The sequence below is a fragment of the Myotis daubentonii genome, chromosome 3, assembly GCF_963259705.1.
Source record: "Myotis daubentonii chromosome 3, mMyoDau2.1, whole genome shotgun sequence".
NCBI lineage: Eukaryota > Metazoa > Chordata > Mammalia > Chiroptera > Vespertilionidae > Myotis > Myotis daubentonii.
This window is the reverse complement of record NC_081842.1, coordinates 208235487-208376335: the sequence shown is the minus strand read 5'-3', so window position 1 is coordinate 208376335 and position 140849 is coordinate 208235487. Positions and strand designations below refer to the sequence as shown.

The following is a 140849-nucleotide window of genomic DNA, read 5'->3' as shown; positions in this document are numbered from 1 at the left end:
GTTTACAGAAGCAGAAGCAGCATGTTGTCTAAATTATAGTTTTGGGTCTCGGGGGTCACTGAATTGACAGAAACACATTATCTAGAGCCCTTGGGTCTGGAATGAGGAACCTGGTTTGCAAAAAAGCAGTTTACAGAAGCAGAAGCAGCATGGTAACTAAATTACAGTGTTGGGGGCTCTGGAACACTGAGTCAACAGGGACACGTGAACTGGAACCCACTGACCCTGGGATAATTGTGCTGTCCTCCCCAGGTAAAGGAAAATGTGGTTTCTAAGACCAGTATGACCACAACCGATGGGATATTCACATTACAATCAATAGGTTATTTAATCGAATGGGTTGATTTATATAATTCAGAAAATCAAAATAACTTTTCTATTATTTTAGCAAGCAAACAAGTACAGAAACCAAACAGCAGGGTTAGAGTTAAACTGCAGTTTCTACCTGAGATGATTGCTACCATACTTCATTCCCCACTGGTTTTATGTACATGAGTCAAATCTTGGACTCATCCTTATTAGTTAGGGGATCGTACTGTCCCCTAACTACAAGTTGTTTGACCGAATTAATTTTTCTAAACTGCCTGCTTGGCACATTTAGTTTTCTATTTACTCACCCCACTTCTTTTAAGGGCATTCTCTATTCTGTTCCTGCTCTCCTGTCCCCTAACACATCTAGCCCCACTAGGCCCCGGACTTTCTCACTGTAAAAATGTTCTTACAGTTACCAAGGCCCCTAGTGCCATGGTCCCCATCAGTACTGTCCTCACTGAAGCCCAGTTCCCCTCCTGCGGGCGTCAAGCCTCCTCCTGGCCTGCGTGGAGCCCAGGCTAGGGATCTCACAGGAGAGGCTGCTGGCTGCCGGGATCAAGGCCATTTCCTGATGCAGGAGCTGGGAGTGGTGTAGTCAGGTCTGGATGCCGTCAACCTTAACAGCCGTGGGTGTGCTTGGGGTGATAGTGTTTATTCCCTTCCAAGTTGGGGTGAGTCCTTGGGTAGTGAACTTCTTTACCCACACTGAGTCCCCAGACTGAAAGGGATGTACAGGGTCCGAGGTGGGCACTGGCAGGGCGTCTCGAACAAGCTTATGGTGGCTCTCTGGGCATATTGCAGAGCCTGCAAGGACTTGAGCAAGGAATGGTTATGACTTTAAGCTTTTAATTCCTCCCCTAACTTTGGGCAGGATAGGGGGAGGTCTACCAAACATGATTTCAAAAGGGGAGAACCCCTCCCGGTTGGGGGTACACCTGGCCTGTAAGTAGGCAAAGGGCAGGAGGTTGGTCCAGTTTTCACCGGTTTCTGGGATAAATTTAGTTAAAGTCCTTTTAGAGTCCTGTTCATACCTGCCCTGAATTTGTGGCCGGTATGCACAATGGAGTTTCCAATTTATGCCTAAGATTTGAGCTATACTTTGAGATACCTTGGCTACAAAGGCGGGGCTGTTATCTGATCCTATGACTGCTGATAGCCCAAAGCTAGGTATAATCTCCTGGAGTAATTTCTTGACCATTATAGAGGCAGTTTCTGTCCTGGTGGGCTAGACTTCAACCCATCCCGAGAAAGAGTCTATAAAAACTAGCAGGTACTCATACCCTGATGCCGGTGGCTTAATCTCTGTGAAATCCACCTCCCAATGCTCTCCTGGGGAGTTCCCCTGGGCCTGAATTCCCAGGGGGACCCTCTTACCTTGCATTTACCTGTGACCTGCCTCACAAAAGTTCAGAAGTCTTGGTGACGCCTATGTGGGTAGCCTGGTGTAACTGGGCAACTAAAGTCCGACCTAGAGCCTCTGGGACCAACAGTCTGCCATCTGGTAGAGTCCACCAACCATTTGGTCCTCTGGTAGCTTGCTTCTGTCCTGCCAATTCCTCCTCTTGTAAAGGCCCCACTGGTTTTTGGGCGGCTTCCTTGGCAGCTTGGTACTGGGTGACCCTGGTGTTTGACATCCATCTCTCCGGAGCACCTCGAAGGAGGGCTTCCACAGCATGGGGTGTTGTCAGGGCTAGTTCCTGGCCCAAAGTCAGCTTATCTGCCTCCTTTACCAGCAATGCTGTGGTGGCCACTGCCCGGGGGCACGCTGGCCACCTTGCTGCCATGGGGTCCAGTCTCTTACACAGATAGGCCTCAGGTCTCTTCCAGGGACCTAGAGTCTGGGTGAGAACCCCTTTGGCAATGCCCCTTACCTTACTCATGTAGAGGTGGAAGGGCTTCGTGACATCTGGCAAGGCTAGGGCAGGTGCTGAGACGAGAGCCTTCTTTAGCTTCTCAAAGGCCCATTGTTCCACTTCGGTCCAGTTTAGCAATCTCCGAGAACCCCGGTATCCACAGGCGGCAGTATCCAACTGCCCCTAAGAATTCCCGAACCTGCTTCTTGGTTGTAGGCATAGGGATCCGTAAGATTGCCTCTATTCGACTGAGAGGGTCCGTCTGCCTTTGCTAATGTTGTACCCCAGGTATGTGACATCAGAGGAGCACAACTGTGCCTTCTTGGCTGACACCGGGTAGCCTAATGCTTGAAAGGTGCCTAACAGGCCCTCAGTGGCTTGTCGGCAATTTTCCTCAGTATCTGCTGCCAGCAGATCATCTACATACTGGAGTAGGGTACATTCTGGATGCTCCTGTCTAAAGGCAAGTAGGTTTGAGCTCAAGGTTTCATCAAAAAGGGTGGGAGACTTTTTGAAACCTTGAGGCGGTCTAGTCCAGGTTAATTGTCCTGAGAATCCACTCTCTGGGTCATTCCACTCAAATGAAAAGATAGCAATTCTTTCTTTGCTTCTAAACTCAGGGGGTATTGCCTTACGGAGCTGGAGTGCTGGTGACTTGCAATCGGACTACTACAGAAGCTTGATGACTTGCTAACCCCGGGGAAATTTCCCCAAGTAAGCAAAGTCACCTTGGCCCTTTCCTGCAAGAGATATTCCTCTGGGAGAGGACAGGTTAGAAGAATGAGGGCAGGGGAGGATGGGTTTGGGCTTGGGTTCCTTGGGTCTACGGTGAAGTGTGCTCTGTCCCCCTCGAAGGATATGGTGGCTTGTAGTTTCTGTAAGAGGTCATGTCCAAGTAAGGGGTATGGGCATTCTGGCATGACCAGAAACGAATGAGTTACCGTGTTCTTTCCAAGGTCCACAGCCTCTTTGATGTCCAATGAAAAAGGGCAGTTTGTCTGGTGGCTCCCTGGACTGATGTCTTCTTAGATGTTATGGGTCCCATTGGCTCTGTCAAGACTGAGTAGGCTGCTCCAGAGTACACCAGAAAACTAACTAGGGGTCCTATTTATAAAAATTATTCTGGGCTCCAAGCGGTTCAAGGAAAAGGAGTCCTGGCCCTATTAGTCCCCTTCCCTGAGTGTAAATCCTTCAGAGCCTGGGTTTCCCCTCAGCCTCCCGCTTTCCTTTGTTAAACTACCAGGATATTCTCTCTTCCAGTGCCCCTACTTTCTACAATAGGCATACTAATACCTTTCTAGTTTGCTGCCGGCCTTTTCTTTCCTTTAGCCCTGTTTCTCCTCCTGTGTGGGAAACCACCTATTGTCTTCACTAGCAGGGAAGTGTAGACAGAGAACCCAGAAGGCTGGTGACCCTTGAAGCCCTAGCAAAGGTCAGGGCTGTGCACCCAGTTAGTCCAGACACTGGTAGCTGAAGCAACTTCCCCACCAGACAGTCATGTAAATCTTTATTAATAAGATAGTCTGCCTATTACTGGAAATTGCCTGCTGATGGGCTAGTTTGCCTGTTACTGGAAATTGCCTGCCTAAGGGCTGCGCTATGGGTGTATCCCAGATCAATAAAAGGTTGGCGCAGCCCTTCCCTTTGAGTTGGACTTACCCGCCTGGCCCCCCAATATCTCCAATTATCTCATGTCTCTTCTCTCTCATTTGTGTGCGGCTCCTCTTCCAGATCCTGAACCCTGAACCACACGGGACGTGGAGGGAAAACATTTACCACACTCCGGGTGTCCCTACTGTTAACTTTCTGGGCTACCTCTACCAGCTGTGACAGATTCATTCCTTCAAATCCTTCTAATTTTTGGAGTTTCTTTTTCTAGCTCCTGCCTTTTAAGTGCCCCCCAAACCTCCATCAGAACAGGGTGAAAAGTGTCCAAGGAGGCCTTGTTCCCAGGGGTTCTTGGGTCTCACTGGGGCGCAGGGAGGCACAAGGAGGCACAGGGAAATTTCCCTCCTTGCCGCTGCAGCAAAAGCAGTGGCCGCCTATTCACAATAATGCCTCGGAGGGTGAGAGACAATTACTACCCCAGTGAGCAGAGGGCGCAGGAGATGGGAGCCGGATAGGTGGAGGTGGGGAGCTCGGCGCAGGTCCCCAGGTGACTAGTGGAGGTGCTCCGCTGGGGAGGGGGGCGGGGAGGCATTTTCGTCTGGCAGTCCTTTTCCCTCTGTTCCCACTGGAAAAAAAGCGCTTGCCTCCAGCCAGCGATGGTGGCATGGTGGTACGCTGGCCCAGGGAAACATGCCCTGCGATCAGACTCCCTGACCTCTCCGAAAAGCCCCTTTGTTTGAGTGTGTTTCCATTAAAAAGCAAACAAACATCTGCACCTACACCCTTTCAGTGAACAAGTACTTTTACAGCCTTGGGATCTTGAGCAGATAACAGGAACACTGCCCAAGTCCCCTGATGGGGGCCTGACAAGAACAGATGTGGAGGCCTTTGGCTGGGGGGTATAAAGCCTCCATTCTTCCTCCCTCGGCACTGCTAAGCACAGGATCATTGGGGAGGTCTTTTCACCTAGGCAAAGCTGTGCTGAACCATCTGGAGCAAAAGTGGTTTCTGCTCCCATTTTGGCTAAAAGGTCTCTGCCCATTAGAAGGACGGGGCAATCTGGCAAATACAGGAATTCATGAACCACCTGGTGGCTGCCTAACTGACATCGGCAGGGGCGGCAGAATGGTCTGCAGCTGTGGTCTCGGTAGCTCCAATAATGGTGACTTCCTGTCCTGAGAGGAGAGCTACCTTCTGAGTAACTACCGAGTGCTCTGCCCCTGTATCAACCATAAAGTTCACAGTCTGGCCCCCGATTTTCATTTCGACCATGGGCTCATGGGGGCCCAGTTGGAAAGAGCCCAGTCTGTCCTAGTCAGAGTCAGCTGTTGCCAGTCCAATGAGGTCTGCCTCAGGCAGCTCTGGCCAATAGTGGCTGGGTGGTTTGGATGGCCTTGCCAGCTTCTTCTGGCCTGCTCCTACCCTGCCTGCCTCTTCACTCCTGCTACTAAACCTTACTCTGTCCCTTCTTACACATGCAGAACCGGACCCAAGGCGGCAAGGTTTGAGCAATTTTAAAACTCCTTAACATACATTCTAAGACAGTCGTGTTTGAGGAGGAGCTATTTACCCATGTTGCAGGGAGGGACCGGGTTGCCTCCTCCTTAAAAAATACCTGAATAAAAGAATTAATCAAAATAAGGCTTATTCTCTAACTTCGTTTATCCTTGGGTGTGGACAGCAAATGACACTAATCAGATTGACATAAACTATTTAACCTCTGTTTAGGGAGGCAAATGCAAATCATTTACTCCCAAGTGTCCTTGGTTTAGAAAAGGTAGGATTTCTGCTCAGTTTCCCTATTCTACTTGTCCCAGCTTACTGGCCTATCATCCATTCAACTTTCTTTCAAAATTCCTCTTTTCCTTCTCATCACATACACAACCTTCACAAATTTCACACTTTCAAACCTTCTTTCTATGTCCTTCAAAAATGCATAACCATGCCTCAGACCTTTCATTAAATATTTCTCTTTACCTTCCTCCATCACACCAAAGCCATACTTTCCACTTAGTTAGAACTCTTAGCCTTAATTTTTAGGTGACATGTAAATAATTAATATTCCTCAGATTAGCAATACATTTATATTTTTTAAGAGACACAAACAGAAATTTCACTAGCTAAACAATTTTAAACAACAAAGACACATATTTAAACAATAAAGACAGATAACATTCCCAATTAAAAACTTTGAATCACCACGGAAACTCGGGAGATGTTTAGGGTTTTTTTTTGTTTTTGTTTTTTTGTTTTTTTTTTTAAAGAAAACAAAACAGGAACAAACATAAAAACACTTTTACACCGGCGCATGCCACATTTACACCACAAAATACCAACAAATCTGTTTCAATTGTGCAGAGATACAGAACAAGCCCCTGAACAGAGGCAGTAGAAAACTGCCTAGGAACGCTTCTCTTCTACCTTTTTTAAAAGACAGGCCAGACTCGAACCCTTAGCTAGTCCTAGTTTTTACTTCCCTCCTGGAAGTTCCAGAGACGGTGAATAACGTCTAGAAGCCATTCCTCCAGATACAAGACAAGTCTCTTAGAGATCCTTGATAACCTAGACCAGTAATCCATTCAAGTAATCCTTCAATAGAATAAAAGGCTGGATGAAACCACTCAATGTCCTCCAAGAGGATTTCAGTGAAATGACAAAAAGAACATAAAGCTCACAAACAAAACCAAAACCCAAAAACCAAAGCCAAAAGTAGCCCCTGATGTCTCAGGGGTACTCCAAGGGCGGGGAAGTTATGGCTGCGTCCAGCCCTCCTCGCAATCCACCAGTGACTGGTCAAAAAGCCAAAACTCACCTCTAGAGGATTTCTCAGGTGACTCAGGAATTTTTTTTTTTTTTAGGGACGGGCCAACGTCCCCTGTCCGCTAGCTGGATCTGAAGGGGAGTTCTCTGGGGCCCTGGAACTTCTCAGGGTGCACACCCCCTAGAAACTCCTTAGTCTCCATGACTGGCCCAGGGGAGGTTTGGCCTCCCTTTGCAACCGAAACAGCACCCCTAGGGGGCTGCATCTCGCTGGGGCCTCCAAATGTTGTAATGTACCCCACGAATCACACAAGGATGCCTCAAGAAGTCGAATTAAAGAGTCACATTTATTGCAAATCCAGGATTATGAGGGGGCATTTCGCTCTCCCAGATCCCATAGTGTCTGGCCCAGCCCCAATGTCAGATTTATATAGGGAAAGATCACAAAGGTATTGATTACATCCCAAGGTTTGGAATGAGGAACCTGATTTGCAAAAAAGCAGTTTACAGAAGCAGAAGCAGCATGTTATCTAAATTATAGTTTTGGGTCTCGGGGGTCACTGAATTGACAGAAACACATTATCTAGAGCCCTTGGGTCTGGAATGAGGAACCTGGTTTGCAAAAAAGCAGTTTACAGAAGCAGAAGCAGCATGGTAAGTAAATTACAGTTTTGGGGGCTCTGGAACACTGAGTCAACAGAGACGTGTTAACTGGAGCCCTCTGACCCTGGGATAACTGTGCTGTCCTTCCCAGGAAAAGGAAAATGTGCTTTCTAAGACCAGTATGACCACAGCCAATGGGATATTCACATTACAATCAATAGGGTATTTAACCGAATGGGTTGATTTATATAATTCAGAAAATCAAAATAACTTTTCTATTATTTTAGCAAACAAATAAATACAGAAACCAAACAGCAGGGTTAGAGTTAAACTACAGTTTCTACCTGAGATGATTGCTACCATACTTCAATTATGTCTGAATTTTTTTCTACTATTTCCTGTTTTGTATATGAGGAAAAAATACTCATTACTCCTCTTTAAAAAGCCACCTTATTTTGAAACACACTTACACCTACAGGAAAGTTGCAGTGGCACATGCCTGTATTCCCCGGGAATTCCAGCTTCCCCGAGAGTTAACACCCCACATGGAGCCATGGCACAATGATAGGAACCAGCAAATGGACACTATTAACTCATCTACAGACCTTATTGGAATGTCAGCAGTTTTCCTATGAATGTCTTTTTTTCCACGATACAATTCAGGATGCCACATCCCATGCAGTTTTCACATCTCCAATCTGTGATCGTTCCTTAGTTTTTCTTTGCTTTTTGTGACCTTCAAACTTTTTGAAGAGCACTGCTCCAGCATTTATAGAATGTTCCTCAGTTGGGTTTATCTGGTGTTTTCTCATGACCAGATTGAGGGTATGCACTATCACAGAAGTGACAGTGCTCTCTCTCAGGGAAATGGATCAATGGTCCATGATATTGATAGGTCTCATTACTACTGATGTTCACCTTGATCGTTTGGTAAGGTGGTGTCTGCCAGGTATCCTCACTGAAAATTACTATTTGTCCTTTTGTAATTAGTATGTATCTTGGGGGGAGTTACTTTGAAACCATACAAATGTGAGAAGCCACCTATTGTCTTCACTAGCAGAGAGGTGTGGACAAGGAACCCGGAAGGCTGGTGATCCTTGAAGCCCGGGCAAAGGTCAGGGCTATGCACCCATTGTTAGTCCAGACAAAGGTAGCTGAAGCAACTTCCCCATTTATTATTATGTAAATCCTTGCTGTTGGGCAGGTCTGCCTGTTACTGGAAATTGCCTGCCTAAGGGCAATGGGGTGGATCCCAAACTGAATAAACAGATGGCCAGGCCTGGGCACCAGTGGAAGTTCTTCCCTTTGAGTTGGACTTGCCCGCCTGGCCCCCCAATATTTCCAAATTATTATTTCTTGTCTTGTCTCTTTCATTTGTGTGCGGCCCCTCTTCCAGATCCTGAACCCTGAACCACGCAGGACGTGGGGGGAAAACAAACACATAAACATTACACATACAAATGTTCCATTTCTCCTCATACTTCTGCTCACTGATTTTAGCATCAATCTATGTTCTTGCCTGCAACCATTATTACTATTGCTTTTTAATTCATGCCTTCAACGTTAAGAATTTAAATTCTACTGTAGGTAAGAGCTTTTCTTTGTATTTATTTATTCAAATAATTATTTATATTAGTAGGCGCTCATTATTTTCATCTATGGAGTGTGAGTCAATACCATCCTTATTTGTTTCCTTGCTCAGATTGTCCCATCTTGGCCATGGAGAGCACCTTTATGTTGACAGCTATGTCTTTTTGGCATGCCCTCGTCATCATTTTTTTCTTAGCATTTCCTTACTTTCTGGTATTACAAAATGTTCCAAGCTATCTGGTATTTTAATTTTCCAATCATACATTTCTCCTAGGATCCCTGGTTCTTTTCTTTTCTCCCCTTCCTTCCTTCCCTCCCTCCTTCCCCCCTTCCTTCCTTCCTTCCTTCCTTCCTTCCTTCCTTCCTTCCTCCCTCCCTCCCCCCCTCCCTCCCTTCCTTCCCTCCTTCCTTCCTTCCTTCCTTCCTTCCTTCCTTCCTTCCTTCCTTCCTTCCTTCCTTCCTTCCTTCTTTCTTCCTTCCTTCCTGAGAATGGTATTTAGAAAATAAGATCTGGGAGATAGGATGCTTATTGTTACTGGGATGTCACTGCTTGTTTATAAGGTGCTGCATGCCTTTGGATACTGGTCCTTATATGTACAATCTGTCCACCACACAAGTGGCTTTCCGATGTCCAGGGGCTCTGCAAGCACAGAGCAGGGTCTCTCCTCGCGGATGGAGAGCCCCTCAAGAAGATGGAATGGTCTTTCCATCAGACCAGGAACTCCCTGCATCTCCTACTTCTCTATCACCCCAGGCCATGCTCCAGGAAGATGTAAGAAACTTGCCCCTTCAAGGCAAACCGCCTGGAGAGTGCCAGGACGCAGAAGGTGAGCACAGAAGCCCTCTGCAGAGGAAAAGCTCTGTGAGCATCAAGTCCAGCCCCCTGCCTCTCCTGAGCTGAAAACGCCCAGGGGACTGGTTCTGAGCTGACCCGGTGAGATGATTAGCTGCTGCCCATCTCTGTCCTCAGCACACAGCACAGGGCCTGTAGAAGGGAGGGGCTCCATCCGTGTGTGCTGAGTGAATTAATGAGTGAAGGAATGGTAATTATGTGGGGACAGGGGCCCAGACACCCGGCAGGAGGGCCACAAGATGAATTCTAGGCCCCACCTCTGGGCGGCTCTGAGCTGACTGATAGGTGAGCAGCGTGTCTGGAATGTGAGTGGCTCATAACCGGACAGAATTGTGGTCTAATCTCAGGACCTGCAGCTGAGAAGGTCCTGGGAAAAGCCCGTTCATGGCTTCTTGACGAGCTTGTGTTTGATTGAAATCAACAGTTTGATTTGCTCACACAAATAGGTGCTCTGGTTTGTGCTGGCTCCTGTTCAGTCATTTCCTTAGTTGGCTTTCTGCACCTACTCCATTGCAGCAAGGTCTTCTTTGGCTACAGGTTGGAGCCAAGGCCTTGTGGCCGTATGTCCCTGAGGCCACCCGAGGTCAGTGGAGACGGGTCAGAGGTGCGGGAAGGTGTTCTAGCGGGGCTCAGCGTCCTGGGGTACCCAGCCTTCCCAGGCGAGGCCACTGGGCCCGGAACTGGACTTCCCCTTGGCTTTGAGACATGACGCCAGGCAGTGGAAAGCTGGCGCCTCATCTCAACACTACTCAATAGACCACTGAGGGATGAGCACAGGGGAGGGGGGTGCAGTTGGAAACTGAAAACCCCTGCCCTGGGAAAGGAAGGCCGGGGCCCTGATTAGGAGTGAATGTGCCTGGAATAAAAACAAAGAATGCAGAGTGGGAAAGGCCCCTCGTGCCGATGGAGCGCAATCATGGAATTTGCAGCCAGGAAGCTGAGGCTCAGAGAATTCACAGCGGAGTTGGGAAGCCACCCTCCTCCCAGCCTCTGCACCAGGTCCCGGCTATCTGGGAACTTGTACAATCAACCACCTCCCTCTCACTGTGTTTGCCACTTGGCTTAAAACTCTCCTTCAAGCCAGAAGCACCTCCTTACTAGCTCCAAAGAAGCCATTGTCTGGGCAACCCCAGCAGTGACCTTCACAGCCTCAGGGGCATACAATGCACTTGGGGAAGAGCCGGCCCACTGCCGTTTTATAAGGTGCCGAGTGTCTGTGGCTTTTAGGATTTGTGTATCCAATCTGTCCGCCACACAGGGGCTTGTGCAAACACAAATATCTGGTTGCCCTTTTAGTGCCATGGAGTGTTATTAACCTCCTTTTTTTTAAAAATTCTTACCCGAGGGTATTTTTCCATTGAATTTTTAGAGGGAGTGGAAGGGTGAGGGAAAGACAGAGAGAAATATCGATGTGGGAAACACATCGATTGGTTGTCTCCAACATGCTTCCTGACCAGGGCCCGGGGGGAGGGGTGGGGGGAGCAGCCTGCAATTGAAGACATCTGGTCTTGTGTGTCTGTTTGCATGTCTTGCTACACCATGAGTCTGGACCACATTCCAGCAGCACTGGGATCACCAGGGAATGTGTTAGAAATACATAAAAAAAAAATCTTAGGACTCAAACCAGATGTGTGGGTTACAATCTGTGTCTTAACAAGATCCCAGGGTGACTTGTAGGCTCGGGAAGATTTGAGAAGCACTGCCCTAGAGCATGAGAGCCAGTCAGACAGGAAACAGGCTCTGAGGCGCGGGAGGAAGGTGAGCTAGCTGGGCTCAGCGTCCCGGGGTACCCAGCTTGCATCACAATCAAGAATATAGCTAATCGCCCTGACTGGTTTGGCTCAGTGGATAGAGCGTCAGCCTGCGGACTGAAGGGTCCCAGGTTCGATTCCGGTTAAGGGCATGTACCTTGGTTGCGGGCACATCCCCAGTGGGAGATGTGCAGGAGGCAGCTGATCGATGTTTCTCTCTCATCGATGTTTCTAACTCTCTATCCCTCTCCCTTCCTCTCTGTAAAGAATCAATAAAATATATATTTTAAAAAAAAAAAAGAATATAGCTAATCATGTGAAAGCACTTATTGCAACAATGTTTGTTTGTTTGTTAATTAATAGGCTTTGGGCTTTTTGGAACAGTTTTATATTTACAGAAGAATAGTTCAGAATTCCCATATATTCTCCTCCAATCAGGACACACACAGTTACCCCCGTTATAAACATCTTGCATTAGTGTGGTACACTTCTCGCAATAAAGGAGTTAATATTGACACATTATTATTAACTAAAGTCCATATTTTACATTAAGAGGGACACTCCGTCTATGGGTTTTGACAAATGATTGATGTCATGTATCCACCATCACTGTATCTTACGGAATAGTTTCACTGCCCTAAAATTCTCCTGGGCTGCACCTAGTTCTCTGCTCCAACCCCCCTCCCCCCCATGCTGCTGGTAACCAATGATCTTTTTATTGTCTCCATGGTTTTGCTTTTTCCAGAATGTCATATTATTGGAGTCATGTAGTATGTAGACTTTTCAGATTGGATTCTTTCATGTAGGACTATGCATTTAAGGTTCCTCGGTATCTGTCTTTGGCTCGATAGCTCATGTCTTTTTGTCACCAAATAACATCTCACTATATGGATGTGCCACAGTGTGTGTATCCATTCACCTAGTGAAAGACAGGTTGGTTGCCTCCAGTTTGGGATGGTTATAAATAAAGCTGCTATAAGCATTCAAGGGCAGGTTTTCATGCACGTGTAACTTCTCATCTCTGTTGAGTAAATACCCAGGAGTCCAATTGCTGGGTGGGATGGTAAGATTCTACTTAGCTTTGTAAGAAACTGCCGGACATCTTCCAATGGCTGCACCATTTTGCACTCCCAAGGTATGAGAATTCCTGTTGCTCCATATCTTCGCCAGCATTTGGTGTTGTCGGTGTTTTGGATTTTAGCCACCCAAATAGTGTATAGTGGTTGTTTTCATTTGCAAGTCCCTGATGACGTATGGTGTGGAGCATCTTCTCAACTTTTTTTTTTTTTTTTTTTTACCATCTATATATCTTCTTTGGTGAGGTGTCTGCTCAAATCTTTTGCCTAATTCCTTACTGTTGAGTTTGAGGGGAGTTCTTTGAATATTTTGGATGCAAGTCCTTTGCCAAAGATGTGCTTTTGCAAACACTTCCTGGTAGTCTGTGGCTTGTGTCTTTCACACAGCAGAAGTTTTTAACTTTAATGAAGTCCAATTTAACAATCTCCCCCCCCCCCCCCCCGCCTTTCCACAGCCAGCAGTGTCATGGTGGTAGCCTCAAACCAGCCACAGGGGGAGTACTCACACAGTGGGAAACTGACAAACTACAAATCAAGGTTTGTTGATTATTTTCTCTTAAAAGTTAGTTTTAAAACATTTGCCAGCACACCACTGCCTCTTGCTAACCTTGTATTGAATCATGGTTTCTCCGACTATGACTTTACTAATGATTTCATTTTTGTGCAGCAGAGAAGTTTTCTGTTTTGCATATATATTTAAAATATTGGCATTTTATTTTCCTTTTGATTTAATCGCTCTATTATTCACATTTCCCCACTAACATACGAGATAGGCTATGGTAATTTTTTATCTTGGTAGAAATTCCTGAATAAGATAAATTGTTCTTTTCTCAATTGTGTTATTTATTTATTTTTATTTTTTAAAAATTTCTTTATTAGTTTGTTGTGCCCAGATGTCAAGATCCCTCAAAGGACACCACCAGGGAGCGCAGGGTCCAATGCAAAAGCATAGAGCCTTTATTCAAGATAGCTTGGTCCCTCTCTGCCTCCATTACTGGATGCGAGAGAGAGCCCAGAGTCTCGAAAGAACAAAGATTTTATAGGGCTTGGGGTCGGGGGGGAGGGGGGGTGAGGGCTCACTCGGACCACTTATTTGGCTGATTCCGGTTGGTTGAGTGAGGGCCAGGGGCTAGTGACGCAGGGGTAGGGTGCAGTTAGGGTCTGGTTACACAAAGACGGGGGGGTGGCTAGCATACGTTTGGCCTTGGTCTAGTTTTCTTGTGTTCCTATTGGCTGAGATAAAGGCAGGCTGAGTAACTGATACATTCTATGGCTTTTGCTGGAAGAGGAGTTAGGAACACAGTTATCAGTCCCGTTCTGTCGTTTCAAGTTAAGATATTACAAATGTGTCCTCATCCCCCCCATTTACCCCCAACCCCCCCGCCCCCCGCCCCGCACACTCATGTTCCCATCCCCCTGTTGTCCATGTTCATTGGTTTGGCCCATGTGCGATGTTATTTATTTTTAAATGACTTTGATATTAATGATTAGACAAAGTTCTGATTATTGATGCGATTTCACTAGAAAGTATTATTTTTGGAGAAATATAAAAAAATTCATATGTAAAATTAATCATTGCAAATGATTTAACTAAACGAATTTAATAAAAAAGAGGGGTTTTTAGAACTTCAGAAAACAGAGTTTTTGAACATGTCAAATCATTCAATGTGTAATCATATTTTGTGAATTTTTCAGAATTTAATGCAATTCGATATGACAATAACCTCCTGTTTTGCTTTATTGCATGCTTAGTGAAGTGCCTGGCATGTAGCAGGCACTCAATAAATACAGGTTGAAATAATAAATCAATTAAGGTGAAAAATAAGACACAAAGACCTGCTTTCCCACCTGGAATTTAATATTTTGCTATAAGTCTTAGCCAATGGAATTAGACAACAAAAAATGAATAGTCAAGTTCCTCAGCAGTTTGTTAGATCCTTAAACTTCTGAGCTCAGGGCCCAGGTTGGGCGATTGCTCCAGGCTGCGGGATTAGCAAAGGCCTTAGAGCGGATAAGACTGTGACCTGGATCATTCGGGACTCCAATCTGCCCCACCGGAATTTTCTGGGTGACTGCCCAGGTCCCCGTGGCAGGAGCGCCAGCCCCAGTCTCCGGGACTTGGCTGGACTCTTGCGTTTCTGGAGGCCGCTGGGGGCTGAGCAGAGGCATGCGCACTGGGTCCGGGCAAAAGTTGCTCCTCGCTGCCTCCAGGCCCGTCTTCAGGGCTCACTCCCATTTCCCGCTTTAAGATCTGGAACCCAGAGTTTGTTGGGATCTGTAGCCCGAGGTCCCCAATGTTGGGTCAGGAGGTGGGGAGCCAGCAGGGCCAGGGGCTCCAGGCCAAAGAGGTCAGTTCCGGGCATGGAGGCTGCGCACACCAGGGAGGCCAACCAGCTGGAGCTGGAGAGACTGGAGAAGGTGGGGTCCGGGGAGCAAAGAGGTCCTTGGGAGGGCCGGGCGAGGCGCAGACCCTGTTGCAGGAGATCCCTCAGGCTACTGGGATCTTTACTCATCAGCTATCAAAACTTGTGAGCTATGTTGTTCTTTTTAATCCTCTCCCAATGATATGTTTTTATTGATTAGAGAGAGGGGAGCATTGATGTGAGAGAGAAACATCTATAGGTTGCCTCTTGCACGTGCCCCAAGTGGAATCAAATCCACAATCTGTGTATGTGCCTTGACCAGGAATGGAACACACCACCTTTTGGTGTATGGGACAACACTCAACCCACTGAGCCACACCAGCCACGACAGCTGTGTGGTTCTTAAGGCAAGGCCACGCCTGGAGGGAAGATGGAGGTTACCCAGAACATCACGTGTGAAATTGGGGCAAAGCTGGGCAGTCATAAATAGAGTTAGGGTTGAGACTCCTGTTTACGTTGACCTGAGGCCTTGCTGGAATTTCTTTTTAACTGAAACCACTGGAAAATATTTGTCATCGGGAATAGAAATAGTCAATATCTATTTAACATTTCTTAACCTTTTCTGAGCGTCCACCACATACCAAACACTTTGGGACACATAGAAAGAAATAGAGAGATGTCATTCCTGGCCCAAATAGGAGACCTTTCCCCTCACTCTCTCCCTCCCTCCCTCTCCAGCCCCCCTCTCCTTCCACTTCCAGGCTCCACCCCTCCCCCTAGAAGTCAGAGAGGCTTTGGGCTAAGCATATGTGGCCTTGGGAGTCAAACTGATCAGGTTCAACTCAGAGTTTTGTGACTTGCCGGCTGTGTGATGTGGGTGAGCCATTTCTTTTCCTTTGAGCCTTGGTCTCCTAATGTGCAAACTGAGAGCCATGCCTATCTCATAGGATCCCTTTCTTAAAGGATAGAACTTTAGTAAGCATTAGCTATTGTGATTAGTCATTCAACACACTTATTTTTTTTTTTTTTGAGATTGTGTTTGGGAAACTGAAGGGGCTTGCATGAGGCTTCTTCCAGGAATGCCTTGGGGAGGAGGGTGATGTAAAGGGTGCCCCAAAATTCACGCAAGAAGTAATTTTGATAGAAAACACAGGTTTATAATTAAAATTGTAAATTTTTTATTGACTCATAAAGTATACAGTATAGGTTATGTATGGAATAGCATATCGGGCAAAATATCCACCACGTGTCAGTGTTTGGTGCGGCTTTTGGGCTGGAGGCATCATCAGACCATTCCTCTTCGAAAATGCGGCTGCTCAGGCAGTAAGTTAATGGTGCTCGCTAGCTATCGGGACATGGTAGTCCAGTTTTTTGTGCCAAAATTGCAAGATATGGATGTGGACAACATGTGGTTTCAACATGATGGTGCCACATGCCATACAGCCCGATAAACAATTCAATTACTGCATGAGTCATTTCCTGGCTGTGTAATTCCCCATTTTGGTGATCAGAATTGGCCGCCCAGATCATGGGATTTAATGCCGTTGGACTTTTTTCTCTGGGGTTTTTTGAAGTCTAAGGTTTATGCCAACAAGCCCACGACCACCCACGCCTTGAAGGAGGAAATTGAGCGCTGTATCAACAAAATTCAGTCACATTTATGCAAAACGGTCATGGGAAATTTCAACAAAAGATTGCGTATGTGCCAGCAATGCCGTGGAGGCCCTTTACCCAATATACTATTCCATACATAACCCTATACTGTATACTTTATGAATCAATAAAAAAATTACAATTTTTAATTATAAACCTGTGTTTTTTATCAAAATTACTTCTTGCGTGAATTTTGGGACACCCTTTATAAGGCAAGGCTGGAGAGGGTGGCCGTGGGGCCAGCTTATGAGGGCCCATGTGCCTGTGGGGCAGACCAGTACCTCTGACTTTGGCAGCATGTGGGATGTGCTGTCACAGAGAAGACTGACCCAGAAACGGAGAGGAAACTGCTATAGGCAGTTAGGCAGACGTGAGCAGAGCAAGGACAATGGGCCAGGGCCAGAAACTCGCCAGGGCAGAAAGCCCTGGATGCCCAGCAAGGGGCAAACTGGGAAAACAAGATCCTCGTCCCCAGGGTAACCTTTCCTCCCCAGCACATCGCTGGTCATGCACTTTGGACCCCCTGGCCTTTACCTTCCTAAAGATAACATCTAGGCCTCAGTTGTATTTCAGCTCCAGGCCCGGAAAAGCAGCAAAACCAGACAAATGACCCTATGGCTGCATTGACTTACAACCACCAACCAATCAGCAGACCACTGACCCTGAAAGAGCTCACCTGGGAAGCTGGTAAATATTCTATTGAGACCCTCCCTGAGACCTCCCATAAGATTCCTGCCTGCAAGAAAGAGACATAAATACCCTCAACACAAATGACCCGGTGTGCATGCTCCAGCAGGGGAGGAGGCTGGCGCCATTCCCTCCCCTCTTCTTCCCTCACAGGGACCCTATGAGACTTGCGACCAGGGGAGCAGCGGGCAGCGGCAGCTCATCCCGGGCTCACCCCCTGAACCTGCCTCCAAGGCCCCTTTTCCCTGACCTCCCAGTGAGCCAAAGCAGCCCAGCCTGGGCTCCCCTGTTGCTTCTTCTATGCCCTTCCCGATTCTCTGTCCTAAGTGTGTTTTTGCTGCGGCCAGTAAATTCTTGCTTGCTTTGCTGCCCTTTGTCTCTTGATTGAAATCTTTCCTTCAAGAAGACAAGAACCGAGGCCTTGTTGTCTTGCCAGTAACATATTTGGTACTGCGACCTGGACTGTTCTTACTGTGACTCGGATTGTTTCATCCCTGGTAAGCCAGTCGTCCTCGCCCCCTTGGCTTGAAGGACATGACTGTGTTCTCTTTCCTCCCTGCCTCTTTTCCTCCGGCCACGGCGTTTTCTCTCTTGGTGTGTGGATTACCTCCCTGTGCAGGCACGGGATGAGCGTTTAAAAGTGATTACAGCGCTTGCCACTAGGAGACTTCTGGCAGGATGGGTTGGTCATGGGCCAGGGAAGTTTGCACCAGGCACCCTGCCCACTGCAAGGCAACATCCACACACCCAAGAACACTGTAAACTCACTCAATGCTTTCCCATGCTTTTCCCGGGCAGGTCACTAGTTCCAATGGAGAGAGATCCTTGCCTTTCAGCTGGAAGGATGCCTCTTCTTCCCTTTCTCCTCCTTCCTTTGTGTCTGGAGTGAAATGCAGGCTGACATTCTTTGACCATTTTTTTTTTTTAAATCCTCGAGGTGGAGCTAAAGAGTAAGGATTGAGAAGAACCTAGGCTACTGATAAGGGTCAAGCTAACTAAGGACAGGATATATGGGTGGCTGGCTTTTGACTTTGGCTCTTCAGTTGGAATTGCTTTCTGAGGGTCTGAAGAAAATCTATTATCACGTAAATGAGAGCTGAACTTGTTCAGCTCCAGAGATGAGGGGCAATCCTCCCTCCGGCTTGAATCTCGGGTAATCCTAGGTGACTAAGAATCTTTGCAGAGGTGTCAGAGGCTGTATCTCACCGTGTTCAGGAGCCCCATCGGGAACCCCAACTCAACTGTAATTATTTGACTTGTCTGGGGAGTGCCCATAAAGGTTGGTGACCTGGTGCTTGAGTCCTCACGGCTGTGGCAAACAGCTGGGGAGAGAAAGCGAGGCACATAGGAGGGTTTGAGATGATTTGGGAAATAAACGCCCCTTGGCCCTCAACCCACAAGCAGTATACTTATCGACCCACTACACAAAATCCCTAGGGATTCGTGCAGACCCTACAACCTCAAAATAAAACTAAAATCAACATGGGAAATTGTGCCTCCAAGGCTAGAAACTCCCAGCCCCAGCCCCCCAGGAATATGTCTTCCAATTAACAGGAAGAATTTACTCACAAGTGCTTTCAGAAATGGGGCGAATTAACTAGAGGTGATATCAACCTAAGATGGTCAAAATGTAGCACTTGGGTGCCTGAATGAATTTTGCATACAAATCAGGGAAAGCCAGCTCTACAACTCACACTGAACGAATGGGAAGCTTATCTTATTGGAAAGTAGGGCTTCAGCAGAGGCACAGGTAATGGCACCCAGGAGAGAAGAACCGGAAAGGTGGGCCTTAAGGGAGAGGAGAAGGAGATTGTATACATTTCTTAAACTAGAACAAGAATGAGGGAATCTGCCTAAAGATTTCCCGGACTTTCTCCTGGGCCCTGATGGGTTTGCAAAGGAATTCAATTTAACTGTTAGAGAATATGGTATTGGCCTTCTGAGTGATTCCAATTCATATACCTATTGGTTTCTGGGAGCAAAGCAACAGAATGACGGAGTAGGGTTTGCTGGGAAGCTCCGGCAGGAGAAGTCTGTTTTTATTGAGGAGAGATAGGTCGCCTTGAGAAGGGCTACCGAAAACGGAAATGGGAATGAAACAGAAGAGAGGCCTTGGCCGGAAGGTGGCAAATCTTTCTGCACCACTAGTCATCTCCAATGCATTTCCCACTTTTCCTGTGAGTTTCAGAAATGAATGAAAGACAACAAGAAGTCAGATCCTGCCTGTTAGGTTGGAGAGAGCCCAGGATCAGAGACATGTGATGAGACAATGGACTCCCCCTGGGATTTCTCACAGATCAACGTGCCAGACACAGATACCAGCTTCTTCTCCCTGAATCCACATACCCCCACACAGATAGGGACTTCTTCTGAATACCCCCACCCATCCCCTGCAGCAGAGAATTCCTCAGCTCATGTCCCCGCCCCTCACCCAACTGCAGTATAAAAAAAGCGCCCCCCTCCCTGTTGGCGTGAATCCACGTGCCCTGTCCTGGGGATACGTGGGTCTCCCGGGGACGCAGAATAAACCTTTTCCTTTCCTTTCTTTTCTGATTCACTGGACTCTATTTCTTGCGCCGCCTCCTGAGCCACCTAACCTAACACTGCCTAGCTGGTTGGTCAGTGGTTAGGGCACCAGCCCGCAGACTGAAGGGTCTCAGGTTTGATTCCGGTCAAGGGCATATACCTCAATCCCCAGCCCCAGTCAGGGTGTCTACGGGAGGCAACCAATGGATGTGTCTCTCTTACATTGATGTTTCTCTCTCTTTTTGTCTCCCATTCCCTTCCATTCTCTCTAAAAAATAAAAAAAATCAATGGAAAAAATATCCTCAGGTGAAGATTAAAAAAATGAACAAAAAAGAGGCCAAATCTTCATCCTTGACATCAGGGGCTGCCCTGAGGAATGGGAAAGATTAGAGCCACACTGGCAAGCTCAGTTGCTCAAGACTAGGGTGTGCACCCAAACCCCAGCAACCAGAGGAAGGAGGAAATCACATTGGTGAGTTTAGGGATGTGGTCTCTCGAATGAGACTGGGGCGGGTAAACAGGGTAAGGCTGGCTGAGTCTGGAAACCCAGGCACAAAGCAGGGATGCTCTCCTTTGAGCCCACCATGGGGCGGGGGGAGGGGGGGTGCGGGAGGGAAGAAGGGGGAATCAGGGACGCCTATTCTCCTCTATTCTCTTCCAGATGGAAAACCAAGCCTCCATTTCTCATGAATCTCCCCTAGAATGCATCCTCAAAAACTGGTCAAAATTTGACCCCCCAACTCTAAAGAAAAAGAGATCAGTCTTCTTTTCTTCACTGTCTTCTTCTTTTTTTTAATCCTCACCTGAGGATATTTTCCCCTTGATTTTTAGGGAGGGTGAAAGGGACGTGGAGACACACACAGAGAGAAACATGATGTGAGACATATCGATTGGTTGCCTCCTGCATGCATCCCAACCAGGGCCGGGGATGGAGCCTGCAACAAGGTACGTTCCCTTGAATGGAATTGAAACTGGGACCCTTCAGTCCAAGGGCCCACGTCCTACCCACTGAGCCAAACCGGCTACCGCAAGATTAGTCTTTCACAATACAGCATGGTCCCAATACAAAGTGGGGCGCCAGGAGGCCTGGCTGAAGAATGAAAGCCTTAATTATAACACCACTAGAGGCCTGGTGCACAGATTCATGCACCGGTGGAGTCCCTCGGCCTGGCCTGCGCCCTCTTGCAATCTGGGACCCTTCAGGAGATGTCGCACTGTGGGTTTCTGCCTGATCCCTGCAGGCCAGGCCGAGGGACATTGGTGCACTGGGCCTCTAGGATGCATATAAAATCTTTGGTTAATCTCTTCCCACCCTCCCCCATTCCCCTTCCCTCTTAGATTCATCAATCTGTTCCATGTTTCCATGCCTGTGCATTGAGCATCTGCCCCCTGGTGGCCAGTGAGTGTCAGAGCTACTGGTCCAACCGTCCAACGGTTGCTTAGGTTTTTATATATAGAGATTCTCCAGTTAGATCCTTTCTGCTGTCAGGGCAAATGGACTGAATTCCCATACCCAGCCTTTATGGCCTGAGGAAACAACCTAGACCTTTGTAAGAATTGCAGCTAGACCAGTTTTGCTGGGTCCAGGGAAATGGACAGCAGTCCCATATACACAAGTCTTTATGGCTCTCGGACATGATCCTGAACTATGTACTGGCTGCAAACTATATCTCTCTATAATTGCTACCGAGTCTGAAAGAAAAATATACCCAAATGGAAAAAGAAGTATTCCAAAAATGGGTGAATGGATTTGTCAATTGTTTGTCAACATTTGGGTGACAACCCAACTCTTGAGATATTAAAAATCACAGTCCTTGTTTTACAAATAAAGTCTTTACAGGGCCAGAAGTATGACTCCAGAAACAATTCAAAGCCCACCAAATCTTATCTGGACCATCTTTTAAAATACAAGTTTCTAAAAGGTAATCCTTATTGAAAGGGAAAAAAAGAAAACTTAGCCATCTGAGCAGATCAAATGAACTTATTTTAGCTAATAAATATTAGTCACTAGACAAGTCTTAAGTTCACCTACTTTTGGCCTTTTGTTACACACACACACACACAAAAGAGCTAGAAAATAGACTTGGAACTGTTAATACATGTGTTATACTTTGCTAGGTATGTCTCTCAAAGGGATGAATGTGTTTGCCAGTAAAAGAGCCTTTGTTTCTAGAAATCATAAAATGTATTTGCCAACCTAAACAATGCTGGTCACTTACTTTTAGTCGCTACTAAATAAATTAAATGTTATAAAAGTTAAGAGTTAAAATTAAGTTAAAAAACCCCTGTAAGGTTGGTAATAGAAGATATAAAATACAAAAATGCATTTTTGAAGACAAGAATTGAAATTGAGTTGTTCTAAAGCTGGTTATTTCTGAATGGGTAAAAAGACTTAAAAAATTCTCCCCTTATCTAGGTTTCTTAAAAGTCATCCAACACAAATGAAAAAAATCTTATGACTTGTCTATAAAATTACTAATTCAAGTTATGTGTATGGTGTTTATGTGCTATGTGTTCGTCTGTGTATTATATGTGGTGTGCTATGATGAAATATTTATTGGCCTAAAGAAATTAAGTATTTATATAAATAAAGCAAGATTCTGTGGTCTGGACAAAATATTGAATATTAAAACCAGGTTAAGTTTGATTAACATCTTTTAAAGTTATTACCCGGTTAGTTTTACCTAAAATATGTGTTGGTTTTACCCAGGTTTACAAAAAATTTATGTTATGACCTCTTGGTTAAGTTTGTTTGACAACCTTCCCAAAGTCTGAATTTTAAAATGCCTTTTTTATCCAAGAAATGAGTTTGAGTTATTCCAATGGGCCCCTGGAATACCGCCAAGATCTGTGTTCTCTCCATATAAAAGAAGTTTTTGAGCTACTTAGGCCTATTTACTATGCTTGAAATTATATGGGAAATTTTGCCAAGTAAAATAATAATAATCAATATATTCTATTTAAATACATATATGTTTATTAAAATGGATGTTCTAAATTTTCAGCCTGCCCTAGGAAGGAACTTGCAAAGATTCAAAGGCAAATTCAAACAGAAAACTCTCAGGGGTAGCAGGTGTCCTGTCAGTGACACTAGTCATCTGGCAGTAAAAATCCAGGTGTTTGTGATCCATACATTTGAAAATTTATGAATTGTTTTCAGTGCTCAATGCACACTTCCAATAAGCCATGTACAACTTTTAACATCTTGCATATAATTTGTTCTTTATATATTGAGGTTATATGTTAAATCTAGAAATATGGGTTTTGCATTGTTCTTTTGTGTCATTTCATAATAATTATTATTTATCAAGAAATTATTATCGCCGAAACCGGTTTGGCTCAGTGGATAGAGCGTCGGCCTGCGGACTGAAAGGTCCCAGGTTCGATTCCGGTCAAGGGCATGTACCTGGGTTGCGGGCATATCCCCAGTAGGAGATGTGCAGGAGGCAGCTGATTGATGTTTCTCTCTCATCGATGTTTCTAACTCTCTATCTCTCTCCCTTCCTCTCTGTAAAAAAATCAATAAAATATATTAAAAAAAAAAAAAAGAAATTATTATCTTGGGAAGTTAATATCTTACAAAAGAAAGCAAAGTTTTTTTTATCAATTACATTATAATCAAATCTGTAACTGCCAGGGGTCTTAATCCAGCATCTAGAAGGGTTCAGGAATCTGAAGAAGGCGCTGTGTGTAAATTAATCAAGAGTCCAGAGACGAAACATAATTTTGGAAGGCATTTTGGGGAGCCAGAGAAGACTTAGCTAAAGAAACTAAGTTCTCCTCGTCTCAGGACCCCTTGCTTTTTATTAACACAATTTGTCCTAAGGCGAGGTAGAGATATACACATCAAAGGCCAGGGTTTAGTATACAGAATCCATTGTCAGATTGGGGGAAATGCTTTTGGCTGTTCAGGTGTTTGGCCAGTAGGAGGCAATAACATGTAGATTGAAATACCCTCAGCTATCTGGCAGCAAGCAATGATTTATGCATCCTTTTCAGGTTTGGGGAAATGCCCTCAGCCATCTCCAGATGATTCAGCCCTGCTGCACTGCTGGAATTGGCTTCCGGCATATAACCATGTCATTTCAAGTTTGTCACTTCCAGACAGTCATTGTTTTACTCTAATGCATTTGCAAATATGTTAGTTATGTCTTTGGAAAGGCTCATAAAAAAGAACTCTGACTAACTCTAAATTACAGATTTCTAAGCAAATAATAACTTAAAACTAGATAAAGATTTCTAAAACTCTAAGAAACAACTGAATTCATGAAAATACTGGTGAATAATCAGGATAAGCAAAAATTGATAATATGGAGCTAAATGAACTGAAAATAATTAGCATTCTTATAACTTTCTTCAAGATACTGCTGATTTTAAGATTTTTTTTCCTCAAGATATAAGGAAACTTGTTTTTTTTCCTAGAGCAATTTGGTAAAATATAACCTCATAAACAATATTGTCACATTTATATTTTTCTCCCTACATAATCCCCCCAGAATTTAGCAATTCTTAATGAGTGAATGTTATTATTTTTATGGCAATATGTTTCTTTGCATGAATTCAATAAGACCAGTTTCCAATTCTGGTTTTATTAACCAAGACTTTGACTGGAGTGGCATGTCTGAGAGAGACATGCCTGGACTCTGAATGTCATCAGAAAGCCTTAAGAAATGAAGATTGACTTTAAAGCTAATAAAACCAGTTGGAAAAATGGCCTGCTACCTTGGTTGGTCAGTGGTTCATGGCAGTCTTTCCTGTTAAGGAACAAAGGTTCCTTCCTGAAAAATGGCAAGAAAAGAACCTCCAGACATTTTGGAGACCCCAGGAACTTGAGGAATCCACCCAAACTTATAGGTATTACAGGCAAGGCTCAATGGCTTGGCTTCCGTGTGGAGGGGCAAATTAAAGCTCAGTCTGAAAATTCCTTGTGAAATTCCAGCAAAGCAAATTTAAAAGAGCCTATATAATCAATTACTATTCTTGTACTCATGCAAATAATCAAGCCAAATTGAAACTGGACTTAATACAGTAAATAAGTTGGTCTTAATTTGGCTTGTTAATAAAAATAAAGGATGATTTATGGGGGAAAATCATGTTTCAATAAACTCCACAATACACAGTTGTAAATATTAGACCCTAATGCAGCTAATTGTCTTCAAAGTTTTATTTTTCACCCATAAAACAAGACTGAACTAGTTAAATAATTGGTTACCACCCTCCAAATGAATGTTTCATTTTTCTCTCAAACCATCACTTGACTTGAAGTTATTAAGAACTAAATCTTTATTCCTTTTACCAGACCATTTGTCATAATTCTTGGCCCAATTATACTGAGATTTGTAACAGGTTATCTCCCCCAAGTTACAAGCTCTATTTGTACTCAGGAAATATTTGTGCTCAGGGCACCATCACAACCTCCTTCCATATCCAGGCCTCATTGTCCCTCTGACAAAGAGCAAAGATCTTGTGGCTCAGAAGGAAAACATTGCCCCCTTTCAGCAGGAAGCAGCTACAGAAGAGACCCTGCACCCCTTTTCTCTGAAAGAATTCAAAGCCAAAATCTTTGAGGGGGGAATGTTATAGGCAGTTAGATGGACATGAGCAGAGCACGAATGATGGACCAGGTACAGAAACTCACCAGGATAGAAAGCCCCAGATGCCTAGCAAGAGGCAAAACTGGGAAGACAAGAACCTTGCCCCCAGAGTAACCTTTCTTTCCCGAGCGATAACTGTAGTTTAGCTTTCACTTCTCCATTTTGTCTGTAAAGAAATCACATGTCACTTTGGTCATATTTCTGGTGAAGACCTAATCAATGTCTTTATTGGATCTCAACACATTTCTGTACTGGAAAGACCATGGACCTAGGTGACAGATGGGTCAGGCTTAAGATGGGTCCACTGTTTACTAGCTGTGGCCTTGGGAAAACTACCTAACATCTGGCCCTCAGTTTCCTTACTTACAGAATGGGGTCATAATGCCCACAAGATTTTGTGATGATTAAAGATAACAAATGCTGAATTTGCCTTGAACTTGTGGCCCAGTAGACGTTCATTGAATACTGAACTCCTCTTTCCTTCCTTCTTGAGCTATCAGGCTTGTAATCCTCTCCAACAGGAAGTACCAGAGCAGACAGTATGTGTGATAGGTTCTGTACATTCCAGAAACAGGTAAGCTTCTTAGAGAAGGAGCAATCAGGAAAAATTTCCTGGAGGAGGATTCAATGTAGACTTTCTGACAGTGAGCCTCAGGCAATTCTGTTCTATGTGCCAGCCTCGTGGGGGTCATCAGACCATTTGATAAAACTGGGGGTATTTCAGTAGCTTGGGTCCCAGGGCCAGAGATTGTCTAGTTGTCTGTGGCTGCCCTCAGTGGGCTTCAGCCCCAGGATGAGCCTGCATAAGACAGACACAGTAAGGGCAGAGAACAATCATGTTTAGGGGACGCTTAATTCTCTCCAGAGATATTTTTTGAGGAGCTAGCAGGGGTCAGCAGTTCTAGGTTCTGAGTCAGAGAAGAATCCTGCCCTCAACAATCTTCCACTCTGGTTGGGGTGTTTTAATTGATAATGTGTGAATGACTGAATCCATTACCAGAGAGAGGAGAGCTTTGAGGTGCTGGATGGTGGGGGAGACAGTGAATTTAGTTCTGGGGTTCCTGTAGGCCCCTGAGCTAGAATTCAGGCAGGTATGTGAATTTTAACTATATTTATTTAAATATTTCCTATATAATAAAAGGCTAACATACAAATTGACTGAATGACCGGTTGCTATGACACGCACTGACCACCAGGGGGAAGATGCTCAATGCAGGAGCTGCACCCTGGTGGTCAGTGCACTCCCACAGGGGGAGCGCTGCTCAGCCAGAAGTGGGGTTCATGGATCCGGGCTCAGAGCTGGCAAGCGCAGCGGTGGTGGTGGAGCCTCTCACACCTCCGTGGCAGTCTTTCCTGCCTCTGCGACAGTTGGACATCACCCAAAGGCTCCCGGACTGCAAGAGGGCGCAGGCTGGGCTGAGGGAACCCCCCCCCTTCCAAGTGCACGAATTTTGTGCATAGGGCCTCTAGTAATTTATATAACATTAATTACAGTAAATTATTAAAGTTCAAATATCTGTCTGATATTCAAATATCCACCTGACATTTAAATTTGATAATAATTCAAATTCTATTTGAAGTGCCAGCTGGGGCAGTGGGATCAGTATGGAAGCTAGACCTGGATGGTCATGCATTCACTCAGCAAACCTAAGTGAGCACCTGCTATGTGCCCAGTGTGGAGGGTACAGAAATGAAGCAGACACAGTGCTTACTCTCAGGGAGCTCTCAGTGTTAGTGGAAATTCACAACAGTAACACTACTTATAATCGTGACGTTTCACTGAACCCCAGCTAGGTGCCAGGCACTGCCCTGAGCCCCTCAGCCGGCCTCATCTCATTGAATTTTCAAAATTACAAAACGAAGCAGGTTTTATCATTGTCCTGCCTTACAGAGGATCAAGCTGAGACCTGAGGAGGTCGGGAGGCACAGGCAGTCAGGGGTGACACCCAGGTTTGAACCCATTTCTGTCTGACTTGAAGCTCAGGCTCTTTGACCCAACACTGTGCTCTCTCTCCATTCATACATTCAATCACTTGTTCACCTGGTGTTATTGTTGAGTCAGAGCTAGTGCCAGACGCTGCTCAGCCAACAAAAGCTCCTGGAATCTGCAGGGAAATAAGACCCAAATCCCTGACCTCATATGAGCTCACCCCAGGAGAGATGAAGGCGGGGGGGGGGGGGGGGGTTGCAGACTTCCTTGAAAACACCAGCATTTGGAAGCCCACAGAGATGGGAGCTGAGTAGCAGGAACACAGATGACAGGGCGGCCCCTTGGAAGCCAGAGGGAGAGTTTTGAGACGAGAGGAGATGGTCAGCGGGATGGAGTGCCTGAGAGACTGAGGGGTGAAGTCCAGGCTTGGGCAACCCCAGGCTTCGGGGGATCCCTGAGAGCCGGCTGGGGGACGCAGCTGGAGCCAGGCAGCAAAGGGTTCAGAAGGGAGCGGGCGATGAGTAAGCGGAGGCTTCTCTGTCCAGAAACTGGGCTTTTGCAGGAAACAGAAACTGGAGAGAGGTCAGCAGAGGTAAGGGGTGTTTCCCTTTTTGGCTGCTTTCGTCTGGGTTGGGGTGGGAGCTCCTGTGTGCCAGCAGCAGAGGAGGGGACTGGAGGGAAAGAGAAATAAACACACCGAAGGCGGAGTTTCCCCACAGCAGCTACTGCTCAGGGACATGTTGTGTATTTATTTATGTGACTGATGCCTGTACGCTCTCTCCATGTCCCCCAACCAGAAAGGCAGCCCTGTTCACAGTGGGTCCCCGGCAGTGCCTGGCACACAGCAGACTCCCAGTGGGTACTTTTTGTGTTAAATTGAATTCACAGGGTTCCTGGCGGGGGGTAGGTCCTAGGAAGAGACGGGTTCATGAGGGCCCAAAGGAGGGGCTTTGGGGACAGGAGGGCGGGCACACCCGCGTCTTCTCAGTGTGTGTATGTGGGCGTCAGGATGGGGAGCAGGATCAACAGAAGTGGAGGATGGAGAGTAATGACAGCTACCCATGTCCTTGTGAGAACTCTAGGAGGCTGTGTATTTGTTAACATTTTGGCCACTTCTCTGTTACAAATGCATTAGGTCATTTAATCCCAATCACTCTCGGAGGCAAGAGAACGACCATCAGCCCTGAGGTGAAATAGCTGAGTGGGGAAGCCGGGATTTGAACCCAGGACTCGGAGCTGCGAGGTGAACCCAGGAGAGCCTGTGGTGTGAACCCCTGAGCCGCACCCCTTCCCACTTGGCCTTACTTCTCCGGAGAGGAGGGCGTTCCTCTCCCTGAGCCCCTCAGGCTGGGGCAGTGGGGTGAATATGGTCATTATTGTCATCGTCCCAGGAACAAACAGACAAGTGCGGCGACTTTCCCGGGGTCACACCGCTGCTGACTGGGGGACTCCAGCTGGCATTTCTCTCACTGCAAGGCGGTGGTTTCTCCTTCTCAGAGTGAAGAAATGTGGCAATTTGGTAGAGAGTCAGGTGGAAAAAAGAGGTGCCAGCTGTGCTCGGCAACATTTTACTGCAACACCAGAGCGGGGCTTTCACAGGTTCCCGAACAGGACAGAGAGTTGGGGTTGGCAGATGGGGAGCAACAGGCAGAGAACTGGGCAGTCAGAGGGGGTGCCACCAGCTGCCCTGGCCACAGCTGGGTCTCACCGGTGCTGGTACCTCTCCCGCTTCTCCAATAAGCCCAAAGCTGTCGCCAATGGGATGAGGGGAGAACGGCTCAGCGAGGTGGCCCTGGCGGATGTGACTCAGCCAGTCTGACTGGGGTCTGTATTTATAACCCCTGACACCACATCGCCTTGGGCCAGTTTGTTCTCACACCACGGCAGGCAGACACACACACACACACACACACACACACACACACATACATATACACACTCACACGCACACACACACCCATACACACATTCCCACACACATTCACACTCACACACACATTCACATACACTCTCACTCATACACACGGCTCACACATATTCTCTCACATACACCCCCTCACACACACACTCATACTCATACATACACACACACTCACCCACATATGCACACAGACTCATACACACACACACCTATACACAGTCTCATATACACTCACTTACACACATACACACTCACACACACACACACACACACACACAGACATGTACACAGTTTGCCAATGAACTAATTGCTTTATTTGGAGGAGACCCTGGGAATGTAGCCGCCAGGGCTAAGCAGGAAGCGGGACTTGGAGAGCAGTTGGGACAGGACATCTCCTGCCTCCCAAGGAAGAGGGGAAAGGCGCCAGGACACATGCCTGGGGGCTTCTCATTCTGGAAGGAAGGCTTCTCTCTGGGGGTCAAGGGGCTCCTGGCTTGTCTCTGGGATGTGAGAGGGGTGTTTCCTTCTTTGCGGGGAGGGGTGGGAGCCAGAGAGGGAAGCTCAGCGTGGGAGGCTAGACTTCCAGGGGCGGGAGGCACTGGTAGTCTCTCCCGTCGCATTGCTTGTTGTAGTGGAATTGGTACTGTGTATTGTAGGTGTTCAGGTTTCTCGCAAAACAGTCGGCAGCTGCTTTATTACATTCACACAGCTGCCTGCGACAGTAATCCTGCTCCCCTGGAATGACAAGAAAATAAACCTGGCTGAGGGTTCGGGAATGTTCGATGGCCCCTGTCCTCCAGACGCATCTAGTCCGGGCAAGCACCTAGGCTCCGGGTCCTTCCGATGGGAAGACAGAGCTCCTGCCCTCGGAGAGCAAGCGCCCAGTCTGACGGCGAAGCCTGACCCTAAGCACTGGGTGACCCTTTCTTCTTCCCAACAGGTGTGTCCAGGTCCAAAGTCCCAGCCCCTAGCCTAGGGCCTGGGAATGGGTTGTGATTGGTGTAAACCAGTCATGCTCCTCCCTTTTTCCTTTCAATGATTGGTCTCTGGGAGCACGTGACCTTGTTCTGGCCAATGAGCCACAGGGGAAGTCTCCTGGGGGCTGTGGGAAGCATTCATTTCCTCCCCCAAATAGAGATGTCCGAGGGGGAAAGCCTCTTCTATGGGGTAAGGCCATGAGGTTGGAGTGGCACCAGGCGTCTTGGCATCCCATGGCCAAGGTCGGGGAGCAGAAGGTGGGAAAAGGCTGGGTCTCTGACCACACGGTGGAGAAGCTGCCGCCCCCCCCTCCCCCCCACGCACTGCCCTCTGCCAGACCAGTCGGACTTCCCCACTACCCAAGCCTCCTGTGGTTGGGCATCTCGTTGCTTACGACCCAAAGCCTGCTAAGACACAGGGCCCTGCGGAGAGGTCATGACAGGGAGACACCGTTTCTGATCTTAAAGAGCTCAGGGTGCTGGGGGAGAGGCGATGCTTTCTCAAAATCCCAGCAGCGGGTCTGCTGTCTGGGGCCACTGGGCAAACCCTTCCATTGACCACCCAGCTCTCTCCTCCCCTTCAGAGCCAATCATGCCCCAGGACATCTTGGCCTCATGTCCCACTCACTCTCCCACCGCCGGCCCCCCCAATCTGGATTTGCCCTCACACTCCATGGCAACAGCCCCAGTGAGGTCCTCAGGGGTCTTCCTGCCTCTAAATCCGCGGGAGCCTGTCAGCCCTTATCCTGGAGACTTCGTGTTAAATCGGCTGCTGTCCACTCCTTAACCTTCTCTCTGTCTCCTCTCCCTCTCTGACAGGCCCTCCTCTCTCTCCTGTCTGGGCCTTTAGACATCAAATGGGCGAGCGTATCCCACTCTCAGCTCTCTCCTGTGAGTCCTGAACCCGAGCCCCATCCAGACCCCTCCCTGGAGCTGCCCGTCCCTACATCCAGCCGCCTGCTTCACGTCTCCCTGGGTGTTCTGGGAGCCTCTTAAACATGTCTACATAGAACTCCTCCTCCCTTCACCCACCTGGACCACCTCCTGTTCCATCCACGGGACCGGATACCCACCCAACAACTCCCTATCCCTCTACCCAGGCAACCACCAAGCTCCGCTGATTCTACCTGAAATGACACTCTCAGCCCTCCCATCAAGACTACCACTGTCATATGTCCAATGGCAATGGTCTTCTCACTGCTGCCCCCGCCTCCCAGTCCCATGGTCTCCACCCACCCTGGGGGGGATCCTCCCAAATGCAAATCTGTTCATATCACTCCTTCCCTCAAGAGCTCCCCCTGCTCTAGGACAAAATCTAAATACAGAATGGCCTTGGGTTTGGCCTGGCCCCTCCCATTCCTTCAGCCTCATCCCTCCCCACTCCCTCTCCTTCAGGCTCACAGAACTGTCCCAGTTCCCTTGGGCCCTTTGACCCTGCTGAGCCCTCTTTTAGGAAGGCCTCTCCTATGGGGTAAGACCATGATGTTGGAGTGGCACCAGGCATCTTGGCATCCCATGGCCAAGGTCGGGGAGGAGAAGGTGGGGAAAAGGCTGGCCCCTGACATCCCAGATGTGTCTTTAAGGCTGTGCAGGCACCAGGGGGGAGGAGGTTCTCTGCACAGCCTTAAAGACTCAGCTTGGCTGTCAGGAGCCTTCCTGGACCGCAGCCTGTGCTCAGGGCCCTGCCCTTTGGCTTCCTGCCTATTGGAGTCTCCCATCTAGTGTTTTCCTTGTCTTTACTCCCCCACTCACCTATGAGCTCCCTGAGGCAGGGACACTGTCCCTTTGTATTTCTTCCTCTTTTTTTTTTTTTTTGTTGTTGTTGTTATTCATCACCTGAGGACATTTTCCCATTGATTTTTAGGGAGAGTGGAAAGGAGGGGGAGAGACACACACAGAGAGAAACATTGATGTGAAAGAGACACATCAATTGGTTGCCTCCTGCATGCATCCAACTGGGGGTGGGGGTCGAGCTTGCAACAGAGGTACGTGCTGCTGGAATTGAACCCACGGCCGATGCTCTATTCACTGAGCAAAATGGCCAGGGCGCCCCTTTGTATATATATCTCTGGTGCTCAGCACAGTGCCCAGCACAGCGGAGACTCAGTAAGAGAAACCAAGGAGACAGGGTGAAATTGTAGGACGTCCTTACCACAGATGATTTGGCCATTTTCATAAGTAAAGTAGTAGGTCAGAAACTTGCTGCAAGATTTCTCCTTCTGCAGACGTTCGTAGCAACAGTCATGTTCGGCGCAGCACCTGTGGCGAGGAGATGTGATTGGGGCTGCTTCCCCACAGCTCCTGGGAGCCTGGTCCCCCGTGGTCTTGCCCCTTGACCCTGAGCAGAGACCCAGTGACCTTGCAATGGTCTAGAGCAGAGTTTCCAACATGCTGGCTGCTTTTCCAGCTGGGACCCACTGGGGTTCTGTGACGATGGGCACCAGCCCTGCCCTGGCAGCTCCTAGCCCTGCAGGGGCCACAAGTGGACAGAGGAAGGGGAGGGATGGGGTGGCCTCACCGATCTGTTGCATCCTTGGGGGTTCCTTGTCCACCTGACCAACAGTAGCAACCATAGAAGACATAACCGAAGAAAGCATCCTTTCCTGTCTTGAACTCAATCATTTCCAGGGAACCCAGCAAACTCCCGTGGGTCTGCAGCAGGCCTGGAAGGACATAGTCTGGGGATGGGGCCTAGGGCCCTGTGCCCTCTTTCTCTGCCCCTCTCTGCTACTCCCCCTCCCACTAGGGCCTCTCTCTCACCCACTGAGGGAGGGCCTGTGGAATTGGGAAGGAAAGCTGGGGCTAAGGGTGCTTTCATCTTGGGCTGCCCCCTTGTGGCCAGAGGTCAGGATGCGCTCTTACCAAAGGCCATGATCAAGGCCAACCACAGAAGGGTCTTCATGTGGACAGTCCCCTGCGTGAGAAATGCAGATGGATTGGCCTAGACTCTTCTCCCAGGTGGTCCCAGCTTCTGCCCTGGCCCCCTGCTCTCCTGCTCATACTCAGCAACCCTGGAGAAAGGAACCTTCAAGGCAACACACAGACATGCTCCTCGATGCAGGATGATTACCTTCGTCACACACGAACACACAGGAGCGTGCACACACAGGGCCTCCTGACCCTTCCCAGCTCTGTTTGACTATTTTCACACACATGCAGGCCTCAGACCCAAGGAGACCCCATAGGGTACACTCAGGAGATGTCCACACTTCCCATCAGACTGAGAGTTCCTGGAGGGTGCAATCAGGTCGTCCCAACCAACTCTGAGACTCACAAGGTCATAGTTTGTGCACCTCTCCCCCACCCCCCATTAGACACATCTCACTTGTTCCAACCAGATTCAAGGCTTGGGAATTCCATCTATGAAGTCCAATCTCCAATATTTTTTTCCAAAACTAAAGCACAGCACCCTCTCTTTGCAAGACTTTCCAGCCCCTTACCCATATACACATGCGCAAATGCATATATAGTCACGCATATATGCATGCATATACCCACTCCTAGACTCACCCACTAATGCAGACCTCCTTTCATACAATCACTCACATACCCATACAACACACTTGTGCACATCCCCCCCAAATCATGCGCATGTATGTATTTGTCCATGTATGCAACATACATATGCATAAATACACATGGAAACATATGCCAACACAGCCACTCTTAAAGGCAGCCACTGAGCAGGACCCATACTCCTGACAGGGCATGAATTTTGGGGTGTTACCTCTCAGAGAACGCTGGTGATAATGGCTCCAAGTGCTGGTCTTGTTAAGTCTGAACTCCAGCTCCCCTTAAATAGCTGCCCCCTAGGGAAGGATGGGAGTTGGTGGGTATGCAAATGGGGTGGGAGTGCCTCCAGTGAGTGGACTCAAAGTTTGGCATGCCTATAGCCCTGGGCTATCCCCTTTTCTTCCCTTCAGTAGCTGGCAGGACAGAGCTGAGGATGGAAAAACATTATGTGCTATTAGCAGATGCCAAAATTGTAGATTACTTTGTAATCTTTCCCAGGGGCCTCATTCCTGACTTCAGTCCATTCCCGAAACCAGGCGCTGGGTGTGAGCACCAGTTGCCTCCCTGGAACCAGGGTCAGGAGAGGGCAGGGATGTCCACTGCTGCAGGCTATGGCTCATCTGCACACAAGCAGGCCCATCCCCGGGGCGAGGATTGCTCCTTTCTTTGGCTGAATGTGGCATTTGGTATAGGAATGGGGGCATTTAATAAAAGGGGTGCATTTATTGTTATTCATCCATTCCATCAATCATTCATTCACTGGAAGTACACACTCAACCTCTATAAAATGCCAGGATCCATGTGAGCTTCTGCGGGAGGTGGTGGGGGTGTGAGAACTTGTCCTGTTCCCCACTCTCCACCCCACCCAGGGCCCCAGCAGGGAAAGGGGTGCAGTGAAGCAGATGATCGCTTCCTATTGGGCCAGCGCCTCCACCTTCTCTTCGTGCTCCTCTTTCTTTTTGTTTTTCTCCTCTTCCTCCTCATCCTCCCCTTCTGGAAAAAGCCAGAGCCTGCCCTGGAGTTCACCCTAAAGCGCTGCCTCCACCTTACCCCAGTCCCCACTCACCTTGTCCGGAGACGGAACTGATGACTGCTTCCCAGGTCTATTGTTCTTTCTTTTTCAACTCTCAGGGACATGGGTGACTCCAGCTTTAATTCCTAAAGCAAATACCTTCTCCCCGGCCCTCCAAGACATGCTCAGTTTGAGCTTCCAGGGCCTTCGGTAAACCCTCCCTGACACCAGCCCCAAAACAGCCAGTGTGGCAGCGGCCGGAGCTCCTAAACACTCCACCTGTTCCCCCTTCCCCAGGTGCCCCTCCAGGTGCACAGGCCCAGGGGACTGGCTCCAGTGAGAGACCTGAGCATTGGTGCCGAGGGGCCTTTCCCCGTCCCTCGTGGTGGGACCAGAAGCAGGGCAGCAGGTTGGATCCCTGAGTCAGGGCCTGGAGAACACCCGCCCGGGAGAGACCCAAGACCCTCATGGGACTGAGAGAGAAGGACGTGTTGGTTTCAGTCACTGGTCACTGAGACTGGTAGTGACTGCAGCATAAGCTCGTCTGTGCTAACAGCCTTCGAGGCAGCGTTCACCTCAGAGATGCAATGTAGTTCTGATGCTGGGCCTGTGTGAGGGTGAACTGAGTCCCCGGGCCAAGTCCTGTGTGGAAGTCCTAACTTCCAGTATCTCGGAGTGTAACCTTATTTGAAAACAGGGCCTTTGAAGATGTGGTTAATTAAGATAAAGTTATTAGGATGAATCCACTAGTACTGGTGTCCCTACAAAAAGGGAAAATTTGGGCACAGACACACGCAGCGAGGACACCATGTGAAGATGGAGACTGAGGTCTTCGATGCTTCTATAAGGCAAGAAACGCTGAAGGTGGCGGGAAACCCCTGCGGCTAGGGGAGAAAATGGAACAGATTCTCTCTCAGGGCCCTCCCTCCCGAGGAACTGGCCACACCAGGACCTTGATCTCAGACTTCTGGCCTCAAGAACGATGAAACAGGCCAACACCCCGGCGGAGAGGCTGAGGTCATCATTGGATTTGAAATATTTAAAGTGGATATAAAACGGTTTCAGCAATGCAGACAATTAAGTGCGTTGTTGTGGGCGATGGTGCTGTTGGTAAAACATGTCTTCTGATACCCTACACAACAAACAAATTTCCATCTGAGTATGTACCGACTGTTTTTGACAACTATGTAGTCACAGTTATGATTGGTGGAGAGCCATATACTCTTGGACTTTTTGATACTGCAGGGCAAGAGGATTATGACAGGTTACGACCGCTGAGTTATTCACAAACAGATGTATTTCTAGTCTGTTTTTCAGTGGTCTCTCCATCCTCATTTGAAAATGTGAAAGAAAAGTGGGTGCCTGAGATAACTCACCACTGTCCAAAGACTCCTTTCTTGCTTGTTGGGACCCAAATTGATCTCAGAGATGATCCCTCTACGATTGAAAAACTTGCCAAGAACAAACAGAAACCTATCACTCCAGAGACTGCTGAAAAGCTGGCCCGTGACCTGAAGGCTGTCAAGTATGTGGAGTTTTCTGCCCTCACACAGAAAGGCCTAAAGAATGTATTTGACGAAGCAATATTGGCTGCCCTGGAGCCTCCAGAACCGAAGAAGAGCCGCAGGTGTGTACTGCTATGAACATCTCTCCAGAGCCCTTTCTGCACAGCTGGTTTCGGCATCATACTAAAAGCAATGTTTAAATCAAACTAAAGATTAAAAATTAAAATTCGTTTTTGCAATAATGACAAATGCCCTGCACCTACCCATATGCACTCGTGTGAAACAAGGCCCATAGATAGGGTCCCTTTCCCCCTCTCAGTACTAGTTAATTTTGAGTAATTGTGTATTGTCAGAAAAGTGATCAGTACTAGTTTTTGTTTTGTTTTTTGTTTTGTTTAAAAGCAAGGCATGCTTGTGATGACTCTGTAACAGACTAATTCGGTTGTTGAAGCTGCTCCCGGGTTCCACTCTGGAGAGTGATCTGAGACATCTAGTATTTTTTTTTTTTTTTTTGCGGTGGGAGGGGAGGGGTGTGTGTGTGGAGTTTGTTTTTATTTAGTCATTTTAAAAAAATTTGTTAACCATTGGACAACCCTTTAGTTGAGGAGGATGGAGTGATTCCACATTCCACTTCCTAGATCTAGTTTAGAAAACATGTTCCCCACCGGTGCTCTTAGGAAGGAGTATAGTAAACGCCTCATTTAATAACATACTCCTTTTTGAAAGTTGCCTTTTCTCTCCACCCTTGAGTAGGTTCAGTATTTGATGAAACTCATGAAAGTGGGTGGAACCTGTCTTACCCCTCCTCTTTTCTAGGATGCACTATATACGTGACTGACTTTCAAGGAAATTTGTTAGCCGTTTGCTAATTTTTTTTGAAGTTAATGTCTAACTTCTTTCACTGATAAATGAAGAAAATATTGCACCTTTTGAAATATACCAAATGGATTAAGTAAATAATTAAAAAAACATTTTTTCCTTGTCAGTCATTGTTTTATATGCTTAGCATAGATGTGCAGCTTAATAGTGTATGACATGGTGTTCCTAGAACACAGCTGAAGACCTGGTATATATGAGGGGTGCTAGAAGAGAGATGTCTGTGGAATGTTCACATCCTCTTCAAGTTATGAGGATGGAGACCTGCTTCATTATGAAGCTAGGGGTGGGGTGGGGGTGGGGAGAACATTTAACAACATGGGGACCAGTCAGGGGAATCCCCTTCTTTCTGTTTTGCATGAGGAACCCTAGAGCAGCCAGTTGAGGCTCTCTAGTTTAATAAAAACCATGGAGAGAGTCTTATGAAGACTCTTCATAAGTGTTAATAGGGATTTTATCAGTTTATTTTGGTTGCAGTTTCCAACATTTTTAAAAATGTTTAGGTAGCATTCTCCACCTTCCCCAAATCCTAATTCTTGTAGTTTCATTAGTGTTGAACCAATGCTTTCTCATGTCTCAATTCTTTGTATATGCATTCTTTTCAGATGTATTAAACAAACAAAAAAACCCTTCACAAAAAAAAAAGAACGATGAAACAATACATTCTGCCATTTAAGCCACTCAGCTGGTGGGACTTGTGCCTAGGAAACCCATCACCCTCCAGGGATCTCTGTCCATCTGGGATTTTCGCTCTCAGAGCTGTTGGCTTTAGCCTTGACAGTCAAGGTTCAGAGCTGAAGAGCTAGAGTAGACCTTCGTCTTTTGTTAAGCACCGCAGTTTTGGGAACATGGTCATGTCTACATTGGCAAACAGCCTCCCCGACAGACCCGATCCTGGAGGGCCCTGGCCCTGCGTCCAGGCCGCAGCACTCACGGACTCTGCTGGCCGCCCACGTGGCCGCTCTTGTCCCATCTTCTCAGGGTTTCCCCCACAAGAATTCGAAGTCCATGATTTGGTCTCTTTCAGCCTCCTTCACCCAAGGACTGATTTAAGCACTTGGAGTACATCAGTGCACAGACACACACCTGTATTCAAGGTGCGCCTTTTTAGTGGAGAGGGACAAAGAATAAACAAAAGACACAAAAATAAATTATATAGCCTGTTCGGTGGGGATCATGCAATGAACAGAAGCAATAGAGATGGAGAAGGGGTGGCAAGAGGGAGTGGGTGAAGGTGGGTTGCAATTTTACGTAGGGTGGACCTTCTCAGATGGAAAGTGCTTTGAGCATCATCAGTGTTCAGGAAAGTTTTTTAAAAAATATATTTTATTGATTTTTCACAGAGAGGAGGGGAGAGGGACAGAGAATCAGAAACATTGATGAGAGAGGAACATCGATCAGCTGCCTCCTGCACACCTCCTACTGGGCATATGCCCACAACCAAGGCACAGGCCCTTGGCTGGAATCAAACCTGGGACCGTTGAGTCTGCAGGCCGACGCTTTATCCACTGAGCCAAACCAGTTAGGGAGAAAAGTTGTTGTTTCTTTAATAATATATACTTAAAAGACAACCTTTTTTTTTTTTTAATATATTTTATTGAGTTTTTACAGAGAGGAAAGGAGAGAGATAGAGAGTTAGAAACATCGATGGGAGAGAAACATCGACCAGCTGCCTCCTGCACACTCCCCACTGGGGATGCGCCTGCAACCCAGGTACATGCCCTCGACCGGAATCGAACCTGGGACCCTTCAGTCCGCAGGCCGACGCTCCATCCACTGAGCCAAACCGGTTTCGGCAAGACAACCTTTTAAAAAAATATATATATTTCTTTGTTGATTTCAGAGAGAAAGGGAGAAGGAGAGAGAGATAGAAACATCAATGATGAGAAAGAATCATTGATCGGCTGCCTCCTGCACACCCCCGACTGGGGATCGAGCCCACAACCCAGGCATGTGCCCTTGGCTGGAATCAAACCTGGGACCCTTCAGTCCGCAGGCTGACGCTCTATCCACTGAGCCAAGCCGGCTAGGACAGAGACTCAGCCTTTTGGCAATGGTTCTTATTCATCTCAGGATTATGGCTGAATTTTTTTCTACTACTACTTCCTATTTTGTGTATGAGGAAAAATTACTTATTTCTCTCTCTTAAAAAAACGACCTTATTTTGAAACACACTTACACTAACAAAAAAGTTGCAGTGGGACATGCCTGTATTCCCCGGGAATTCCACCTTCCCCGAATGTTAACACCCCACATGTAGCCATGGTACAATGATAGGAACCAGGAAACAGACACTATTAACTCATCTACAGACCTTATTGGGAAAAAAAAAAAAAAAAAGACGCCGCAGTTTGCCAATTCCAGGATGAGACTATATTGTCTAACATTTGGTGGCTGTCTGAGGAGGGGAATGTGTTTGCTGATGCTCACTTTCTTTTGAATAGGAAATACAAGCATGGGGCTAAAAATTACACATCGAGGAGTCTTCCTCTCACGCATCTGTGCCCACCCCATTCCCATGCTCACCCTGCTTTCTCTCCATAGGCAGCCATTCTAATGAACTTCTTGTGTGTCCTTTAAGGTGTATGGCAATAGCGACACATACGTGTTCACACTTCCACCCTTTCCTCCATAAATGCAGCACCCCGCCACCAACGCTGCCCTTCACCCCTTCCTTTCCCTGGCTGCCCTCATGGCGATTTCCTATCTGCCACAGAGAAAGCCTCCCTCCCTAAACAGATGCATTCCATTTTGAGTTCGTCATTGCTTATTTCATTAGTCCGCTCTACACGGATACTTGGGTTATTTCCAATCCAATTCAGAATAATGTGGCAATGAGAAAATTCCCCAGGAATTGCTCTGCATGTGCCTGTGTGCCTTCATAGAGCAAATTTCTAGAAGAGGGGTCGCCGAGCCAAAGGATAAACACATTCATAATGTGCATGGATACGCCGATTGGCCCTCCGTGGGCATTTTGCCCTCCCACAGCGCCTGTCCCCTCCTCCCCTCTCCCCCACAGCCTTGTCCACAGGGCAGGCTGTCATGCTTTTGGGTTTTTATCAATTCTGATACATACAAATGATATTTCAGTGGAGTTTTAATGTGCATTTCTCTTATTATGGGTGGCCGTGGACATGAGCAGGGCTCCTGCCAGCAAAGGAAGCGTCTTTATGCTGAATTAGAAAAAGGCAGCCCTTCTGGGAGATGAGTGACAGAAGGCACCGCCTCTGGGTCACGCCTGGGCTAAAGCTCAGCTCCCACCCGCGCCCCAAACAGGGACCCACGCCCAGCTGCCCCGATGGTGATTGTTCAAGTAGCAGGCCCAGGTGCGACTCTCCCAGCAGAACCTGGGTGACGGGAGGGCAAGTAGCAACCAGCAGTCATTTGTGGGTGTCAGTGCAGAATAAAAAGCGGGACCCTAGGTTACGCTGCATTTCAAGGTGGCTGGGACACAGCATGCAAGGAGGTGCAATGCCCTTCCGAACAGGGGCTGGCGGGACTGGCAGCCCGGGAAGCCGGCCCCAGTGAGGGGATAGCGCCCTGGGATCCAGCTGCTGGCCAGCAACACCTGCGCCACCTCCCCCAGGCCGGACACACAGGAGGATATTGCACGTGGAGGTGCGAATCGTAGCTCCCCAGACATCAAGACCGAGGCTCTGTTTTCCCCCAACATGAGCTGCTCTCGCCCAGGGAAGGAGCAGCCACAGCTGGGTCTCACCGGTGCTGGTACCTCTCCCGCTTCTCCAATAAGCCCAAAGCTGTTGCCAATGAGACGAGGGGGGAAGGGCTCAGGGAGGTGGCCCTGGCGGATGTGACTCAGACAGTCTGACTGGGGTCTGTATTTATAACCCCTGACACCACATCGCCTTGGACCAGTTTGTTCTCACACCACGGCCGGCAGACACACACACACACACACACACACACACACACACACACACACACATACGTGCGCACACACACATACACACACATACACTCATTCTCACACACATTCACACTTAAATACACATTCACACACACTCTCACACACACTCACACTCGTACAGACAACTCACACACAATCACACACACACCCATACACACTCTCACATACACTCACACACACACTCACAATTATACACACACACATACATACACACACTCACATACACTCACACACATACCCATACACACTCTCACATACACTCACACACACACTCACAATTATACACACACACACACACACTCACACACACTCACACACACATACACCACACTCACACATGTGCACACGCATACACACACATACACACAGCCATGTACACAGTTTGCCAATGTACTAATTGCTTTATTTGGAGGAGACCCTGGGAATGTGGCCGCCACGGCCAAGCAGGAAGCGGGGCTTGGAGAGCAGTGGGGACGGGACATCTCCTGCCTCCCAAGGAAGAGGGGAAAGGCGCCAGGCCACGTGCCCCGGGGGCTTCTCATTCTGGAAGGAAGGCTTCTCTCTGGGGGTTGAGGGGCTCCTGGCTTGTCTCTTGGATGGGAGAGGGGTGTTTCCTTTTTTGCCAGGAACTACCCAGGGCGGGGAGGGGTGGGGGCCAGAGAGGGAAGCTCAGCGTGGGAGGCCAGGCTTCCGGGGCGGGACCTTAGCACCTGTGGTCTCTCCCACGGCAGTTCCGGTTGGGGTAGAATTGGTACTGTTTCTTGTAGGTTTTCCGGTTTCTCGCAAAACAGGAGGCCGCTGTTTTATCACATTCACACAGCTGCCTGCGACAGCGATCCTGCAACCCTGGAATCACAAGAAAATAACCCTGGCTGAGGGTTTGGGAATGTTCCATGGCTCCTGTCCTCCAGACGGGTCTAGTCCGGGCAAGCACCTAGGCTCCAGGGATGGGAAGACAGAGCTCCTGCCCTCGGGGAGCGAGGGCCCAGCCCAGTCTGACAGGGACGCCCGGCCCCAAGCACTGGGAGACGCTTTCTTCTTCCCAACAGGTGTGTCCAGGTGCAAAGCCCCAACCTCTAGGGCAGTGGTTCTCAACCTTGGCTGCACATTAGAATCCCCTGGGAATCTTTTTAAAATCCTGATTTCTGGGCCTCATCCTCCGGAAATTCTGTTTCTTTGTTATGGGGTGAGGCCACAACATTAGTAACAAAGTCACCCCATAACAAAGAAACAAAATTTCCGGATGACAAGGCCCAGAAATCAGGATTTTAAAAGATTCCCAGTTGATTCTAATGTGCAGCCAAGGTTGAGAACCACTGCCCTAGGGCCTGGGAATGGGTTGTGATTGGTGTAAACCCGTCATGCTCCTCCCTTTTTCCTTTCAATGATTGGTCTCTGGGAACATGTGACCTTGTTCTGGCCAATGAGCCACAGGGGAAGTCTCCTGGAGGCTGTGGGAAGGATTAATTTCCTCCCAAATAGAGACGGTGGCTGGGGGGGGGGGGGAGGGGGGGGAGGCTCTTCTATGGGGTAAGGCCATGAGGTTGGAGTGGCACCAGGCATCTTGGCATCCCATGGCCAAGGTCGGGGAGCAGAAGGTGGGGAAAAGGCTGGCCCCTGACATCCAAGCTGAGTCTTTAAGGCGGTGCAGGCATCCTCCTCCCCCTGGTGCCTGTAAGGCCTTAAAGACTCAGCTTGGCTGTCAGGAGCCTTCCTGGACCGCAGCCTGTGCTCAGGGCCCTGCCCTTTGGCTTCCTGCCTATTGGAGCCTCCCATCTAGTGTTTTCCTTGTCTTTACTCCCCACTCACCTATGAGCTCCCCGAGGCAGGGACACTGTCCCTTTGTATTTCTTCCTCTTTTTTTTTTTGTTGTTGTTGTTATTCATCACCTGAGGACATTTTCCCATTGATTTTTAGGGACAGTGGAAGGGAGGGGGAGAGACACACACAGAGAGAAACATTGATGTGAAAGAGACACATCGATTGGTTGCCTCCTGCATGCACCCAACTGGGGGTTGGGGGTTGAGCTTGCAACAGAGGTACGTGCTGCTGGAATTGAACCCACGGCCGATGCTCTTACCACTGAGCCAAACGGGCCAGGGCGCCCCTTTGTAGTTCTCTCTCTGGTGCTCAGCACAGTGCCCAGCACAGTGGGCATCAATTGGTTGCCTCACATATTAGTCCCGATATGGGGCCAGGGATTGAACCTACAACCCCTGTATGTGCCCTTGGCCAGGAATCAAACCACCGACCCTTTGGTCCTTGGGCTGCTGCTCTAAGATCTGAGCATCTGGCATGGCTTATAATATTATTCTAAGACAGGGTATCTCAGACTTGTTCGGGAGGCAGAGAGAGAAACCAAGGAGACAGGGTGAAATTGGAGGACAGTGATGGCAAACCTATGACACGCGTGTCAGAGGTGACACGCGAACTCATTTTTTTGGTAGATTTTTCTTTGTTAAATGATATTTCAATATATAAAACTAGGAGCCCGGTGCACGAAATTCGTGCACTGGGTGTGGGGGGTGGGTGGGGGGAGTGTCCCTCAGCCCAGCTTGCCCCCTCTCACATACTGGGAGCCCTCAGGCGTTGACCCCCATCACCCTCCAATCACAGGATCGGCCCCTTGCCCAGGCCTGACGCCTCCGCCAGAGGTGTCAGGCTTGGACAGGGGACCCCCATCTCCCCCCGATCACTGGCTCTGAGCCCCGCCCAGGCCTGATGTCTCAGCCAGAGGAGTTGACCCTCATCACTCTCCGATCACCAATCACCAGATCGGCCCCTTGACCAGGCCTGAGGCCTCTGGCAGAGGTGTCAGGCCTGGGCAGGGGACCCCCAGCTCCCCGTGGTTGCAGGCTCCGCCCCTGCCCAGGCCTAACGCCTCTGGCTGAGGCATCCAGCTCTGGCAGCGGGGACCCGCAGCTGCAGCGGCCCCGCGATCGTGGGCTCCGCTTTAGGCCCAGGCAAGGGACCCCTAGCTCCCGGGACTGCCAGCTTCGACCGTGCCCAGCTCCCATCGCTGGCTCCACCCCTACTTCCTGCTATCACTGGCCAGGGCGGCAAAGGCTCCTGATTCTCCGATCATGGCTGGGGGGCAGGGCAAAGGCGGCCCCAGGGCCGCCTTTGCCCTGCCCCCCAGCTCTTAGCTCCCCCCTGGGTTTCTGATCACTGTCAGTGGCAGGGGGCTTCTTCCTGCTTTCCCTTTCGCCTCCCTGCATTGTGCCTACATATGCAAATTAACCGCCATCTTGTTGGCAGTTAACTGCCAATCTTAGTTGGCAGTTAACTGTCAATCATAGTTGGCAGTTAATTTGCATATAGCCCTGATTAGCCAATGAAAAGGGTATCGTCGTATGCCAATTACCATTTTTCTCTTTTATTAGTGTAGATAAATATCAAAAATAGAAATCTTTGTTTTACTATGGTTGCAAATATCAAAAAATTTCTATATGTGACAAGGCACCAGAGTTCAGTTAGGGTTTTTCAAAATGCTGACACACCGAGCTCAAAAGGTTCGCCACCACTGTTGTAGGACGTCCTTACCACAGACGATTTGGCCATTTCGGTAATCAAAGTTGTAGTTCAGATACTTGGTGCCACATTTCTGCTTCTCCAGACGTCTGTAGCAACAGTCATGTGCGGCGCAGCACCTGCGGCGAGGAGATGTGATTGGGGCTGCTTCCCCACAACTCCAGGGAGCCCGGTCCCCTGTGGTCTTGCCCCTTGACCCTGGGCAGAGACCCAATGACCTTGCAATGGTCTAGAGCAGAGTTTCCAACATGCTGGCTGCTTTTCCAGCTGGGACCTGCTGGGGTTCTATGACGATGGGCACCAGCCCTGCCTGGCAGCTCCCAGCCCTGCGGGGGACACAAGTGGGCAGAGGGTGGGAGGGCTGGGGTGGCCTCACCGATCCGTTGCATCCTTGGGGGTTCCTCGACCGCCCCAGCCACAGTAGCAACCATAGAAGCCATAACTGGACACAGCATCCTTTCCTGTCGCCAACCGAATCATTTTCTGGAAATCCAGCAAACTCCCGTGGGTCTGCAGCAGGCCTGGAAGGACATCCGCTGGGAATGGGGCCTGTGGCCCTGTCCCCTCCTTCTCTGCCCCTCTCTGCTACTCCCCCTCCCACTAGGGCCTCTCTCCCACCCACTGAGGGAGGGCCTGTGGAAATGGGAAGGAAAGCTGGGGCTAAGGGTGCTTTCACCTTGGGCTGCCCCCTTGTGGCCAGAGGTCAGGGTTCGCTCTTACCAAAGGCCATGGTCAAGGCCAACAACAGAAGGGTCTTCATGTGGACAGTCCCCTGCGTGAGAAATGCAGATGGATTGGCCTAGACTCCTCTCCCAGGTGGTCCCAGCTTCTGCCCTGGCCCCCTGCTCTCTGGCTCGTACTCAGCAACCCTGGAGAAAGGAACCTTCAAGACAACACACAGACATGCTCCTGGATCCAGGATGACTACCTTCATCACACACAAACACAGAGGAGCGTGCACACACAGGGCCTCCTGACCCTTCCCAGCTCTGTTTGACTACTTTCACACACATGCAGGCCTCAGACCCAAGGAGACCCCCACATGGTACGCTCAGGAGATGTCCACGCTCACAATCAGACTGAGAGTTCCTGGAGGGTACAACCAGGTCGTTCCCAACTAACCCGGAGACTCCCAAGGTCATAGGTTGTGCACCTCTCCCCCAACCCCCATTAGACATATCTTAGTTGTTCCAACCGGATTCAAGGCTTGGTAATTCCATCTATGAAGTCCAATCTCCAATATTTTTTTCCAAAACTAAAGCACAGCACCCTCTCTTTGCAAGACTTTCCAGCCCCTTACCCATATACACATGCGCAAATGCATGTATAGTCACACACATATGTATGCATATACCCACTGCTGAGCTCACCCGCTAATGCAGACTTCCTTTCATACAATCACTCACATACCCATACAACACACTTGTGCACATCCCCCCCAAATCATGTGCATGCATATATATGTCCATGTATGCAACAAACATATGCATAAATACACATGGACACATATGCCAACACAGCCACTCTTAAAGGCAGACACAGAGCAAGACCCATACTCCTGACAGGGCATGGATTTTGGGGTGTTACCTCTCAGAGAACGCTGGTGATAATGGCTCCAAGTGCTGGTCTTGTTAAGTCTGAACTCCAGCTCCCCTTAAATAGCTGCCCCCTAGGGAAGGATGGGAGTTGGTGGGTATGCAAACGGGGTGGGAGTGCCTCCAGTGAGTGGACTCAAAGTTTGGCATGCCTATAGCCCTGGGCTATCCCCTTTTTCCCCCCTCATTAGCCTGCAGGACAGAGCTGAGGATGGATAAACAGTATGTTCTGTTAGCAGATGCCAAAATTGTAGATTATTTTGTAATCTTTCCGGGGGACTCCTTCCTGACTTCAGTCCATTCCCATAACCAGGCGCTGGGTGTGAGCACCAGTCGCCTCTCTGGAACCACAGTCAGGAGAGGGCAGGGGTGTCCACTGCTGCAGGCTAGGGCTCATCTGCATGCCATCAGGCCCATCCCTGGGGCGAGGATTGCTCCTTTTTTTTGGCTGAATGTGGCATTTGGTATAGGAATGGGGGCATTTACAAAAGGGGGGGGGTGCATTTCTTGTTATTCATTTATTCCATCAATCATTCATTCACCGGAAGTAAACACTCAACCTCTACAAAATGCCAGGATCCATGTGAGCTTCTGCGGGAAGTGGTGGGGGTGTGAGGACTTGTCCTGCCCCCCAACCTCCACTGCCCCCAGCCCCCAGCAGGGAAAGGTGTGCAGTGAAGCAGATGGTCCCTTCCTATTGGGCCAGGGCCTTCACCTTCTCTTTGTGCTCCTCTTTCTTTTTCTTCTCCTCCACCTCTCATCCTCCCCTTCTGGAAAAAGCCAGAGCCTGCCCTGGAGTTCACCCTAAAGCGCTGCCTCCACCTTACCCCAGTCCTCACTCACCTTGTCCGGAGACGGAACTGATGACTGCTTCCCAGGTCTATTGTTCTTTCTTTTTCAACAGCCAGGGTCATGGGTGACTCCAGCTTTAATTCCTAAAGCAAATACCTTCACCGCAGCCCTCCAACACATGCTCTGAATTGAGCTTCCAAGGCCTTCGGTAAACACTCCCTGACCCCAGCCCCAAAACAGCCAGCGTGGCAGAAGCTGGAGCTCCTAAACACTCCACCTGTGCCCCTTACCCAGGTGCCCCTCCAGGTGCGCAGGCCCAGGGGACTGGCTCCGGTGAGAGCACCTGAGCATTGGTGCCGAGGGGCCTTTCCCTGTCCCTCGTGGTGGGACCAGAAGCAGGGCAGCAGGTTGGATCCCTGAGTTAGGGCCTCGAGAACACCTTCCCAGGAGAGACCCAAGACCCTCATGGGACTGAGGGAGAAGGACGTGTTGGTTTCAGTCACTGGTCACTGAGACTGGTAGTGACTGCAGCATAAGCTTGTCTGTGCTAACAGCCTTCGAGGCAGCGTTCTCCTTGGAGATGCAATGTAGTTCCGATGCTGGGCCTGTGTGAGGGTGAACTGAGTCCCCGGGCCAAGTCCTCTGTGGAAGTCCCCACTTCCAGTATCTCGGAGTGTAACCTTATTTGAAAACAGGGCCTTTGAAGATGTGGTTAATTAAGATAAAGTTATTAGGCTGAATCCACTAGTACTGGTGTCCCTACAAAAAGGGAAAATTTGGGCACAGACACACGCAGTGAGGACACCATGTGAAGATGTAGGCTGAGATCGATGATGCTTCTATAAGCCAAGAAACGCTGAAGGTGGCAGGAAACCCCTGCGACTAGGGGAGAAAATGGAACAGATTCTCTCTCAGGGCCCTCCCTCTCGAGGAACCGGCCATACCAGGACCTTGATCTCAGACTTCAGGTCTCAAGAACGATGAAACAATACATCCTGCCATTTAAGCCACTCAGCTGGTGGGACTTGTGCCTAGCAACCATCACCCTCCAGCGATCTCTGTCCACCTGGGATTTTCGCTCTCAGAGCTGTTGGCTTTAGCCTTGACAGTCAAGGTTCAGAGCTGAGGGGCTAGAGTAGACCTTCGTCTTTTGTCAAGCACCGCAGTGTTTGGAACATGGTCATGTCTACAATAGGCAAGCTGCCTCCCCGACAGCCCCGATCCTGGAGGGCCTGGCACTGTGTCCAGGCCGCAGCGCTCATGGACTCTGCTGGCCGCCCACGTGACCGCTCTTGTCCCATCTTCTCAGGGTTTCCCCCACAAGAATTCGAAGTCCATGATTCGGTCTCTTTCAGCCTCCTTCACCCAAGGACTGATTTAAGCACTTGGAGTACATCAGTGGACAAAACAAACACCTGTATTCAAGGTGCGCCTTTTTAGTGGAGAGGGACAAAGAATAAACAAAAGACACAAAAAATAAATTATATAGCCAGCTTGTTCGGTGGGGATCATGCAATGAACAGAAGCAATAGAGATGGAGAAGGGGTGGCAAAAGGGAGTGGGTGAAGGTGGGTTGCAATTTTACGTAGGGTGGACCTTCTCAGATGGAAAGTGCTTTGAGCATCATCAGTGTTCAGAAAAGTTTTTATAAAAATACTAGGGGCCCGGTGCACGAAATTCGTGCACTGGGTGTGGGGGTGGGGGGGAGTGTCCCTCAGCCCAGCCTGTCCCCTCTCACATACTGGGAGCCCTCAGGCGTTGACCCCCATCACCCTCCAATCGCAGGATCGGCCCCTTGCCCAGGCCTGACGCCTCTGACAGAGGTGTCAGGCCTGGGCAGGGGACCCTCATTTCCCCCCATCACTGGTTCTGCCCCCAGCCCAGGCCTGATGCCTCAGCCAGAGGCGTAGACCCCCATCACCCTCTGATCACCTGATCGGCCCCTTGCCCAGGCCTGACGCCTCCGCCAGAGGTGTCAGACTTGGACAGGGGACCCCCATCTTCCCCTGATCACTGGCTCTGGCCCCTGCCCAGGCCTGAGGCCTCTGGCCCAGGAATCATGCCTGGGCAAGGGGACCTCCATCTCCCTCTGATCGCTTGCTCCACCCCCCGCCCAAGCCTGACGCCTCTGACCCAGGCTTCAGGCCTGGGCAAGGGGACCATCATATCCCCCCAATCCCTGGCTCAGCCCCCCGCCCAGGCCTGATGCCTCGGCCAGAGGAGTTGACCCTCATCACCCTCCGATCACCAGTCACCGGATCGGCCCCTTGACCAGGCCTGAGGCGTCCGGCTCAGGCAGCGGGGACCCGCAGCTGCAGCGGCCCCGCGACCGTGGGCTCCGCTTTAGGCCCAGGCAAGGGACCCCTAGCTCCCGGGACTGCCAGCTTCGACCCTGTCCAGCTCCCATCGCTGGCTCTACCCCTACTTCCTGCTATCACTGGCCAGGGCGGCAAAGGCTCCTGATTCTCCGATCATGGCTGGGGGGCAGGGCAAAGGCGGCCCCAGGGCCGCCTTTGCCCTGCCCCCCAGCTCTTAGCTCCCCCCTGGGTTTACGATCACTGTCAGTGGCAGGGGGCTTCTTCCTGCTTTCCCTTTCGCCTCCCTGCATTGTGCCTACATATGCAAATTAACCGCCATCTTGTTGGCAGTTAACTGCCAATCTTAGTTGGCAGTTAACTGTCAATCATAGTTGGCAGTTAATTTGCATATAGCCCTGATTAGCCAATGAAAAGGGTATCGTTGTACGCCAATGACCATTTTTCTCTTTTATTAGTTTAGATATTTTATTGATTTTTCACAGAGAAGAGGGGAGAGGGACAGAGTCAGAAACATTGATGAGAGAGGAACATCGATCAGCTGCCTCCTGCACACCTCCTACTGGGGATATGCCCGCAACCAAGGCACATGCCCTTGGCTGGAATCGAACCTGGGACCTTCCAGTCTGCAGGCCGATGCTCTATCCACTGAGCCAAACCCGTTAGGGCGAGAAGTTTTATTTTTTTTTAATAACTTATACTTAAAAGACTCAACCTTTTTTTAAAAAATATATTTCTTTATTGATTTCAGAGAGAAAGGGAGAAGGAGAGAGAGATAGAAACATCAATGATGAGAGAGAATCATTGATCAGCTGCCTCCTGCACACCCCCATGGGGATCTAGCCCACAACCCAGGTACATGCCCTTGACCGGAATCGAACCTGTGACCCTTCAGTCCGCAGGCTGACGCTTCATCCACTGAGCCAAGCTGGCTAGGACAAAAACTCAGCCTTTTGGCAATGGTTGTTTTTCATCTCAGGATTATGGCTGAATTTTTTTTTTACTACGATTTCCTATTTTGTGTATGAGGAAAAATTACTTATTTCTCTCTCTTAAAAAAACCACCTTATTTTGAAACACACTTACACTTACAGGAAAGTTGAAGTGGGACATGCTTATATTCCCCGGGAATTCCACCTTCCCCGAATGTTAACACCCCCCAAGTAGCCATCGTACAGTGATAGGAATCAGCAAGCAGACACTATTAACTCATCTACAGACCTTATTGGGGAAAAAAAAAAAAAAAAAAAGAAAGACGCCGCAGTTGGCCAATTCCAGGATGAGACTATATTGTCTAACATTTGGTGGCTGTCTGAGGAGGGGAATGTGTTTGCTGATGCTCACTTTCTTTTGAATAGGAAATGCAAGCATGGGGCTAAAAGTTTCACATCGAGGAGTCTTCCTCTCACGCATCTGTGCCCACCGCATTCCCATGCTCGCCCTGCTTTCTCTCCATAGGCAGCCATTCTAATGAACTTCTTGTGTGTCCTTTAAGGTTTATGGCAATAGCGACACATATGTGTTCACACTTCCACCCTTTCCTCCATAAATGCAGCACCCCTCCCCCAACGCTGCCCTTCACCCCATTCCTTTCCCTGGCTGCCCTCATGGCGATTTCCTATCTGCCACAGAGAAAGCCTCCCTCCCTAAATAGACGTATTCCATTTTGAGGTCATCATTGCTTATTTCATTAGTCCACTCTACACAGATACTTGGGTTATTTCCAATCCAATTCAGAATAATGTGGCAATGAGAAAATTCCCCAGGAATTGCTCTGCATGTGCCTGTGTGCCTTCATAGAGCAAATTTCTGGAAGAGGAGTTACTGAGTCAAAGGATAAACACATTCATAATGTGGATGGATACCCCGATTGGCCCTCCCACAGCGCCCCCCCCCCCCCAAGCCTTGTCGACAGGGCAGGCTGTCATGCTTTGGGGTTTTTATCTACTCTGATACCTACAAATGATATTTCAGTGGAGTTTTAATGTGCATTTCTCTTATTATGGGTGGCCGTGGACATGAGCAGGGCTCCCGCCAGCAAAGGAAGCGTCTTTATGCTGAATTAGAAAAAGGCAGCCCTTCTGGGAGATGAGTGACAGAAGGCACCGCCTCTGGGTCACGCCTGGGCTAAAGCTCAGCTCCCACCCGCGCCCCAAGCAGGGACCCACGCCCAGCTGCCCCGATGGTGATTGTTCAAGTAGCAGGCCCAGGTGCGACTCTCCTAGCGGAACCTGGGTGACGGGAGGGCAAGTAGCAACCAGCAGTCACTTGTGGGTCTCAGTGCAGAATAAAAAGCGGGGCCCTAGGTTATGCTGCATTTCAAGGTGGCAGGGAAACAGCATGCAAGGAGGTGCGATGCCCTTCCGAACACGGGCCTGCAGGACTGGCAGCCCGGGAAGCCGGCCCCGGTGAGGGATAGCGCCCTGGGATCCAGCTGCTGGCCAGCGACACCTGCGCCCACCTCCCCCGGGCCGGACACACAGGAGGATATTGCATGTGGAGGTGCGAATCGTAGCTCCCCAGACATCAAGACCGAGGCTCTGTTTTCCCCCACAGGCCGGCAGGAGCTGCTCTCACCCATGGGAAGGAGCAACCACAGCTGGGTCTCACCGGTGCTGGTACCTCTCCCGCTTCTCCAATAAGCCCAAAGCTGTCGCCAATGGGATGAGGGGGGAAGGGCTCAGCGAGGTGGCCCTGGTGGATGTGACTCAGCCAGTCTGACTGGGGTCTGTATTTATAACCCCTGACACCACATCGCCTTGGACCAGTTTGTTCTCACACCAGGACAGGCAGACACACACACACACACACACATACCTGCACACATACATACACACACTCACACCCATACACACATTACCACACACATTCACACACACACATTCACACACACTCACACTCATACAGACAACTCACACACACTCTCTCACACAATCACACACACATACATACACATACTCACACCCCCCCCACACACTCTCACACAAACACTCACAATCATACACAAACACACTCACAGATACATACACACTCTCACACACATTAACACATACACACATGCACACACTCACACACACTAACACACACACATACACCACACTCACATATGTGGGCGCACACACTCACACACTCACACGCGTTCACCACACTCACACATGTGTGCATGCACACACACACACACATACACACAGACACGTACACAGTTTGCCAATGAACTAATTGCTTTATTTAGAGGAGACCCTGGGAATGTAGCCGCCAGGGCTAAGCAGGAAGCAGGACGGGGAAATCTCCTGCCTCCCAAGGAAGAGGGGAAAGGCTCCAGGCCACATGCCCCGGGGCTTCTCTCTGGCTTGTCTCTGGGATGGGAGAAGGGTGTTTCCTTCTTTGCAGGAACTAGCCAGGGAGGGGAGGGGTGGGGGCCAGAGAGGGGAGCTCAGCGTGGGAGGCTAGACTTCCAGGGGCGGGACCTCAGCACTGGAGGTCTCTCCCACGGCACTTCCGGTTGGGGTAGAATTGGTACTGTTTCTTGTAGGTGTTCAGGTTTCTCGCAAAACAGGAGGCAGCTCTTTTATCACATTCACACAGCTGCCTGCGACAGCTATTCTGCTTCCCTGGAATCACAAGAAAATAACCCTGGCTGAGGGTTTGGGAATGTTCGATGGCCCCTGTCTTCCAGACGCGTCTAGTCCGGGCAAGCACCTAGGCTCCGGATCCTTCTGATGGGAAGACAGAGCTCCTGCCCTCGGGGAGCGAGTGCCCAGTCTGACAGGGACGCCCGCCCCCAAGCACTGGGAGACCCTTTCTTCTTTCCAACAGGTGTGTCCAGGTGCAAACCCCAGCCCCTAGCCTAGGGCCTGGGAATGGGTTGTGATTGGTGTAAAGGTCATGCTCCTCCCTTTTACCTTTCAATGATTGGTCTCTACGAGCACATGACCTTGTTCTGGACAATGAGCTACAGGGGAAGTCTCCTGGGGGCTGTGGGAAGCATTCATTTCCTCCCACAAATAGAGACATCCGAGGGGGAAAGCCTCTTCTATGGGGTAAGGCCATGAGCTTGGAGTGGCACCAGGAGTCGTGGCATCCCATGGCCAAGGTCGGGGAGCAGAAGGTGGGGAAAGGCTGTGTCTCTGACCACACGGTGGAGAAGCTGCCCCCCACCCGCTCCCCGCACTGCCCTCTGCCAGACCAGTCGGACTTCCCCACTACCCAAGCCTCCTGTGGTTGGGCATCTCGTTGCTTACGACCCAAAGCCTGCTAAGACACAGGGCCCTGCGGAGAGGTCATGACAGGGAGACACCATTTCTGATCTTAAAGAGCTCAGGGTGCTGGGGGAGAGGCGATGCTTTCTCAAAATCCCAGCAGCGGGTCTGCTGTCTGGGGCCACTGGGCAAACCCTTCCATTGACCACCCAGCTCTCTCTTCCCCTTCAGAGCCAAACGTGCCCCAGGACATCTTGGCTTCATGTCCCACTCACTCTCACCCTGTCCAACCCCCCAATCTGGATTTGCCCTCACACTCCATGGCAACAGCCCCAGTGAGGTCCTCAGGGGTCTTCCTGCCTCTAAATCTACGGTGCCTCTCAGCCCTTATCCTCAAGACTTCGTGTTAAATCGGCTGCTGTCCACTCCTTGACCTTCTCTCTGTCTCCTCTCCCTCTCTGACAGGCCATCCTCTCTCTTCTGTCTGGGCCTTTAGACATCAAATGGGCGAGTGTATCCCACTCTCAGCTCTCTGCTGTGACTCCTGAACCCGTGCCTTGTCCAGACCCCTCCCTGGAGCTGCCGGTCCCTACATCCAGCCACCTGCTTCGCGTCTCCCTGGGTGTTCTGGGAGCCTCTTAATCATGTCTACATAGAACTCCTCCTCCCTTCACCCACCTGGACCACCTCCTGTTCCATCCACGGGACCGGATACCCACTCAACAGCTCCCTATCCCTCTACCCAGGCAACCACCAAGCTCCACTGATTCTACCTGAAATGACACTCTCAGCCCTCCCATCAAGACTACCATTGTCATATGTCCAATGGCAATGGTCTTCTCACTGCTGCCCCCGCCTCCCAGTCCCATCCTCTCTACCCACCCTGGGGGAATCCTCCCAAATGCAAATCATCATGCCACTCCTTTGCTCAAGAGCTCCCCCTGCTCTAGGACAAAATCTAAATACAGAATGGCCTTGGGCTTTGCCTGGCCCCTCCTGTTCCTTCAGCCTCATCCCTCCCCACTCCCTCTCCTTCAGGCTCACAGAACTGTCCCAGTTCCCTTGGGCCCTTTGACCCTGCTGAGCCCTCTTGTAGGAAGGCCTCTTCTTTGGGGTAAGACCATGATGTTGGAGTGGCACCAGGCGTCTTGGCATCCTATGGCCAAGGTCGGGGAGCAGATGTTGGGGAAAAGGCTGGTTCCTGACATTCAAGCTGAGTCTTTAAGGCGGTACAGGCACCAGGGGGGAGGAGGTTCTCTGCACAGCCTTAAAGACTCAGCTTGGCTGTCAGGAGCCTTCATGGACTGCAGGCTGTGCTCAGGGCCCTGCCCTTTGGCTTCCTGCCTATTGGAGTCTCCCATCTAGTGTTTCCTTGTCTTTACTTCCCACTCACCTATGAGCTCCCTGAGGCAGGGACACTCTCCCTTTGTATTTCTTTTACTTTTTTTTGTTGTTGTTGTTAATCATCACCTGAGGATATTTTCCCATGATTTTTAGGGAGAGTGCAAGGGAGGGGTGTAGTAGAGCTCGGGAAGTATGTCTCAGCACTGCAGCTGATGCAATGGTGTCAGCACACTCCACCATGACATGCTTCCTTGGCACACCAGGAAGTAGCAAGCCCGCCTGAACTAACTCCTAGAGCCACGTGCACAGTACCCCAGCCTTTCAGCCATTGGTCGCCTATAGCAACGTGTCTCCCTCTGATTGGTCCCCTCATGCTATATATACCCCTGTAGTTCCACAATAAAATGGATCTGCGTCACTGAACCTGGTCCCTGGAGTCGTGCATGCAGACACACTAGCCCATTGGGGCTCCGTCGTCCTCACCCCCGAGGGACCCCATGCTTCAGAGGGGGAGAGACACACACATTTGATGTGAAAGAGACACATCAATTGGTTGCCTCCTGCACGCACCCAACTGGGGGTTAGGGGTCGAGCTTGCAACAGAGGTACGTGCTGCTGGAATTGAACCCACGGCTGAATCTCTATCCACTGAGACAAACGGGCCAGGGCGAACCATTGTATTTCTCTCTCTGGTGCTCAGCACAGTGCCCAGCACAGTGGGCACTCAGTAAGAGAAACCAAGGAGACAGGGTGAAGTTGTAGGGCAGTGATGGCGAACCTATGAGATGTGTGTCAGAGGTGACATGCGAACTCATTTTTTTGGTAGATTTTTCTTTGTTAAATGACATTTAAATATATAAAATAAATATCAAAAATAGAAATCTTTGTTTTACTATGGTTGCAAATATCAAAAAATTTCTATATGTGACACGGCACCAGAGTTAAGTTAGAGTTTTTCAAAATGCTGACACGCCGAGATCAAAAGGTTCGCCATCACTATTGTAGGACGTCCTTACCACAGACGATTTGGCCATTTCGGTAAGCAAAGTTGTAGTTCAGAAACTTGGTGCCACATTTCCGCTTCTCCAGACGTCTGTAGCAACAGTCATGTGCGGCGCAGCACCTGTGGTGAGGAGATGTGATTGGGGCTGCTTCCCCACAGCTCCAGGGAGCCTGGTCCCCTGTGGTCTTGCCCCTTGACCCTGGGCAGAGACCCAATGACCTTGTAATGGTCTAGAGCAGAGTTTCCAATATGCTGGCTGCTTTTCCAGCTGGGACCTCCTGGAGTTCTGTGACAATGGGCACCATCCCTGCCTGGTAGCTCCCAGCACTGTGGGGGCCACAAGTGGGAAGAGGCAGGGGAGGGCTGGGGCGGCCTCACCGATCCGTTGCATCCTTGGGGGTTCCTCGACCGCCCAAGCCACAGTAGCAACCATAGAAGCCATAACTGGACACAGCATCCTTTCCTGTTGCCAACCGAATCATTTTCTGGAAATCCAGCAAACTCCCATGGGTCTGCAGCAGGCCTGGAAGGACATCGGCTGGGAATGGGGCCTGGGGCCCTGTGCCCTCTTTCTCTGCCCCTCTCTGCTACTCCCCCTCCCACTAGGGCCTCTCTCCCACCCACTGAGGGAGGGCCTGTGGAAATGGGAAGGAAAGCTGGGGCTAAGGGTGCTTTCATCTTGGGCTGCCCCCTTGTGGCCAGAGGTCAGGGTTCGCTCTTACCAAAGGCCATGGTCAAGGCCAACAACAGAAGGGTCTTCATGTGGACAGTCCCCTGAGTGCGAAATGCAGATGGATTGGCCTAGACTCCTCTCCCAGGTGTTCCCAGCTTCTGACCTGGCCCCCTGCTCAGCAACCCTGGAGAAAGGAACCTTCAGGGGGACACACAGACATGCTCCTTAATCCAGGATGACTACCTTTGTCACACAGGAACACACAAGGAGCGTGCACACACAGGGCCTCCTGGCCCTTCCTAGCTCTGTTTGACTATTTTCACACACATGCAGGCCTCAGACCCAAGGAGACCCCCACATGGTACGCTCAGGAGATGTCCACGCTCCCCATCAGACTGAGAGTTCCTGGAGCGTTCAACCAGGTCGTCCCAACCAACTTGGAGAGTCCCAAGGTCATAGGTTGTGCACCTCTCCCCCACCCTATTAGACATATCTTACTTGTTCCAACTGGATTCAAGGCTTGGGAATTCCATCTATGAAGTCCAATCTCCAATATTTTTTTCCAAAACTAAAGCACAGCACCCACTCTTTGCAAGACGTTCCAACCCCTTACCCATATACACATGCGCAAATGCATATATAGTCACCCACATATGCATGCATATACCCACTGCTGAGCTCACCCGCTAATGCAGACCTCCTTTCATACAATCACTCACATACTCATACAACACACTTGTGCACATCCCCCCAAATCATGCGCATGCATGTATTTGTCCATGTATGCAACATACACATGCATAAATACACATGGACACATATGCCAACACAGCCACTCTTAAAGGCAGCCACTGAGCAGGACCCGTACTCCTGACAGGGCTGATCTTGTTAAATCGGAACTCCAGCTCCCCTTAAATAGCTGCCCCCTAGGGAAGGATGGGAGTTGGTGGGTATGCAAACGGGGTGGGAGTGCCTCTAGTGAGTGGACTCAAAGTTTGGCATGCCTATAGCCCTGGGCTATCACCTTTTCTTCCCCTCATTAGCCTGCAGGACAGAACTGAGGATGGAAAAACCTTATGTGCTGTTAGTAGATACCAAAATTGTAGATTTCTTTGTCATCTTTCCCAGGGGCCTCATTTCTGACTTCAGTCCATTCCCGTAACCAGGCGCTGGGTATGAGCACCAGTTGCCTCCCTGGAACCAGTCAGGAGAGGCTAGGGGCTCCTGCTGCTGCAGGCTAGGGCTCATCTTCACGCCAGCAGGCCCATCACTGGGGCAAGGATTGCTCCTTTCTTTGGCTGAATGTGGCATTTGGTATAGGAATTGGGACATTTAAAAAAGGGGGGCATTTATTGTTATTCATTCATTCCATCAATCATTCATTCACCAGAAGTACATACTCAACCTCTACAAAATGCGGGAGGTGGTAGGGGTGTGAGGAGTTGTCTTGCCCCCTCACTATCCACCCCACCCAGGGCCACAGCAGGGAACGGGGTGCAGTGAAGCAGATGGTCCCTTTCTATTGGGCCAGCGCCTCCACCTTCTCTTCATGCTCTTCTTTCTTTTTCTTCTTCTCCCCTTCCTCATCCTCTCTTTTTGGAAAAAGCCAGAGCCTGCCCTGGAGTTCACCCTAAAGCGCTGCCTCCACCTTACCCCAGTCCTCACCTTGTCCGGAGACGGAACTGATGACTGCTTCCCAGGTCTATTGTTCTTTCTTCTTCAGCCGTCAGGGATATATATGGATGACTCCAGTTTTAATTCCTAAAGCAAATACCTTCTCCCCAACCCTTCAACACATGCTCAGCATTGATCTTCCAGGGCCTTCGGTAAACACTCCCTGACACCAGCCCCAAAACAGCCAGCGTGGCAGAGGCCAGATGTTTGTAGTTTAGTGAATAGCACTATACCAAAGTTCATTTCCTGGTTTTGATAATGGTCTGTATCTATTTATGTAAGATGTTATCATTATGGGAAGCTGGGTAAAATGTACTAGGATATAGGACCTCTCTGGTATATATCATTTTTATTTATTTATTAAAATATTTTATTGATTTTTAGAGAGAGAAGAAGGGAATGGGAGAGAGAGAGAAAGAGAAACATCAATGTGAGATTGCTTCCTCCTGCACAGCTCCCACCAGGGATTGAGCTGGCAACCCTGGCATGTGCCATGACCAGGACTAGAACCAGCAACCTTTAATAAACACTCCACCTGTGCCCCTTCTCCAGGTGCCCCTCCAGGTGAGCAGGCCCAGGGGACTGGCTCCGGTGAGAGCACCTGAGCATTGGTGCCGAGGGGCCTTTCCCCGTCCCTCGTGGTGGGACCAGAAGCAGGGCAGCAGGTTGGATCCCTGAGTCAGGGCCTGGAGAATACCTGTCCGGGAGAGACCCACAGACCCTCATGGGTCTTAGGGAGAAGGATGTGTTGGTTTCAGTCACTGGTCACTGAGACTGGTAGTGACTGCAGCATAAGCTCATCTGTGCTAACAGCCTTTGAGGCAGCATTCTCCTTGGAGATGCAATGTAGTTCCAATGCTAGGCCTGTGTGAGGGTGAACTGAGTCCCGGGGCAAAGTCCTGTGTGGAAGTCCTAACTTCCAGTATCTCAGAGTGTAACCTTATTTGAAAACAGGGCCTTTGAAGATGTGATTAGTTAAGATAAAGTTATTAGGCTGACTCCACTAGTACTGGTGACCCTACAAAAAGGGAAAATTTGGGCACAGACACACGCAGCGAGGACACCATGTGAAGATGTAGGCTGAGGTTGACGATGCTTCTATAAGCCAAGAAAAGCTGAAGGTGGCGGGAAACCCCAGTGGCTAGGGGAGAAATTGGAACAGATTCTCTCTCAGGGCCCTCCCTCCTTAGGAACCGGCCACACCAGGACCTTGATCTCAAACTTCTGGCCTCAAGAACGATGAAACAATACATCCCTGGAGGGTGATGGTTGCTAGGCACAAGTCCCACCAGCTGAGTGGCTTAAATGGCAGATGTATTGTTTCATTGTTCTTGAGGCCAGAAGTTTGAGATAAAGGTTCTGGTGTGGCCGGTTCCTCAGGAGGGAGGGCCCTGAGTGAGAATCTGTTCCATTTTCTCCTCTAGCCACAGGGGTTTCCTGCCACCTTCAGCGTTTCTTGGCTTATAGAAGCATTGCCGACTTCAGCCTACATCTTCACATGGTGTCCTCGCTGCGTGTGTCTGTGCCTCCTGCCGCTGCGTCTGTGAGTGTGGTGGACGGGGAGCTCGAGCTAGCTCGAATAAAGACTCTTGCTTTTGCATCGGACTCGGCTGGCTCCCTGGTGGTCTTTTGGGGATCCTGAAATCTGGGCATAACATTGGGGGCTCATCTGGGATCCCCAAGACCCTAGAGACCCCCGATCCCGAGAGTCTGACTGGCCACGGTAGGTGTCTGTGTGTTGTGTATTCTGTTCTGTGTTATATGTTCTGTCCAGTGTTGTGTGTTCTGTCCTTTGTGAGCTCACTTCTGAAATTCGGTAGTGCACGAAACGGTCTAGGTGGATGCACTGCTGAAGGACCACGGCAGGGAGAGTTGGAAGACATTCCGCTCCCCAGGAGGGATGTGTATTCCCCTCTAGGATCTGAGACGAGGCGGGTCACTCCTGCCGGTTGGCGTACGGCCATTGTCTAGCTTTTGGTTTTTCTTCCATGGAGTTGGAAGTCTATACTTTTGGGCCCTTTATTTGTCTGTGTTTGTGTTGTTTTTTTTTCCTGTTTTATTCTGTGGACTTACTGAATGGACATTATGGGACAAACTCAAACTACTCTTTTAAGCATTATGGTCGTTTTAAAGTCAAGGGCTGGGCCAAACCTGCTTGCCAGCCTCAGGTGTGGTTTTCCAGAACCGCTGGGAACTTGGGACCTTGGAGCTTACTGAATTCAAATGATAAAAACTTATGTCTAGGTATTTTGAAGTGAAATAATGCTGAAATATTGCTACAGCACAGAATTGAATCTGTTGTTTGATTATGTCTTGCATTTTTGAAGTTTATTCTTAAAAATGTTACTGATTGAGACATGCTGAATATTTGACTTGCCAGCGAAAAGTTTAAGGTTCAGATTGAATTGAGAAAAATTGTGTGTTGTGGTAGCTAAATGCCTTTGCTTATTGGTCTGATTAAAAAAGAGGATTAACTTTATGACCTCAACTGAAAATTTTTAATACAAAAACCAGTTTAAATTTAATTGATATTCTTTGAGAAAATTATAAAAGGTATAAACAGCTAATGAGATTTCAGCTTGTCTGCAATATAATGTTGGCCATCTATCTTTTAGGGATTTTGGTTTGCTCGGTCAAAAAAACAGTGTAGACAGCCACCATTTTGGGCTGCATGACTTGGCAGCTGCTATGTCAGCCACATGGCTTGCCGTGCCCCTGGGGGCTGCCATCTAGAAACAGGAAAGGCCCCTCCCTCTGATTTAGTCAATCACAGAAAGAATGTCTGCTCACTGAGGCAGGATGGAATTTCAGGGGTGGAGCTTTAAGGCAAAGTTTTACTACAGAAATGTGGATGGGGCAGAAAGTGTGGTTGCCTTGTGGATTTATTTAATACTATTTTTAAGAAGATATTTTTAATACTTAATTAGCAATCACAGTCTTAATATAATTTTAGTGATATGATAGACCAATGTTTCTGAGCAGTTGGCTTTATAAGGGCCAACAATAGTAAATCTAGAAAACCATGCTTCCCTTAAACTAAGGACAATTAAAGGTGATATGTTCCCAGCCTAAACAAAAGTTAAGTAGCTTATGTCAAAGTCTTTAAAAGGGACTGATAGCAGTAATATGGTAACAATTATTTCAGGTAAAACATGAAAGGATTTATTCCCTTCCACTGTGTGGAAGGGCCCCTGGGAAGGCACTTAAGCATTCTGTATTGACCTCTCTTGACCTTTTTTTGCCAAAAGGATTCCAATTGTCTACAGCTGTTATCTTAGCTCTCTGATCAAGCTGAGATCATGAAAAGCTGGTACCATGGATCCGTCTCTTGCCCAATGGCGTAAACTGGGCCCTCTCTGGAGAAGAAACCTGGGTTCCCCATGATCAATGCCGGGGCCCTGCCAGCAGGTGAGGGGATCCAAAGGCAGTTGCTGGGCATGGAGGCCAGAGGGACATAGGTTAACAAGGAGACAGAACTGAACCTCACATCACTCTACTTGGCCCAGAGGATGGCTGGTAGTCAATGACGGGTAAGACCCCTCAGGGAGGGGTGACCTAAGACAGGCACAGTTGGGGGGGGCCAGTAGGAGAGAACTTGGGGTTCAACAGAGGTGGGGCACAGATCCTCATCCCCCCCCCAATGGTGCAGGGGCTTGAACACTCGCCTCTTCTGAGGAAGGTCTCCTGTCCCCATGGCTACTTCTTGCTTCCCATGCCCAGCCCAGATCAGGAACCAAATAACAAAAGAGATTTGGTCCAGCTGAAATCAGAATCCAGATAAATGGAGGCATGGCTAACAGACCCTATGTCTAAATCTAGCCTAACAACAGGAATGCTCAGAGCCTTCACAAGGATGTAAATTAAAATTATTGTTAGAGTATTAAATTTGACAGTAAAATAGTTGTCATGTTTTCAAATTAATTAAATTTGGCTAACTTGAAATAGGTAATTATTCAAAAAGTATTAACCAAAATTTTCATTTCGTGGTAAGCTGCTGGAAGACATCTTACCCAGGTATGGTTTTCCTGTTATGATAGGATCTGACAACGGACCAGCCTTTATTTCACAGGTAATGCAGGTAGTAGCCAGGGCTATTGGGGCAAATTGGAAATTCTTATAGGCCCCAGAGTTCAGGGCAGGTAGAAAGGATGAACAGAACTCTAAAGGAGACCCTTACCAAATTAACCATGGAGACTGGCGGGGACTGGGTGGCTCTCCCACCGTATGCCCTTTACCAGGTAAGGAACTCCCCTTACATCCTGGGCTTTATTCCCTATGAAATCATGTTTGGCAGGCCACCCCCTATCATTCCTAACCCTGCCTGTGACTGTGTTTTGTTTGACTTGCTGTTTTCAATTGTTTGTTGGAATCCTCATGGAGGACATGGCCTGGTCTTTCCCTTCCTCCCTCCTCCTGATTCTGAGAGTGTCTATAGCTGGATTTCAGGCGATCTCCAGGCTTTCTGTCTGCAGGAGACCTCCCTATGCACCCGTTGTCTTTCCAGGCTGACTAGGAGTCATATTTCCCCACAGGTCGGACACCAACCTCCGGGAAGGAGGACTCTATGGGAGCAGTCTGTAGTTTTCTTTGAAACTCCTTTTAAATTGCTTAAAGGAAGACAAGCAACTGGCCTGGGCTGAGACAAGGCGGGCGGGGGTGTTAGCAGTTATGTTACCAGCTGCAGACCGCTAGAAAAGCGGAAGAGGAACAAAGCTGAAGTCACAACACCGCCCAGCTCCTGAACTACCTGCTTGAGTCCATGCCACTGCGAGAGGGCAGTGGCTTCTGGGATTTGCTGGGGGACAATCTGGCTAGGGCCCCGGGAGACCATAGGCAAAGCAGCTGGCTCACAAGGGGGGCTGATGTCCCCTTCCGGGGTGCTCCCTTGGAGGAGGCCTGGTTGCTGCTCTGCCACAAAGGGAACTGGTGGAAAGGCAGGAGAGCAGAGCGCTGTGGCCGATGGGCAGGGTTAACAAAGGGGCACTCTCCCTGGACCTGGAAGTCATCAGGACTTTGAAGTTCTCCAAGAGAGGAGGAGTCTGACTCAGAGACTGGCCAAAACCTCGTTGGGTTAGGAGAACCTGAGGCTGAATGTTGAGCTTGTAGACTGCAGTTTGCTGGGCAGAGATCCAAGACCAGTTGTATAGGGGTTGAGCTACCTGTGTGCAGCAAAACAACTTTCTCCCATGCCAGAATACATTTTAAGGAAATTGGACAGACTGTGTTTGCCACTAGAAAGAAGAACTGGCCACAGTGCACAGCCCTGACAGTGACCTGCAGAAAACTGTATAATAGACTCAGGTGATGCCTGCATCTTCATGGACATGGCTCCAGAGAGACGAGGACAATTTTGCCTTATATAGGAGGGTCAGGAGTGAACTTTAGTCACCTCCCTAAGATGTTTGTATAGCCCTGCCATATCTCATGTTTAGTAGCGGAGGATTTGGCTGCCTGAAGTGGCCATGGTGCCAATATTATGTTTCACTGTATTAATATGTTGTATTAACCTTTGATTCTCTTACAGGTTTAAATGTGGCTGTAGCTGCCAGCAGTTGCTGTAGACCAGTGATGGTCTACAATCCTTGGTAGTCTTTGGGAGTAACTGGCAAGTGTCCAGTCTCCCACACTGAGGGACACTGTTATAGCTATGTATTATGGTCAGTTACCATTCTTGTTGTGTTTAAGTTGTTGAAGCTGAAATGGTTTCTTTCCCTTCCACTGGACCATTTGTTGTAGTTTGTCTCTGCCAGGTCACAGGCCCAGCTCCTTCTGTGCCCAGGATAGCAGGGAGCCTGAGTGGAAGGTGACCTCTGGCCAGACACACCCACTGCAGATCACCCTCGGGAGGACAGCAGACCTCGCCGGACCCCGTGTAATCCTCCTAATGCTGTTGACTTTCGGCCCTTGCAGTATTAACAGACTAGTCCAATTTGTCAAGAAGCGTATAGGGGTGGTTCAGTTGATAGTTCTGTGTACCCAGTACAGGCCTCTAGCCCCTAGCAGAAGGTGAAGTAGAAATGCAAACCGACCCATGATTGGGCCTGTAAGTCTCAAGACAAGAGGGGAATGAAAGGGGGAGGGCTACGCCCTCCATCTTGCCCCAGGGAGAGGGCTATGCCTTCCATCTTGCCCCAGGGCGAGGGCTACGCCCTCCATCTTACCCCTGACCCTCCATTTTTGGGCAGCAGCCATTAGCCAGGTGCTCAGCAAGGAGCTTCTTCCTGGAATCCCAAGCCTCTGCTAGCCACACCTAGGATTTCTTTAAACTAACCAATGATAATCAAGGGAAGTGTGCGCCATAGATACGACCACATCCTATGTAACAAGACACCGACTTGCACCCAGCCAATCGGCAGGGCCTACAGTCCTCTCTCCTCCCCTTACTCCAACCCCCCGTATAAAACCCCTCTCCCCACAGAGCTCCCTCTCTCTCTGCCTCCTGCCGCTGCGTCGGTGAGTGTGGTGGACGAGGAGCTCGAGCTAACTCGAATAAAGACTCTTTGCTTTTGCATCGGACTCGGCTGGCTCCCTGGTGGTCTTTTGGGGATCCTGAAATCTGGGCATAACAATCGGATTTTGTCAAATGCTTTTTCTGATTCTATTGTTATCATCATATGATTCTTTTCTTTAATGTACTGATGGAACAGAAGACATTAATTGATTTTCAAATATTGAACCAACCTTGCATGTCTGGAATAATTCCTTCTTGGTTGTAAGGTATAGTTCTTGATATACATTATTAGATGCAATTTGCTAATATTTTTGAGAACTTTTGTACTTGTGTTCATGTAATCTCTCTGTGAAAATTTATTTTGGTATCAGAGGAATGCCAGCCTTGTAGCATGAATTAGGGAGAATTCCCTCTGCTTCTATTTCTGGAAGAGTTTGTAAAGAGTGGTATAATTTTTCCTTAAACATTTGGTAGAATTCACCAATGAAACCATCTGGACCTGATGGTTTCTGTTTTGGAAAGCTATTAATTATCAATTCAATTTCTTTAATAAATATTTACCTATTCCAATGATCTGTGACTTCTGGTGTGAGTTCCTGTGTGAATGAATGGGAGCAGGGGTGAGATGCAAGTCAGCCGTTTGCTGGCCTGGTGTTGAGGCGGAGGCGTGATTCTGGTGATGGAGGCTGTGGTGATATCTTCATGGTGTGAGGAGCAGCTTCCTGTTGTGGCCGAAACAGCAGCTCCTTGGCAGACCAACTCTGTGACTCTGGGAAACAGCCTGCATTGTCGGGACTTCCAGTGATTCTGTAGGAGGCACTGCCCTTTGGTGAATATTTTTATTCTAAATGAGCTAGACCTCCACCCCCGCGTGGTGCCCTAGGGGAAGATTGATGAGGGCATTCTAGACAGAGGAGGCTGTGAGTGTTATGGCTGGGAACAGGAGGAAGTGAGAAGAGCCAGCTGGACGGAGCACAGAGAATGAAATTCAGGTGGAGAGGTCAGAAGCAGGCAGATTGCTACCGGCCTTCTGGCCTTCTTGGCTCAACCTGTGACACTGTGAAGCCATGATATTAAATATGATATATTACTGATCAGCCCTTATTTTCAATCAATTCAGTATTTGACAGAGAAAGAGAGAGAGACTGTGTAGTGGTAGGTTTAGGATAGATGCAGAAAGAACCTCATTTGGGGCATGGTTTTAAGGCCCAGAGGCAATCAGAGACTAGTGTTGGCATGACCTTATGGAAGAGGCCAACAGCCCTTTGGGAGCTGAATGAAGCGAGTCTTCCATTGCAGCCGTGGCTGCACGGAATGACCTTTCGTGGACCGTGCAGCTCCGTGGTTCTGTACGTCCCTTCGGGTTGGCTGCGTCTCTCCATTGCTCAGACTCCCTCTAGGATTTGATCCAGGGACACAAATAAAGCCACCTTTTCATCTTTTCCAGAGAGCGTACCTCATTCCGTTTTCCACTTAAAAAAATTGGCACTCAGAAGGGTCATCTCACATTCGCTCAACCCTGGCCTGCCTGCTGCCTTCTGTCATAAATCTCTCATCTTATGAATGCAGGCTTCTCCTTCATGCTTGAAGTGGGTGCGGCCCGAAATGATCCCTCTTTCCACAACTTATGTCAGAGGGCCTCTCCTAGGGGTAAGCCACCGCCCTTCCTTCCCTTGGGAATAAGCCAGCTCACTGCTTGTTTATAAGGTGCTGCATGCCTTTGGATACTGGTCCTTATATGTACAATCTGTCCACCTCACAAGTGGCTCTCCAACGTCCAGGGGCTCTGCAAGCACAGAGCAGGGTCTCTCCCCACGGATGGAGAGCCCCTCAAGAAGATGGAATGGTCTTTCCATCAGACCAGGAACTCCCTGCATCTCCTACTTCTCTATCACCCCAGGCCATGCTCCAGGAAGATGTAAGAAACTTGCCCCTTCAAGGCAAACCGCCTGGAGAGTGCCAGGACGCAGAAGGTGAGCACAGAAGCCCTCTGCAGAGGAAAAGCTCTGTGAGCATCAAGTCCAGCCCCCCTTCCTCTCCTGAGCTGAAAACGCCCAGGGGACTGGTTCTGAGCTGACCCGGTGAGATGATTAGCTGCTGCCCATCTCTGTCCTCAGCACACAGCACAGGGCCTGTAGAAGGGAGGGGCTCCATCCATGTGTGCTGAGTGAATTAATGAGTGAAGGAATGGTAATTATGTGGGGACAGGGGCCCAGACACCCGGCAGGAGGGCCACAAGATGAATTCTAGGCCCCACCTCTGGGCGGCTCTGAGCTGACTGATAGGTGAGCGGCGTGTCTGGAATGTGAGTGGCTCATAACCGGACAGAATTGTGGTCTAATCTCAGGACCTGCAGCTGAGAAGGTCCTGGGAAAAGCCCGTTCATGGCTTCTTGACGAGCTTGTGTTTGGTTGAAATCAACAGTTTGATTTGCTCACACAAATAGGTGCTCTGGTTTGTGCTGGCTCCTGTTCAGTCATTTCCTTAGTTGGCTTTCTGCACCTACTCCATTGCAGCAAGGTCTTCTTTGGCTACAGGTTGGAGCCAAGGCCTTCTGTGGCCATATGTCCCTGAGGCCACCTGAGGTCAGTGGAGACGGGTCAGAGGTGCGGGAAGGTGTTCTAGCGGGGCTCAGCATCCTGGGGTACCCAGCCTTTCTAGGCGAGGCCACTCGGCCCGGAACTGGACTTCCTCTTGGCTTTGAGACATGAAGCCAGGCAGCAGAAGGCTGGCGCCTCATCTCAACACTGCTCAATGGACCATTGAGGGATGAGCCCAGGGGAGGGGGGGGTGCAGTTGGAAACTGGAAACCCCTGCCCTGGGAAAGGAAGGCCGGGGCCCTGATTGGGAGTGAATGTGCCTAGAATAAAAACAAAGAATGCAGAGTGGGAAGGGCCCCTCATGGCGATGGAGCGCAATCATAGAATTTGCAGACCAGGAAGCTGAGGCTCAGAGAATTCACAGCGGAGCTGGGACATCACCCTCCCCCCAGCCTCTGCACCAGGTCCCGGCTATCTGGGAACTTGTACAATGAACCACCTCCCTCTCACTGTGTTTACCACTTGGCTTAAAACTCTCCTTTAAGCCAGAAGGGAGTCCTTACTAGCTCCAAAGAAGCCATTGTCTGGGCAACCCCAGCAGTGACCTTCACAGCCTCAGGGGCATACAATGCACTTGGGGAAGAGCCGGCCCACTGCTGTTTTATAAGGTGCCGAGTGTCTGTGGCTTTTAGGATTTGTGTATCCAATCTGTCCGCCACACAGGGGCTTGTGCAAACACAAATATTTGGCCCTTTTAGATGCCATGGGGTGTTATTAACCTCCTTTTATTTATTTATTTATTTATTTATTTATTTATTTATTTATTTATTTATTAATTCTTACCCGAGGATATTTTTCTGTTGATTTTTTAGAGGGAGTGGAAGGGAGAGGGAAAGACAGAGAGAAATAATCGATGTGAGAGAAACACATCGATTGGTTGTCTCCAATATGCTTCCTGAGCCGGGCCCGGGGGAGGAACCTGCAATTGAGGTCCGTGCCCTTGATCAGAATTGAACTTGGGGACCTTGGATCTGCAGGCTGATGCTCTATCCACTGAGCCAAAGTGGCTAGGGCTGTTATTAACCCTTGTTGACTTGCATTCATACACATGAATTTCCAATCTCATTTAGTTGAGCAAACAGTTTCAATGCCTTCCGAAACAGAAAATGAACGTGATTTAGAAAGAAAGGGCAGCGAAAGCATACATTTTAAAAAGATGGATTAAAAAATAAACACAAAAAGCATTGATTAGCATTGTCATGGAATTAGATATTTCTTGCTGGGGTCCAACCCCAGCAGGTCCAGGGGTCCCCTAAGGTATGGACGGAGTCCGCGAAGAAGGAATGACACAGAGACAGCATTCAGTTGATCAGAAGCCTAGCCAGGATCTCTAGCCAAGTTCTGGTCAGGATCTCTGGGGAACTTCTGGTGTTTATTGTCTTGTTACATCTGTATTTATACCAGTTGATTTTAATCCTGTCAATTTCTATTGCAAAGGTTAGGGCATTTCTTATCTCCATTCCAGGGAGTAAAGATTATGTAGCTTAAGGGTGATTGTTTGTAGTTAAAGTGATTAACTACCCGCCTGGCACTTAGTTAAGGGGTTTTATCCCCTCCCTAACTTCAGGGAAAAATCCCTACCTAGGGAAACAACCTTTCTCAGAGAGGTGACCTTGGTTAAAACACATAGCACTAAGGGGAGCAAACATATTAAGAACAGTATGCTATATACGCCAGGCCCCTTGAAACATATGCTGTGCAGATGTTTCTTTCCTGCAGCGACTGTGTCAAGCAGCAAGGATGGACTGGCTTCCCGCAAATTCCCCCTTTTTTATTTTTTAAATGATAGGGCATGCAAATCAGTGGCCACCTCTCAGATTGGGCCGTTTAAGTCTCAGAAGAAGACTGGGAAGCAATGACAATAAGCATAGCTATAAACATAGTGGATGGAGCGCACAAGGAGCCCCGTTCCTGTAGAAGGTTGCCAGCCTCTTCAGTCAAGGGATTTCAGCTGGCCTCAAGTTGTTGGTTTGATTGTCTTTGTTGGTCTGGCTAGCGGTCGGTGTCACTGGCGATGGGCTTCCCGAAGCGTCAGCGAGTTGAAGGGCTGCATCAAAGGGTCCATCAGGGCTGTGCTTGATGGTGGTGTCGGTGTCCGAGGAGGAGTAAGCTGTGCCCTCTGGGTCGGCTGATATGGAAGATGGAGGGTAGCAGAGAGAAAAAGAAGAGAAAGCAAAAGAACTACAAGGCATGGAAGTGTTTAGAAAAAAGAGGGAGAAGAAAGGGAAGAAGGCAGCATCCTGACACAGCCCTTTCCTTCAGCTTCCCCTTTCCCTGTGGTCCAAGGTAGAAATGGCAAACAAGTCCTGTTGCAGTGAGAGGGCAGCTGCTGTCAGCCAGTCTCTGTCTTTACCTGGGTCCCGATCTGAGCTGGGCCAAGTCTCTTTCTGTTATCTTGGTCCTGATCTGAGCTGGGCGTGGGAAGCGGGAAGCAGCCATGGGGGCAGGAGACTTCCCTCAGAAGGGGCGAGTGTTCAAGCCCCTGCATAGTTGGGGGCGGGGGTGAGGATCTGTGCCCCACCTCCGTTGACCCCCAAGTTCTCTCCTGCCAGCCCCTCTATGATTTTGCCTGTCTTAGGTGGTTCCTCCCTGAGGCATCTTACCCGTCTTTGACTAACCAGCCATCCTCCAGGGCCAAGTAGGGTGATGTGAGGTTCAGTTCTGTCTCCTTCGTAGCCTATGCCCCCGTGGCCTCCACGCCCAGCAACTGCCTTGAGATCCACTCGCCTGCTGGCGGGTCCCCGGCATTGATCACATATCTTGGGGAACCCAGGTTTCTTCTCCAGGGAGGGCCCAGCTCACGCCATTGGGTGAGAGACAAATCCATGGTACCAGCCACCATGAGGCTTCAATCTCAGCATGCACAGAGAGCTCAGGCAACAGCTATGGGCAATTGGATTGTAAGAAGAGGGTCCCTCTTGACACAAGGATAAGAGAGGCCAATACAGGACAAAGGAGAGTCCCGGAACAGGGCTTTCTCAGCCCAGGATGTCAGGCTCTTGGCACAAGACAACTCCATGTATGGGACATATACCAGACACCCCCTAGTCATGGCAGAAAAGGGAGGTGCCCTTCCTGGAACGGTAGGGTAGGGAGATTCTAGAAAAGGCTGTGTTCAGGAAAGAAGGAGAAAGGCCAAAGAACCAACAAACAAGTAGTTAGATTTAAAAAAAAAAAAAAAAACGCAAAAAGGAAAGGAGATGTGGGGCAAAGCGGGGATATGTGGAAAGACAAAAAGGAGGCACATGTGATCCTCCCAATGGACAGATTGTTACAGCTCAGGGCTGCACATCTGCTGCAGATGGGCACTGGTCAGGTGTGCTATGGTGAGGCGGAGACGGAGGGTGGTGAGACATAAGGTCGGACTAGACGGTCTGGAATCCACTCAGGTGAGTCTGCGTCCTGTGGAAATATACAAGCATATCCTCTCCCCCAGGTTAAAAGTACATCAGGTCCCTTCCAGGCTCCTGTAAGCAAGTCTCTCCATTTGACGAGGGCTTCAGGTTTACTTAGATCAGGGTTCCAACGCCTGTACATCGGGGAATTTCCCTCAGAATCTATATTTAGTATATTAATTACAAATAGAGTATGCTGTAGAACATGATAAGGAGAGGAATATTTAAACTCATTTTCTTGTAATTTTTAAATTTGTGTTTTTAAAGTTTGGTGAGCCCTTTCTACTATTGCTTGGCCTTGAGGATTGTAGGGTATTCCTGTAGTATGTGCGATGCCGAATGTAGAGCATAAGTTTTTAAAAGCTCTAGAGGTACAGGCAGGCCCATTGTCTGTTTTAAGTGCCCTTGGTATTCCTAGGTAGGAAAAACATTGTAATAAATGTTGACTTACATCTTTAAAGGCTTCTCCTGTACGTGCAGAAGCAAGGATAACATGAGAAAAGGTATCAATACAAACATGCACATAGCAAAGTTTGCCAACAGATGGGACATGAGTAATATCCATCTGCCATAAGGCACAGGGTCTAAGTCCTCTTGGATTAACTCCAGTAGCAGGGCTAGGAAAATGAGTAGGACAATGGCCGCAGTCACGCACAATACTTCGAGCAGCTTCTCTAGATATGCGATAATATAGATGGAGAGCAGAAGCATGTTGATGGTGAATGGCATGAGACCGCCGGGCTTCTTCTAGAGCTGTACAAACTACTGCGCGAGTTAGTAAATCCGCCTGATAATTTCCTTCGCTTAAGGGTCCTGGTAGGCAGGAATGAGCTCTAATATGGCCGATATAGAGAGCTTTTTCTCGTTTGTGAATGTAAGTTTGTAGCTGAGTTAACAAAGAGAAAATGGCTGTTCTTCCTTGTGGGAGAGAGGCGGTTCTCAATATGAGGAAATAATTTAACGTCGTCTACCTTTGATATCGAGAGCCAGTGTACAAGTTAAAGGGAACCTGACTCCCAAAAGCTCTGTTCTCTGGGCTGACGTCTCTAGGGTTTGTTGAACATGGGTTATTGAGTCAATGATTGTTACTGCCCTACCATTAGAGGAACCATCTGTGAATACTAAGGAGGCAGGAGGTGATAATGGCTCTTTTGAACATTTAATAGGCAATAAAACAGATGTAGGGAGAGAAATTGCAATATAGGTGATCTTGGTAAATGATGTAAAATTTGTCCTGGGAAGTTACCTATAGCTATTTGCCACTCTTCTTCAAATTGTAATAGTGTGTCTAATTGTTCTCTTTTATAAGGTATTATTATCTCAGTAACTTCTCTTCCAAAGAGTTCGATACTGCGTCGTCTACCTTTGATAATGAGAGTGGCCACTAGGGAGGGATAGGATGGTACAATCTTCCTAGGAGTGACAGGTAAATGTATCCATTCTAATGGTCCTTCCTGCCATAACCATCCTGTAGGAGTATATTTAGTGGCTAGAATAATTAAGGCCCAAGATTTGGAATAATCTAGATACTGTAGTTGCTGTTTATTGATGGCCTGTTCTATTTTTGCCATAGCCTTTTCTCTTTCTACAGTTAATTGTGGGGAGACTTAGGGTTAGAATCTCCCTTTAAAATGTCAAATAGAGGTTTTAAGTCAAGAGTGGTTATTTTTAGATATGACCTGACCCAGTTGATATCACCTAATAGTTTCTGATAATCATTTAATGTGTTTAAGTGATCTTTTCTTAATTGTAAAGGCTGATGGGTGATAGTAGAGGTATGTAATATTCTGCCTAAGTAGGAAAAAGAAGGTTCAGTCTGAATCTTTTCTGGGGCTATTTTTAGACCATGTTCTTCTAAAGCAAGGACGGTCTGAGTAAGAATTTCCTGTAAAGTAGCCCGATCTTTATGAGCTAGTAAAATATCATCCATATAATGAATAAGATATAGATCTGAAAATTTCTTTCTAATAACTTGCAAAGCCTGATCTACAAACTTTTGACATAATGTAGGACTATTTTTCATCCCTTGTGGGAGAACCTTCCATTGATATCTCTGATAAGGCTGTTTAAAGTTTTCTGATGGTATGCTGAATGCAAATCTTTGACAATCAGCCGGGTGAAGAGGTATAGTGGAAAAACAATCCTGTAAGTCAATAACAACAACACAATACTCCTGTGGAATTGCCACTGGGGAGGGCAATCCAGGTTGGAAGGAGCCCATATCTTCCATGGTGGCATTTATGGCTCTAAGATCTTGCAAAAGTCTCCACTTGCCTGATTTCCTTCTTCTTACAAATATGGGTGTGTTCCAGGGACTATTTGATGGCTCTATATGTCCCTCTGCTAATTGCTGATCAATTAGTTGTCGGGCTGCTGATATTTTCTCAGATGTTAAGGGCCATTGCTCAACCCATACTAGTTGTGATGATTTCCAGACTATGGGATCAGCAGTAATAAGGGCAATGGCCCCAATTATAAATCCTGTCGAGGAGTGTGAGGTATTATTTTCTTTTCCTAATCCCTTTTCTGGGTTAAATCCCGTGTCTAGCATCTGTGATGTTGCTCTATCACTGGGGCTATATAATACAACTCCCATTTGAGACAAGATGTCTCTTCCCCATAATGTAAAGGGGATAGTCGTAATTACATAGGGACAGAATGTCCCTGAATGTTGATCTTCATCAGCCCAAGTTAAAATCTGAGAACTCTTTTTTACATTAGATACCTTGCCTAGTCCTACTAAGGAAGTGGAGGTGGTGTGCGTGGGCCATGAAGAGGGCCAATCCTTCCCTGCTATGCAGGAAACATCTGCTTCTGTATCCAATAGATCTTCAATTGGTTTTCCCTGAATTTGTAAAATTTTTGTAGGTCTAGCAGCATGGATTTCTTGTATCCAAAATGCTGCATCACCAGATCCAAAGCCTCTGGCCCCTCTGGCTTCCTGGGTAACAGCTGTCCCTATTTTATGTATTGGTAACAGGAGTAATTGGGCAATTCTCTGGTTGGGCTGAATCTGTATAGTTGTGGTGGGTGGGGAAAGTAAAATCTGTATTTCTCCTGTGTAGTCTGCATCAACAACTCCTGGGATGACTAAGATCCCCTGTAACGAGGTGGAGCTCTGTCCTAATATTAAACCTACAGTTCCCTCAGGCAGTGGCCCAGACACTCCTGTAGGAATGGCTGCTACTGGCGAGTCTGGGGTTAGTATTGCGTGGGTGGTTGAATGGAGGTCCAATCCTGCACTGCCTGGGGTTGCCCTGAAGAGGTCACTGACTGATTGAAATTTGCAGAGGGGTTGAGGGTTGATGCCTCTATTATTGCAGGGGCCTGGGGCTGGCCCCCTCTCAAGTTTCCCAATTGAGGTGATGGGATATAACCTCCTTGGGAGCAGTTTGTAGAGTTTAAAGGCCAACCATTTTTATGGTATTTTGATCTACATTCCTTTGCCCAATGGAATCCTTTCTGACATCGGGGACAAATAGTTTTTGGAGGATTAATATTATTCCCTGATGTATTTCCAGGCTGTCGAGGGGCTTGCCATCTGGGTTGAGTATTATTATTTTTGGGGGGGCATTCTCTGCTAAAGTGCCCAGATAAGCCACAAGAGTAGCAGTTCATATTTCTTTTATTACCTGTATTATTGCTGGCTTGTCCTATGCCCTGTACATATTGAGGGTATGTCTCCCTTTTGAGAGCTGCAGCCATAGCTACACCCTGTATAAATGCTGGACTTACATCAGCACAATGTTTTATAAAATCATTTATAGTTCTTGTTGTGCGAATCGGCATTAATAAAGCCTGACAGGTATTATTAGTATTTTCAAAAGCCAGTTGTTTAATTAGGATATTGGCTGCCTCTTCGTTATTGATTACTCTCTTGACTGCCTGTATGAGGCGAGAAAGGAAATCCTGATATGGTTCCTCGGCCTTCTGTTTAACCTCTGTAAGGGTGGTTGTTTTTCCTACTGTATAATGTAGGGATTTGCAGGCATTTACTGCACAACTGGTTACTTTAATAAGTGCCTCTTTGGGCATACACATTTGCTCCTGAGCCGTGTTAAAATCACCTTCTCCTAATATCATGTCTAGGGTTATTCCTCCTCTGGAATTTTTGCTAGTGGCTACAGCTTTCTTAGCAAGATCATCATATTCAGTTTTCCATAATAAGTGATCGCCTCCTGAGAGACAGGCTTTACAAACCTGTGACCAATAATAAGGAGTCATCCACTTACTGGCTAGGGTTTCTACCAAGGTTTGTGTGTAAGGAGCTAGAGGTACATATTCAGAGCAGGCCAATTGTAATTCTTTAAGTACTTTGTAAGGTATAGGCTCCCAGGTGGGGTTTCTGTCCCCACCAGACTCATTCTCATATGCAACTGGGAAGCAGAGTGAGAATTCAAGATCTCCATTAGCTTCAGCTTCTCTTATCGCCCTTTGAAATTTAGACATGGAGCTCATAGGAGCCGCAGAACCTGGTTTAGGCTTCCTGTCTAATTTGGGGAGCCTGTTTTGAATGGGAGGGCCTCTCTCCTCTCTACTGACTGGAAAGGACCAATGGTCATGTTTATGATATTTATTCTCCTTCCGATCAGTAGGCATAGCTAAATTGCTCTTAGATTGAGCTGGAGACAACAATGATGTGTCCTCTCTAGGTGGAGCCGAGGGACTATTTAAAGTTTGAGAAAGTTCAACCGTTTTTGCCTCTGGTGCCAAGGTGTCACAAATTGAATTCCAGAGGAAAAAGATATTTGCCAGGACCTTCTCAGATCCATGGTAGCTGTAATAATTCTTTAACTGCTCTCCTACTTTAGTCCAAGTTTCTAAATTAACAGTTCCATCCTCAGGAAGCCATTGACATACGTCTTGTATAAAACTTTCTGTCTGACTGGGAGTAACCTTAACTCCTCTGCTAGCAAGCATATGCGTTAAAAGATTAATACAGAGTCTTTTTTGTTTAGACTCAGTATGACCCATCTTGTCAATCTAAGTTCTGTACTAACCACCCTCTTACCTTACTTATCCTCTAAAGGGGGGCCTCCAGCACCCTACGGTGCAGTCCTATCCGTCCCAAGTACGGGGGAACTTACCTAAGGGTCCCTGTTCAGACGCCAGATGCTGGGGTCCAACCCCAGCAGGTCCAGGGGTCCCCTAAGGTGTGGACGGAATCGGCAAAGAAGGAATGACACAGAGACAGGGTTCAGTTGATCAGCAGCCTAGCCAGGATCTCTAGCCAAGTTCTGGTCAGGATCTCTGGGGAAGTTCTGGTGTTTATTGTCTTGTTACATCTGTATTTATACCAGTTGATTTTAATCCTGTCAATTTCTATTGCAAAGGTTAGGGCATTTCTTATCTCCATTCCAGGGAGTAAAGATTATGTAGCTTAAGGGTGATTGTTCATAGTTAAAGTGATTAACTACCCGCCTGGCACTTAGTTAAGGGGTTTTATCCCCTCCCTAACTTCAGAGAAAAATCCCTACCTGGGAAAACAACCTTTCTCAGAGAGGTGACCTTGGTTAAAACACATAGCACTAAGGGGAGCAAACATATTAAGAACAGTATGCTATATACGTCAGGCCCCTTGAAACATATGCTGTGCAGATGTTTCTTTCCTGCAACTGTGTCAAGCAGCAAGGCTGGATCGGCTTCCGGCAATTTCTTCCCTCATTTAGATAAGAGATCACAGAAGGTGGGGACTGGGACATCTGGTCTTGTGTGTCTGTTTGCACCTCTTGCTACACCATGAGTCTGGACCACATACCAGCAGCACTGGGATCACCAGGGAATGTGTTAGAAGTACATAAAAAAAAAATCTGAGGACTCAAACCAGATGTGTAGGTTACAATCTGCATCTTTTTAAAAAAATATATATTTTATTGATTTTTTACAGAGAGGAAGGGAGAGGGATAGAGAGAAACATTGATGAGAGAGAAACATCAATCAGCTGCCTCCTGCACACCCCTCACTGGGGATGTGCCCGCAACCAAAGTACATGCCCCTGACCGGAATCAAACCCGGGACCCTTCAGTCCCCAGGCCGACGCTCCATCCACTGAGCCAAACCAGCCAGGGCAAAATCTGCATCTTAACAAGATCCCAGGGTGACTTGTAGGCTCGGGAAGATTTGAGAAGCACTGCCCTATATCATGAGAGCCAGTCAGACAGGAAATAGGCTCTGAGGTGCGGGAAGAAGGTGTCCTAGCTGGGCCCAGCGTCCCGGGGTACCCAGCTTGCATCATAATCAAGAATATAGCTAATCATGTGAAAGCACTTATTGCAACAATGTTTGTTTGTTTGTTAATTAATAGGCTTTGGGGTTTTTGGAACAGTTTTATATTTACAGAAGAATAGTTCAGAAATCCCATATATTTTCCTCCCAATCAGGACACACACAGTTACCCCCGTTATAAACATCTTGCATTAGTGTGGTACACTTCTTGCAATAAAGGAGTTAATATTGATACATTATTATTAACTAAATTCCATAGTTTACATTAAGAGGGACACTTCGACTATGGGTTTTAACAAATGATTGATGTCATGTATCCACCATCACTGTATCTTATGGAATAGTTTCACTGTCCTAAAATTCTCCTGGGCTGCACCTAGTTCTCTGTTCCAACCCCCCTCAGCCCCATGCTGCTGGCAACCAATGATCTTTTTACTGTCTCCATGGTTTTGCAGACATGTATGACCTATCTTGTCAATCTAAGTTCTGTACTAACCACCCTCTTACCTTACTTATCCTCTAAAGGGGGGCCTACAGCACCCTACGGTGCAGTCCTATCCATCCCAAGTATGGGGGGTCTTACCTAAGGGTCCCTGTTCGGGCACCAGATGCTGGGGTCCAGATGTCTGAGACATTTTTCCAGAATGTCATATTATTGGAATCACGTAGTATGTAGACTTTTCAGATTGGATTTTTTCATGTAGGACTATGCATTTAAGGTTCCTCGGTATCTGTCTTTGGCTTGATAGCTCATGTCTTTTTGTCACCGAATAACATCTCACTATATGGATGTGCCACAGTGTGTGTATCCATTCACCTAGTGAAAGACAGGTTGGTTGCCTCCAGTTTGGGATGGTTATAAATAAAGCTGCTATAAGCATTCAAGGGCAGGTTTTCATGCACGTGTAACTTCTCATCTCTGTTGAGTAAATACCCAGGAGTCCAATTGCTGGGTGGGATGGTAAGATTCTACTTAGCTTTGTAAGAAACTGCCGGACATCTTCCAATGGCTGCACCATTTTGCACTCCCAAGGTATGAGAATTCCTGTTGCTCCGTATCTTCGTCAGCATTTGGTGTTGTCAGTGTTTTGGATTTTAGCCACCCAAATAGTGTATAGTGGTTGTTTTCATTTGCAAGTCCCTGATGACGTATGGTGTGGAGCATCTTCTCAACTTTATTTTTTTTTACCATCTATATATCTTCTTTGGTGAGGTGTCTGCTCAAATCTTTTGCCTAATTCCTTATTGTTGAGTTTGAGGGGAGTTCTTTGTATATTTTGGATGCAAGTCCTTTGCCAAAGATGTGCTTTTGCAAACACTTCCTGGTAGTCTGTGGCTTGTGTCTTTCACACAGCAGAAGTTTTTAACTTTAATGAAGTCCAATTTAACAATCCCCCCCCCCCGCCCCCCACCTTTCCACAGCCAGCAGTGTCATGGTGGTAGCCTCAAACCAGCCACAGGGGGAGTACTCACACAGTGGGAAACTGACAAACTACAAATCAAGGTTTGCTGATTATTTTCTCTCAAAAGTTAGTTATAAAACATTTGCCAGTACACCACTGCCTCCTGCTAACCTTCTATTGAATCATGGGTTGCTCCAACTATGACTTTACTAATGATTTTATTTTTGTGCAGTAGAGAAGTTTTCAGTTTTGCATATATATTTAAAATATTGGCATTTTATTTTACTTTTGATTTAATCGCTCTATTGTTCACATTTCCCCACTAACATAGGAGATAGGGCTATGGTCATTTTTTATCTGGGTAGAAATTCCTGAATAAGATAAATTGTTCTTTTCTCAATTGTGTTATTTATTTTTAAATGACTTTGATATTAATGATTAGACAAAGTTCTGATTATTGATGCAATTCCACTAGAAAGTATTATTTTTGGAGAAATATAAAAAAATTCATATGTAAAATTAATCATTGCAAATGACTTAACTAAACTAATTTAATAAAAAAAGAGGGGTTTTTATAACTTCAGAAAACAGTTTTTGAACATGTCTGAAGTCATTCAATGTATTATCATAATTTGTGAATTTTTCAGAATTTAATGCAATTCGATATGACAATAACCTCCTGTTTTGCTTTATTGCATGCTTAGTGAAGTGCCTGGCGTGTAGCAGGCACTCAATATAGGTTGAAATAATAAATCAATTAAGGTGAAAAATAAGACACAAAGACCCGCTTTCCCACCTGGAATTTACTATTTTACTATAAGTCTGAGCCAATGGAATAAGACAACAAAAAAGGAATAGGTATAAATTTTGCTCAGTCAAATTCCTTAGCAGTTTGTTAGATCCTTAAACTTCTGAGCTCAGGGCCCAGGTTGGGCGATTGCTCCAGGCTGCGGGATTAGCAGAGGCCTTAGAGCGGATAAGACTGTGACCTGGATCATTCGGGACTCCAATCTGCCCCACCGGAATTTTCTGGGTGACTGCCCAGGTCCCCGTGGCAGGAGCGCCAGCCCCAGTCTCCGGGACTTGGCTGGACTCTTGCGTTTCTGGAGGCCGCTGGGGGCTGAGCAGAGGCATGCGCACTGGGTCCGGGCAAAAGTTGCTCCTCGCTGCCTCCAGGCCCGTCTTCAGGGCTCACTCCCATTTCCCGCTTTAAGATCTGGAGCCCAGAGTTTGTTGGGATCTGCAGCCCGAGGTCCTCAATGTTGGGGCAGGAGGCCGGGAGCCAGCAGGGCCAGGGGCTCCAGGCCAAAGAGGTCAGTTCCGGGCATGGAGGCTGTGCACACCAGGGAGGCCAACCAGCTGGAGCTGGAGAGACTGGAGAAGGTGGGGTCCGGGGAGCAAAGAGGTCCTTGGGAGGGCTGGGCGAGGCCCAGACCCTGTTGCAGGAGATACCTCGGGCTACTGGGATCTTTACTCATCAGCTGTCAAAACTTGTGAGTTATATTGTTCTTTTTTTTTGTTTCATTTTTAATCCTCACCTGACGATATGTTTTTATTGAAGAGAGAGAGAGAGAGAGAGAGAGAGAGAGAGAGAGAGAGAGAGAGAAGCATCAGTGTGAGAGAGAAACATCTATAGGTTGCCTCTTGCACGTACCCCAAGTGGGATCAAATCCACAATCTGGGTATGTGCCTTGACCAGGAATGGAACACACTGTTGTGGACCAACATTCCCGAGAATAAGACCACTGACTCCAATTAGGTCTTAAACAGCAAGCGAGGATTTATTGAACTGGCCAGCGACCATAGTTACAGCACCCTGCTGAAGCAAGTGCTGAACTGCAGTGCAGACTACAGGAGTTACATTTTATTAGCTACATTCTGTGGAGGCCCAAAGAAAAATGTGTCTTTCTTTCTTTCTTTTTTTTTTTTTTACTGTTTTCCAGCTTTTTTATTCTTTTAACATCTTAAAAAAAGAATATTCCCCAAAGTTTAAAAAATACAGCTTTATATTATATACATAACATATGAGTACAGATTCCAATATCATACAAACACTGCCATGTTAGAAATACAGTGGGAAGGCATGCTATAATTCACTGCCTCTTGGAGGGTGTAGGCTCATGGATATGTTTTATTATTCCAACTACTTCTGTTACTTGTTATCCTGATAAACTATTAGGCACCTGAGAGGTTGGAACATGAACTTCAATACCTTCTCTTTTGATCTTTATAATCTCTTTACAAGTTTACTTCATCTACAACTAAGGTACCTTTATTGTCATTAGCCTAAATGATCAAATATTAACCACATTAACTGTTAATATACATACTGATCAAATTAAACTTAAAGCTGTCAAAACTTGTGAGCTATATTGTTCTTTTTTTTGTTTTGTTTTTAATCCTCACCTGACGATATGTTTTTATTGATTAGAGAGAGAGAGAGAAGCATCAGTGTGAGAGAGAAACATCTATAGGTTGCCTCTTGCACGTACCCCAAGTGGGATCAAATACACAACCTTGTGTAGGCTACATATATTTAAACCTAGGCAATTCCCCCAGTGCATTGTGAGGGATATAAGTTCTATTAAAGACAAGTGGCAAATCTCCAGTTTCCATGCTCTGGACACTACTTTTTTAAAAAAATACTAAAAATTGACTGACAATAGTTGGAATTGATTCCTTTTAAGTTAATCAAGAAACCTAAGATAAAAAATTCTAAATGATAGTTTTATTTGTATTTAAAAACACATTGGAAATTCTGCATATGCCCACGATCAAGCTTATTTTCAATGCACATTAAATACTGATGACGTGATTTGATCTGACAAGTCCTTTTTCAAAGCAGGGAGACTCCTGTACATTTCCCCTGGCCCTGCTCCCAGTGATGTATATTGCTTCCTTGCTAATGATGGCGGATGACCTTCATCTGCCATTTATCACATGAACAGTTTTCCAACCGTAACGATAATAACTAAGCTGATGCAACTGTGGTGACAGCTGTAAAACACCACAGTATCGGAAGATAAAAGCCGTGAGCATAATTGAAAACCGGAGCTGCCAAAGAAGCTGCTACCAAGATTAACTGGACTGCTGTGTTTACCTTGCTGATGAAGGTTGGTTTTAACCTAGCAGTAGCATAGCAAGGACTGAAATACTTAGAAAGTGTTCGCGGTTCTGGAAGAGTTGGGTATCTGACATAAATACAGCAACAATCAACATTATATCTCTTGAAATTATCATATAAGTAAGTGGAACTGGAATAAGATCTGCATAGGTCAAGCTAACCTATAAGATACTGATAAGTATTTTATCAGCAAGTGGATCAAAAGCACTTCCCAAAGCTGATTTTTGACTGGCCCAATTTTGAGCAATAAATCCATCCAACAAATCAGTTAGCCCAGCTAAAGCAAAATCTCCTAGTGCCACATTAAAATCTTCTTCAATGATCAAATAGCCCAAAACTGGAGCCAAGCCAATTCTCGTCATTGACAACATATCTGGTATTGTCCATGGGTTTTCATACAGGCTGGCGGCACTCGCTGGGCCCCATGGGCCGCCCGGGGCCTCTGCGGCAGCGCCCTCTCCGGCTGGGGGCTCCGGGGTCGCCTTCCCCGCGCCTGAGCAGTGGCCGCGCGGGCCCCAGGCAGCCCCAGGCCGAGCGCGTCGGGCACAGCCACCAGCGCTCCGCCAGGCAGCCCAGGCAGATGGGTGCTGGAGGCAGCAGGGCCCCGAGGGCGCGCCCCACACGCCCATGTGGCCCCGCGCAGGGCACCCCACAGCCCCGCGCCACGCGCGAAGCCAGCATGGCCCTGCGGCCGCGCTGCGGGAAGGCAGGCAGCCCGGGGCACCGATGAGCCGCTTCGCCACCGAGCGCCCACAACCTCCTGAGACCTCGGACACTTCCATACTTCAAAAATGTGTCTTTCAAATTCTGGGCACCCCAATATGGAAGAAACTGTTTATTTATACTTTTTCCAGTCCTTTGTCTCCCAAATTTGGAATGAGACTTCCGGGCCTTCTGAGAAAGAAGGCCTGGGTGCTGGGAAGGGGCCATGAGACCCTATCTCAAGGCCTGGCCTGATGTCAGTACCTTCCTATCTATGTGTTTTAGGAACAGACAGCACAGCGCGCCCCTGTCTGGCCGAAGCGCCAAATATGCAGCCCAGCACAACACCACCTTTTGGTGTATGGGACTGACACTCAACCAACTGAGCCACACCAGCCAGGGCAGCTGTGTGGTTCTTATGTAGGCAAGGCCACACCTGGAGGGAAGATGGAGGTTACCCAGATCACCTGTGAAATTAGGGGCAAAGCTGGGCAGTCATAAATAGAGTTGGGGTTGAGACTCCTGTTTATGTTGACCTGAGGCCTTGCTGGAATTTCTTTTTAACTGAAACCACTGGAAAATATTTGTCATCGGGAATAGAAACAGTCAATATCTATTTAACATTTCTTACCCTTTTCTGAGCTTTCACCACATACCAAACACTTTGGGACATAGAAAGAAGTACAGAGATGGGAAGTGTTAATGGGTTCACTTCAGCGAGATAGACCACCGACTCGGAATTTAAATTTAAGAGCCTTTATTAAGCTGGCCAGCTGACCACAGTCCCAGCACTCCGTCGAAGCAAAGGCTGAACTGCAGTAATGACTGCAAGAGTTACAGCCTTTTTATTTGCAAAAACCACAAAGTTACAAAGCCTTGTTTACGCAATTTGTTCCCAACACAGTATAGCATTATCACCTTCCTATCTATGTTTTCCTGGAACAGAGAGCACAGCATATTGAGGAGGGACCATGAGACCATATCTCAAGGCCTGACCTGATGTCAGTACCTTCCTATCTATGTGTTCCAGGAACAGACAGCACAGCACGCCCCGTTTGGCCAAAGTGCCAGATATGCAACCCAGAACATTCCCCACTGGTTTTATGTACATCAGTCAAATCATTGACTCTTTTGGGTCATTGTTAGGGAGAGAGTTATACTGACCCCTGAGGACTATAAGCTTGATAGAGTTAATTCTTTGCCAAATAAAGTCAGTGGGCCTGTTTATAAGATGAGGGCCTGAAATAAGGGTCCACTGAGTCCTGGACTTTTCATTTTGCCTGGGCTGTCTTAAGCTGGGTGTGATGAAGCCACATCAGGATCCTGTTGACCTTGACTGCCGTGGGGGTGGTCCTTTCAGTCCTTGGGTGGCAAATTTCTTTACCCAAACAGTGTCACCAGGTTGGAAGGGATGAACTGGATACAGGCAGAACATCTCAGACATGCTTCTGGTCTGCTTTCTGGGTAGACGGTAAAGCCAGAAAGAACTTGAGTAAACTGGTGAGATGAGTAGTTCAGGGTCTGGAAGAGTCACTAGAATCTGTAAAGGCCGCACTGGTTTTAGGGCAGCCTCCCGGGCTGCTTCGTCTGCAGCCTAGTTCCCTCTTGCTTCTAGGGAGTCAGTGCCAGTTGGCCCATCGTCCTTGCTCTGCTCATGTCTGTATAACTGCCGACTATATTACCTCAAGGATCCTGGCTCTGAATTCTTTCAGGGAAAATGGGTGTTGAATTCTCTTCTGTAACTACTTCGAGCTGAGGAGGGTCAGAAGTTTCTCTCAGAGCCAAGAGATCCCTGCTATCTGTTAGAGGGACGATGAGGCCTGGGTATAGAAGGAGGTGGGCTTGTGACCTGGCAGAGACGAACTGTAACAAATGGTCTGGTGTGAGGGAAAGAAAACATTTCAGTTTTAACAATCTTTATTAAAATAGGATTTTTCTCCTTAAAATTATCCCTCCGTTCATTAAAATACTAATTTATTTACTGTATTCAATTTGGCCTGATTGTTTGCATAAACACAACAAGAATGGTAACTGACTACCTTTGCTGGAATTTCATGACTGAATCGTAATGTGCCCCGTAGGGCCAGGTAGCCAAGCCATCCAGCCGCCATCAGGCCTGCCTGCAGTATCCGCTGAGTTAGGTGAATCCCTCACCTGTAGCAACTCCACCTGAGCCCATGCTCCAGGCTTTAAGGCCCATCTCAGTAGCCCTCCTACTCGTTGTGGCCCAGAGTGTGTGGGGGTTCTGCAGGGACGCAGAGGCATCTTTACTGCTCCCCTTCTACTCTGACCAACTGCCAGTGATGGTAGGGCATCGGCCTGACGCTCCAGCGCCAGCCATCTTCAGGGCTTCCAAGCAGGATACCAGGCTTTCTCAAGGCACACTTTTTTTTGAGATTGTGTTTGGGAAACTGAAGGGGCTTGTATGAGGCTTCTTCCAGGAATGCCTTGGGGAGGAGGGTGATGTATAAGGTGAGGCTGGAGAGGGTGGCCGTGGGGTCAGCTTATGAGGGCCCATGTGCCTGTGGGGCAGACCGGTACCTCTGACTTTGGCAGCATGTGAGATGTGCTGTCACGGAGAAGACTGACCCAGAAACGGAGAGGAAACTGCTATAGGCAATTAGGCAGACATGAGCAGAGCAAGGACAATGGGCCAGGGCCAGAAACTCGCCAGGGCAGAAAGCCCTGGATGCCCAGCAAGGGGCAAACTGGGAAAACAAGATCCTCGTCCCCAGGGTAACCTTTCCTCCCCAGCACATCGCTGGTCATGCACTTTGGAACCCCTGGCCTTTACCTTCCTAAAGATAACATCTAGGCCTCAGTTGTATTTCAGCTCCAGGCCCGGAAAAGCAGCAAAACCAGACAAATGACCCTATGGCTGCATTGACTTACAACCACCAACCAATCAGGAGAGACCACTGACCCTGAAAGAGCTCACCTGGGAAGCTGGTGAACATTCTATTGAGACCCTCCCTGAGACCTCCCCTAAGATTCCCCCCAGCAAGAGAGAGACATAAATACCCTCAACACAAATGACCCGGTGTGCACGCTCCACCGGGGGAGCACGCTGGCGCCATTCCCTCCCCTCTTCTTCCCTCAAAGGGACCCTATGAGACTTGCGACCAGGGGAGCAGCGGGCAGCGGCAGCTCATCCCGGGCTCACCCCCTGAACCTGCCTCCAAGGCCCCCTTTTCTCTGACCTCCCAGTGAGCCAAAGCAGTCCAGCCTGGGCTCCCCTGTTGCTTCTTCTATGCCCTTCCCGATTCTCTGTCCTAAGTGTGTTTTTGCTGCGGCCAGTAAATTCTTGCTTGCTTTGCTGCCCTTTGTCTCTTGATTGAAATCTTTCCTTCAAGAAGACAAGAACCGAGGCCTTGTTGTCTTGCCAGTAACATATTTGGTACCGCGACCTGGACTGTTCTTACTGTGACTCAGATTGTTTCATCCCTGGTAAGCCAGTCGTCCTCGCCCCTTTGGCTTGAAGGACATGACTGTGTTCTCTTTCCTCCCTGCCTCTTTTCCTCCGGCCACGGCGTTTTCTCTCTTGGTGCGTGGATTACCTCCCTGTGCAGGCACGGGATGAGCGTTTAAAAGTGATTAGAGCGCTTGCCACTAGGAGTCTTCTGGCAGGATGGGTTGGTCATGGGCCAGGGAAGTTTGCACCAGGCACCCTGCCCACTGCAAGGCAACATCCACACACCCAGGAACACTAAACTCACTCAAGGCTTTCCCATGCTTTTCTGGGGCAGGTCACTAGTTCCAATGGAGAGAGATCCTTGCTTTTTGGCTGGAAGGATGCCTCTTCTTCCCTTTCTCCTCCTTCCTTTGTGTCTGGAATGAAATGCAGGCTGACATTCTTTGAGCCTTTTTTTTTAAATCCTCGAGGTGGAGCTAAAGAGTAAGGATTGAGAAGAACCCAGGCTACTGATAAGGGTCAAGCTAACTAAGGACAGGATACATGGGTGGCTGGCTTTTAACTTTGGCTCTTCAGTTGGAATTGCTTTCTGAGGTTCTGAAGGAAATCTGTTACCACATAAATGAGAGCTGAACTTGTTCAGCTCCAGAGATGAGGGGCAATCCTCCCTCCGGCTTGAATCTCAGGTATTCCTAGGTGACTAGGAATCTCTGCAGAGGTGTCAGAGGCTGTATCTCACCATGTTCAGGAGCCCCATCAGGAACCCCAACTCAACTGTAATGAATTATTTGATTTGTCTGGGGAGTGCCCATAAAGGTTGGTGACCTGGTGCTTGAGTCCTCACGGCTGTGGCAGGCAGCTGGGGAGAGAAAGCGAGGCACATAGGAGGGTTTGAGATGATTTGGGAAATAAAAGAAAGCCCCTTGGCGCTCAACCCACAAGCAGTATACTTATCGACCCACTACACAAAATCCCTAGAAATTAGTGCAGACCCTACAACCTCAAAATAAAACTAAAATCAACATGGGAAATTGTGCCTCCAAGGCTAGAAACTCCCAGCCCCAGCCCCCCAGGAATATGTCTTCCAATTAACAGGAAGACTTTACTCACAAGTGCTTTCAGAAATGGGGCGAATTAACTAGAGGTGATATCAACCTAAGATGGTCAAAATGTAGCACTTGGGTGCCTGAATTAATTTTTGCATACAAATCAGGGAAAGCCAGTTCTACAACTAACACTGAACGAATGGGAAGCTTATCTTATTGGAAAGTAGGGCTTCAGCAGAGGCACAGGTAATGGCACCCAGGAGAGAAGAACCGGAAAGGTGGGCCTTAAGGGAGAGGAGAAGGAGATTGTACACATTCCTTAAACTAGAACAAGAACGAGGGAATCTGCCTGAAGATTTCCCGGACTTTCTCCTGGGCCCTGATGGGTTTGCAAAGGAATTCAATTTAACTGTTAGAGAATATGGTATTGGCCTTCTGAGCGATTCCAATTCAAATATCTACTGGTTTCTGGGAGCAAAGCAACAGAATGACGGAGTAGGGTCTGCTGGGAAGCTCTGGCAGGAGACGTCTGTTTTTACTGAGGAGAGACAGGTCGCCTTGAGAAGGGCTACAGAAAACGGAAATGGGAATGAAACAGAGGAGAGGCCTTGGCCGGAAGGTGGCAAATCTTTTTGCACCACTAGTCATCTCCAATGCGTTTCCCACTTTTCCTGTGTGTTTCAGAAATGAATGAAAGACAACAAGAAGTCAGATCCTGCCTTGCTGGTTGGTCGGTGGTTAGGGCACCAGCCCGCAGACTGAAGGGTCTCAGGTTCGATTCCCAGCCCAGTCAGGGTGTCTACAGGAGGCAACCAATCGATGTGCCTCTCTTACATTGATGTTTCTCTCTCTTTTTGTCTCCCATTCTCTTCCATTCTCTCTAAAAAATAAAAAAAAAATCAATGGAAAAAATATCCTCAGGTGAAGATTAACAAACGAACAAAAAAAGGTCAGATCCTTATCCGTGATGTCAGGGGCTGCCCTGAGGAATGGGAAAGATTAGAGCCGAACTGGCAAGCTCAGTTGCTCAAGACTAGGGTGTGCACCAAAACCCCAGCAACGAGGGTCGGAGAGGAAGGAGGAGATCACATTGGTGAGTTTAGGGATGTGGTCTCTCGCATGAGACTGGGGGCAGGTAAACGGGCTAAGGCTGGCTGAGTCTGGAAACCCAGGCACAAAGCAGGGATGCTCTCCTTCAAGCCCACCAATGGGGGGAGGGGGGGGTGGCGGGGAGGAAAAATCAGGGATGCCTACTTTCTGCTATTCTCTTCCAGATGGAAAACCAAGCCTCCATTTCTCAGGAATCTCCCCTAGAATGCATCCTCAAAAATTGGTCAAAATTTGAGCCCCCCAACTCTAAAGAAAAAGAGGTCGGTCTTCTTTTCTTCGTTGTCTTCTTCTTTTTTTAATCCTCACCTGAGGATATTTTCCCCTTGATTTTTAGGGAGAGTGGAAGGGACATGGAGACACACACAGAGAGAAACATGATGTGAGAGCTACATATCGATTGGTTGCCTCCTGCATGCACCCCAACCATGGCCGGGGATGGAGCCTGTAACCAAGGTACGTGCCCTTGCATGAAATTGAAACTGGGACCCTGCAGTCCAAGGGCCCGCGTCCTACCCACTGAGCCAAACCGGCTACCGCAAGATTAGTCTTTAACAATACAGCTTGGTTCCAATACAAAGTGGGGTGCTAGGAGGCCTGGCTGAAGAATAAAAGCCTTAATTATAACACCACTAGAGGCCTGGTGTACAGATTCATGCACCGGTGGAGTCCCTCGGCCTGGCCTGCATCCTCTTGAAATCTGGGATCCCTTGGGGGATGTCGGACTGTGGGTTTTGTTCAATCCCAGCAGGCCAGGCCAAGGGGCTCCACTGATGCATGAATCTGTGCACTGGGCCTCTAGGATGCATATAAGATCTTTGGTTAATTTCTTCCCACCCTCCCCATCCCCCTTCCCTCTGAGATTCATCAGTCTGTTCCATGTTTCCATACCTGAGCATTGAGTGTCTGCCCCCTGGTGGTCAGTGAGTGTCATAGCTACTGGTCCAACGGTTGCTTAGGTTTTTATATATAGAGACTAGAGGCCCGGTGCACAAAAATTTGTGCACTCAGGGGGGAGGGGGGGTCCCTCAGCCCGGCCTGTGCCCTCTCACATACTGGGAGCCCTCAGGCGTTGACCCCCATCACCCTCCAATCACAGGATCGGCCCCTTGCCCAGGCCTGACGCCTCTGACAGAGGTGTCAGGCCTGGGCAGGGGACCCTCATTTACCCCCATCACTGGTTCTGCCCCCAGCCCAGGCCTGATGCCTCTGGCCCAGGCGTCAGGCCTGGGCAGGGGACCCCCAGACCCCTCCGATTGCTGGCTCTGCCCCTTGCCCAGGCCTGATGCCTCGGCCAGAGGTATAGACCCCCATCACCCTCCAATCGCCTGATCGGCCCCTTGCCCAGGCCTGACGCCTCCGCCAGAGGTGTCAGGCTTGGACAGGGGACCCCCATCTCCCCCCGATCACTGGCTCTGACCCCCTTCCAGGCCTGAGGCCTCTGGCCCAGGAATCATGCCTGGGCAAGGGGACCATCATATCCCTCCAATCCCGGGCTCCACCCCCCACCCAGGCCTGATGCCTCTGGCCCAGGCATCAGGCCTGGGCAGGGGACCCCCAGCCCCCTGCCCAGGCCTGATGCCTCGGCCAGAAGAGTTGACCCTCATCACCCTCCGATCACCAATCACCGGATCGGCCCCTTGACCAGGCCTGAGGCCTCTGGCAGAGGTGTCAGGCATGGGCAGGGGCCCCCCAGCTCCCCGCAGTTGCAGGCTCCGCCCCTGCCCAGGCCTAATGCCTCTGGCTGAGGCATTAGGCCTGGGCAGGGGACTCCCAGCTCCACGCGATCTCCCGCTCTGCCCCTGCCCAGGCCTAATGCCTCTGGCTGAGGCATTAGGCCTGGGCAGGGGACCCCCAGCTCCCCGCGGTTGCAGGCTCCGCCCCTGCTCAGGCCTAACGCCTCGGCCAGCTCTTAGCTCCCCCCTGGGTTTCCGATCACTGTCAGTGGCAGGGGGCTTCTTCCTGCTTTCCCTTTCACCTCCCTGAATTGTGCCTACATATGCAAATTAGCCGCTATCTTTGTTGGCAGTTAACTGCCATCTTAGTTGGCAGTTAATTTGCATATAGCCCTGATTAGCCAATGAAAAGGGTAGCGCTGTACGCCAATTACCATTTTTCTCTTTTATTAGTGTAGATTCTCCAGCTAGATCTTTCCTGCTGTAGTCAGGGCAAATGGACTGAATTCCCATACCCAGCTTTTATGGCCTGAGGGAACAACCTAGACCTTTGTAAGAATTGCAGAAAGACCAGCTTTGCTGGTTCCAGGGAAATGGACAGCAGTCCCATATACAAAAGTCTTTATGGCTCTCAGACATGATCCTGAACTACGTACTGGCTGCAAACTATATCTCTCTATAATTGCTACCGAGTCTGAAAGAAAAATATCCCCAAATGGAAAAAGAAATATTCCAAAAATGGGTGAATGCATTTGTCAATTGTTTGTCAACATTTGGGTAACAACCCAACTCTTGAGATATTAAAAATCATAGTCCTTGTTTTACAAATAAAGTCTTTACAGGGCCAGAGGTATGAGTCCAGAAACAATTCAAAGCCCACAAACTCTTATCTGGACCACCTTTTAAAATACAAGTTTCTAAAAGGTAATCCTTATTGAAAGGAAAAAAAGAAAACTTAGCCATCTGAGCAGATCAAATGAACTTATTTCAGCTAATAAATATTAATTGCTAGACAAGTCTTAAGTTCACCTACTTTTGGCCTTTTATTACAAAAAAAAAAGCTAGAAAATAGACTTGGAACTATTAATGCAAGTGTTATACTTTGCTAGGTATGTCTCTCAAAGGTATGAATGTGTTTGCCAGTAAAAGAGCCTTTGTTTCTAGAAATCATAAAATGTATGCCAACCTAAAAAATGCTAGTCACTTACTTTTAGTTGTTACTAAAAAAATTAAATTTTCTAAAAGTTAAGAGTTAAAATTAAGTTTAAAAACCCCTGTATGGTTGGTAATAGAAGATATAAAATACAAAGATGCATTTTTGAAGACAAGAATTGAAATTGAGTTGTTCTAAAGCTCGTTATTTCTGAATGGGTAAAAAGACTTAAAATTCCCCCCTTATCTAGGCTTCTTAAAAGTCATCAAACACAAATGAAAAAAAATCTTATGACTTGTCTATAAAATTACTAATTCAAGTTATGTGTATGGCCTTTATGTGATATGTGTTCATCTGTGTATTATTTGTGGTGTGCTATGATGAAATATTTATTGGCCTAAAGAAATTAAGTATTTATATAAATAAAGCAAGATTCTGTGGTCTGGACAAAATATTGAATATTAAAACCAGGTTAAGTTTGATTAACATCTTTTAAAGTTATTACCTGGTTAGTTTTACCTAAAATATGTGTTAGTTTTACCCAGGTTTACAAAAAATTTATGTTATGACCTCTTGGTTAAGTTTGTTTGACAACCTTCCCAAAGTCTGAATTTTAAAATGCTTTTTTTCTGCCGAACCGGTTTGGCTCAGTGGATAGAGCGTCAGCCTGCGGACTCAAGGGTCCCAGGTTCGATTCCGGTCAAGGGCATGTACCTGGGTTGCGGGCACATCCCCAGTGGGGGGCGTGCAGGAGGCAGCTAATCGATGTTTCTCTCTCATCGATGTTTCTAACTCTCTATCCCTCTCTCTTCCTCTCTGTAAAAAATCAATAAAATATATTTAAAAAAAAAATAAAATAAAAATAAAATGCTTTTTTTATCCAAGAAATGAGTTTGAGTTATTCCAATGGGCCCCTGGAATAGCGCCAAGATCTGTGTTCTCTCCATATAAAAGAAGTTTTTGAGCTACTTAGGCCTATTTAATATGCTTGAAATTAAATGAGAAATTTTGCCAAGTAAAATAATAATAATAAATATATTCTATTTAAATACATATATGTTTATTAAAATGGATGTTCTAAATTTTCAGCCTGCCCTAGGAAGGAACTTGCAAAGATTCAAAGGCGAATTCAAACAGAAAACTCTCAGGGGTAGCAGGTGTCCTGTCAGTGACACTAGTCATCTGGCAGTAAAAATCCAGGTGTTTGTGATCCATACATTTGAAAATTTATGAATTGTTTTCAGTGCTCAATGCACACTTCCAATAAGCCATGTACAACTTTTAACATCTTGCATATAATTTGTTCTTTATATATTGAGGTTATATGTTAAATCTAGAAATATGGGTTTTGCATTGTTCTTTTGTGTCATTTCATAATAATTATTATTTATCAAGAAATTATTATCTTGGGAAGTTAATATCTTACCAAAAAAAGCAAAGTTTTTTTCATCAATTACATTATAATCAAATCTATAACTGCCAGGGTCTTGATCCAGCATCTAGAAGGGTTCAGGAATCTGAAGAAGGCGCTGTGTGTAAATTAATCAAGAGTCCAGAGACGAAACATAATTTTGGAAGGCATTTTGGGGAGCCAGAGAAGACTTAGCTAAAGAAACTAAGTTCTCCTCGTCTCAGGACCCCTTGCTTTTTATTAACACAATTTGTCCTAAGGCGAGGTAGAGATATACACATCAAAGGCCAGGGTTTAGTATACAGAATCCATTGTCAGATTGGGGGAAATGCTTTTGGCTGTTCAGGTGTTTGGCCAGTAGGAGGCAATAATATGTAGATTGAAATACCCTCGGCTGTCTGGCAGCAAGCAATGATTTATGCATCCTTTTCAGGTTTGGGGAAATGCCCTCAGCCATCTCCAGATGATTCAGCCCTGCTGCACTGCTGGAATTGGCTTCCGGCATATAACCACGTCATTTCAAGCTTGTCACTTCCAGACAGTCATTGTTTTACTCTAATGCATTTGCAAATATGTTAGTTATGTCTTTGGAAAGGTTCATAAAAAGAACTCTGACTTACTCTAAATTACAGATTTCTAAGCAAATAATAACTTAAAACTAGATAAAGATTTCTAAAACTCTAAGAAACAACTGAATTCATGAAAATACTGGTGAATAATCAGGATAAGCAAAAATTGATAATATGGAACTAAATGAACTGAAAATAATTAGCATTCTTATAACTTTCTTCAAGATACTGCTGATTTTAAGATTTTTTTTCCTCAAGATATAAGGAAACTTGTTTTTTTTCCTAGAGCAATTTGGTAAAATATAACCTCATAAACAATATTGTCACATTTATATTTTTCTCCCTACATAATCCCCCCAGAATTTAGCAATTCTTAATGAGTGAATGTTATTATTTTTATGGCAATATGTTTCTTTGCATGAATTCAATAAGACCAGTTTCCAATTCTGGTTTTATTAACCAAGACTTTGACTGGAGTGTCATGTCTGAGAGAGACATGCCTGGACTCTGAATGTCATCAGAAAGCCTTAAGAAATGAAGATTGACTTTAAAGCTCATAAAACCAGTTGGAGAAATGGCCTGCTACCTTGGTTGGTCAGTGGTTCATGGCAGTCTTTCCTGTTAAGGAACGAAGGTTGCTTTCCTGAAAAATGGCAAGAAAAGAACCTCCAGACATTTTGGAGACCCCAGGAACTTGAGGAATCCACCCAAACTTATAGGTATTACAGGCAAGGCTCAATGGCTTGGCTTCCGTGTGGAGGGGCAAATTAAAGCTCAGTCTGAAAATTCCTTGTGAAATTCCAGCAAAGCAAATTTAAAAGAACCTATATAATCAATTACTATTCTTGTTGTATTCATGCAAATAATCAAGCCAAATTGAAACTGGACTAAATACAGTAAATAAGTTGGTCTTAATTTGGCTTGTTAATAAAAATAAAGGGTGATTTATGGGGAAAAATCATGTTTCAATAAACTCCACAATACACAGTTGTAAATATTAGACCCTAATGCAGCTAATTGTCTTCAAAGTTTTATTTTTCACCCATAAAACAAGACTGAACTAGTTAAATAATTGGTTACCACCCTCCAAATGAATGTTTCCTTTTTCTCTCAAACCATCACTTGACTTGAAGTTATTAAGAACTAAATCTTTATTCCTTTTACCAGACCATTTGTCATAATTCTTGGCCCAATAATATTGAGATTTATAACAGGTTATCTCCCCAAGTTACAAGCTCTATTTGTACTCAGGAAATATTTGTGCTCAGGGCACCATCACAACCTCCTTCCATATCCAGGACTCATTGTCCCTCTGACAAAGAGCAAGGATCCCGTGGCTTGGAAGGTAAACGTTGCCCCCTTTCAGCAGGAAGCAGCTACAGAAGAGACCCTGCACCCCTTTTCTCTGAAAGAATTCAAAGCCAAAATCTTTGAGGGGGGAATGTTATAGGCAGTTAGACGGACATGAGCAGAGCAAGGACGATGGACCAGGTACAGAAACTCACCAGGATAGACAGCCCAAGATGCCTAGCAAGAGGCAAAACTGGGAAAACAAGAACCTTGCCCCCAGAGTAACCTTTCTTTCCCGAGCGATAATTGTAGTTTAGCTTTCACTTCTCCATTTTGTCTGTAAAGAAATCACATGTCACTTTGGTCATATTTCTGGTGAAGATCCTAATCAATATGTCTTTATTGGATATCAACATATTTCTGTACTGGAAAGACCATGGACCTGGGTGACAGATGGGTCAGGCTTAAGATGGGTCCACTGTTTACTAGCTGTGGCCTTGGGAAAACTACCTAACATCTGGCCCTCAGTTTCCTTACTTACAGAATGGGGTCATAATGCCCACAGGATTTTGTGAGGATTAAAGATAACAAATGCTGAACTTGCCTTGAACTTGTGGCCCAGTAGACATTCACTGAATACTGAACTCCTCTTTCCTTCCTTCCTGAGCTGTCAGCCTTGTAATCCTCTCCAACAGGAAGTACCAGAGCAGACAGTATGTGTGATAGATTCTGTACATTCCAGAGACAGGCAAGCTTCTTAGAGAAGGAGCAATCAGGAAAAATTTCCTGGAGGAGGACTCAATGTAGACTTTCTGCCAGTGAGCCTCAGGCAATCCTGTTCTATGTGCCAGCCTCGTGGGGGTCATCAGACCATTTGATAAAACTGGGGGTATTTAGTAGCTTGGGTCCCAGGGCCAGAGATTGTCCAGTTGTCTATGGCTGCCCTCAGTGGGCTTCAGCCCTAGGATGAGCCTGCATAAGACAGACACAGTAAGGGCAGAGAACAATCATGTTTAGGGGACGCTTAATTCTCTCCACAGATATTTTTTTGAGGATCTAGCAGGGGTCAGCAGTTGTTCTAGGTTCTGGGGTCAGAAATGAGTCAGAGAAGAATCCTTCCCCCAACAATCTTCCACTCTGGTTGGGGTGTTTTAATTGATAATGTGTGAATGACTGGATCCATTACCAGAGAGAGGAGAGCTTTGAGGTGCTGGATGGTGGGGGAGAGAGCGAATTTAGTTCTGGGGTTCCTGTGGGCCACTGAGCTAGAATTCAGGCAGGTATGTGAATTTTAACTATATTTATTTAAATATATCCTATATAATAAAAGGCTAATATGCAAATTGACTGAATGACCGGTTGCTATGACACTCACTGACCACCAGGGGGAAGACGCTCAATGCAGGAGCTGTCCCTTGGTGGTCAGTGCACTCCCACAGGGGGAGCACTGCTCAGCCAGAAGCCGTGCTCCCGGTTGGCGAGTGCAGCAGCGGTGGCAGGAGCCTCTCACATCTCCGTGGCAGCCTCTCCCACCTAAGCGGCAATCAGACATCCCCCGAGGGCTCCTGGACTGTGAGAGGGTGTAGATCGGGCTGAGGGACCCCCCACCCCTGCGAGTGTACAAATTTTGTGCATGGGGCCTCTAGTAATTCATAGAACATTAATTACAGTAAACTTATTAAAGTTCAAATATCTGCCTGATATGCAAACACCCACCTGATATTTAAATTTGATAATAATTCAAATTCTATTTGAAGTGCCAGCTGGGGCAGTGGGGTGAGTATGGAAGCCAGAGCCGGAAAGGTCATACATTCACTCAGCAAGCCTAACTGAGCACCTGCTCTGTGCCCAGTGTGGAGGGTACAGAAATGAAGCAGACACAGTGCCTACTCTCAGTGTTAGTGGAAATTCACAACAGTAACACTACTTATAATCGTGACCTTTCACTGAGCACCGGCTAGGTGCCAGGCACTGCCCTGATTCCCTCAGCCGGCCTCATCTCGTTGAATTTTCAAAATTACAAAACGAAGCAGGTTTTATCATTGTCCTGCCTTACAGAGGATCAAGCTGAGACCTGAGGAGGTCGGGAGGCACAGGCAGTCAGAGGTGACCCCACGTTTGAACCCACGTCTCTCTGACTTGAAGCTCAGGCTCTTTGACCCAACACTGTGCTCTCTCTCCATTCATACATTCAATCACTTGTTCACCCGGTGTTATTGTTGAGTCAGAGCTAGTGCCAGACGCTGCTCAGCCAACAAAAGCTCCTGGAATCTGCAGGGAAATAAGACCCAAATCCCTGACCTCATATGAGCTCACCCCAGGAGAGATGAAGGCGGGGGGGTGCAGACTTCCTTGAAAACACCAGCATTTGGGGGCCGACAGAGAGGGGAGCTGAGTAGCAGGAACACAGATGACAGGGCGGCCCCTTGGAATTCAGAGGGAGAGTTTTGAGACGAGAGGAGATGGTCAGCAGGATGGAGTGCCCGAGAGACTGAGGGGTGAAGTCCAGGCTTGGGCAACCCCAGGCTTTGGGGGATCCCTAAGAGCCGGCTGGGGGACGCAGCTGGAACCAGGCAGCAAAGGGTTCAGAAGGGAGCGGGCGATGAGTAAGTGGAGGCTTCTCTGTCCAGAAACTGGGCTTTTGCAGGAAACAGAAACTGGAGAGAGGTCAGCAGAGGTAAGGGGTGTTTCCCTTTTTTTGGCTGCTTTCGTCTGGGTTGGGGTGGGAGCTACTGTGTGCCAGCAGCAGAGGAGGGGACTGGAGGGAAAGAGAAATAAACACACCGAAGGAGGAGTTTCCCCACAGCAGCTACTGCTCAGGGACATGTTGTGTATTTATTTACGTGACTGATGCCTGTACGCTCTCTCCATGTCCCCCAACCAGAAAGGCAGCCCTGTTCACAGTGGGTCCCCAGCAGTGCCTGGCACACAGCAGACTCCCAGTGGGTACTTTTTGTGTTAAATTGAATTCACAGGGTACTTGGTGGGGGGTAGGTCCTAGGAAGAGACGGGTTCATATGGGCCCAAAGGAGGGGCTTTGGGGACAGGAGGGCGGGCACACCCGGGTCTTCTCAGTGTGTGTATGTGGGGGTCAGGATGGGGAACAGGATCAACAGAAGTGGAGGATGGAGAATAATGACAGCTACCCATGTCCTTGTGAGAACACTCTAGGAGGCTGTGTATTTGTTAACATTTTGGCCACTTCTCTGTTACAAATGCATTAGGTCATTTAATCCCAATCACTCTCTGAGGTGAGAGAACGACCATCAGCCCTGAGGTGAAATAGCTGAGTGGGGAAGCCAGGATTTGAACCCAGGACTCAGAGCTGCGAGGTGAACCCAGGAGAGCCTGTGGTTTGAACTCCTGAGCTGCATCCCTCCCCACTTGGCCTTACCTCTCCCTGAGCCCCTCAGGCGGTCATTATTGTCATAGACCAGCCGTGGGCAAACTAAGGCCCGCAGGCTGGATCCGGCCCGTTTGAAATGAATAAAACTAAAAAAAAAAAGACCGTACCCTTTTAGGTAATGATGTTTACTTTGAATTTATATTAGTTCACACAAACACTCCCTCCATGCTTTTGTTCCGGCCCTCCGGTCCAGTTTAAGAACCCATTGTGGCCCTCGAGTCAAAAAGTTTGCCCACCCCGTCATAGACCCAGGAACAAACAGACAAGTGCGGCGACTTTCCAGGCGTCACACCGCTGCTGACTGGGAGACTCCAGCTGGCATTTCTCTCACTGCAAGGCGGTGGTTTCTCCTTCTCAGAGCGAAGAAATGTGGCAATTTGGTAGAGAGTCAGGTGCAAAAAAGAGGTGTCAGCCGTGCTTGGCAACATTTTACTGCGACTCCAGAGCGGGGCTTTCACAGGTTCCCAAACAGGACAGAGAGTTGGGGTTGGCAGATGGGGAGCAACAGGCAGAGAACAGGGCAGTCAGAGGGGGTGCCACCCGCTGTCCTGGCTGTCCCTGGGATGAGGCCCAGAGAGACCGAATGAAATTTGAGCAGGAGCGTGGGCTGGAGGCCTTGACAGAGACCTGGCATGGCCTGGGGGCGGGGATGGGGGGCAGGCCCAGAGGGGGATTCCAGATCCCCGGGCCTTGATGGAGAAGGGCCCCGGACCGTGGGTGGCCCCGGCGAGACAGAACTCAATATCCCTCCTGAAGCCACCCAGGCCCCGTGATGTGCTTCAGGAAATAACTGTTTCTGAGTACAGGGAGGAAAAACCCCCAGGGGTCTTAGGGGAGACGTAAGGCTTCCTCCTGGAGCTGGCAGGGGTGGGAGGCAGGCGGGGAGGCCCTTAAAACCAGGCGGGCCCAACCCTTGCCTCTCCTCCAGGCCTGACCAGAGGACAGAGAGAAGGTCTCACTGGTGAGGAATCTCATTCTGGGGGTGCCTTACCTGCGGGTGGAGGGGTCGGGCACGGAGAGGGCTGTGAGAGGGGTGTCTGTCCCTCCGCTGCTTCTCCATGGACTGTAAGGAGGTCTCAGGTATCCTTCCAGACAGGGGGGCTGGTGCTGTCGTCCTTTCCTGGGGAAGACACGATGGACGGGGTCCTGGGAGCTGGGGGGGGGGCGGGGGCAGCTGCCTGTGGACCTGGAGGGCCTGCCTGTGCAGTGACCCGGCCACACCCCAGCCCCCACGTTGCCATGCTCCGTCAGGCTGCCTGACTCCACTCTCTCCACCTCTCATTACCGCGGCCGCTGCTCCACTCCAACATTACCTCCTGGCTCACTCATTCCCTGCTGTGGTTACTTGATAAAAATAGCCAACCCCACATCCTCCTCCTGGGGCCTGCTTTGGGCTTCCTTGAGGGCCATCTTCCCCGCCTTTCCCCACCCCAGGCGGCTGGTTCAGTGCCTCTGCCACCTTCTTTTTTTTTTTTTAATTTTATTAATTAAATCTTTATTGTTCCGATTATTACATTTGTTCCTCTTTTTTCCCCCCATAACTCCCCTCCACCCAGTTCCCACCCCACCCTCCTCCCTCACTCCCCACGCACTGTCCTCATCCATAGGTGCACGATTTTTGTCCAGTCTCTTCCCGAATCCTCCTCACCCTTTCCCCCCCAAGAATAGCCAGTCCACTCCCTTTCTATGCCCCTGATTCTATTATAATCACCGGTTCATTCTGTTCATCAGATTATTCACTTGATTTTCAGATTCTCTTGTTGATAGATGTGTATTTCGTGTTCATAATTTGTATCTTTACCTTTTTCTTCTTCTTCCTCTTCTTAAAGGATACCCTTCAGCATTTCATATAATACTGGTTTGGTGTTGGTGAACTCCTTTAGCTTTTTCTTATCTGTGAAGCTCTTTATCTGACCATCAATTCTGAATGATAGCTTTGCTGGATATAGTAATCTTGGTTGTAGGTTCTTGGCATTCATCACTTTGAATATTTCTTGCCACTCCCTTCTGGCCTGCAAAGTTTCTGTTGAAAAATCAGCTGACATTCGTATGGGTACTCCCTTGTAGGTAACTGAGTTTCTTTCTCTTGCTGCTTTTAAGATTCTCTCTTTGTCTTTTGCTCTTGGCATTTTAATTATGATGTGTCTTGGTGTGGTCCTCTTTGGATTCCTTTTGTTTGGGGTTCTCTGCGCTTCCTGGACTTGTAAGTCTATTTCTATCACCAGGTAGGGGAAGTTTTCTGTCATTATTTCTTCAAATAGGTTTTCAAGATCTTGCTCTCTCTCTTCTTCTGGCACCCCTATAATTCGGATGTTGGTACACTTGAAGCTGTCCCAAGGGCTCCTTACACTATCTTCGTATTTTTGGATTCTTTTTTCATTTTGCTTTTCTGGTTGGGTGCTTTTTGCTTCTTCATATTTCAAATCGTTGACTTCTCTGCCACCTTCTTGTTGTGGACCAACATTCGCGAGAATAAGACCACTGCCGGAAGCCGGTCCATCCTTGCTGCTTGACACAGTCACTGCAGGGAAGAAACATCTGCACAGCATATGTTTCAAGGGACCTGGCGTATATAGCATACTGTTCTTAATATGTTTGCTCCCCTTAGTGCTGTGTGTTTTAACCAAGGTCACCTCTCAGAGAAAGGTTGGGATTTTTCCCTGAAGTCAGGGAGGGGATAAAACTCCTTAACTAAGTGCCAGGTGGGTAGTTAATCACTTTAACTACAAACAATCACACTTAAGCTACATAATTTTTACTCCCTGGAATGGAGATAAGAAATGCCCTAACCTTTGCAATAGAAATTGACAGGATTAAAATCAACTGGTATAAATACGGATGTAACAAGACAATAAAAACCAGAACTTCGCTGGAGATCCAGACCAGAGCTTGGCTAAAGATCCTGGCTAGGCTGCTGATCAACTGAACGCTGTCTCCATGTCATTCCTTCTTCGCTGACTCTGTCCACACCTTTGGGGACCCCTGGACCTGTTGGGGTTGGACCCCTAGGTAAGCCCCCCATCCCCCTAGGTAAGCCCCACTCTTGGGATGGATAGGACTCCACCGTAGGAAGAGGGTGGATAGTCTTCGCCGACTCCATCCACACCTTTGGGAACCCCTGGAACAGGATTCCCCTAGGTAAAGCCTCCTCCCCCACCCCATTGAGAACCCCCACACTCGGGACGGATAGGACTCCACCAGGGTGCTGCAGACCCCCTTATAGAGGATAAGTAGGGTAAGAAGGTGGATAGTACAGAACTTAGATTGAGAAGATGTGCCATACTGAGTCTAAAGAAATAAGACTCTGTATTGATCTTTTAACACATATGCTTGCTAGCAGAGGAATTAAGGTTACTCCCAGTCAGACAGAATGTTTTATACAAGAAGTATGTCCATGCTTTTCTGAGGAAGGAAAGGTAAATGTAAAGGCATGGGAGGAGGTAGGCCCAAGGAGCCTTATCCTTAACCCCACTGCAGCCTTTCCACCCCGGGAAAGTGCAGGATTGGCAAGCTCTCCCTGGGGTGATAGATCAGGACTCAGGTAATAGCGAAAAGCACCAATCCTACTCTTAAAATGGATACAAGAGAGCATTTGGGGTTTTTCTTTTTAATGCCTGCTTTTAAAAAATAAAAAAGGGGGAATTTGCCCGGAGCCAGTCCATCCTTGCTGTTTCAAGGGACCTGGCATACATGGCATACTGTTCTTAATATGTTTGCTCCCCTTAGTGCTATATGTTTTAACCAAGGTCACCTCTCTGAGAAAGGTTGTTTCCCCAGGTAGGGATTTTCCCCTGAAGTTTAAAACCCCTTAACTAAGTGCCAGGTGGGTAATTAATCACTTTAACTACGAACAATCATGCTTAAGCTACATAATCTTTACTCCCTGGAATGGAGATAAGAAATGCCTAACCTTTGGAATAGAGATTGATAGGATTGGAATCAACTGGTATAAATACAGTTGTAACAAGACAACAGGACACAGAACCTAGACACAGAACCTACACAGAACCTAGAGACAGAAGAGCTTTGCTGGAGAGAACATAGCAAAAGATCCTGTACAGAACTTGGTTGGAGAACCTAGACAGAACCTGGCAACCGAATCTGGCTGGAGAACCTAGCAAGAGAACATGGACACAGAACCTGGCTGAGAACCTAGCGAGGGAACCTGGATAGAACCTGGCAGGAGAACCTCTCTATGCTGATCAACAGAACCTGGCTGAGGAACCCAACTATGCTGATCAACTGAACGCTGCCTCCGTGTCCTTCCTTCTTCGCTGACTCCGTCCACACCTTTGGGGACCCCTGAACCTGCTGAGGTCGGACCCCAGCAGACCACCGACTCCAATTAGGTCTTAAACAGCAAGCGAGGATTTATTGAGCTGGCCAGTGACTACAGTTACAGCACCCTGCCGAAGCAGAGGCTGAACTGCAGTGCAGACTATAAGAGTTACATTTTATTATTAAATTCTGTGGAGGCCCAAAGAAAAATGTCTCTTTCAAATTCTGGGCCCCCAATATGGAGGAAACTCTCTTTATTTATACTTTTTCCAGTCCTTTGTCTCCCAAATTTGGAATGAGACTTCCAGGCCTTCTGAGAAAGAAGGCCTGGGTGCTGGGAAGGGGCCATGAGACCATATCTCAAGGCCTGGCCTGATGTCAGTACCTTCCTATCTATGTGTTCTAGGACAGCGTGCCCCGTCTGGCCGAAGCGCCAGATATGCAGCCCAGCACATTCTTTGTGCAGCTTCTCTTTCAGGGCCCTTTGCCTGGGGCCTTGTGCTCACACCCACAGCCCGGGTCAAAGGTGTTCTAAAATGTGCTGGGAGACACACCATTTAGATCAGGAGATGCGCCATTTAAAAGATAGCTTGCTACTCACAGTTCCCAAGAGAAGGGAACACGCCACAACATGCAGGGCCGCTCGGGCAGCACTGGGTCGACCAGGAGGCAAGATGAGCGAAAACATGGTCCAGAGTCTATTGTGTTATTTACAAGAAAGGACAATTTAGGATCGACTATCTTGAATAATTTCAAGGGACTCTTAACAGTCCTTCCTGGCCCTCCGGTGATTTAGGGCAGAGGAAATATCGGCTGGGAGCATGAGTGTTAAATAAAGGTGGTTGGGCAAGGAGGTTTATGATTGGTTGGCTTGCGTATGAGTGAAAGGTGTGCTCACTGAGCAGCCTCTGACTATCTCGAGGAATGAGCTAGTCCTGGGAGGGGCTGTCTCTTCCCAGCCCAGCAAGGCCCCCAAGATGACAAAGCATCATAAGGTGTAGGAAGGGAACAGCGTGGCTCCCACACAGGGGCTGCCCAGAGGCAGGGGGTCCAGTGAGTAGAGGAGTTGCATCCTATTCCTGAGCTGAATCCTTGGGCAACTCACTTCCCCTTCCTGAGCCTGGGTATCCTGGTCTGTAAAAACCAACAACTGGCATTCTTTCCTTCAACAAATGGCTGTTGAAGGGACAGGCACTGTGCCAGCAGGCCTAACAGTTGTCACTTGCCAGGGCCATTGGCGGGTTGAGACAGTGCCTGGCACATTGTAGGTGCCCAGTACATGGTAGTTGCCCTCTTCCTCCGGTCACAGCTCCAGGAAGCAGCGGAGAAAGATGGCTGTGGAAGGATAGGGTCTAGAACCATGGCCTTGGCTATTTAGAGCCCTCAAGGCAGCGGCAATGGGTGGACAGAACCCTTGGGAACGTTCTTGGAACTCAGAGGAACTGCTGGACAAAGGATGGCAGGGAGCGGGCATCCCAGGAGCCAGGAGCCCTGGGAGTTGGAGATGGTGCGCTTGGAGTCAGGCCTTGGGAAGGGAAAGGGCTTGGGGCACAGCACTGGCCGAAAAGACCACTGAATTCAGGACTCAGGGACAGCAGGGCACCGAAGGGGAAACCGTGGCCGACTACTAGCCAGCTGGGCAGCTGCAGATGAACAAGGGGTTGGGATCCACACAGGGAAGGAAAGCAGGCAACCGTCGGTCAAGGACCTTCTGCCAGAGGCCCAGTTAGAATCAGACATTGGCTAAAGGCACATGGAATTTCCTCTGCCTTCTGCGTGTGATCTCTTTGGACTCTAGGCCAGGACTCCTGTGTCTGGGGGGAGGAAAGCTGGGGCCTCTGGGCTCCATGACTCAAAGGAGAGCCCTTCCTCTGGGGAGGGAGGCTGTGCAGCACATCGAGGGGCACACTAGTCTGTGTTACTTCTGGCAGTGCCTTGAGCTCTCAGAGCCTGTACTTCTCCATTGGCAAAAGGCCAACAGTGATACCTACCCTTCGGAGCTCTCCTGAGCCCCCAGCGTCAACTTATGGCAGGCCCAGTGCCAACTTATGGCAGGCCCAGTGCCAACTTATGGCAGGCCCAGTGCTTGGGCCCAAGACAATGTTTCAATGTTAAATTCTTTTGATATTGAAGGAAAATAAATGAATAATAATAATAATAATAAGGAATCCAGCATGGATTGTATTTATTTTTATAGCAACTCGGTTGTAAAAAATAATTTTAAAAAAGGACCTTTTTTTGAGGAAGGGGACTATGAAGACAAAAGTGCTTGGGACCCACAAAAGCCCTGAGGAGGCCTGAGAGCCACATCACATAAGGGGTGCTCTTGCTTCATTCCTGAGCCCCTGCTTTGGGCTGGGCACTGTCCGCAGTGCTGGGAGAGGGGAGAGCCCTCCCAGCTTCTGTCTTCAAATCACCAGCACAGAAGACATCCTTGAACAGGCCCTCAGCACCACCAGATGAAAGGACGCCAGGACTTAAAGCCATCGGTGTCCCTGTGCCCTCCCGGCCCTGCACCAGCTTCTCCCTTGCTAGGGGCTGCTTTTCTCCCTGCCAAATCCTGACATCCTCCACCCAGGGCCCTGTCTGGGTGTGCCAATTCCTGCCCCTGACTTGTGCCATCAAATCTCCATCCATAAGAATCCCACCTCTTCTTCTGGTTACTTTTAGCCATTTTCTGCAGAAGGGGCAATTGAGTGGGGGCATTTGTGGTCAGGTGCATTTGTGGTGGGACAGTTCTCCCCTGTCTCTGTTGGGGACAATATGCCCCTCCGCCCTTAGAGGCCCTTTAGATCAACTCCTTGAGGTGTTTGCCTCATCTTTTCTCACTGGGTTGCCCGTGTATTGACCAGTGTGAGAGGGTAGGGCTTGGTGGGAAGCCTGGGGCAGGGTTTGAATGGGCTGTGGGGATATCTCCTGGTAAGTATGTCATGGGATGTGTTTTCTTTTCTAGAACTTCAGAGATGAAGGGGATCCTCACACTGGCTTGGTTCCTGGCTTGCAGTAAGTGCTGGCCCCCTGACCTTTGGTCTTGTGACCTTCTACCCTCTAGGAACAACAGGGTAGTGGCTAGGAGACCCTGAGACTGTAGAGAGTTAACTTTGTATCTGGGCTCTGCATGTACTTGTGTAGACATTAGCAGAAGCCTTTGCCTCTCCCAGACTCTGTTTTCTCATTCGTGATAGCAGGTCTGTGGCAGGATCTAGCACAGTGGTTCTCAACCTTCTGGCCCTTTAAATACAGTTCCTCATGTTGTGACCCAACCATAAAATTGTTTCGTTGCTACTTCATAACTGTAATGTTGCTACTGTTATGAACCGTAATGTAAATATCTGATATGCAGGATGGTCTTAGGCGACCCCTGTGAAAGAGTCATTCGACCGCCAAAGGGGTCGCGACCCACAGGTTGAGAACCGCTGATCTAGCATGTAATGAGTTAGGGTTGTGCTCTAGGGAGACTACGTGGTTTGTAAATACAGGAGGCAGATTTTTTTGTTTGCTTATTTGATGCAAAACAAAATAAAATAAATTGAGATAAAACACAACAAAGTAAAAAACAAGCACCTCCCACCTCAGGATTCCTGGCCATCCTCTGCTCAGGCCTGTCCAGGTTTTGTGTGCAGCCCACCTGCTGCCACCTCTGCATAGCATGGAGTCAGGGTTCTGTCTTGAGCTTCTCCTCAGCCCCTGACAGACTGCCTGCTTTTTGATGTCTCTGAATCCCTGGAGACTGCTGGAGGAGCGCGAGGCCTCGAGCCTCCGGCTCACTGTGTACCCCTGCACAAGCCACCTTTTCCCTCTAGGCCTCAGTTTCCCAATCTGCACGATGAGGGAGCTGGCTTCAGAGAGCTCCAAGGGGCCCACCCTGCTTGAAGATTCTTACGTTCTTAACTAGAGGCCTGGTGCACGAAATTCATGCACTTGGTGTGTGTGTGTGTGTGTGTGTGTGTGTGTGTGTGTTCCCTCAGCCCAGATTGTGAGAGGGTGCAGGCCAGGCCGAGGGACCCCACTAGTGCACGATCAGGGCCGGGGAAGGACACGGGAGGTTGGCCAGCCGGGGAGGGACTGCAGAAGGGCTCCAGGGTGTGTCCGGCTCATCTCACTCAGTCCGGATTGGCCAGACCCCAGCAGCAAGCTAACCTACAGGTCGAAGTGTCTGCCCCTTGGTGGTCAGTGCACATTATAGTGACTGGTTGAGCAGCCTTAGCATATCATTAACATATTACATTTTGATTGATTAAATGGCCGACCAGACAACCTGACACTTAGCATATTAGGCTATACCGTATGACTTATACCTAATGTTTCTTGGCCCCTGAGTATGTATCTGCCACTGTGCTGGAAATTTACATCCTTTACCTTAGTGTAACCCTCATGACAACTCCCAGAGGCAGGCATTCATTTTAGGGAACCAAGGAACACGAGATCCGAGAGATAAGTGGCCTATGCAGAGTCATACTGTGAGTCAGCAGGGGAGCATGTTTTGGACCCAGGCTTGCTCATTCCCCAAGTCCAGCCATGTAACCACTTCTCTATGCTTCTTGCCCTCACCTTCCTTGTCCCTCTCCCACTGATGGGGAGGAGGAGAAAGAGACGCCTGGGCTGCTCTAAGCCCCGGGGTGGGAGAGAGGCAAGAGCATGCTGGGAAACCGGGGCTGTCTTTCAGGTGTGCCCGCTGTGTCAGGCGGCCTGCTAGAACTGAAGTCCATGATTGAGAAGGTGACGGGGAAGAACGCCCTGATGAACTATGGCTTCTACGGCTGTTACTGTGGCTGGGGCGGTCGAGGGACCCCCAAGGATGTCACTGATTGGTGAGCTGATTATCATGACTGCCCTTCATGCTCCAGGCTCTGCACCCACATGACCTCCTCTAGTCCCATGTCACTTCTGGAATTGAAGCACCATTTTATAGATAAGAAAGCTGAGTATCAGAGAGGCTAGCTGACTTGCCCACGCTACATCTAGTAACTCTCCAAATCTCAGTGGCCTAATGTTTAGGATGGTCTGTTGCTACGTAACAACCATCCTAAAGTGTAGTGGCTTAAAGCGACGATGACCATTGATTTGTTAAAAATCTGCCATTTGGGCAGGGCTTGGTGGGGTGGCTTGTCTCTGTGCCACCCAGCTTCAGCTTGGACACCTTGACTGAGGCTGGATGAGGCATCATCCAGATGGTGCACTCCGATAGCTGGCACGTGGTCGCTGTCTGCTGGCTGGGAGCTCAGATGGGGCTGGGCTGGGGCTGGGAGCCTCAGTTCCTCCCACCCAGGCCTCTCCAAGATTGTTTGGACTCCCTCACAGCACGGTGACCTCTGGGTTCTAAGAGTGAGTGTCCCAAGACTGCAAGACAAAAGAGTATAGCATTTTTATGACTAAGCCTCGGGAATTTCACGCTGGTCCTTCTTTTTGGCTGAGGCAGTCATAATGGCTTTAAGAGGGAGGGGACCTAGTTCTCACATCTTGATTGGCAAGTGTAGAAGTTCCAGAACAGGGGGGAGGGGAGAGATTATTCTTCGGAAAATGCCACCTGCTGGGTTAACAATTCTGAGACTGCTAGACATGTACGATGGGGTGAGGCAATTCAGGGCATGGATGGTAGATGGTTGGAGCTGAGTTCCTCGCTGCTGGATGGGGAGTTTGCAGACAAGCAAGGACAGGAAGCTAGAATGACCTACATGGTGGTGGATTAGAGTTGGAGACATCAATATGAACTCTAGTTTAGCTTAATACAGATGCAGATGGTTATATATAGAAATATGTATACATGTGTATATACATGGGGTTAATATAGACACACACACACATATACATCTAATATATATATATATATATATATATATATATATATATATATATATATATATATATATTCTATCAGCTGAGAGGACCTACAAGAAACAACCTCTCAGTAGCAATAAGCAACACCTAGTGTCCAGGTCTGGTTTCTAATATCACTCTCCCAGGAACCAAGGCTCCTTAGAGAAATGGCTGATGCTAGGACTAGTGCGGGAAATATACAGGATGAGCCTGGAGCTTCTTATAAACCAGAAGGTAAGGAAGTGCTCAAACAAGAAAAACCCCAAATAGACGCCACATTGATGGAAATGCCAAAGAGCACAGGAACCGACCGAAAGAGCTCCCAATGGCCAAAGCTAGGACAATTAGAGCAAAAAAAAAAAAAAAAAAGAAACACATAACATGAGACAAATGTCAGAGAAACCCAATAGTAGGTCATCCTGCAAAATACTTGAGCAGTATCCTCAACACTGTCAAGGTCACCGAAAACAAGGAGAGAGTGAGAAACTGCCCTGGGTCAAGAGGAGCCTACAGAGACATGACGACTCAATGTCATGTGGGGTCCCCGTGGGGATTCTGGAACATAAAAGGACCTTACGTAAAAACTAAGGAGATCTGAAAAAGCTGTGAACTTTTTACAATTAATGAATCAATAATTATATATTAGTATTTAGTAATTAGTTAACATTGGTTTGTTACTTCTAACACATGTATCATATTAATATAAGATGTTACTAATAGAAGAAACTGGATGTAGGATAAATGGGAACGACTTTTTTGTAAGTAAAAAAATTTAATGAAACCTGCTACCCCTAGCATACTGGAAGTTTATTTTTTGAGCTTGTAACAGTTCAATCAAACAGGTTGATTTTGGGACCCAGGTCCCTTCCATCTTGTGGCTCTGCTATCCCCGGTGGCCTCAGAGTCCTAGGCTGCATCACCTTCATTCAGCTGAGGTGGAGAAAGAAAGAAAGTGGAGGATGGCGTGTGAGGTTTTTAAGGGGAGGTCTGAAAGGAGTGTACATCACTTCTGCTCACATTCCTCTGGCTGGAACCTAGTCATGTGACTACTTGTGCCTGCAAGGGAGATTGGGAACTGTAATCTCACCATGAGCTTAGGAAGAAAAAACAGGTCAGTGAGCTGCTAGCCAATGGCGGGCAGCCCTAGAAGAAGGGCATATTCTTATTAGATTCTTTCTCTGCCAGACCACACCCACCGAAGTGGCCTCCGCTTAAATGGCATGCCCCTTCCACTCAGGATCTAAGTGTGTTGCATTGACAGGTGCTGTTGGATACATGACCACTGCTATGGGCTGCTGGAGGAGAAAGGCTGCAACATCCGGACACAGTCCTACCAATACAGTGTCTCACGGGGCCTGGTCACCTGTGGTAAGGCTGGGCTTCCCATTCAGGCCACTGGAGGAGCCTGGGTCTCTGCTGGCCCTGAGTTCAGCTGCCCCTAGAGGTCAGCCAGCCTATATCTTGGGGGAGGGGGAGAGAACTGGGAAGAAGAGGGGCAAGAATATTGCAGCTGTATCTGATGTCTTAGATTGAGTATTCAGTAGGTGCCAAATGTTTGCATACTTCCCTTTACTTGCTCCCTGAAAATACCCTGTGAGTAGGTTTAGTCTCTCCATTTTACAGAGGAGGAAACTGAAACACAAAGGCTTGCCAGTTCGTACCGCTAGAGTTGGGATCCAAGTTCAGGTCCCTCTGAGTTCAAAGCTAAGTCTGGAGATGGTGTCGCTATGAGAACTGGGGTTCCTCCAGGGCAGGAGCTGTCTCCGCAATCAGACTGAGGGGATGTGTGTCCTTGATGAGACCGGGGCTCCCGGAGGGCAGGAGTTGTGTCTCCCTAGGCTGAAACCTCACCCCGGACAGCTGGGCCTTTTCCATCAGATGATGCATCCCCCGGGATAGACGCTGTGCCTCCCTCATCAGACTGAGCGCTCCATCAGAGCAGGAAGCAGAGGGGGGTCTGCTCAGTCTAGAACAGCCGTGAGCAAACTATGGCCCGCGGGCCAGATCCGGCCAGTTTGAAATGAATAAAACTAAAAAAAAAAAGACCGTACCCTTTTATGTAATGATGTTTACTTTGAATTTATATTAGTTCACACAAACACTCCATCCATGCTTTTGTTCCGGCCCTCCGGTCCAGTTTAAGAACCTATTGTGGCCCTCGAGTCAAAAAGTTTGCCCACCCCTGGTCCAGAAGCAAGTCCTGACTGAAGCAAGCCTGGGAGTCGATGTTCGTAGAGGGCATCTTCCTCATTCCGCATTTGGCGTCCTGTTTGCAGAGCTGGGCCCCCCCTGCCAGATGAAGCTCTGCTCCTGCGACCGGAAGCTCGCCTACTGCCTGAAGAGAAACCTGAAGAGCTACAACCCTGGTTACCAATACTTCCCCAACTTCCTCTGCACCTAGTGACCCGCAGTGAGCGCCGCCAGACCATGGCTTCTGCCCCCTTCTCCTGCCACATGGGACTCACTGGTGCTGCTGGGCCGCTGAGAGGGCTCCCAGGTCTGGCTCCTGGTTCTTTCCTGATGGTCCACTGGGCTTGGAGGAGCCCGTAGCCTCTCCTCACCCTCATCCCCAGAGAGCGACTGGTCATAGGACCTGACCAAGTCAAGGTTCCTGGCTCACTCCTAACGCCAGGCCAGTCGTCCTCGCCTCTGAAGATAGGGCCCGTCTCCAGGAGGAACACTTTCCTGGGATGCATTTCCGGTTTCTGCCTCCCTCTAGAGAATTGTACTCAAGGAGAAGCTAAATTGACTCCATAAATCTGCCATGTGTATATTAAATAGCATTTCTCCTGAAGACTAATACACGCCACACAGGCATATCCCTCTGCTGCGGGGATTGCCTGTGTCTCTCTCGCTGCCACTGGGCCACTAAGCTCAAAGTTAACCACATTCTCTCAGAGACAGAAGGTGAGCATCAGTAAGTAGAAGGTTTTCTGAGATGAGTGTCAAGCCTTCTTTGGGGTTCATCTCCTCAAATCTTGAGGGTCCCCTGGAGCTAAGCATTGGGTCTCATTTTTCCTTGAGGGGGTGGAGAGAAGGTGATTGACAGTTATGCCAGCCTGGGCTTCCAGGTCAGAGAGGGCCATGTTCAAATTCCAGCTACATTGATGTGAGAGAGAAGCAATAGGCTGCCTCCTGCACACACCCCGACCAGAGATCGAGCCTGGGCATGTGCCCCAACCAGCCACCTTTCGGTGCACCGACCAACCGACGCTCAACCAACTGAGCCACACTGGCCGGGCTCTAACATTGTCTTTTTTTAAAAAAAGAAACCGTAATGTTTCTTGCGATGTAAATTGGAAAGCCCGAAGCCACCTTGATGCTGACACAGAGATGCTAAGATGCTGGGATTTCACAGAGCAGAACGTTTTCTTACATAGGGTTCAGCTATGGGGTTTATTTTTACCAAGTAAGGCCATTGAGAGCCCCAACTCATCTAGTATTTGTAAATGAATACTGAGACAGCAGGAAGAAAGGACATATTTTAAAACAAAGGAGAGTCCCGCCCAAGAAAAGACCTTTGGCTTCTTTCCACCGACAAACCTCCAAATAGCCACATGATAAATGGGATCTATATTTAAAAAGCGCCAATGTTCAACATTTTCTAAATAAAATTTGATTTCTTGATTACCCTAAAATGTAACTGGTGTTTCAGAAAAGTGTGATATAGTCTCATGTCTATATTTGACAACATCATACAGAAAATGGGGCTCAAGTATCCAATTTGCTCATAAAATTTTTTTTTGATCAAAGCCATTTCCTGAATCCATTTTAAGAAATTTTTTTTAAAAAAACCGATTTCAGAGAAGAAAGGGAGAGGGAGAGAGAGATAGAAACATCCATGATGAGAGAGAATCATGGATTGGCTACCTCCTGCAAGTCCCCTACTGGGGATTGAGCCCACAACCCGGGCATGTGCCCTTGACCAGAATCGAACCTGGGACCTTTCAGTTCGCAGGCTGATGCTCTATCCTGAATCCATTTTTAAACAGGTATGTGGGGGCGATGGGGAGCTTCACTCTTAATGCCATTTCTCTTCAATCGCAGTATTCTGGATGATGGAGAGACTCAGCCCAGGCTTCTCCCTTCCCTCAGGGCCAGGTGGCAGGCAAGGTAGTGTCTTGCTGGTAAGTTCTGCAGGAAGGGGCTGTAAACAGGCCCTTCTCCCTGGGGCATCCTAGCTCAGAGATTCAGGATTCAGACACGTGCCCGCAGGCATCTGTGGACGAGGGAGGCTGTGAGGTTATGAAAGCGACATTACAAGCTGACGTGGGTTTGAGCTGGAAGGGTCCATGGAGAACCTTCTTTTACCTGCCAGGACATTGAGGCTCAGAGAGGTTAGGAGACTTTCCCGAAGTCACACAGCACACAGACATCAGATGCTGGTTCCAAACCACTGTCTTCAACTCCAGCCCACACAGAGAGAAAATGGAACCTGGAGTGGCTCAGGGACTCAGCCACATTGGGGCTTCCCAGGAGCACCCCCTGATTCCACCTGGGAACCAGCTCCCTTCCTTCTCTGCTCTCACTGCCTCCTGGGAGTCTGGCTGGGGCTCTGTGCTTCCTCTTCAGTGGAGGGGACCCCACTGAGGTCCTCCAGGCTCATTGCCCTGGATCCACCCTCAGGGCTGTGAACAGCTCCTGCGGAAATGATGAAAGCCACGTGATGGCTGGCAGTCGGGGGAAGGGAGGCCTTGGCTGGCAGCCGGCAGCTGCTAGGGCCTCTACCCATGCACGAATTTCCTGCACTGGGCCTCTAGTAAAAATATATTTTTAAAAAAGAAAGAAAGAAAGAAATAGCTTCATACAGATTGCTTTACTGGCTCCCACAATCCTGGGAAGTAAAATCTCCGTAAAAAAAAAAAAAAAATCCCTTATTTTATACATAGGCATCCCCTAGTAGTTCTGCTGCTCCGACCAAACCATGGTTGATACAAGGCTCCCCAGGGCCCAACAGCATGCTTGCCACATAGCAGGTGCTCAACCTGTGTTTGTTGAGAGACTGAGTGATTGAATGCACAAATGAGTAGTCCCTGCCCTCAAAGACTTCACAGACCCTCCTGGGAACAGGAACTGAGGAGCTGAGCAGGCAATACAGGGGCCATGGCATTTTGACTTTTGTGGTGGGGTGGTCTGGACAAGCGCTGGGCTCACCCTTTGGCCTCCCAGTCATGGATGTCTCCCTGGTCTGGGTTTGTGCTGGATGAAGGGATGGGCACCCCATTAGACTGCCGTGCTAGGCAGCATCCTCAGGGGACCAGGGGAGACAACTCAGTGCCCTATTATCCAAAAGGGGGTGTGGACATGCTCCATGTCTTGCTCCTGAAAATGAGCTTCCAGCCATTGCATGTGCCCAGATGCTGCTGCAGACACAAGGACAGCTCTGGTCACCTTGCAGATCTGCTTCTGGCACTTGTTCCCGGGACTCATACCAGCCTGGGAAGGAAACTAGAGTGCTCACGTCTGCTTAGCCAGAGAGACCATCCCACTCACACATCACCCAGATAGCAAGAGCCCCCCTCCCCCCCAAGGAACCTCAACAACCCTATCACCTCCTAGAAACCTCCTCAGCTATCAAATGGGCTAATAACACCTCCCTCCCTAGGTTGTTGGAAATATTTGATGATACTGTGCACACAAATGACCCATTATAGTGGCTGGCACACGGTAGGCACACAATAAATGGTACCTGCCCTGGGAGAGAACCACGAAACTAAAGCCCAAGGGTTTTGGCTCCAAATGGTTGGCCCTAAACATAAGCCCTGAGGGCCAAGGTCAGTGTCCAGGACAGAAGGTGACCCCTCTTTTCCCACTCTTCCCAGGCTGCCTGTGAAGCACTTACCACACTGGATGTGGCCAGGGGTGACACTGGGGTGGTAGTGGTCCTATTTGGGGAGCATTGGCGAGCTCTCAGGAGGGAGCAGCAGCACCTGTGGGGAGACTCAAACCGAGTCCAGGGCAAGCAGGTGCCACAGCCCGTTCAGAGGCCTCGCGGTGCCCTGAGCCTGGAATGCCCATCCAACTACTCGCCGCCCCCCCCCCCCCCCCCCCGTGCTAGCTAAATCCCTCCTATCCACCAAGGCCAGGCTCAAATGCTACCTCCAGGTGACACCTGTTCCAAGTGACGTCTTCCCCAGCAGAGGTCATCATTCCTCTCCGGGCTCCCAGATAGTACCCGTCATTCATTCACTGACACACCCACCATCAGTCCTTCAACACACATCGATGGAGCACCTGGCTGGGTCCTGGGGATACGGAGATTGAACAATCACCACAAAGTATAAATTTCTTCCTCAACAAGCTCAGTCTAGGGAGGGAGACAGACACAGTAGACAGCACTCCAGAATGCTGAGGATGGGATGTCTGATAAAGGAGTTTCGAGTTGAACCAGGAGGCTACTGTCCAACCAGGATGGTGGTGGGTGGACGCTGAGGGCCAGGCTCCCCCACAGATTCTCCTGGGGTCTGTCTGGACCGTGGTACTCCATCTCCATCACAGCGAGCACAGAGGACCGGATGTGCTGCACAGAAAGGACCAGATCACACATCTCAGGCCCCATCTGCCAATACAGGGGGACCTCAGGACCCCAGCTCAAAGAGCACAACTTCCCAGTGTCACCGGCATTCTCCACTGGGACCGAAAGGGTTAGGAATTTAGTCCCAGGGGAAGGGGAGAGCTCTGCACAGGTGGAACCTGATACACCCCAAAGGTCCCCGAGGGCCTGCCAGGTAGGTGGGCTGCTTTGGAACTACCTGCTGTTAAACACACATCCCCACGCCCAATAGGAACCTCTGCTCTGGGGACCAGGAGTCTGTTTGTTTTTAATCCTTACGTGAGGATATGTTTCTATTGATTTTTGAGAGAGAGAGAGAGAGAGAGAGAGAGAGAGAGAGAGAGAGAGAGAGAGAAACATTGATGTGGGAGAGAAACATTGATCAGTTGCCTCCAGTACTTGCCCTGACTAAAGATGAAACCCACAACCTAGGTATGTGCCCTGACTGGGAATTGAAGCCACAACCTTTTGGTATACTGGCCAGCACTCCAATCCACTGAGCAACCAGGCCAGGGCCGGAAATCTGTATTTGTAAACAAGCTCTGTGGGCGTTGCAGACAGCTGTCAGGTGTGGGGACATTGGGAGGCTATATGCATCTCAAAAGGTTAGCAAAGCTTACTTATACCCATAATAGAGGCCCGGTGCATGAAATTCATGCACGGGTATGGTCCCTAGGCCTGGCCTGCAATCAGGGCCATCTTCTCCAGCTGCCTGCAGCCAGCCCTGTCCCCCACTGCCACCCACCCCTGGTTCCCGTTCACCATCGGGTGATCAGAGCCTGATGGTCGGGGGAAGGGACCAAGATATCTGCCGTTCCCACCCATTCACCGGGCCCGCACCTGCTGCGGGTCACCCTCTGTGTGTGGGGCAACCAGTGGGGTGGGGGCCTTGGCCTGGCACTGCCCGCATCCCCCACCACCCACCCCCAGTTCGTCATCAGGCGATTGGAGCCTGCTGGCCTGGGAAAGGATCCAAAAGGTGGTCAGTGCACCTCATAGTGACTGGTCAAGTGGTCATTCTGGTTATTCTGCCATTAGGGTCAATTTGTATATTATTTGTATATTACCCTTTTATTATATAGGATAGAGTCCCAGTGCAAGGGGGGGGCGGCTGGCCTGCCCTGATGGGGGCCCCAGATCGGGGTGGGGGTCCCCGCTGTGGGGTGGGGCCTGCTGGGGTGAGGGGCCGCGGGCGATTTGCAGGCTGGCCACAGCCCTGATTGGGGTGGGGGTCCCTGCTGGGGGGCAGGGCCGGCTGGGGTGCGGGGCCATGGTCCTACTGGTCTCTGGTCATTCTGTTTTTTTTGCTGTTTCAGTCGCTGGGCTTTTATTATATAGGATATCTACTGGTACAACCCAATGATGTCCACAGGGACTAAGCCAACCTGTGGTCATGGCCCTCATTTCACACGTTTCTATATTTGAGACGGTGCACCCAGGGGCGGGGGTGGGGGGAGTATAAGAGGTGTGTCCTCCTGATAAATACAAAATTATACATCACCACCCTCATCCACCTAGCATGTGCACATTTTGTAACTTCCTCTTTTAATTAAAAATGTATTTAGAACATTTTTAATATTATATGATAGGGCATTTTCTTAAAATATGTTACTCAGCTGTCTGCCTTTTAAACCAAGCACAGCCCTTGTAACTGACAAAATGTCCTTGACCAAACTTCCAGGGCCTTTGAGCTCTTTTTTTGTTTTTTTTTGACTGGGCCCTCCTTGGGTCTTGTCCTCCAGAGCAAGAATCTTGTTCAGCCAGTTTCCGGAGAATCCCCCACCCTGGATATCTGATCAAATTCCTCATCCTCACCATCCCAGGTGGAGTCTGCACCTGGCCTGCCTGCAGCAGGAATCCTGTGCAGTTAGTGAGCATGAACCCCCCTGAACCCATGACGCTTCCTCTTAGTAATTTTCCATCCACTGACCCCCAGCCTGCTTCCTGGCTATAAATGCCCCCTTGTCCCTGCTGTATTTGGGAATAAGCCCCATCCCAGACTGAGGTCTCTACCTCCTGTTGCAATCATTCTTGGTTAAAAATCTGCTTTTCTGCCAGAACTGGTTTGGCTCAGTGGATAGAGCGTTGGCCTGCGGACTCAAGGGTCCCGGGTTTGATTCCGGTCAAGGGCATTTACCTTGGTTGTGGGCACATCCCCAGTGGGGGGCATGCAGGAGGCAGCTGATCGATGTTTCTCTCTCATCAATGTTTCTGGCTCTCTATCCCTCTCCCTTCCACTCTGTAAAAAAATCAATAAAATATATATTTTTTAAAAATCTGCTTTTCTTCATTAAGCTAATGTCCAGTTCTGTGGGGGTTTTTTTTTAAAAAATTTTTTAAAATTGATTTTTAGAGAGAGAGCGGAGGGAGCAGGAGAGAGAGAAACATCGATGTGAGAGTGGAACAGGGCTGGCTGCCTTTGGCAAGCCCCCCCGCCTGCAATTATGTCCCGACCAGAAATTGAACCCTCAACCTTTCAGTGCAGGGGCAACGCCCAACCAACTGAGCTACACGGCCAGGGCCAGCTGTGGTTTTCTTTAACAGTTGCATGCGCGAGACCCAGGTAGAATCCAGTTCATCGCTGGGTCCCTGGACCTCCCACCCAGGGCCCTAGGTGTGTGCCTTGGACGCCTTTGTCTTCACTCCTGACCCATAGCTCAGGGGCCACTGAGGGGCAGGCCTCTGAGCCTGCAGCGAGGTGAGGACTGAGTAGACTCTAGAACAGTGATGGCGAACCTTTTGAGCTCGGCCTGTCAGCATTTTGAAAAACCCTAACTTAACTCTGGTGCCGTGTCACATATAGAAATTTTTTGATATTGGCAACCATAGTAAAACAAAGACTTCTATTTTTGATATTTATTTTATATATTTGAATGCCATTTAACAAAGAAAATCAACCAAAAAAATGAGTTCCCGTGTCACCTCGGACACGCGTGCCATAGGCTCGCCATCACTGCTCTAGAGCAGCGGTCGCCAACCGGTGGTCCATGAGGTCTGAAAGGTTGGCGACCGCTGCTCTAGAAGCTAGGGTAGAGCCTGAGGCATCTGTGTTTGTATGAGGCCAGTCTGGTTAGAGTCTCAAGTGCTTCTGTGGACAAGGTACAGGCACGCTAATTAAGAAGAGAGGAGCTCTCTGTGCCCTGGAAACTCCCTTCTCCAACCCCTGATGACTATCTGCTTCGCCGACTCTGTCTGCTTCCTTTCTAGGCGGCATGACTTTCCCAAGGATAATACGGAATCCCCATGGCCTCTTTGGGAAACTTGAGATGTCCCCAAACTGGCTCTTCGGAGAACTTTCCTTCCCATCTCCCCTTCTTACCGCTTTAGTTCCCTTGACTCCTTTGAGAGGACCTTCTCCATCCCTCTGTCCACCTCTGTTAGACCTTTTCCCTGCCCTCTCCAGCCCCTTGGGCACTTGAATATTCAAATCCCTTTCCCCCCTCTGGGGCTCTGAAGGGCCTCAGGGACCCCCTAAAGCTACTGAGGCTGAAAAGGAAAAAGGCGCATTGGAAACAGACTGGATATTCATCCATTCAGATGGATCTGAAGACATCTGGCAGCTACTTGTGCGGTCAAACTGGCCAAGATTGAATAGATTTATTTATACGTTCTTTTAAAACTTACCTTTGATATCAAAAGCACACTGATGCAAAACCAGCATGTGGTTTTCTCTCTGCTAAAACAACCACGTTTTCTTGGATTATTTATCTGCGGTTAACAGGAGATTACCAGCCTAGGGACCAAGATCTTGTCTTATCAGAACGATCTCTTGCACAGTATATTAATCTTTACCGTGTCCTTGGCTGTTGCAAAGGTCTAAGGTTTTTTACATTGTTGACAATCTAGACGTCCTAAAGCCAAGCCCTGAGTGAAACCTTCTTGTTCTTGAACTGACCTTGAGATTTCTCAGAGAACCCCACCCCCAAACGAAGGCTGTTGCAAATAATTTGGTTTATTTGACATGTTAGGTTGCATGGACAGCATTGTTAACTAAGAGATATTTAACCTTCCCTGGGTTATATTCGTATGTGCAAAATGTTATCTCAGAAACTGTGAATTTCTAGAAATGGATCCATGTCCTTGCTGTTCATGGCATGTTATGATTTGATGTTATCAGTCATATTTCCAGTTATTATTTTTAAATGTTGGGTGTTGCAGAAATAGCCACATTTTTGGGGGGGAGGTGGTCAAATGAACTTTCATCAGATGTTTAACCACAGCCATTTTCATCTGATTTATGTTTTTTTACTCTGATTCTTCTCTGAAAACATTTGCAATCAGCCACAGGGCAGAATTCTTCGTGATGGAGCGGATTCTAGACGAAGATTAGCCTGCAGAGGCCAGTTACCACTCGTGCTGCCTTTAAATAGCCTATTCAGATTAGAGACTTATTTTGAAAGCAAGAGTAGCTTTACTTTTGTTATCTTTTCTAAAAGTATGTTTTTATTGATTTCAGAGAGAGGAAGGGAGAGGGAGAAAGAGAGAAACATCAGTGATGGGAGAGAATCATAGGTCAGTGGTCTCCTGCATGCCACCCACTGGGGATCAAGCCTGAAACCCGGGCGTGTGCCCGACCAGGAATTGAACCATGATGTTCTGGGTCACAGGTTGACACTCCACCACTGAGCCACACCCGCCAGGCAGATCAAAAAAGGAGAGGACTGCAGACAGCAATTTTGTGTTTCAATGGAAAACTATAGTACACCCAGCGGGGTCCCCAATGTCTGGCTACAAGTCTCCAAATTCATGTTTCTCTTTATTCTCCTGCCTTCCTGACCTTTGGCCTCCCTGAGCATTCAAACCGCCCTTTTCCAGCCGTTCAGCAAACAGGAGCTGGACGATTTGATGTAAACTTCAGAGAAATCTCCACAAAATTCCATGAATGAGCAACCTTCATGCCTGTCGTGTGGGCCACTCAGAGAGTTCAGTGCAACACCCGAAGCCATTGACAATGACCTTGAAACTGCAAAGCTGGAGACGTGTTGGATCGCCGCGGCTGTCCTCCCTCCATCACCTAAAGATGCTCACAGCTCTCAGCAGCTAGAAAGCTGCTCGGAGGTCTGCCCTCTGGGTTTCCAGCTACTAATTTCTGTTTTTCTTTTCTTTTTATAGATACTCTCCCTTTAACTGACTGGCCGCTACGCTACAACCAAGTCTCAACGCGCAGTCTAGCTGATCCTTCCTGAGCAAAAGGTGACCAAATGAGAAATGGACTTAAATTGTTCAGAGGAAACAATGTCCCTTCTTTCCTCGAACAAGTGGGGGGACTGACAAAGACTCTTTCCTTGACCAAACTTTAGTCAGGCTCCTCTCAGACCTATGTTTGACCAGGCCTTGTCCTCAAGAGCAGGAATCCTGTCCTGTTGGTTTAGCCTGAACCCCCACCCTGTATATCTCATCACCATCGATATCTGATCAAATTCTTCACCCCCACCCTCCGAGAGGCCTGGTCACCTGGCCTGCCTTCCACAGGAATCCTGTTGAGTTGGTTTAGCCAGAATCCCCTCTGACCCCTGATGCATCCTCTCAGTCATTTTCCATCCACAGACCCCTTGCCTGCTCCGTGGCCCTAAACCCACCTCCCGCCCTCCCCCCTGCCGCCCCCCCCCACCCCTCGCCCCGGGTCCCTGCTGTATCGGGAATTGAGGCCAGTTCCACATGAGGTCTCCTTTCCTCTATTTCAGTCGTTCCTGGTTAGAAGCTGCCTTTACTGCTTGAACTACTGCCCGCCTCTCCTTTGACCTTATCCTTTCTGGAAGATTCCCGGCCATTGTGTTCATTCCTCTGCACTGACCTTCCCAGCCGTCCCATTCCTATTCCAGCCAGGAGCTGGGGAGAAAGCGAGATGAATCGCATGGGAGAAACGTCACCTCTCAAACTCACCAATCCATCATTTTCAGAATGACAGGGCCTGGGAGTTGGCCAACAACTCATTTATCAAGTCTGAGAAGCCCCGATTTAGAGACTCTAAAACTGTTTCGTTGCCGTGTCTACAACTCTGTGAGTCATCCGCTCTAAACAGCTGACTGAAAACACCGGCATGTTGCCCAATTGCTTTTCTAAACCCAAGTGAGCCAGCTGCTGGACGCCGAGATTACTCAGGTTTCAAAGAAACGAGCTGGCTGTAAACCTCGAACCTGCTATTATCTTCTGCGAGGATCACTTTATCTAAGACAGGGGTGCTGTCCTGTCGAGCATCCAGTCGAAGTTCAAACGCGTTCCAGCTTGCAGACTTTCTTCCTATGCAGAACACCCCAGTCCTCCAAAATAGTGTATGCTTTTCCAAGTGTTTTTTTATCCATGACCCACTATAGCCTCAGCTCATCCCATGGTACAGAGTGGGAAAGTGAGAGACAGAAAGGCATCTTGCTTAATTAAGGTCACACGCACGTTAGCGGTGCCAGGACCTGAACCGGGTTCGCAGGCCCTGAAGTTCAGGGCCGTCTCCCCAGCCTGAACTGGTTCCCTCTAGCAGCGTTAGAGCTTCTCATGGGAACGGAGACATCCTGGGGATGGGGACTGGGGCTCCTTTTTGACCCGCACTGCTTGGCCTGGTGCCTGACTCCTGGAGCAGGTCCCAATGTGGATAGCGTCCTCACATGGTCTCACTGATCCTCGTAGTAACCCGTGAGGGAAGTACTATGAACTCCCCGTCCTGTGTGTGAAGAGACTGGGGCACAGAGAAGTCAAGGAGTTTGCCCCGGGAACCACAGCAGCGCAAAAGGGTACCAACCCCAGAGCCCACCTCTTTGCCCAGGAAAGTGTGCTGAATCAATGTGGCCGCCCCTAGGCAAGGTTTCAGTGCAGACCTTGGCAGGCTGCCTCCTATCTCCGGAGGGGAGAGTAACTAGTTAATGGCATCCACGGGCTGCCCCCAGCCCTGCAGGCCACAGTCGAGGCAGCTGAGGCAGGGCCCCTTCCCCGTGGCCTGCTGGCATGGGTGAGGGCGAGCCCTCCGGGGAAGGAAGAAAACACAGTGATGCTGGCAAGGCTGATAACATTCATTTAACAACCAGACAGTCCCGACAGCTGCCCCAGGATCTGCGGGCTGGTCTCTACATGCCAGGCAGGCTGCTACGCTGCCCTTCATCTCTCACAACACCTGGTGAAGGCGGTATTAGAACCCGGTGTTGTAGTAAAGAAACTGGGCTCAGAGAGGTTCAATAACTTGTTCCCAAGATCCTACCCCCAGGAGTCAGGAGAGCCCAGAGCGGGAAGCCCTTGTGTGCGGGACCCTGAGCCACACTCCTGGCCGCTATGTTAGAGCGCTTCTCTCACAGGCCTTTCCTGTGGCTCATTTTCCCCAGAGAGTCAAGGGGAATATACTTATCTTTTCTTTTTCTAATCCTCACCCGAGGACATTTTTATTGATTTTTAGAGAGAGGGGAAGGGAGATTGAGAAAGAGAGAGAGAGAGAGACAAAGAGAGAGAGGGAGGGAGAGAGAGGGAGGAAGAGAGAGAAAACAAACATGGATGTGAGAAACCTTGACTGGTTGCCTCCCACACGCACCTGAAACCTAGGCGTGCGCCCTGACCGGGAGTCCGACCTGGGGCCTCTGGGTGTATGGGATGGCGCTCCTACCGACCAAACCACGCTGGCCAGGCCACCTGCTGCGCATCTCGCTTTACTTTTCTTTCCATAGAACATGAATTGTTTCTCCTGGGCTCTTGGGTGTTAGCGGGGAATTGCGGGCCAGGGTTGCTGCGGAAAACCTTTCCCTCCACGCTTTTAGGTGTGGTGCATGAGGGCCTGGGAACTGAACTGACAAAAGACACAATAACAGGAGAAAAGGCAGGAGACATTGACTAATATCTACGTGCCCGGGAGTTCACAGTCAAGAAGTGAAACTCACAGAAGGGGTCAGACTCAGGCTTATCTACGTTCTTAGCAAAGGATAGAGGGTTTAGACCTCAAGGGACTATCAATTGGGAGAAATGACTAGGCAATATAGGAGGAAACCAGTGGAAGATAAGGGCTATATCAGTAAAGTCTGTTTATGCAAATTCACCTTGGTGTTGACGCCCTATCTTTGAAGATAAGAGCTGTTCTCCTCTCCCAGGTACGAGGGCAGGGACAGGGGTGTGGGCGGCTTCTTCAGAGAGAAACAGGCCCTTTTAGGCGACAAGGGGAGAACAGAGAACCCTTGCGTGTCTGTCAATTCTCAGTTGCCTTCGGCTCGAACTCATTCTTATGCCCATGTGGCATATCTTGGGGTGGCACATTCTGGTCCCTATAGAGGTCACGGAGCAAAGGAGTGACAAGGGATCTCGTGTGGGGTCTCCTGGCCCCCAGCCCACAGCTCCTTGACTGCCCTGCCCTGCTGCCCGCTGTGTTTTCGCTCAAGAGCTGATCCATGTTCTCATCTTCCTCTCCCTGGTGGGGGACTTCCCAGAGATGAGAATCCACGTCGGGCTGACTCACCGGGCACCTGAGGACGATGTCAGGGTGAGGTGGTGTCAGCATGGAGCCGGCTGTCCTGAGCACCCCTCGAGCGCCTGTTAGTTCACCCAACTATTTAAAAAAAAAAAATACATTTTTTATTGATTTCAGAGAGGAAGGGAGTGGGAGAGAGAGATAGAAGCATCAATGATGAGAGAATCATTGATTGGTTGCTTCCTGCATGCCCCCTACTGGGGATCAAGCCCACAATCTGGAATTGAACCTGGGACCCTTCAGTCCGCTGGCCAGTGAGCCAAACCAGTCAGGGTTACAGCCTGCATTTTAAACAAGCTCCCCCAGGGATTCATGGGAGGGCGGCTCGGGGATGCAGGCCTCCTGTGGCTTCCCCTCCGGAGCCAGGCCTCTGCCGCTTCTGGCTGAGTGAGTGGCCTTGGGAGTGGTTCTCACAGAGCCTGCTTCCTCATCTGTAGAGTAATGGGGTGTCAGCGAGAAGAGGATGTAAGGTGCTTAGCTTAGAGAACTGCGCCTTCCCATCGCCCTCTTAGGAAACCAGGTGGATTCTTCCTCTTCCTTCTGAGATGCATTTCCGGGACCTGGGGTGCTCAGGGCCAGGGAGAGCCCAGAACAGCACCAGCTCATCTCAGGTTGGATCCTTTTTTTTTTTTTTTTTTAATATTTTTTATTGATTTTTTTACAGAGAGGAAGGGAGAGAGAAACATCAAGGAGAGAGAAACATTGATCAGCTGCCTCCTGCACACCTCCCACTGGGGATGTGCCCACAACCAAGGCACATGCCCCTGACCGGAATCGAACCCGGGACACTTCAGTCCGCAGGCCAATGCTCTATCCACTGAGCCAAACCAGTTAGGCCTCAGGCTGGATCCTTGAGGGAGCAGATAGTCTGGGCTCTCGCTCGCCTTGGCCCCACCTGGCTCCTGGAGGGGACTCCAGAGGAGAATGACCTTCGACCCACTTCCAAGGCCTCCTGGGAGTAGGGCAGTGTTCCTGGGAGGGGTGGCTGATTTGTGATTGTCGTGAGGGAGGGGCTGGGAGGCGATAAAACGTGTTCCCTTTCCAATCTGCACACCTACCCCTTCCACTCTGTCCCAAACTGCTCACCAACCGTAAGTACTCATCAAGAAAGAGGTGAGGGTGCCCAGCCGGTGTGGCTCAGTGGTTGAGCATCAACCTATAAACCAGGAGGTCACAGTTCAATTCCGGGTTAGGGCATATGCCCAAGTTTCCGGCTCGATCCCCAAGAGGGGGAGTGCAGGAGGTAGCAAATCGATGATTCTCTGTCATCATTAATGTTTCTATCTCTCTTTCCCTCTCCCTTCCTCTCTGAAATCAATAAAAACTTTTTAAAAAGGGAAAAGAGAGGTGAGGATTTGGTAAAAAAATTCCCATTCATGGAATTCATAAACAGCCCCAAGAGGTAGGTGTGATCACCCCTGTTTAGGGATCACAAATCGAGAATCACAGAAGTAGAGTCACTACCCTAAGGTCACACAGCTGGGAAATAGCTCAGTTGAGAGAAATAGAATGAGCTTTCCTATCAATTTTTATTCATTCATCCATTCATCCATCCATCCATTCATTCATTCATCCATTCATTCAACAGATATTTTACATGTCTCCAGCTTTGTTCTGGATGCTGGGGATGTTGTGGTCCCTGCATTCGGAGTGTTTATATTCTAGTCGAGCACTAGAGTGAGATAAACTGAATGAGTAAATGATGAAGAAAACCACCAGGAAGTATAAACCAGAGAATTAGAATTAAGGCAGAGAGACAGGGAGTGGTAAGGGTGATGATAGTTTGGGGGCAGGGGGTGGGGAGGGGGGGGCGATGCTTCCAGTTGGGAGCACAAGGACGTTTTCCTGAGGGAGTGAGTAACTGTCAGCTCAACTCTCTCGCAAAGAGCTCTGGCAAGTACCTTCCCCGAGAGGCTCCAAGGTGAGCAAGGCTTGGCCAGGAACCCAAGGCAGAGAGTGAACAGGGAGGAATCCCTCGGCCTGCCTTCTCAGCTTCAAGTTTTCACAAACTGTTTTAAAATCTCTTCTTTAAGTGAAAAAACTAAGACAAACAAACATATCCAGAGCTTCCTAAGCGAGAGAGCCAGTCAGTCCCTGACTCTGGGTTGTCCAGACTGCCCCAGGGTCAGGCTGGCTCTCGGCTGACACAGCAGTGAGTGAGGATGCAGGACCCCGAGTGTCAATGTCCTCATTGTCCCGCCAGGGACACTGAAATGTGGTGGAAGGGACAGGAGCCCCAGCCCCACCAGCACATGGCAGTGAGGGGAGGATGTGTGGGGAGTGAGATCCAGCTGGAAAAATAGGCAGAGACATGGAGAGGCATCAGCCTGGGCCGGGCCCCCACACCCCAGAGGTGAGACCTGAATCCGGGTGACCTGTGGATTGGGTCAGCCAGTGGTGGGAAGGGGCTCTGTGTGGGAGAAAGTGCCCCAAATGTGAGGGCTCTACTTGAGCACTATTGTTATTGTCGATAAGATTATCACTCACTAGCCCTTTACCCAGGTTTCCTGCCTTGCCACACCCAGCCTCATCGCCTGGTCCCTGGGTGTGGCTATGCTCCCCTGAAAGGGGACCCAGGGCTGAGTCACCCATTGTCCCAGTAAAGAGTGTGGGAGGTAGGCTGGTGAGACATGGCTCTGCAGCCAGAGGGACCGGCGTTCAAATCCCAGCCCTGCCACTTATCAGCAAGTGACTCATCCTAAAGCTTCAGTTTCCGCAGCTGGAAAGTGCAGGTGCCCCAAGGGAGTGGAGAGGAGTGGGTAAGTGGGCAGCCCAGGTGTTCGGTGTCCCTTCTGCCCCTCCCACGGGTGCCCCTTTGCAGAAACTGACCTCAGAGGAACAGGAAGCTCAATGAATGCGTCCTTCTGTCTCTCTCCTACATCCAGGGTCCATGAGAGATAGGGACAGACAGGGGTGCCTGTGAGTCTCCCCTTCCCTGTGCCTCTTCTCCAACCCCAGTGACGGGAAACTGGCCCAGAGGAGAGCTCAGGGGTGGGAAGGGCTTTCCTTACTCCAGGGACTCAGTTCTGGCTGCCCTGAGACCCCATCTCTCCTCTTGGTCCAAAGCTCCATGTCTTTACCAACGTGGGATTCATTCATTCATTCATTCATTCATTCAACAAATACCTACTAAAACCTACTATGTGATCACCAGGCCCTTCCCTAGGTTCCTAGCTCACAGAGGGAAGCATTCCGGATACAGCCCTGCTCCAGACCCAGCCCTAGGATTGCCCACCCAACACCAATCCTATCAATAATCTCAACAGCCCCCATCTTAGCAGCTACTCATCCCTTAGAGACATTGACCTTGCCCTGTCTGAGAGGTAAATAAGTCCCGAGGAATCTAAACTGACCTGGGTAATCACTGGGGCCTCATGGTTTCGGGTGGCCGGTCCTGAGTGGGAGGGCTGCTGGGTGGTGGTGATAGGGCTAATTAAAAAGAGACACAGAAGAGGCAGCATTTTCTCTGCTGGATGTTGACATGTCCTGGCTGGAGGTCTGGATCACAGCTGCCACCTGGGAGCCAAGAGGAGCCACCTGGAAGACCAACCCAACCAACACAGAGAGGGTGGCTGGTCGGGAGCGGGAGAGAAACCAGGTGCTGATGATGCTATCCAGCCACTAAAGAGTCACCTTCCCCCTGGACTGATTGTCTTGTGAGCTCATAAATGCCCTCATTGTTGAGGCCCATTGAGTCACCGTTTTCTGCTGGAAGCTTCCTGATCGGTATAAACAGGGCGGGGTGCCAGGGGGCAGAGTGGGAAGGGTCTGGGGTGGCCTCCTGGCTCTGCCTTTTGCTGGTTGCGGGACCTCGGGCCGTTCCTGTCCCCATTCTGAGCATCAAGTTGCTCAATTTTGAAAGGGGGATAAATGCCCATACCTGCCAACACTGACATTGTCAAAGCCACAGAGCCCGGAGCATGGGTGCTCTGATGGACAGTGGCATCGCCAGCTCTCGGCCTTGGATGAAGTGGACACCATGCATGAGGATCTAAGTGAACAGCTGCACAGTCATCCAGAAGGGAGAGAGGAGTTGGGTGGAAAAAGGGGAACATTGATGAACTATTCTCCTCCTGGCTTACTAGTAGCTTGGGGGTGACCGCAGATTTGGTTACTACCTAGTAACAACAACAGCAACAACAATGCAGTTAACATTTAAAGAGGGGTTACCATGTGCCAAGCACTGTGCTAAGAGCGTAGGCATTAATCCTGTTGAAAACATTAACGTCATCTTATTTTCTTCTTAATTTCATTGATACTTCACACACAAGGAAAGCAAGATCCCTCCTGGAAGGTCGCATGGCTAGCCAGTGGTATAACTAAAATTTGAACTTGGGCCCCATAGTCCTTTATTCCTATTATACTGCCTCGTACGAGGCACTGAGCTTCACATAGAAGGAAAACTGCTTGGCCAGCTGTTTCTCACCTGGGCGCCACAGGCTGGAGGTTGTGGGTGGCTCCAGGTGCCTCAGCCCTGTTGCTGGAGACATGGCTGCTTACATATGAATGACATTGTGGATCCTTATATGAAAAAGCTATCCATTCATCCATCTTCCATCCATCCATCCATCCATCCATCCATCCATCCATCCAAACTCAGTTTCCCTAGAAGCCATGCCTGAGATGAGGATTCTTGGGCAAGCGAAGGATTTATGGAGGGAGTGCTCTCACGAGAAACCTGTAAGGGAACAAGGGCAACAGGATAGGCCAGGGGACAAAGCAAGCAGAGGTGGTTCCGGATGTCTACTCTCAGCCTGATGCCAGGAGGAGCTCTGGGGCATGCACTGTACCACCCAGGTGGTCCCACGCAGATGGGGGTGGGCAATGATCCATTCCCTGGTATTATATTCCATATGCATTGGTTAGAGGTGGGTGATGTGGAGGGTAGGGGGGATAGGCAAGGTAGTTCCCAGCAGACGAGGTCAATCCTTAAGAGGCAGAGGTGAACAGTTCACAGCCAACATCTGGCTGAGCTGGGAGTAGGGGAACTGGGCCAGGAGGGGATCTGAAGTGAAGCACTCACAGCATCTGCCACAATCTCCATTTGATCCGTTAGCATGAATGGAACACTATTACGTAGAGGAGCAGAGGAAACAAAGATGTGACAGACATGGCCTCCGGCCTCCGGGAGCTCCAGTCTAGTTGCAGAGATCAGAGAAGTCCAGACAATGATAAGTCGACTCAAGGTACAGCTTGATAAACTGCAGACCCATCAAGTGCTATGGGAGCTCGGAGGAGGGAGTGAGGCCTGGGGGCCAGGAGGAATCAGCCAGGGGAGACTCTGTAGGAAGCAACCCTTGGAGCCAAGGAGCCTTGATGGAAAGCCCACCTGAGCAGAGGCCTGGGGGCAGGAGAGGAAGGGCCTGGAGGACATGTGGCCTGTGCTCACGGGCTTCATCCAGCCCTTCCCTCAGAGGCATTTACACAGCCCCTTCTTGGCACTGCTTTGGGTACCATGGATGCAATGAGTCCTCGATGGGCACGGGCCCCGCCCCCCAGGACCTGAAGCCTAGTGGGGAGAGGGACATAGCGCCAGATTGGGGGGTGGGGCTGTCCAAACTGCTGCGTCTCCCGAGAGACCCTACCTGGGGTGAGGGAGAGCCTGAGAGGTTTAAGGAGTAGAGTCGGGAGGACAGACAGATCAATGCTGCCCATTAGAGAGGCCACTCGGGCCGCAGCTTGGACAGTGTATTAGAGGAGTGAGACTGAGGTGGGGAGGCCTGGGGAGTGAGTGGCAGTGACAGGCCCCCAACACCTGCTGCTTTGGCCCAAACACCTTCCCCCTGGCTCCCTGGCCTTGGCTTTTCCTAAGATCTCAATCCCCCTCCAAGGACACAGCTGCTGTTGGGAGATTTATTTTAGAAGGTCCAAGAGGCAGGCAGGTGGTGGAGGAGAGGCTGACGCTCCCACGCCCTGGGGGGGTGTTAAGGGAGCCAGGCTGCTTCAGGGGGTTGGTTACTTCTGGGACAGGGGTGTCAGCAATCCCGTGGGACTTCTGAGGACCCGGGTAGGGAGGGTGGGACAGCCGGGCAGGCAGCGTGGGACAGCTGGGCAGGCTTCTTCTAGCACGAAGGGGTTTGTCCCTTGCAGCGGGACCTGGAGAAACGGGAGAAACGCAGCTTCTTCTGGTAGGTGCCCAGCTGACGCTTCAGGCAGAAGGCCACCTCCTTGTCACAGGCGCACAGCTGCCGCTCACACCAGCTCCCTTTGTCAGCTGTGGGGTGCAGGAGGGGGGCTCAGTGTCCGTCCATTCCTGAGGCCGAGCCAGGCCTGGGTCTAGGGTCCCTGGAGGGAACCTCTGAAGGCAGTGCCATCCTCACTCAGCTTTAGGGTGTCCTTCCCAGTTACTTGGACTCTAGCTGCGTGACCTTGGGTACCTACCAAGACCTCCCATGTGCCTTTATTTATTTGCACCTATCATGTGGCCAGCCGGGCTTGGGAGGGGGAGCGGGAAGGAGACAGGACTGATCACAGCTGACCTCTGAGATTCACACTCCCGTGCGTGCGTGGGGCAGCAGGTATCTGAGAACCGCAGAAACGAATATCAAACTGTGCTCTATGCGAGTCAGAAACAATGCCAGGGCCACGGCAGAAACGCAGTGGGCCAGAGCCATTGGAGCTGAGGTCAGAGGGTCTCTCTCCCTATGGGAAGCCAGTTGGAGGAGTGGGAGTGTTCCCAGGCTGATGGAACAGCCTGTGCAAAGACTCTGAGGCAGGAGGGACCACGGTACTTCAGTTTCATTATCTGTAAAATGGCGATGATGAGAAGCGCTGCCTGGCGGGAGGGAAGGGAGGGTGACCGGGGGGGGGGGGGGGGGGGGGGAGGCCGTGAGAATTAAAGTAAGAAGGCAAAGCACTCAGTACAAGTAAGTGCTCGATAAATGCCGGCTATTACTATTCGTGTCATTGTTATTATTATTAAGCCCTCAGTGAACAGGGGCAGTGGAAATGTGCCCATTTGATTCCCAGCCATGGAGCCTGCCACCTGCTTCCTGCATGGACCCAGGGGCCAAGTGGCCTGGGACGCAACCCAGGCTCCGCTACTGGCAGCGGTGTGACCCCAGGCAAACACTTCCTCTCTCCATTTCCTGGTCTATAAAATAGAGCTCATGGGGTGGGGCTGCCTCCTGGCTGGGCTGCTGTGAGGATTAGTGATGATGGAAGTAGAAACAAGATCAGCTATGGGGCATGCCCTGTGGCAGGCGTCTGTGAAGCTCAATCTGTCTGCCCTCATTCTAGTTCTTGGATTAACACTATGGGGTAGAATAGAATACTGTTCTCATCCTCAGTTCCCAGATGAAGATACTGAGATTCAGAGAGGTTGAGCAAGGCACTCAAGGTCACACAGCTGGGATCTAAGTAGAGGTCTGCCAGCCTTCCAGATCCTAAAGGAGCCAAAGGCCTCATTGGACCTCTCCATACTCCCACCCCTACTCCTGCCTCTCCTCCACCGCCCCACTATTGCCACTGGGCATGCGAGAGAAACAGAGAGGTTGCGTAGCTTGTGCCTCATTGCACAGCATATGAAAGCAGAACTCCCTTCCTCAGTCTACAACTCCAATCCCCAGTCTAGACACTCACAGCACTGGATGTCCCCCTGGGAAAAGGTATAGTTGTAATGGTCCCTGAAGTAATGGCAATGGTGGAGCTTCAGGTGACGATAGCAGCAGTCGTGAGCATGGCAGCACCTGGAGGGAGAGGACAGGAGGTGGGGCAGGGAGCACAGACGCACTGCATCGTCCTCAGCCGGCTCGGTCTCAGGCAGCCCCTGCCCCAGAGGAGAACCCGAGCCCCCTTGGAAGAGCCAAGGCCTTGAGGGGTCTAGTCTTCTGCGTGCTCATGCTGGCTAACACTTACAGGGTGCTTCCTAGGGCCCAGGCACCCGCTTTTTCTACAAATTATCTGTTAATCTTCCCAACCGCCCTACAACAGGGGTACTAGGACGATCCTCATGTCACAACTGAGGCAACTGGGACTCAGGGAGGCCACGCCACTTGCCCGAGCTCACACAGTCTGAAAGTGGTGGGTCAGGGAAGTGACCGGGCCTGGCCCAGGCTCTCATCTCTCCTCTGGCCGATTCCCAGGATTGTGGTGAAGATCCGATGAGATAATGGCAAAATGAGTCAGGCCCTTTAAAAAACCCCGTGCAATGGCAGCAGGCAGTGTGTGTGTGTATTCTAATTAGATTAGGGGTTGAGAGTGCAAGCGGGGGGTGGGGACTTCAGAGACTTTGGGGAACCCTCTAGAATAGGGGTCCTCAAACTACTGCCCGCGGGCCACATGCAAATACAAATATTGTATTTGTTCCCATTTTGTTTTTTTACTTCAAAATAAGATATGTGCAGTGTGCATAGGAATTTGTTCATAGTTTTTTTTTAAACTATAGTCTGGCCCTCCAACGGTCTGAGGGTCAGTGAACCGGCCCCCTGTTTAAAAAATTTGAGGACCCCTGCTCTAGAAGGCAGACTCCAGGAGGGTTGGGCCTGTGTCGAAGATTAGCAGAGTTCCTAGCACATAGTACAGAACGGATCTACAGAATGAATAAATAGATGGAGAGGACAGGATTGCCACCCGTGGGCCTGCCTGGGAAGGGTTACCAGTCCGTGGCATCGAGGGGTTGGCCTTTTCCACCACGTCCACAGTGACAGCCGTAGTACCAATAGGAGGTGATGGGTGTCTTCCTGGTCACTTGTTTGACCATCTTGTTCAGGTTCAGAATCCCGCCCTGGGTTGGAGTTACACCTGCCAAGGAGCCCGGCAACAAGGAGAGGACGTGAATCCCAGGGGAGGTCCGTGCACCCCTGGCTGGCACCTCTGCTCTATCTGGTCCAAACCAATGGCCTTGGATAACAAAACGACAACAACCACTACATCCATTAAAAAATATAATGACAGTGAGTGCTTGCCATGGGCCTTTTCATGTAGCAATTGATTGATTCCATCTCATCCCATGAAAAAAAGACTATTTTTAGAAAAAATATATTTTATTGATTTTTTACAGACAGGAAGGGAGAGGGATAGAGAGTTAGAAATATCTATGAGAGAGAAACATTGATCAGCTGCCTCCTGCACAGCCCCTACTGGGGATGTGCCCGCAACCAAGGTACATGCCCTTGACCGGAATCGAACCTGGGACTCTTCAGTCCACAGGCCGACGCTCTAGCCACTGAGCAAAACTGGTCAGGGCAAGACTATTTTTTTTAATAAGTAAACTTAGATGTAGAGAAAAGTTGCAAAGATCATACAGAAAGTTCTCATAGAGCGCCCACCCACTTTCCTCTAGTGTGGTATCATCTTACATAATTGTGATGTATTTATGAAAACTAAGAAACTGACAATGAATACTATTTTTGATCCCCAGTTTAGAGAGGAGCAGATGGAGGCTCGGTCCCTTGTTCCAGGTCATAGTAGCTGGTAAGTGGAGGAACCTGGGTAGAGACCCAAGGCATCCTTTCTAAAATCACATACGTTGAGGGGCCAATTTGCTAGCAGCCACATTTTTACATTTGATCTTCTGCTAAAGATCAAATAAAAATCGCCCCATCACCCACCAAGTCAACAGAACCCACTTCCCAGGTTCAAGGGAAATCCATGAACGTGGATGCGGAGTGCTGTTTCTATGCAAATGAGTGTTATTCTTTGGTCAAAAGGACGGAGGGGAACAAGGTGAAGTGAGGAGACCATTTCTGTAATTTTTGTCCAAAGTGCCACAGGTGCCAGCTCGGCGGTTCCCTGGATTCTGAATCTTCGGCTCTGACCTTCAAGGCAGGCCAGAAGGGCGCCACAGCTTGGCCACCCAGGCCTCTCTGGCCAAAGCCACTGTTCTAAGGGACTGGAAGCCACTGATGGCTCCTTGCAAGAGGCAGAGGGTTAAGGGCTTGAGGGGCCAGGGCGGTGGAGATTAAAGCAGCAGTTCAGTCTAGGAAAAAGATATTATAGGGCCTACCCGCATCCCTCCTTCCCTTTCCAGCTGTGGCTCCTGTCCCCACTCACCAGCAAACATCACCAGCGCGCACAGAAGGGGGAGTTCCATGATCCCGGCCCAGAGGAGGGGAAGCCGCTGCTGGAAGTCCTTCATGCAGGCAGCCCCTTATATAAGAGGCACCCCCACCCCCCCCAGCTGAGCCTGCCTCTGTCCCTTCCTCTCTAGCTATCGTGGAGGCCACCTCTGTCTGCTCCTTCTGTTTCCTCTTTCCTGGCAAGGGGGAATTTTAAAACAAAATTATTTTTAACATCTATTTTTTAAACTTCCTGATTGCAAAAGAAGCACATGTTCAGTGTAGAAGATTTGGAAAACATGAACAATAAGGAGAAATTAAAAATCACCTGTGGATTCATTAAGCAGCATTACGGGTTCGGTGTATGTCCTTCTGGTTCCATTGCTCTCTCTCTCTCTCTCTCTCTCTCTCTCTCTCTCTCTCTCTCTCTATATATATATATATATATATATATATATATATATATATATATATCTCCACACTTTTCCTGACCAAACTAGGAAGTTATTTGTAGCCTCTCTTTTCACTTACCAATGAAATTTGAACACAGTTCTATGCCATTAAATATTCTTCTGCAGAAACATTTGAAAGGCAGTCTCGTATTCCATGGTACAGCTAGGCCATTCATTTAAGGAATCCCATATTGATGGCCATATGGGTTACTACTCTAGAGTGCACAGTGGTACAGTGGAAGAAACCACTGAGCCGATATCTCAGTTCATGTCTAGAACTGTTGCTGTAGGATCTATCCCTAAAGTGGACTTGCCGAGTCAAAGCACATGCACAATTTGAAGGCAATTGACATGTGTCGACAACTTGCAGAAGGTCCGCCTAGTTCACATATGGGAATTCTAATGAACACATGGTGTGGATCCAGCCTAACTAGGGTGGGGGTGCTGATGGCAGGACACACAGAGGCACCACGAAGAGATGGTCTGCCACAATGGCTCCACGGAAAACCCTGCAAGGTTTGATGGAGAGCCCATAGGTAGTAGAAATTGGTTTTCTTCTATGCCCATGAGATGGCTGTTCAAGGGCATAGAGCCCATGCTGACCTTTTGGCTGGCGGCTAACCAGTTCACCCCAAAAAGTGCACCAGCAAGAGTCACTGCTGGGAGCTGTTTCCTCTCTCAACTCTCTTCTACATTAGTTCCTTGACTCCATCACTGACTGATCACCTAATGTGTGAGAAAAGAATTGGAAACAGCAGGCAAATAAGTATCTCTGGCATATTCTTTGACATGCCTCCCCCATGTGTGCTCAATAGTCACTCCCTTCTACTCTTGCCAAGGGAGTCTTACCCTACGAGCAGTCTTCTAGATCTGGGCTCTTGATGGGGCATGTGGTTACCACCCAGAGCTTCCCCTCCTCTGGTATCCTTTGGGTAGGAGCAAAAGTAGGTAGGAACAGAAGGCTTTGTTGATTCCAGAAAGCTTTTCCCTAGTGGGAGAGACGCCATGATATTGATGCTGTAAAGGGGCCTCAAAAACATTTTCCCTGGACGCCTCCAGAGGCCCCAAGGCACATCTGGACGGCTGGGTTTGGGATCAGAGGGACCTGGCTCACACTCTGGCTCCTTCTCTTACCATCTGTGGAACCCTGGGCAAATCACTTTACTTCCATGAGCCTTGGTTTCCACGTTTGCAGGACAGGGACAATATGGGGACAGCAGTCCCTCCTTCCTCTGATTGCTGTGGGGTCCAGGGAGCATTCAGCACACTGCACCAAGCCTCACCCATGGGGAGAATGCCGTACGGCAACCACACAGGGGTTACGTGGCGTTTTGTGGAGGTGAAGAGGATGAATAGGTGGGAGCCAAAGCCAGACTGCCTGGATTCCAGTTGCTTTGCCTGGAGCAAGGAGCTCAGCAATGTGTCTTTTGTTCCTTCCATGTATAATAGGGGTGATGATAGTACCTACTTCATAGCCTTCCTGTGAGGATTAAAAAATATGATATGTGAACAGGGCTTGGTCCATGGCTAGAGCTTAATAAATGTTAGCTATGGTTACTCCCATCATCACCATCTTCATCAGCCACACCATCCCTGCTTATAATAGAACTAGAGGCCCGGTGCATGAAATTTGCACACAGGTAGGGTCCCTAGGCCTGGCTGGCAATCAGGGCCAATCAGGGCTCTCTGACCCCTCGTGGTCAGTGCACATCATAGTGAGCAATCGAACTCCCAGTCGAACTCCCAAGGGGACACTTTGCATATTAGCCTTTTATATATATAGATAATTTTTTTCCTCTGCATTGTCTAATCTGCTGTTAATCCTATCTACTCTATCTTTCATCTCAGACAGTGTATTTTTTTTCTCTCTAGAAATTTAATCTGGGTCTTTTTATACCTTCTGTGTTTCTACTTAATATGCATAAGCTCTCCTTTATCTTCTTACACATAGAGAATATAGTTATAATAACTGTCTTAATGTCTGTACCTACTAATACCATCATTGGGGCCATTTCTGGGTCTGTTTCTATTGATTGATTTTTTTTCCTCATTATGACTTAAGATCACCACTGCTCATTTATATAGACTAGAGGCTCGGTGCACAAAATTTGTGCGGGGGTGGTCCCTCAGCCCAGCCTGCCCACTCTCACAGTCTGGGAGTCCTCAGGGGATGTCCTACTGACAGCTTAGGCCCGCTCCCCATGGGGAGAGCTGGCCTAAGCCGCAGTCTGGCCTCCCTCTGTGGGAGGCAACTGGGCTGATCAGGGGAAGGTGCCACCCTCATCACTCCACTGCTGCCGCAGCTGCCAAGGTGTTTTTATCAACACGGATGCCAGTCCCTTCACCACGAAAAAATGACAACTTTCTTTAGGCATTTTCAAGATGTCTCTTTCATAGGATATGACATTTCTTTCTTTCTTTTTTTAATCCTCACCTGAGGATATTTTTCCATTGATTTTTAGAGAGTATACAAGAGAGGGAAAGACAGAGAGAAACATCAATGTGAGAGGGACACTTTGATTGGTTGCCTCCCGCATGAGCCTTGACTTGGGCCCCCGCCAGGGAGGAGCCTGCAACCTAGGTACATGCTCTTGATCAGAATTGAACCTGGACCCTGTGGTCCGCAGGCCGAGGCTCTATCCAAACCGGCTAGGGCAGGATATGACATTTCTTAGCCCCTCCAGCAGTGGACCTTTGTTTTTTCTTCCAGGAGTGAGGTGGGAAAACCCTATATCACCTTCTTGGATTCTTTTTACCCAAGTTACCAAGAACACTGTGAGTGGCATACTGGGAACTTAGCCAATGAGCAGTCAGAAAAGGTGTTCTTTTACCATGCAGAGGCGGGACTGCTGGTGTACACCGCGGAGACTTGGGCAGGCCCCCCTGTGGGTGTGTCTGCTCCAGGCCTGCTCCAGCCACGCTGCTGCGGCTTGAGCAGGCCCCCCTTTGTGTGTGTCCGCTCCGGGTCTGTGCCATCCATGGCTTGCCTAACTGCGCACACAGTCCCCTCCTTCCCACCTGCACGCACAGCTCCTCCTGAGTGGCAGTAACTGTTATGGCGTCCTGGCTAATTTGCGTATTACCGCTTTATATATAATAGAGGCCCAGTGCACAAAAATTTGGGCACTTGGGGCGGGGAGATCCCTCAGCCTGGCCTGTGCCCTCTCGCAGTCTGGGACCCCTTAGGGGATGTCCACCTGCTGGCTTAGGCCCACTCCCTGGGGGATCGGGCCTAAGCTGGAAGTCAGACATCCCTCTGACAGTCCTCAGGAGATGTCCCCTTGCCAGCAGGGAGCAGGCCTAAGCTGCAGTCGGACATACGTAGTGCTGCTGAAGAGGCGGGAGAGGCTCCCGCCACCACCGCTGTGCTGGCAGCCATCAGCCTGGCTTGTGGCTGAGCAGAGCTCCCCCTGTGGGAGTGCACTGACCACCATGGGGCAGCTCCTGCATTGAGCGTCTGCCCCCTGGTGGTCAGTGTGTGTCATAGTGACCAGTCATTCCCAGTCTTTCTGCTGTTAGGGTCAATTTGCATATTACCCTTTTATTATATACGATAGAGGCCTGGTGCATGGGTGGGGGCTGGCTGGTTTGCCCTGAATCAGGGTGCTCCTGATTAGGGTGGGGGTCCTGCTGGGGTGCCTGGCCAGCCTGGGTGAGGGGCTGATGGCTGTTTGCAGGCTGGCCAAGCCTCCCAGCAGGGACCCTCACCCCATGGGGGTGTGGCCAGCCTGGGTGAGGGGCTAAGGGCTGTTTCCAGGCTGGCCACAGCCCCTTCAGGATGGGGGGTCCTGCTGGGGTGCCTGGCCAGCCTGGGTGAGGGGCTGATGGCCATTTTCAGGCTGGCCATGCCCCCTGGTGACCCAAGCTCCCAGCCTCTCCTTTTTTTCTTTTTCTTTTCTTTTTTTTCCAGCAGGTATCTGGGATTTATTTATCTTCTATAATTGAAACTTTGTAGCCTTGAGCAGAGCCCAGTGCCAGCCAGGGCAGGTGGGAAGCTTGGCTTCTTCCATCGCCAGGGGCAACCCAAGCCTCCTGCTCACTCCAGCTCCATAGCCACTACCATCTTTGTGACGGAGTGATAGAGTGATGTTTAATTTGCATATTCCTCTTTTATTAGATAGGATATAGATCACACTATGATAATAAAACTGTCTATTTTTAAAGGGTGGTTTCTTTTTAAAAATATACATATATTTTATTGATTTCAGATAGGAAGGGAGAGGGAGAGATAGAAACATCAATAATGAGAGAGAATCATTGATTGGTTGCCTCCTGCATGCCCGCTACTAGGAATGGAGCCTGAAACCTGGGCATGTGCCTTGACTGGGAATTGAACTGTGACCTCCTGATTCATAGGTTGATGCTCAGCTACTGAGCCACACCACTTGGGCCAGGGTGGTTGCTTTCAAGTAGATTTCCAGAAGTGAAATTGCTGGGTCAGATGATACAAATGTTTTTAAGCCTCTTCCTTTCTCTGAATTCTATAGAAATTTACAGCCCCTGCATCTGCCTCCATTAGCAGCATGTGAGCATTCATTAAGCCTGGTGGTTTCTTGAGACTTGTCAGCAAATCTGTGGGTTTTTACGTCCCTGGGAACAGTAGAAAAAACACTTGACCATGCACCAAGATCTCCAGGTGGTGGGCGCAAAGCAGCAGGAGGGGGCTTAGGTGCTGGAGTGCTAATTCGTTTGCTGAGCCTCTACCGTGTGTCAGGCACCGGCTTGTTATGTGATTTTCACACCCACACCAAAAGGGAGATACTGCCGCATCCATTTTACAGGTGAGGAGACGAGCTCAGAAACTTACCCAGGGTCACAAGCAGGTATGAGGCAGAGATTGGGTTACAACATAAGTCTGCCAGGAGCTGCCCTTACCAGGCACTGTTCTAAGTGGTCCCACATAGTAAATGCACATGGTTACTGCCCTCATCTCCGTTTCATAGACGAGTCATTGTACCTGGGCTCTGCTGTGACTTTCCTGTCCTCCTGATATAGATGGAGGTGGGCATGAGAAGAGCTGGCAGGGCCTGCAAGTCTGCTGTCCCCAACCTCACTGTTGAAAAGAAAGAGGACCCCCATCTCCAAAGGGGTACCCCATGGGTGACCCCACATCCTCTCAGCCAGAGGCCAGGACCTCCCCTCAACCCACTCCTCTCTGCAAAGCTCCATGTACCAGGATGGTCCCCTGCCTGGACTCTATCCGAGATGAATCGCCAGACGATGTCAGAGACGAAGCTCGGACTTACTGGAGGTTTGCAGGACAAGAGGAAGTGAAAGCTGGGCTTCCCCAGGGGCTTCCAGCAGGAAAAGAGAAGGGAGGGAGAGAGCTGAGCTTCCTTTGGGGGAGAGAGACCCACTTTCCTGCAGCTGCACCAAGGCAGAACCAAAGCAAGTGGAGTAAACAACCGGAGTGCCCCCCTCCCAAGTGCCTGCTTACTGCAGAAAGGATCCGGTGAGGCAGAGCCGCTCGGGGAGAACATGACCATGGGCCGAAACTACACACAGCAACACGGAAAAACCTCACACGCCTAATGCTGGACCAAAAGGCCGACACCAAAGAGTACAGACTCTGTGTATATGATCCTCCAAAGCCGCCAAACCGAATGGCGCTTTCACAAGTCAGGACCGGGTTCCCCGCTGAGGGGGTAGGGACTGGACAGGTGATAGGAGGGCTTCCGCTGCTGCTCTCTTTGGCTGGCTGCGGTTACATTGGTGTGTTCAAGTTGGGAAAATCCACCCAGCTATTTTAATTTGTGCATTTTCCTACGTATATTATACTTCTACAAATTTGAGGGAGCAAATGGGCAGTGGGAGTTACATCAGACAGCCTTCTAGATGATGAACTCAGGCTGTGTGGTAGCGAGAAAATCCAGCTTTGATATCAGTCCGATCTGGGTTTGAATTCCAGCTTACTAGTGGCATCACCTTGATTACAATACATCGGCTCCCTGAGCTTTAGTTTTCCCATCCAAAATATGGGCCCAGTGATGTCATAATCACAGGTAGAACGATAGGTATACAGTAGGTGGTCAGTAAATGCATGGCACCTGGTGACCCCTCTTCCCAGGAGGGAAGAGTCTAAGGCTCTGACCAAAGCAAAGGGCTGGGCACGCTGACTTCTCCCCACACCTCGGGCCCAGCCACTGGTTTCCAACTGACACAGAGGTGGTCACCCACAGAGGGGATTTCCACTTCGACCTCTCAGTGCACTCAGAGTGACCCAAGCTCAGCGGCCACAGAATCTTCTTTCAAAATTGCTGGACCATTCCCATCCCCAGCAGCTTTGACATGGTCATGGCTCCAAGGTTCTTGCTTTGCCTTCAGACCTGGTGAGGCCCCCTGCTGCCTGTCTCAAGCCACATCCTGCTGGGACGCAGCAGCGCCTGGGCGTTCAGAAGGAGGCTTGGCAGTCATCCTGACTCCCCAGCTGTTTTCTCACCTGTTAAACGGGGCAGAGGAACATGGGGTGGAGGACCAGCCTGCACAATGGGGTTCTTGTGCAGATGCTGAGACATGGGGCTTATACGATGCTTGGCTTGCATACTGTCAGCGCTCAATAGTGGTAGTTGGCGTTCTCATTATTAGCATTAGCTTATGGAAGACAAGGACCACATTTGCAAGAAATCGCCCAGCCACCCAGCAAATGAAGGGCTTTCCTGAGCGCCAACTACCTGCTGGCCCCCAGGCAGACCCCGCCCCTGCCCGCTAGGGACTTTTGGTGTCTCTGGAGTGACCAGACACATTCGAGCTGATTGGAGGCTGGGCTGTGCAGACCCCCGGTGGCCCGTCTGGTGGGTGTGGGTGGGGGTCTCATGCAGATTTGCACAATGTGGGTGGATCTGTCTGAGGAGTCAGAATGGGGGGATCACTGTGGACCCTAAGACGTTTGTCTGGTTTTTCAAATGGGCCTATGAGCCATTTTTAATATTTATTTTTAAAATTCTTGGTAAAATATGCTCTAACAATATTGACCATGTTAACCATCGTTGAGTGAACAGTTCAGTTGCATTAGGACTCAGTGGTTCTCAACCTTCCTAATGCCACGACCCTTTAATACAGTTCCTCATGTTGTGGTGACCCCCAATTTCATTGTTACAAATTGAACATAATTAAAGCATAGTGATTAATCACAAAACAATATGTAATTATATATGTGTTTTCCGATGGTCTTAGGTGACCCCTGTGAAAGGGTCGTTCGACCCCCAAAGGGGTCGCGACCCACAGGTTGAGAATCGCTGCATTAGGTGCACTCACACTGTGGTGAGCCGTCACCACCATCCATCCACAGAACTCTTCATCTTGCAAAACTGAAACTCCGCACCCATTGAACTCTCCGTTTCTCTCTCCCCAGTTCCTGGCAACCACTATTCTACTTTCTGTCTCTATGAATTTGACTCCTCTAAGTTCCTCAGCTGAGTGGAATCATGCAGTATTTGTCCTGTTGTGACGGGCTTATTTCACTTATCACAATGACCTTAAGTTTCATCCATATGATATGTATCAGGATTTTCTTCCTTTTAAAATTTGAATAAAATGATCCAATTTTTAAAAAAGCTTTACTGAAATATAATTTGCATGCCATACAATTTATTTATTTCTCAGTGTATAAATTGATGTGAGTTTTTTTTGTATATGCACAGTTATGCAACCATCACCACAATCTAATTTTAGAACATTTTCAACAACCCCCCAAAATAACCCTACCCATTAACAGTTTCTCTGCATCCGCCTCTACCACAGCCTTGGCCAGCCACTAAGCTACTTTCCGTCTCTATAGATTTGCCTATTCGTTTTATATGAGTAAAATCACGTTGTGGCCTTTATAAGAAGAGGAAAGTTGGACTCACAACGAGACAAGAAGATGGTGCACGCACAGAGGCAAGGCCATGTGAGGGCAGTGGGAAGGTGGCCACCTGCAAGCCAAGGAGAGAGGCCTCAAAATGAAACCAAACCTGCCTTCACCTCGATCTTGGGCTTCCAACCTCCTGAGCTGTGAGAAAATGGATGTCTATTGTTTAAGCCAGCCAGTCTGTCGTATTTTGTTACGGCAGCCCTAGCAGTTAACACAGTATTGTTATTGGGTTGAATTCACCAGTGAAGTCATCCGGACCTGGAGTTCATTTATGAGAAGGTTTTAAACTAGAATTGAATATTCATTTTTCTTTAATAGATATAGGCTATTTCCAGTTGAGTGAGTTTGTGTCTTTCAAGGAAATTAACTATTCCATCTTAATGGTATTATCTTATATTGATTTTAATACAGAAAATTACAAGTAATAAAATAAAACCATCAGGTATTCCACTGCCTAAAACCAACCATTACTAATGT

The 140849-nt window shown here is 48.7% G+C and overlaps 6 protein-coding genes and 1 pseudogene across 10 annotated transcripts; 2 read left to right on the top strand and 5 right to left on the bottom strand.

Moving 5' to 3' along the window:
• Nucleotides 1–29372: 29372 nt before the first annotated feature.
• Nucleotides 29373–34790, bottom strand: LOC132231590 (phospholipase A2, membrane associated-like). 5 transcript variants are annotated; one of them, XM_059690971.1, is made up of 6 exons: nucleotides 34638–34790; nucleotides 33786–33867; nucleotides 32921–32972; nucleotides 32577–32721; nucleotides 32211–32317; nucleotides 29373–29816 (listed from the first exon to the last, which is right to left on the bottom strand). In XM_059690971.1, exons 3-6 carry the CDS (start codon nucleotides 32958–32960, stop codon nucleotides 29656–29658), a joined length of 453 nt encoding a protein of 150 aa, XP_059546954.1. In that variant the 5' UTR covers nucleotides 32961–32972; nucleotides 33786–33867; nucleotides 34638–34790; the 3' UTR covers nucleotides 29373–29655. The 5 variants fall into 5 exon arrangements, with proteins under 5 accessions (XP_059546954.1, XP_059546951.1, XP_059546952.1 ...); XM_059690968.1 differs by having other exon boundaries at nucleotides 32921–33083; nucleotides 34638–34789; XM_059690969.1 differs by lacking the exon at nucleotides 33786–33867 and having other exon boundaries at nucleotides 32921–33034; nucleotides 34617–34789.
• A 790-nt stretch (nucleotides 34791–35580) lies between these two features.
• On the top strand, nucleotides 35581–37623 carry LOC132231587 (cell division control protein 42 homolog). Its single transcript, XM_059690962.1, has one exon. It carries the CDS (start codon nucleotides 35651–35653, stop codon nucleotides 36224–36226), a length of 576 nt encoding a protein of 191 aa, XP_059546945.1. The 5' UTR covers nucleotides 35581–35650; the 3' UTR covers nucleotides 36227–37623.
• Nucleotides 37624–41273: 3650 nt separating this feature from the next.
• Nucleotides 41274–45372, bottom strand: LOC132231589 (phospholipase A2, membrane associated-like). Its single transcript, XM_059690967.1, has 5 exons — nucleotides 45352–45372; nucleotides 45144–45195; nucleotides 44800–44944; nucleotides 44436–44542; nucleotides 41274–41738 (listed from the first exon to the last, which is right to left on the bottom strand). The coding sequence occupies exons 1-5, from the start codon at nucleotides 45355–45357 to the stop codon at nucleotides 41596–41598; spliced, it is 453 nt and encodes a 150-aa protein (XP_059546950.1). The 5' UTR covers nucleotides 45358–45372; the 3' UTR covers nucleotides 41274–41595.
• Nucleotides 45373–52467: 7095 nt separating this feature from the next.
• On the bottom strand, nucleotides 52468–117551 carry PLA2G2A (phospholipase A2 group IIA). The gene is made up of 5 exons (XM_059690975.1): nucleotides 117542–117551; nucleotides 56394–56544; nucleotides 56050–56194; nucleotides 55685–55791; nucleotides 52468–52736 (listed from the first exon to the last, which is right to left on the bottom strand). Exons 2-5 carry the CDS (start codon nucleotides 56431–56433, stop codon nucleotides 52594–52596), a joined length of 435 nt encoding a protein of 144 aa, XP_059546958.1. The 5' UTR covers nucleotides 56434–56544; nucleotides 117542–117551; the 3' UTR covers nucleotides 52468–52593.
• On the bottom strand, nucleotides 80023–81897 carry LOC132229548 (cardiolipin synthase (CMP-forming)-like; annotated as a pseudogene).
• PLA2G5 (phospholipase A2 group V) lies at nucleotides 95920–110701 on the top strand. Its single transcript, XM_059686129.1, has 5 exons — nucleotides 95920–96259; nucleotides 104220–104269; nucleotides 105933–106077; nucleotides 108345–108451; nucleotides 109360–110701. The coding sequence occupies exons 2-5, from the start codon at nucleotides 104230–104232 to the stop codon at nucleotides 109482–109484; spliced, it is 417 nt and encodes a 138-aa protein (XP_059542112.1). The 5' UTR covers nucleotides 95920–96259; nucleotides 104220–104229; the 3' UTR covers nucleotides 109485–110701.
• Nucleotides 117552–127921: 10370 nt separating the features above from the next.
• Nucleotides 127922–132182, bottom strand: PLA2G2D (phospholipase A2 group IID). Its single transcript, XM_059686128.1, has 4 exons — nucleotides 132064–132182; nucleotides 130668–130812; nucleotides 129652–129758; nucleotides 127922–128284 (listed from the first exon to the last, which is right to left on the bottom strand). The coding sequence occupies exons 1-4, from the start codon at nucleotides 132146–132148 to the stop codon at nucleotides 128133–128135; spliced, it is 489 nt and encodes a 162-aa protein (XP_059542111.1). The 5' UTR covers nucleotides 132149–132182; the 3' UTR covers nucleotides 127922–128132.
• Between the last annotated feature and the right edge of the window lie 8667 nt (nucleotides 132183–140849).

Excerpts from the sequence above, each read along its gene's own strand:
- LOC132231589 (XM_059690967.1), bottom strand. Across the intron at positions 44,945-45,143 it reads GGCCTTGACCATGGCCTTTG|GCCTGCTGCAGACCCACGGG; the intron begins GTAAGAGCGAAC and ends ATGTCCTTCCAG. Across the intron at positions 44,543-44,799 it reads CCCAAGGATGCAACGGATCG|GTGCTGCGCCGCACATGACT; the intron begins GTGAGGCCACCC and ends TCCTCGCCGCAG.
- LOC132231590 (XM_059690971.1), bottom strand. The coding sequence starts at position 32,960 with ATGAAGACCCTTCTGTGGTTGGCCTTGATCATGGCCTTTG. Across the intron at positions 32,722-32,920 it reads GGCCTTGATCATGGCCTTTG|GCCTGCTGCAGACCCACGGG; the intron begins GTAAGAGCGCAT and ends ATGTCCTTCCAG. Across the intron at positions 29,817-32,210 it reads AAATGGCCAAATCATCTGTG|GGGAGCAGGATTACTGTCGC; the intron begins GTAAGGACGTCC and ends TTGTCATTCCAG.
- PLA2G2D (XM_059686128.1), bottom strand. The coding sequence starts at position 132,148 with ATGAAGGACTTCCAGCAGCGGCTTCCCCTCCTCTGGGCCGGGATCATG. Across the intron at positions 130,813-132,063 it reads CGCGCTGGTGATGTTTGCTG|GTGTAACTCCAACCCAGGGC; the intron begins GTGAGTGGGGAC and ends GCTCCTTGGCAG. Across the intron at positions 128,285-129,651 it reads CCAGGGGGACATCCAGTGCT|CTGACAAAGGGAGCTGGTGT; the intron begins GTGAGTGTCTAG and ends TGCACCCCACAG.
- PLA2G2A (XM_059690975.1), bottom strand. The coding sequence starts at position 56,433 with ATGAAGACCCTTCTGTTGTTGGCCTTGACCATGGCCTTTG. Across the intron at positions 56,195-56,393 it reads GGCCTTGACCATGGCCTTTG|GCCTGCTGCAGACCCATGGG; the intron begins GTAAGAGCGAAC and ends ATGTCCTTCCAG. Across the intron at positions 52,737-55,684 it reads AAATGGCCAAATCGTCTGTG|GGAAGCAGAATAGCTGTCGC; the intron begins GTAAGGACGTCC and ends TTGTGATTCCAG.
- LOC132231587 (XM_059690962.1), top strand. The coding sequence starts at position 35,651 with ATGCAGACAATTAAGTGCGTTGTTGTGGGCGATGGTGCTGTTGGTAAA.
- PLA2G5 (XM_059686129.1), top strand. The coding sequence starts at position 104,230 with ATGAAGGGGATCCTCACACTGGCTTGGTTCCTGGCTTGCA. Across the intron at positions 104,270-105,932 it reads GGCTTGGTTCCTGGCTTGCA|GTGTGCCCGCTGTGTCAGGC; the intron begins GTAAGTGCTGGC and ends GCTGTCTTTCAG. Across the intron at positions 108,452-109,359 it reads ACGGGGCCTGGTCACCTGTG|AGCTGGGCCCCCCCTGCCAG; the intron begins GTAAGGCTGGGC and ends TCCTGTTTGCAG.